This window comes from Trichechus manatus, unplaced genomic scaffold (genome assembly GCF_000243295.1).
Source record: "Trichechus manatus latirostris isolate Lorelei unplaced genomic scaffold, TriManLat1.0 scaffold00080, whole genome shotgun sequence".
Taxonomy (NCBI): Eukaryota; Metazoa; Chordata; class Mammalia; order Sirenia; family Trichechidae; genus Trichechus; species Trichechus manatus.
The window spans coordinates 3,653,097-3,796,197 of record NW_004444016.1 but is presented as its reverse complement, the minus strand read 5'-3'; the positions used below and the strand labels follow the sequence as shown (position 1 = coordinate 3,796,197).

At 41.8% G+C, this 143,101-nt stretch overlaps 2 protein-coding genes and 1 long non-coding RNA gene across 5 annotated transcripts; 2 read left to right on the top strand and 1 right to left on the bottom strand.

Moving 5' to 3' along the window:
• The first annotated feature begins 22,914 nt into the window (after positions 1–22,914).
• On the top strand, positions 22,915–90,089 carry USP22 (ubiquitin specific peptidase 22). Of its 3 annotated transcripts, XM_023735561.1 has the most exons (14): positions 22,915–23,223; positions 41,173–41,305; positions 49,570–49,683; positions 51,161–51,262; positions 51,942–52,111; positions 55,901–56,048; positions 57,759–57,812; positions 58,022–58,127; positions 60,402–60,560; positions 81,382–81,508; positions 82,717–82,808; positions 84,883–84,945; positions 85,726–85,875; positions 86,788–90,089. In XM_023735561.1, the coding sequence occupies exons 1-14, from the start codon at positions 23,086–23,088 to the stop codon at positions 86,828–86,830; spliced, it is 1,599 nt and encodes a 532-aa protein (XP_023591329.1). In that variant the 5' UTR covers positions 22,915–23,085; the 3' UTR covers positions 86,831–90,089. The 3 variants fall into 3 exon arrangements, with proteins under 3 accessions (XP_023591329.1, XP_004381078.1, XP_023591328.1); XM_004381021.2 differs by lacking the exon at positions 57,759–57,812; XM_023735560.1 differs by lacking the exon at positions 41,173–41,305 and having other exon boundaries at positions 23,098–23,223.
• Positions 90,090–93,135: 3,046 nt separating this feature from the next.
• Positions 93,136–100,478, top strand: LOC111821377 (uncharacterized). Its single transcript, XR_002824808.1, has 2 exons — positions 93,136–94,406; positions 97,546–100,478. It is a non-coding gene; the product is annotated as an uncharacterized LOC111821377 (long non-coding RNA).
• Positions 100,479–101,972: 1,494 nt separating this feature from the next.
• TNFRSF13B (TNF receptor superfamily member 13B) lies at positions 101,973–110,618 on the bottom strand. Its single transcript, XM_004381146.2, has 4 exons — positions 110,178–110,618; positions 108,580–108,831; positions 103,252–103,437; positions 101,973–102,654 (listed from the first exon to the last, which is right to left on the bottom strand). The coding sequence occupies exons 1-4, from the start codon at positions 110,389–110,391 to the stop codon at positions 102,404–102,406; spliced, it is 903 nt and encodes a 300-aa protein (XP_004381203.1). The 5' UTR covers positions 110,392–110,618; the 3' UTR covers positions 101,973–102,403.
• Between the last annotated feature and the right edge of the window lie 32,483 nt (positions 110,619–143,101).

Sequence of the window (143,101 nt, the reverse complement as noted above, 5' to 3'; positions counted from 1 at the left end):
GGCAAGCTGCCCCTCCTTGGTTTACCTATTAATAGTCATGGATCACTTTCTCAGAAGCAGAAATGGAACCTAAGACAAAATGGAGTCTGAGCCATGAGGTTGACCTCCTCTGAGAACCTAGTTTCTTTAAGATACATAATTTTCTGTATCCTATGAGGGTGACAGTTTGATTACAAACATTAGACAGGTATTTCATACAACATTTCTTAAAGACTGATTTAAACTAATTACTAATTTACCTTAAACATAACTGTCAGTCTGATCTTTGAAGTTAGTTTCCTAAAACAGACTGAATTCTTCAAAAAAAAGCACAATACCCAGAGCAAAATGGTCTTACTGATTTATCTGGACCATTGTTTGACTCAAAGTGGCTTCAGGAACCCTTTTTTTTCCCCTCAAAGCTCGAGGTTCAAAAGGACACCCAAAGGCGATGTCCTGTGTGAGTTACCCCAACCTCCATGAAAACCAGAAATCTGGATTCCAGGAGAATTACATACAACTCTCTCAGCATTCTTTCCTTTGAATCATAATCTTGTTATGGAATCTTTTATCAAAAATGCTCAACAAATGGTAATTGGGCATCATCTGGTTTTTAAGATCCCAGGCACCATACAGCAAACTAGGAAATAAAACAGAAGCACTAACAATAATATTAGGCCAATTGTCTGAAATAACCAATAAAGCCATGACCCTAAGGTCTTTGAACCAAGGAAACAAATCTCATGAGGTGTTTGTTTATACATAAGCAGCATCAGTAATGGCTTTTCATGTGCCTCAACAGCAACTATATTCTGCAAAATCTCAGACTGAGTATTAATGTAAATACAGCAACATTTACCTATTAAGGCACAAAACTGTTTCTTGGGAGAACTAATAGGAAATCTAATGTTATTCTATTTTGTAAAATCATAGCTCAGATTTCAGATACTTCTCTGGTTATGATATTTACAACTTTTTGTTAAGTTTACCAACAGGAACTTCTAATTCAAGAGTTACAATATTTAAACCAATTAGTTAGATAATTTAGGAGAAAGGAAAATAGTTTCTTATATCCAGAAATTAGAACCTTAAAACATCAGTAATATTAAAAAACCATAGTTTCCTTTCATTTACTCAGTCATGTCATTAATTTCTGTTCCATGTGGTTCTGGGTCAGCTGCAGTCTGAGAACTCATCAGCTTCTGCATAAGAGCTCTGGAAATCTTGATTGAGTCTAGTCAGTCTTTTTCACAAGTCCAATATAGTCCATCTTTTTGTTGAGATATTTTGGTCAAATGTTTTCAGCAAATCAGCAAAGTAAAAACTTATCCTGTCAGTGTCGAAGGGACATGGAGTGGGAACTCGTGGGTCCAGAAGATAGGACCTCTCCTCTGGTAGCCTCTGCTCCACAGTCCAGGTCTCCTCGAGGTTGACTTGATTCATAGCTTCAGAATCCTTGATGACTACGCCATTAACTGTTGTAGGGGAAAAACATCATTAATTTTAGTAAAGCAAAAAGAAAGTTTTATTCGGCATATATTCAAAGGGGCAGAAGTGGGAAGTAGACAACCATGCTGCCAGAGCCATGTCTGCCCAAGTCCAAAGAATATTACAGAATAGGCAAGAATGGGAAAACGGACAAGCATGCTGCCACAGCCATGTCTGCCTGAGTCCCTCACTTTTTTTTTTTTTTAATTATATTTTAGATGAAGGCTTACAGAACCAACTAGCTTCTCATTAAACAGTTAGTACACATATTGATTTGTGACATTGATTACCAACCCCACGACACATCAACACTCTCCCTTCTCAATCTTGGGTGTTACCAGCTTTCCCGTTCATTCCTGCCTTCTAGTCCTTGCGCCTGGGCTGGTGTGCCCCCTTTAGTCTCATTTTGTTTTATGGGCCTGTCTTGTATAATAAATTTTGAGAACCACTGCTCTACTAGTAGTTCTCAGAATTGGTCCTTAACCAGCAGCGTTAGCATTACCTGGGAACTTGTTAGCAAAGCAAATTCTCAGGATGGGTTCAGAATGAACTGGTTTGAAGTGGGCGTGGGGGTGAGGGGTTGGGGGGAGATGGGGAGGGTGTTCTAGCCACCTTTACTTTGATAAATTCTCAATTTAGAGATATCATTGGTTTTTATTTGGTAGGATGACCAACCTTCCCAGTTTTCGTAAGACTAAGGAGGTTTCCCAGGAAATAGGACTTACAGTGCTAAAACCAGGATGAGTTGGTCACCCTGTTTTGGGTTCCGTTTTCTTGTGCTGCAGCCTGCAAACTTTCTAGGCTATAAGCTGCAGCAATCATAGGGTTCATCTCACTTGTTGCCCTTCTTTCAGGGACCACTGTTATGCACTTCCTGTTTTCCAAGGTCTGGATATCATTGTTTCTTATATTTTGTTTGATTTTTTGTTGTTGCTGTTGTTGTTCCTGTTGTTTATGGGAGGAAGCAAAATCTGTTCCTAGTGCTCCATAATGGATGGAAGTGGGCGTACTCTAGTCTAGTAATATTTAATAGGATTATTGATAAGCTTGCATTTAGGTCTACTATTTTATTATTTATTGTTTTTTTCCCTCTGATTTTTGTTCCTCTATTCTTTCTTTGCTGCCTTATTTTAGAATATTTGAATATTTTTTATAGTCCTATTTTAATTTATCCATTGGCTTTTTGAAATTAATAGACTTTATTTTTAAAGCAGTTTTTTCAACATGTATATTTTATTTATTGTATGAATCATTGTCTTAGTTATCTAGTGCTGCTATAACAGAAATACCACAAGTGGATGGCTTCATCAAACAGAAGTTTATTATCTCACAGCCTAGTAGGCTAGCAGTCCAAATTCAGGGTACCAACTCCAGGGGAAGGCTTTCTCTCTGTCGGTTCTGGGGGAAGGTCCTTGTCATCAATCTTTCCTTAGTCTAGGAGCTTCCCCATGCAGGAACCTCAGGTCCAAAGGACGTGCTCTGCTCCCGGCACTGCTTACTTGGTGGTATGAGGTCCCCCTGTGTCTCTGCTCCACTCTGTCTTTTATATCTCAAAAGACATTGGTTTAAGACACAATCTAATCTCGTAGATCTCATCAATATAACTGCCACTAATCCATCTCATTAACATCATAGTGATAGGATTTACAATGCAAAGAAAATCACATCAGATGACAAAATGGTGGGCAATTACACAATACTCTGAATCATGGCCCAGCCAAATTGATACACATATTTTGGGGGGACACAATTCAATCCATGATAATCATTATTGTACATCAGAATAATTATTTGTATTCTTCATTTTTAAAATCACATTCAAACCACAATAATGCCATACCTTAAAAATTGGTTCTGGGGAAAAAAAAGTCTGCTTCTCAGGGTAAAGAGATGTTAAGACTTTAAACAGTTCTTGTAAGTAATGATATACCTTGCTATTCTTTTCATAATCTCCTATGACTTTCAAAAACAGCATTGGATTTGCCATTATAAGTCAGGCCACATTTGTAAGTTTTTTTTTAATTATTATTTTTGTAAAAATATAGGTAACACAACATTTGCTAATTCAACATTTTTCACTTGTACAATTCAATGAAATGAATTACATCAATCATGTTATACTACTATCACCAACATCCATTGCCATATTTTATATCTCTATAAACAAAAACTGAATGCTAGTAAAAACAAAGTTTCCCCTCTTTCCCTTTGCCTCCCACCCCGGTAACCACTGTTAAACTCTAATGTCTGTACACTTGCCTATTCTAAGTGTTTCATATTAGTGACATCATACAGTATTTGTCTATTGTGATTGACTTATTTCATTCAGCATAATAATTGAGCAGATAATACAGAGAGTTCTTATATACCCATTAAAGCCATTCTTCATTTCTGTTACAGTGTTTTTGATTTCCAGCATTTCCTTTAGATTCTTCCTTAGAATTTCGATTGCTTTGCTTACGTTACCCATCTTTTCTTACATGTTGTCCTATTTTTTTCATTTACAGCCCTTGGCATATTAATCATAGTTCTTTTAAATTCCTAATCTAATAATTCCAAAATCTCTGCCTTATCTGGCTCTGTTTTCTCTTCAGACTGTTTTTTTATTGCCTTTTAGCATGCTTGTAATTTTTTGTTCAAAGCCAGACATGATGTATTGGGTAATAGAAACTGAGGTAAATAGTATAAATAGGTAAATAGCGTGAGAGTCTATGTTTATATAGCTAGAGTTATGCTGTATTTACAGTTAGTTGTAGCTGTAGGTGTCTGAGCTTTCTATTTACTCTAGTGTCCTTATTTTTGTCTCCCTTGCTGTCTTTGGGTTTCCCTAGAAACTTCTTCTGAAATGTAGAGTCTGAGCCTTGCAGTTCTTTCAGCTGTAATCCTTTGTTATTATACAGGAGCCCTGTTGATGCAGTAGTAAGATGTGTGTTGGGGCGGGGGGCGGGGGGATGCATTCTATAATCTTATGATTCTGGTCTTAGTCTTTAAGTGAGCCTGCATCCCTGGACAGTGTGTGACAAGTGCTTCTCAGCTCCCCTCCTCGCCCCCACACCTCAGGTAAAGCAGAAAGGCTAGAGGGGGTGGAGTTGCAGATTTCCCTTTCCTTAAGTTGGTTAGGCGCTGGTAAAATAGTTTCCCTTGAGGGAAAGGGAGAACAGAACTCTTTAAATGTATGTCCAAATGGTTACATTCTCTACCCCTCCACCCCCCTCATATTTCAAAATGACTACTTTCCCCCTCTCCATGCTGGAAGCACAAGGTGATTTTTCTCCAGTCTTCACCGTGAGGACCTGGCAGGGCTCCCGGAGGCAAAACTCATGAAAGTGCACCCCTCCCCAAGACTAGGCCCCCCAGAAGTTTATAACTCTCAAGCTACTCTACACTATTCCTCCAATAATTCATCAATAATAATTTAAGTATTCCTACCCATTCCTGGCTCCATTGGCTTCTGTTCCTGGTAAGTTGTGATTCTCTGTATTCACCTGTGTCTCCAGTTTTCAGATCATCAATTTGCCTTGTGACCTTAATTCTCGATGGATATAAGAAGAGCTGTCAATTTAAAGATTGTTCAGCTTTTTTCTTGCTATGAGGTTGGGAGTGATGACTTCCAAACTCTTTACATGTCAGAGCAGAAACCAGATGTCCTCCATTGACTTTTTGCTATACTTCTTTGCATTATTACTAGATTTTTTTAGTGGTTGTTCTAGGTATTATAATCTATACTTCAACTTTTCACAATCTGCTTAGAGTTAATATTATGTCACTTTACATAAAATATAGAAACAGTATAATCTTATAAGCCCATTTATCCCTCCTTCCTGTCCTTTGTGTAACAGTTGCCATATGTATTACATCTATCCATATTATCAACCCCTCAATATGATGCTATAATTTTTGCTTTAAATAGTCATACTTTTTTAAATACCTTAAGACAAAAACAGTCTTTTATATTTACTCAGATAATTACTATTTCTAACGTTCTTTACTTATTCCTGACTATCCAAGTTTCCATCTGGTACCTTTTTCCTTTGCCCCATAGAACGCCTTGTCATTTCTTATAGTGCAGATATGCTGGAGACAAATTCTCTTAGATCTCTTTTATATAAAAATTTCATTATTTTCATTTAATTCTTCATGGATATTTTCACTGCACATATAATTCTCGGTTGACAATTTTTGCCTTTCAGTAGTTTCAAGATGTTGTTCCACTGTCTTCTGGCCTCCATAGTTTCTGATAAAAAAGCCAGCATGTATTCAAATCATCACACCTCTCTTTATAATGTCTTCTTTTTCTCTAACTGCTGTGAAAATTTGCTCCTTATTATTTGCTTTAAGTAGTTTGATTATGATATGCCTAGGCATATTTTCTTTTCATTTATCCTACTTGAGGTTTACTGACATTTTTGAATCTGTACATTTATGTCTTTTACCAAATTTCAGAAAAGTTGTGCCATTATTTCTTCAAGTATTTTTTCTTGCCTCTTCTTCTGGGACTTCAATTTATCATATGTTAGGCCTTTTTAAAAAAATTGTAGTGAAAATACACACGACAAAATGTTAGGCCTTTTGATAACGTCTCACAGGCCTCTGAGACTCTGTTCATTTATTCTTATTATTTTTCCTCTCTCTGATGTGCTGATTAATTTCTATTGATCTATCTTCAAGTTTATTGACCCTTTCCTATGTTATCTCCATTCTCTCTTAAGACCACTCAGTTTTTGTTTTTTTTTTAATTGTTGGACTTTTAGTAAAACTTTATAGTTCAAGTTAGTCTCTCATACAAAAATTTATACATACATTATTATGTGACCCTAATTGTTCTACCTATACTGTGACAGCACACTTCTCCTTTCCACCCCTAATTTCCCGTGTCCATTCAACCAGCTCCTGACCTTCTCTGCCTTCTCATCTCACCTCCAGACAGAAACTGCCCGTTTAGTCTCATGTATCTACTTGAGCTAAGAAGCACACGCTTCATGAGTATCGTTTTATGCCCCATTGTCCAGCCTAATCTTTGTCTGAAGACTTGGCCTCGGAAATTGTTTTAGTTCTGGGTTGATAGAGAGTCCAGGGTCCATGCTTTCTGGGGTTCCTCCAGTCTCAGTCAGGCCATTAAGTCTGGTATTTTTAATAGAATTTGAGTTCTGCACCCCACTTTTCTCCTCCTCTATATGGGACTCTCTGTTGTGTTCCCTGTCAGGGTGGTCATTGGTGGTAGCCAGGCACCATCTAGTTCTTCTGGTCTCAGGATGATGTAGTCTCTGGTTTATGTGGCCCTTTCTGTCTCTTGGGCTAATACTTTCCTTGTGTCTTTGGTGTTCTTCATTCTCCTTTACTCCAGGTGGGTTGGGACAAATTAATGCATCATAGATGGCCGCTCGCTAGCTTTTAAGACCCCAGACACCACTCACCAAAGCAGGATGAGGACCGTTTTCTTAATAAACTTTGTTATGCCAATTGACCTAGATATCCCCTGAAAGCATGGTCCCCAGACCCCCACCCCTGCTACTCTGTCCCTCAAAGTATTTGGTTGTATTCAGGGAACTTCTTAGCTTTTGCTTCAGTGCAGTTTTTCTGACTTCCCCTGTAGTGTGTGTTGTCCTTCCCTTCACCTAAGAAAATTCTTGCCTACTATCTAGTTGGTGAACAACCCTCTCCCTCCCTCCCCACCGTTGTAACCATCAAAGAATGTTTTCTTATGCTTTTAAACCTTTTCTTGCGTTCTTATAGTAGTGGTCTTATACAATATTTGTCCTTCTGTGGCTGACTAAATTCACTCAACATAATGCCCTCCGGATTCCTCCATGTTATGTTTCACAGATTCATCATTGTTCTTTATCATTGAATAGTATTCCATTGTGTGAATATACCATAACTTGTTTATCCATTCGTCCGTTGATGGGCACCTAGGTTGTTTCCATCTTTTTGCTATCATGAACAGTGCTGCAATGGACATGAGTATGCATATATCTATTTGTGTGACAGCTCTTATTTCTATGGTTATATTCCAAGGAGCGAGATTGCTGGATCGTATGGTACTTCTATTTCTAGCTTTTTAAGGAAGTGCCAAATCGATTTCCAAACTGGTTATACCATTTTACATTCCCAACAACAGTGTAGGAGTGTTCTAGTCTCTCCACAACCTCTCCAACATTTATTATTTTGTGTTTTTTAGATTAATGCTAGCCTTATTGGGGTGAGATGGTATCTCACTGTATTTTTGATTTGCATTTCTCTAATGGCTAATGATCGTGAGCAGTTCTTCATGTGTCTGCTAGCTGCCTGAATGTCTTCTTTGGTGAAGTGCCTGTTCATATCCTTTGGCCATTTCTTCATTGGGTTGTTTGTCTTTGTGTTGTTGAGGTTTTGCAGTATCTTGTAGATTTTAGACATTAGATGCTGTTTGGATTTGTCATAGTCAAAAATTTTTTCCCAGTCCATAAGTTGTCTTTTGACTCTTTTGGTGAAGTCTTTTGATGAGCATAAGTGCTTGATTTTTAGGAGTTCCCAGTCATCTAGTTTCTTTTCTGGTGTTTTTGCATTATTACTTATGGTTCATATTCTCTTTACTAGGGCTCCTAGCATTATGCCTGTTTTTCTTCCATGATCTTTATCATTTTAGATTTTATATTTAGGTCTTTGATCCATTTTGAGTTAGTTTTTGTGCATGGTGAGATATGGGTCTTGTTTCAGTTTTTTGCAGATGCATATCCAGTTATGCCAGCACCATTTGTTAAAGAGACTGTCTTTTCCCCAATTAACAGACTTTGGGCCTTTGTCAAATATTAACTGTTCATACGTGGATTAATTTATGTCTGGATTCTCAATTCTGTTCCATTGGTCTATGTACCTTTTGTTGTACCAGTACCAGGCTGTTTTGACTACTGTGGCGGTATAAGAGGTTCTAAAATCAGGTGGTGTGAGGTCTCATACTTTGTTCTTCTTCTTGAGTAATGCTTTACTTATCCAGGGCCTCTTCCCTTTCCATATGAAGTTGGTGATTTGTTTCTCCATCTCATTAAAAAATGCCGTTGGAATTTGGATCAGGATTGCATTGTATCTGTAGATTACTTTGGGTAGAATTGACATTTTCATTATGTTGAGTCTGCCTATCCGTGAGCAAGGTATGTTTTTCTACTTATGCAGGTCTCTTTTGGTTTCTTGCAGTAGTGTCTTGTAGTTTTCATTGTGTAGGTCTTTTGCATCTCTGGTTAGATTTATTTCTAAGTATTTTCTCTTCATGGGGGCTATTGTAAATGGTATTGATTTCCTCTTTGAAGTTCTCTTTGTTGGTGTAAAGGAATCCAACTGAGTTTTGTATGTTTATCTTGTATCCTGATACTTCGCTGAAATCTTGTATTAGTTCCAGTAGTTTTCTTGTGGATTCTTTGGGGTTTTCTGTGTATAAGGTCATATCATCTGCAAATAGAGACACTTTGACTTCTTCCCTACCAATTTGGATGCTCTTTACTTCTTTTTATAGCCTAATTGCTCTGGCTAGGACCTCCAGCACAATGCTGAGTAAGAGTGGTGATAAAGGGCATCCTTGTCTGGTTCCCGTTCTCAGGGGGAATGCTTTCAAAGTCTCTCCATTTAGGATGATGTTGGCTGTTGGCTTTGTATAAATGGCCTTAATTATGTTGAGGAATTTCCTTTCTATTCTTATTTTGTTGAGAATTTTTATCACGAATGGGCATTGGACTTTGTCAAATGCCTTTTCTGCATCAATTGATAAGATCATGTGATTCTTGTATTTTTTTTTTATTAATATGATGGTGTACATTGATTGTTTTTCTAATGTTGAACCACCCCTACCTTGATCATGGTGAATTATTTTTTTGATATGTTGTTGAATTCTATTGGTTAGAATTTTGTTGCGGATATTTGCATCAATGTTCATGAGGGATATTGGTCTGTAATTCTTTTTTGTGGTGTCTTTGCCTGGTTTTGGTATCAGGGTTATGCTGGCTTCATAGAATGAGTTTGGCAGTATTCCATCCTTTTCTATTCTCTGAAATACCTTTAGTAGTAGTGGTGTTAACTCTTATCTGAAGGTTTGGTAGAATTCTCCAGTTAAACTGTCCTGGCCAGGGCTTTTTTTTATTGGGAGTTTTTAAATTACCTTTTCAATCTCTTCTTTTCGTATAGGTTTATTTAGTTGTTCAACCCGTTTGTGTTAGTTTAGGCAGGTACTGTATTTCTAGAAATTTGTCCGTTTACTCTAGGATTTCAAATTTGTTACAGTAGAATTTTCCATAGTATTCTGCTATGATTCTTTTAATTTCAGTTGGGGCTGTTGTGATGGCATCCATCTCATTTTTATACAGGTTATTTGCTTCCTCTCCTGTTTTTCTTTTGTCAGTTGGGTCAATGTTTATCAATTTTGTTGCTCTTTCCAAAGAACCAGATTTTGGTCTTGTTAACTCTTTCAGTTGTTTTTCTATTCTCTATTTCATTTAATTCTGCTCTAATTCTTATTATTTCCTTTCTTCTTGCACCTGAGGGCTTCTTTTGCTGTTCTCTTTCTACTTGCTCCAGTTGTAGGGTTAATGTTTTGATTATGGCCCTTTCTTCTTTTTGGATGTGTACATTTATTGCTATAAATGACCACTGAGCACTGCTTTTGCTATGTCTCAGAGGTTCTGGTAGGATGTGTTTTCATTCTCATTTGATTCTATGAATTTCTTTCTTCCATCCTTAATTTCTTCTATAACCCAGTAGTTTTTGAGCAAGATGTTGTTCACTTTCCATGTGTTCGAATTTTTTTTTCCTTGCTTTTTCTGTTATTGATTTCTACGTTTATAGCTTTATGGTGAGAAAAGATGCTTTGTAATATTTCGATGCTTTGGATTCTGTTAAATATTGCTTTATGGCCTAATATGTGGACTATTCTGGAAAATGTTCCATGTGCATTGGAAAAGAAAGTATACTTGGCTGCTGTTGGGTGGAGTGTTCAGTATATGTCTATGAGATCACGTTGGTTGATTGTAGCATTTTAATTTTCCATGTCTTTGTTGAACTTCTTTCTGGATGTTCTCTCCTTCACTGAAAATGGTGTGTTGTAGTCTCCTACTATTATTTTGGAGCTGTCCAGCTCTCATTCCAGTGCTGTTAGAATTTGTTTTATGTATTTTGGAGCCCTGTCATTGGGTGTGTAAATATTTATTATAGTTATGTCCTCCTGGTGTATTCTCTTTAATCATTATCTAATGTCCTTCCTTATCCTTTGTGGTGGATATTACTTTAAAGTCTATTTTGTCAGAGATTAGTATTGCCACTCCTACTCTTTTTTGAGTGTTTGCTTGGTATATTTTTTTCCATCCTTTGAGATTTAGTTTGTTTGTGTCTTTAAGTCTAAGGTGTGTCTCTTGTAGGCAGCGTATAGATGGATCCTGGTTTTTTTAATGTAATCTGCCACTCTCTGTCTCTTTATTGGTGCATTTAGTCCATTTACACTCGGCGTAATTATTGATAGGTATGCATTTAGTGTTGTCATTTTGATGTCTTTTTGTGTGTGTTGTTGACAGTTTCTTTGTTCCACTTAATTTTCTGTGCCGAGTCATTTTTCTTTATGTATTTTCTTTTCATCTTTTTCATTGTTGTTGATTTTGTATTTTCTGAGTGTTTATATTTTTCTCGTTTTTTATATAATGTGTAGGATTGTTAGTTTCCTTTGTGGTTACCTTAATATTTATCCCTATTTTTCTAAGTTTAAATCAGTCTTTTATTTCTTTATATTGCCTTGACTTCATCTCCATATGAAAAATCTACGTCTACATTTTTTAAGTCCCCCTTTTTTTGTTTCAATAGTGTCATCTTTTACATATTGACATCTCTGTTTCCCTATTTTCAGTGTTTTAGCTTTGATTTATTTTTGTTACTTCCTTATCTGGGTTGATATCTGGTTGCTCTGTCCTGTGTTCTAGTCTTGGGTTATTATCTGATGTTATTGATTTTAAAGGACTCCCTTTAGTATTTCTTATAATTTTGGTTCGGTTTTTGCAAATTCCCTAAACTTCTGTTTATCTGGAAATGCTCTAATTTCTCCATCATAAATGTGAGACAGTTTTGCTGGATATATAATTCTTGGCTGGCAATTTTTTCCTTCAAGGCTTTATATATGTTATCCCATTGTCCTCTTGCCTGCATGGTTTCTGCTGAGTAGTCTGAGCTTATTCTTATTGACTTTCCTTTGTAGATGACTTTTTGTTTATCCCTAGCCATTCTTAAAATTCTCTCTTTATGTTTGGTTTTGGCAAGTTTGATTATAATATGTCTTGGTGACTTTCTTTTGGGATCTACTTTGTGTGGAATTCGATGAGCATCTTGGATAGATATCTTCTCATCTTTCGTGATATCAGAGAAGTTTTCTCCCAGCAAACCTTCAACAATTCTCTCTGTATTTTCTGTTATCCCCCCTCTTCTGGTACTCAATCACTTGTAGGTTATTCCTGTTGATAGAGTCCCACATAATTCTTAGGGTTTCTTCATTTTTCTAAAATTCTTTTGTGTGATTTTTCCTCAGATAAGTTGGTGTCAGTGCTTTATCTTCAGTCTCACTAATTCTGACTTCCATGGCCTCAGTTCTGCTCCTATGACTTCCTATTGAGTTGTCTAATTCTGAAATTTTATTGTTAATCTTCTGGATTTTTGATTGTTGTCTCTCTGTGGATTCTTGCAGCCTGTTATATTCGTCATTATGCTTTTCTCTAATCTTCTTATGTTCCTCTATTGAATGGTCTGTGTTTTGCCTAATTTTCTTCCTGATTTCTTGAAGAGTTCTGTAGATTAATGTTTTGTGTTCTACTCTGACAATTCCAAGAAGTTGTCTTCCTCTGCAAAATTTCTAGATTCTTTATTTTGGGACCTTGTTGAAGCCATCATGGTCTGCATCTTTATGTGATTTGATATTGACTGTTGTCTCCAAGCCATCAATAGTTATTATATTTATTTATGTTTCCTTGCTGTGTCCTAGCTTCTTGTTTTGTTTTGATGTGCCCAAATAGGCTGCTCGTGTGCTAGCCTGATCACCAGTGCCCCTGAAGCTCCAACATCCTGCCACCAGGTGACTGGAACTGCCACTAATTATGTGACCCCAGGAGTCTGCCCACTCCCCCTGTATGGATTCATCTCAGGTGTCCAGGTAGTCGGTCACCAAGTATGCTGTGCAGGCTCTCACTTACAGTCCTAGACAGGCATGGGTGATTGTTGTAGCCACAGGCATCTGGCTGCAGCAGGGGGTCACACGCTGAGCAAGGCAGAGGTTTGATGGCTGCCCCCGAGGGTCCAGTAGGGAAGCATGTCCCTGTTCCCTAGAGCGTGTACATGGGTGTACTATGAGCACCCAATGCTGTTGGCTGTAAGGACTGGGGGACACCTCTTATTCTTGGGCCCCTGTCATAGGTGGCTAGGTGGCATGGGTGGAGCCACCAGTCCTCAGGCCCCTGATGTGGGTAGGTGAAGACCCTGCTTAATGGGCAGAGCAGTGTCAAATTTCACAAACCTGCCACTTCACAGCTGAAACGGTTGAAGTTAGACTTCTGGTATATACCCTGTTGTATTGTGGTAATGAGGGCCTCCACTGTTGAAATGGGCCCACACAAGTCTATTCAGGGGAAAGGCACTCAAAGTCTGTGGACCCATTATGCCTGTGCCTAGGCAAGGGAGCTGTGCTTACCCTGAGTTCCTGGCTTAGGGAAGCTGGCCGACTCTTTTTCCCCTTTTTGTTAATCTGTTCCCTCTCCAAGGCTGGGAGAATGGCTCAGGGCACATGATGGGTCCTACTTCCGGCCCAGGGGACTCGGCAGTTGCTGAAGCCGTCTTCGACCCAGTGGAGAACAGCAGGGAGTGGGGAGGTAAATGGGAGAGAGGTTTTTCCAGAGGGGGTGTTTTAGATCTGTGCAGTAGGCTAGACACGAATACTTATCTTTCACTGATCAAGGGCTGCTTCTCACTGGTTCTGGATGGCCAAGCAGACTCTCTGCCACTGGGTCTCTCCCAATGTGGAAAATGCCTCCCGTGCACCGCTGCTTTCCTCACCATGCACCAGGAGCTGATCCGGTCTGAAGGGCTCTGGCTACCACCGGGTCAGGTCTGGCAACTCCTCGCTGCTTCTGAACTGTCTCTCCCTCCCCCTGCCACTCAGTCCGTTTCCTCAACTTTGCCTTTGATGTTCAGGGCTCCTAGATTGTCACATATAATTGATTCACTTGTTTTTTTCTGGGGGTCTTTGTTGTAAGAGGGACCACCAGAAGCATCCGACAATTCTGCCATCTTGACCCCACCTCTCAGTTATCATTTTTTGTTGTTGTTAATTGCAGATACTCTATTTTTCTATTTATCTGCTATTTCCTATGTTTTTATTTATTTCCAGCATATTTTCCTTTAAGTCATTGAGCACAGTTATCATAGCTGCTTTGAAGTCCTCATTTGCTAATTTCATTATCTGATACATCTTGGGGTGTTTATCTTTGACCGTCTTATCTGTTGAGAATGGGTCACATTTTCCTGTAATTTTTTTTCACATTTCAAATAATTTTGGATTGTATCTTGGATATTGTGCAGGTTACATGATAGAAAGTCCAAATTTTGTTATATACATCCAAAGAGAGGTGATGTTTTTGTCTTGCTTTTAACTTGGCTTTTAACTATTTCTTGGGCAGTAGCTTAAATCTCTGTTCGGGTTATTTTGTTGTTGTTGTTGTAGCTGGCCTACTTGAAATCTTCTCCACACATGAGTGATTCAGTGATCAGGTAGAATGTTCGGCATAGTTTATAATAGACTTAGGAGTTCATCCTCTCTGGCTCTGTCCTCACTTTTCAGTAGCTTTTGTTGTTCTATACTCTGTCCTCTGCTTCTTCAGCCCAGAAAGACTGGTGGTTTTATATCAGCGGTTTAGCCTCCCTGCATATGGCTCCACCAAGTGTGGTATGATCTCAGTCTATAAGCTATGAAAAACAGGTTACTCCCTTTAGGCAGTTTCCTTCCTCCAAATGTCTATCCCTCCTAAGCCTGCCTGCTTTGGTTCACTCTTCATTGCCTTCATATGTTTGTTTTTGTATTCTGTCCAGAGATCATAGTTGTTATCTGAAGAAGGACGGGTCTAGTAGTATGTTACTTGACTATGTTAGAAGCAGAACTTGATGGGTATTTTTAAAATTTTAAAACAAATGAGAAAAATAACAGATATGTGCATGGAGTAACACTTTACATCATGTTAGTCCCATAGATGGTGGGAAATGTATTTTGAGGCAAATCTCTCATGTCACTTGATTTTAAAAACTGGCTAACTCTTACCCATCCTTGTATACTCAAGTAATGCATAGAAAGCCTTATCAGACCCCCTCCACTACCAATTTCTGGATAGGGTCAGGGTTAGAAGTGTTTTGACACTACCTGGATTTTCCTTTATCACAGCAATTTTTGTATTACTGCTCATGTTGCTGTTTACCCCACTACACTGTGAGATTCTTGAAGTAGGAAATTTTCTTAATCATCTTATTTCCCTGGAACTACTATACCAATAATCGCCAACATATCTTGAGGTCTTAGTAAATAACAGGCATTGCTAAGAGTTTTGCATGGGTTAACTCATTTATTCCTCACCAAAACTCTATAAGGTAAGCAAAAACCAATCGAGTAGATGAATTAAAAAATATGAATTTTTGGACCTCCCCCCAACTGTTTTCTAGATATTGTGAATGGGTGAACTCCAGCAAGTCCTTTTTCTCTAGGGTGTAGTTTCCTTATGCTCACTTTTATCTGTGACATTTTGTCATTTCTTTTTAGGTTTTAGTGATTTTAAGTACAAAATAATGCCTAAGAGGGAGAGCCAACTTGGCACTATAGACAGAAGCACCATGCCATCCCTCTGCAGCAAAGACCAAAAAAACTAAGTAAAACAGGTACAAATGTCAATCCTAGAAGCCTAAGCATCAAATGAAGGGATAAAGAACTCGATCAAGCGACAAGTGGAAGAAGAAATTTACAGAGAACAGAGAACAAGGAGAGCTATGGAGTGGAGGTCACCTGCCAGCTAATGCGACACAGCTTTGCCATCTTAGACCACAGCCAGAAAGACCCTGGACGGGAGTACGCGAAGGAAACTTCAGGGGGCTCCCAACAGGAGACAGAGCACTCAGTAACCAGAGAAACAGGCTTTCCCACCCCTCACCCTTCTGCCCTGTATGCTGCCTCTGCCTCTTCCCAACAGGCGACGGCTGAGCAGCCGGAGAGACACCAGCTCAGTGCCACTATGGGTCCACCCTACCCCCACCGGTCGGCTCCTGTCAAGCCATTTTTTTTCTCTTTCCCTTTCCTCCTTTACTTCCCACCCAGCCCCATGAATGCCTCCTCCCCTTCCCGACAGGCCTGCAGTGCCACTAGGCTGGGGACATACTGGCTCCCCACCACCCTGGGTCCACCCGACCACACACCCCTTCCCTCCCACCCCCGCTTTCTCAGCTCTGTATTTTTTTCTCTTTCTCTTCTTTTTCTTTCTCCCTACTACCTAGCACCATGCGCCACCTCTGCCCCTTCCTAATGGGTAGCACTGCGCCGCATGGTGAGAAAGACACCAGCTTGCCGCCACCCTGGTTACACCCCATCCCCACCAGCCAGCTCCCTCAGCACCACATTTTGTTTCTCTTTCCCTTTCTTCCTTTTCTTTTTCCCTTCCACCTAGCCCCATGTACCACCTTCGCCCTTTCTGATGTGCTGTGACACGCCGCTTGGCTAAAGAACCACCAGTACACTGCTGTCCCAGGTCTACCCCACCCCCACATGCTGACTCCTGCCATGTGGCCATTTTTTCTCTTTGTTTTTGTTTTTCTATTTTCTCTGTTTCCCTTCTTCCTTTTCTTTCTTCCTCCCACCTAGCTCCACATGCCACCTCCACACCACCCTACTGGACCACACCTTGCTTCCTCAGCTAGAAAGCCATCAGCCCACAGCTGCCCTGGGTCAGCCCCGCCCCAACCTGCTGGCTCCCACCAGGATACCTTTTTTTTTTTTTTTTTAAACTTTTGTTTCTCTCTCTTCTTTCTTTTATTTCTCCTTCCCACCTAGCTCTGCACATCACATCCCCTCCTTTCCAACTAGCCCTTAGGTCTACCCCACCCCCACTTGCTGGCCCCTACTGTGCTGCCAGCTTTTTAATTTTTATTTAGTTTTATTATTATTATTTTCTTTTATCTTTCTTCCTTTTCCTTCTCGCTTGTATCTACCCCCATACGTCACCTCCTTACCTTGCCATTGGACCCCTTATTTTATTTTTTTCTTTTACTTTCTACCTCCCACCTAACCTCATACACCACCTCTCCTCCCCACCTCAGCCCCTAGGTCTGCACAGCCCCCCTGCTGGCTACACTTTGGTTTATCTTTCTGTCTCTTTTCCTTCACTTTGGTTTATCTTTCTGTCTCTTTTCCTTTATCACCCCCCCCAACTAGCCCCATATGCTACCCCCCCTTCCCACTAGCCCCCAACATGCTGCCATAGCTAGAGCACCCCCAGTGCTCAGGCCAGGCACCATACCAGGCCCACAATGCCCCTCCTCCCTCCAATTGACCAACTGCTGAATGATATGAAGCGAGCTCATGCCCTCGCCGTCTGACACCCCTGCCTATCTGGTGAGCGGCTGTGAAAGCTCCCACACCACTGGACCAACATCAGGAGACAGACAGCACCCACACAGTCCACCCTCAGCCACATCGCCAAAGCAATGTACAGTGAAGTGGGCTTGTCCTGCCTGTTGCCACCCTGCCCACCGGGACAGGTGGTGAGAACTATCATGCCCACAGAGAAGCAAGTAGCAAAACCACCTGCCCTGTCCTGCAAATCAAAATAAAACAAAAAGCAGGACAAAACAAACTTACAATCAATAAATAAAGAAAATAATACTTTAATGACTCAGAGACAGCAGACAATATCAAAATATGTAAACAAGCAGGAAAAGATGGGTCCAGTAAGTGACCCAAAATAAAGAATCAGATGACCTTTCAGTAGAAGCAAAGGCAGTGGAACTACCTGATCTAGAGTTCAAAAGATTATTATTTAGGGCCCTCCAAGAGATAAGGAAAGAAATCAAGGAAAACACAGACAAAAGCAAGTAAAAAAAAAAAAATAGACAAAATTATGAAAACCACTGACAAAACCAATGAAAACATAGCCAAAATTTAAAAAAACACAGACAAAGCAATAGAAGAATTCAGGAAAATAATACAAGAACAAAATATCAAAATAAATAAACAATCAGAAATCATTCAAAAACAGCAACTAGAAATCCAAAAGAAAAACAACAAACTTTCAGAAATGGACAACTCAATAGAAAGTTTTAGGAGCAAATTTGAAACAATGGAAGACAGAATAACTGAGACTGAAGACAAATCCATGGACTCCTACTTTGAAGAAAAATCAGAGAAAAGAATGAAGAAAACCTAAGAATTATCTGGGACACAATCAGGAGCAAAAATCTGCACATGATTGGAGTTCAAGAACAGGGGGAGAAAATTGAAAACATAGAAGATTGTTGAAGATTTTCTGGCAGAAAACTTCCCAAATATCACGAAAGATGAAAAGCTAACCATCCAAGAAGTGCAATGAATCCCATATAGGATAGACCTAAGAGAAAGTCACCAAGACACATCATAATCACACTTGCCAAAACCAAAGGCAAAGAAAGAATTCTGAGAGCAGTTCAAGAAAGAAGAAGTCACTTACACAGGGGCAACAACAGGACTACACTCTGATTACTCAGCAGGAACTATGCAGGCAAAAGGCAATGGGATGACATATATAAAACATTGAAAGGAAAAAACTGCCAACCAAGAATAATGTATCCTACAAATCTCTCTCTCAAATACGATGGTGAAATTAGGATATTTCCAGATAAAAAGACATTAAGGGAATTCACAAAAACTAAACCAAACATACAACAAATGTTAAAAGGAGTATTTCTGTTAGAGAACCAATAACATCAGACAACAAACAAAGCCTCGGACACAGGACAGCATCACCCAGATACCAACCTAGGTAATGAACTCTCAATAATAAAAAAAAACTAAAAGACTTAAAACAGGGAAACAGAGATGTCAATCTGTAAATAACAACAACGTCATCCTTCAAATCCAGAAATCCAGTCCGTTGAGGTGTTTGGTTATGTCTGAGAAGTATCTGTAACTGTGCCCCCTATATAATATGAATACATGTGCATACTGTCACATAGATGCCTATACTATATATATGCATACACCTGTATATACACATATATACATATCTATCCATATATATCTTTACATACATACATACATACCCTCACATATATTTTTGGTTGTTTTTGCTGTTGTTTCAAAATTACATATGCCATAGCAATTACCAATAGGTCCTTTATTTTCTTGAGTTCTTTCTAGTGACATCATTTACCTTTGTCAAGCTGTGTATATTTCACCCTCATTTGGTGTTACCTTTCCCATCACCAAAATAGCAAGTGTCTACTATGTATAGAGGAGCCCTGGCGCAGTGGTTAAGCACTCGGCAGCTAACCAGAAGGTTTGTGGTTCGAACCCACCACTCCTCCATGGGAGAAAGAGGTGGCAATCTGCTTCCATAAAGATTATAGCCTTGAATTTATGTAGATACTTCTCCCTTAAGAAAGTGAAGCATAACTTTCCTGTTTGTTAAATGTAGACTATTCATAGTGATTTCCTTCTAAGGAGTTCCATATAGAAAGGGGGAAAAGGTAACTTTACGGTGGAGATACCTGACAAACACTACCTCAGCCAGTTGATTAAGGTCAACACCAACAGTGTGGAGTCATGTTGATTGTATGTTTCCTTGATATGATATGATGAGAATGACAATTTACTTTCGTGGTCTTCCTCCAAATAGCCTATAACCCCAGTTATTATGAGATAAGCATCAGATTCCAATAGGTGAGCATTGTACAAAATATTTTACCAGTATGCCTTAAAACTGTCAAGGTCATCAACATGGTAAGTCTGAAAAAGTATCACAGGCTAGAAGGGCCTAAGGGGACATGATGACTAAATGTAATGTGGTACCCTGGATGGGATCCTTGAATAGAAAAAGGACATTAGGTAAAAACCATTGATATCTGAATAAAATATGGACATTAGTTAATAATAATGTATCAATATCAGTTCATTAATTGTAATTAATGGGCCATACTAATGTAAGATGTTAATAATAGGGGAAACTGGGTGTGGGGTATATGGGAACTCTCTGTGCTATCTTCATAAAGTTAAAACTTTCAAAATAAAAAGTTTATTTAAAACTGTACATATATATAAAATTGCAGCCTTGGAAATCCTATAGGGTCGCTATGAGTTGGAATCAACTCGACAGCTATGGGTTTTATAGATCGAATCCTCCCTCCACCTCCATCCCTGATAACCACTAATGAACATTAGTTTCTGTAGATTTATTTGTTCATGTCATTTCATAAAAGCGAGAGCATGCAGTGTTTTATTTATTTATTTTTTTGTGATTGACTTATTTTGCTCAACATAATGTCCTCCAGGTTCATCCATGTTCAAAGATGCTTTGAGAATGCATTTTTCTTTATCACTGAGTAGTATTCCATTGTATTGTAATCTAACTTCTTGAGTATTTATTATTTCACTTTAGAAGACCTGATCCCTAAAGTCCGAACATGAGGAAAAGTTTTTTTTTGCTTTTAAATATACTTTATTTTGCTCAGCAGTTTTAGGTATACAGAAAAGTTACAGGCAAAGTACAAAGAGTGCCCATATCCCCCTTCTCCCCTCTGCACACTGTTTCTCCTGTTGTTAACATCTTGCATTCTTGTGGTACATTTGTTTTGATGAAACAATATTTGATACGTTGTTATTAACTAATGTGCATAGTTTACACTAGGGGTTAGTTACATCTTTGTGTTGTACAGTCCTATGGGTTTTGCAAATGCATAATGTCATGTATCCACCATTATGGTATCATACAAAATAGTTTCACTGGCCCCAAAATGCCCTGTGCTTCACCTGTTCATCCCTCCCCACCTCTATCATGATTCCCTTTTTTGGTAAACTGATACTCCTTTCTTAACTTGCCTTGATTAGTGCTTTATTCTGGCAATGATCTTGTCAGATTCTCCTACAAAAGTTTCTTTGAGTTAATTAATTAACTCAACAGATATTTTTGAGTATCTCCATGTACCAATACTCTGTTCTGTGGACTGAGGGATACAGTAGTAATCAAAACAGAAAAATCATTACCCTCACAGTTTTCATATTAGTGGAGTGGGCGGATTCTGACTTACTGCAACCCCATGTGTGTCAGAGTAGAACTGTGCTCCATAGGGTTTTCAATGGCTGATTTTTCGGAAGTCATTGCTAGGCGTTTCTTCTGAGGTTACTGTGGGTGGGTTCAAACCTGTAACCTTTGTATTAGCAGCCAAGCGTGTTAACCGTTTGTACCACCTAGGGATATACTATATAGATAGTGGTACATTCTTTGGAGATAACTAAAGCACATAAGGGAATAGGGAGCTTTGGAGGAGGACACTGAGATTTTCAATGGGGTGGCAGGGAAGGTCTCAGTGAGATGTTTGATAAAGCCCTGGAGGAAGGTAGGGAGCACCAGCCATGGACTGTGGAGCAGATGGGGAGCAGTCCAAGCAGAAGGCACAGCAAGTGTAAGATCTTAGGGCAAAAGTGTACTTGGCAATTTATCCTAATCACAATGCTTTATTCCAGTTCTCAACCCATTAAACCCTGCAGGTTTAAGTGCCCGAGGTTACTATTTTATTTTTTAACTGTGATAGTTTTGACTGTAGCATGCTTGGAGAGCAATTGGCAGTTTTAATTGGCCAAGGAATTCAATATCATGAGTATAGGTAAATAGCACCAAACCTCATCCAAGATGTTTTCCCAGATCCCTTGGGCCTTTACTCCTCCCAGACATCATTTGCACTGTCTTTAAAATATTTTCCACCATGTGCCCTGGTTCAGTTTTCTTATGTACTGATCGTGGTGTAGTGGTTAAGAGCTCAGGCTGTTAACCAAAAAATGTCTGGCAGTTTGAATCCACCAGCCACTCCTTGGAAACCCTATGATGCAGGTCTACTCTATCCTACAGGGTTGCTATGAATTGGAATCACTCGACAGCAAGGGTTTGATTTGGATTGGATTTATGCTGTCCAATGTGGCAGCCAATGGCACTTGGAAACGTGGCTAGTATGAACTGGATGTGCTCTAAGTGTAAAACACACAAAGGATTTTGAAAAATTCATGCAAAAAATGTAAAAATCTCATCAATAATTAAAAATAGTTTACCTGCTGAAATGATAATATTTTGGCTATATGGCATTAAATAAAATAATTATTAAACTTGATTTTGTTTGTTTCTCTCTTTTTCTTTTCTTTTTTTTAACTCCCCATTTCCCTCTCCCCCTAGACCCTGGAAACCACTAACCTTCTTTAGTCCCGATGGATTTTCCTATTCTAACTATTGCATAAATGTGGATTTATACATTGTCCTTTTGTGTCTGGCTTATTTCTCATCATAATGTTTTCAAGGTTCATCCATGTGGTTGCATGTATCAGAACTTGATTTCTCTTTATGACTGAATAACACTCCATTGTGTATGTGTTTATCACATTTTGTTTAGCTACTCATCTGCTGATAGACATTTAAGCTGTGTCCACTTTTTGGCGATGGTCAACAAAGCTCTCGATTTTTTAAAATGCAGCTACTAGGAAATGTACAATTATAGATATGTGGCTCACGTCATATTTCTGTTGGACAGCGTTGATGAGACCCTCACTGGACGATGGGCTCCTGATGTGGGGGGGACTCCGTATGCTCCCTTGAGGCAGTGCCACGCACCGCTGTAGCCTGCAGCTCTAACCCTTGGCTACGGAGCTCTGATGCCTGTGATAGGCTGCAAAGGAAGAACCGTGCAAAAAGCCCAAAGGAGGGAATTCCTATTGGCAAAGGAATTGTCTATGACCCAGGGAAAGCAGGGCAGGATAGAGGCTTCCTGATAGACGCACGAAACAGTTTGCAAGACTGCAGGATTTGCACCGCCCCCAGCCCGTCGCTCCGCCTCTTTGCGGCAGAGCTCAGGCCGGTGCAAACCGGTTCAGAGCCCTGACGGACTCGCGTCACCCAATCCACAGCGTGCCCCACCTCCCCAGCGATCGGTGGAGACCCGCACAGTCGGAGCCACCTCCTCCTGGGAGGCCGCTCTGAACGAGACGGACTGCAATGGAAGCCAATGGCAGTGGCGGGCGTGGCCAGATACTGCCCTGGCTGCCAATGGAGCTGGCCAGGAGGTGGGGCCTCGCCAGGACCACTTTTGCAGCCCTTTCCGCGGGAGGCCGCGGCGGGCCCCTGGGCGCCGGGGGCGGGGCCTGCGAGAAGGAGTGGCGCCTGCGTAGTGCAGCCGGAGGGGGATGCGGTAATCGCTCCGGCGCCGCCCAGGCGCCGCAGACCTCAAGCGCGGCGGTCGCCTGCTTGCTTCGTACCCGCCGCCCGGCCTCACGCTGCCCTGGCGTCGTCCACGTCCTCGTCGTCGCCGCCCGCGCGCGGCCGGGCCCTGCCCCCTACGGCCCCCCGGACCGAGGCGGAGGGCGAGACCATGGACGCCGAGCTGGCGGTGGCGCCGCCCGGCTGCTCGCACTTGAGCAGCTTCAAGGTGGACAACTGGAAGCAGAACCTGCGCGCCATCTACCAGTGCTTCGTGTGGAGCGGCACCGCTGAGGCCCTCAAGCGCAAGGTGGGATACCCCAAATGAAGACACTCAGCGGGGCGAGGGCTGCACACCTCGCGGGTGGCCTGGGGTTTCCAGCCCCCAGGGGGAGAGGGGCAGGTGGGGTAGATTCGCGCGGGCAGGCAGGGGGAGGGACGACGGCCCTCCCTCCTTTCTTCCCCTTCCTCCATTCTCCCCTCCGCCTTTCACATTCTCCCCTTCACCAGCCTTCCCCCACCTTTCCTACTCTCCTCAGAATGTCCTCTTCCTCAACTTTCTCTCTCCCCCTTACTTCCCCCCTCATTTTCCTCCCCTCACCCTTCCCTTTTCCCCTCCCCATCCCCTTCCCCCCTTTTCCCTTCCCCATCCCCTTCCCCCATTTCCCTCCTCTTCGTCTCCCCTCCCTCCCTCACCTTCCTCCCTTCTCCCCCAGCTTTTCCTTCCTCTCCCCCACATCTTTCTGCCTTTTCTCCTCTCTCTCCCCCTCTTTCTCCTCCCACTCTCTCCTCCTCCCTTTCCCTCCCTCCCTCACCTTCTTTTCCCCGCTCACCTCCCTCCAGGAGCGCGGTGGGGACGGCGTGGGGGGCGGGGTTTGGGTGGGCTTGTCCAGTTCCAGGGGTGAAGAGAGAATAGCACAAGTCTGGGAAGGGTCGCTGCCCTTTTGCCAGGTATGTGTAGGTCTCCGTTCTTCCAGCACGAGGAACCCTGCAGGGGTAGGAGTGTTGGGAAGCGGAGACGGCGTGCACTGAGGAAGAAATAAGACAAAAAATAAAGGGAAGCAGCGTCGGGAACTTGTCAGGCAGTCTGCCTTGGATCAGCTTCTGCCATCTTCTCAAGTACACTTTCTGCTAGTGTCCATTCATGTCCAGGGGCAGGGCCGTCTGGGCAAAGGAAACTGAAGAGCTATATATATGGCTACGACCGGGGCCTATTAAGACGGAGTTACAACTGTGGTTCTTGCGCACAACACCCCACCAGGTGGAGGGTTTGCGGGAACAAATACGGGCAGATGGCATTACCCCCGACCCCCGCCATCCCTAATTCAGGTGTGGACGCGGGCGGAGGCGGCGAGGAGTAGGTGGGCAGTTAGAAATGTAGCAAATCGTGCCGCGGTGTAGAGCTACCACGAGGAGAGTTTGACCCACACCACGAAGCCAGGACTGCTGATACGTATGGAGGTTTGGAGAGTCACTTGTGCTAAATGAGTGCATTTAAAAGAAAAGCTTAGATGGGAAGGTGAGACGGAAGGAATTAGACTCCTGTGCCTTCTGCGAAGACAAGGAAGGAACTGATCCCCTACGTGAGACATTGAGGAAATACGTTTGTGTTATGCTCTTTCAGACATAGTGTACATTCCAGCAATTAGGCTATTAAAGATTTGGAAATTAGAAATTTTTTCTTCTGAGCTGAATAGATTTTGACAATTTAACGACGTGATTTTGCAGAATACAATCTGAGGTTGGGAGTTGTTAGGAAATTTCTGCCTTGAATAGCATTTTTTATTGGAAAACTAACACCCGCTGATATTGTACGGAATGGTAAGCATTAGAAGCTGGGAAGCATTACCTCTTAGCAAGAATTAAAATCAGAGGTGAGGTGGATATCTAGTGGGATTCGTGTGCCAGTCCAGGCGCGATTAAATCATGACTTGCTAATGGAATTGTGTGCTGGTTGAAACCGCTTTCTACAGGTGGTAATCTTGTTCTCCCAAGATGTTGCTGTATATAACTAATTTCTTGATTGACTTGTGTTAAGATTCATTTCCACTTTGCATTGAGTAGGCAATTCCTGCTCTTTCCTCATTTTGAAAACAAAACTGAAGAAGTCAAGCTTACACCATCATTAACTTGGCCTTGTTTCCTAAAGGAAGGAATCATTTTTTCCTATATATGGTTCAAAGTAATCTTTTTTCATTTCAGCTGCTTAGTTTGAAAGCTGCTGAACCACATCTCATGTTATTCGTTAGTCAGAACTTGAAGTGGTGATACACATTTCTTTTCAAAATTCAGGGCTGTTACTATTGCAGTATCTTTTGGTAAAATACCAGCAATGAACTCTTAGAATGGTATCCTCCCATTCTCTCTTTGTATCTTTGGGAGTCATTTTCTTGGATCACTTCAGGTCTTGTACAACTGCATGCCTAGCACTTTCTAGTGGCCCAGTGAGGGAAGAGTTGCTTTGGGAAATAGTTTAACTTTGGTGATTAAGGGTGAATAAACCGTGTTTGACAGTTTGCATAAGGGTCTCAGCTTCTAAAGATACGACGTTTCCCAGAAGAATATGGAGTTTAAGTTGTAATCGTGCACACAGAGGTGCCTTTGGTATCTACTAAGAACACAGCTACAAGTTAACTACAGAAATGAATCCCTGGATGATTGGGAGTTAAGTTTTCTCACCCAAGTTGAGGTGAGTTATGATTGTGTATCCACTTTGATTCTTCTTTAGATAGACAAGGAGTGAGAAGAACATGGTCAGATTTGATAACTTTCTGCTCAGATTAAGCTTTTTATGGAATCGAAGTAAAACTTTTGTACTGTTTATTGTAAAAACATTCAGCAAATTAGGACTTAGTGGTGGTGCAAACAGTTAAGCGCTTACCTGCGAGCGGAAAGGGTTGGTGGTTCAAATCCACCCAGAGGCACCTTGGAAGACAGGCCTGGTGAACTGCTTCTGAAAGGTCACAGCCTTGAAAACTCTGTGGAGCAGTTCTACCCTGCACACTTGGGGTCACCATGAGTTGGAATTGACTCAACAAGCAGCTAACAACAACAACAAAAACATTGCCACAATGAACTTTCTCCTTTACGTTTCGTACAGGTATAAAACATAACATCTTACCACTTTAGAGTTTGTGTGTAAAGATAGAAACTGGCAATAGAAACCTTAGGAAATATGAGTTCTACTGGTTGTTAAAAAAATGACTTGATGTACTCTGTATTTTGAGTATATAGGCACATTTGGGATTGGTAATTTTTTTAAATAAGCATTTAACTCCACTGTCTTTAAACTATTTCTTCGACTCTTACATTTTATAATGGTTTATCTTCAAAACTCAGAGCTGTTTTGCAGATAGAGTAATTTCAATACTTTAACCAAGAGTAATTTCAATACTTTAACCAACAGTACTTTCCCAGAAGTGGAGAGTTGCCAAACATATTTTTGGTAATTCTGGTTTAATTTGTGTGGTAATCTAGAGGACAGAAAACTGCATATAAAGGGAGCCTAAAGGGACCCTTTGGGTAGAAATTGCTAGGGAAATCTTTGGGTTTGGGAGAGGGGCTAGAGAGGAAGGAAAACTGTCTGTGAAACAGTAGGTGAGGGGGCAGATGGCTTTAAGATCCAGAAATCATACCTCATCCTGGCATTTTTTTTCTGTTTCTATGTTTGCAGTCTTAACACTACTATTTAAAGAAATGTGGGATGGACACTCTTTGGAAGCAAGTGGGGGTGATTCCATCTTGTTTTGGACTAAGGTCCAAAGTCAACTCCAACCCCCTAAAGGAGTTGCAGACTTAACCTTTCTGAGATCAGTGAGACACCCCTGAGCTTTTGCCGTGAGGAATTGAAATCAAAATTGTCCAATGGCCATGTAAACAGTAGATATCAAATAGCAAGACATGAATGTCTGCCTTAAATTATAGATTATTTGTAGATGTCAGTGAAAATTGCTACACATAGAATAATTCAGCGTAAATATACAAAAGGAATATGTGCATAATTCTAGATGTTCAAATGTCAGTTAGTTTTACTGAGGAAGCTTAAAATTTATGAATCCGTGCATTTTTAAAAAATAATGACAAAAGTGATAATACTCTCAATGTATAAAAATAAAACACCCATAAAGGTTTATAGAATATACAAGGTCAGTTCTCCCTGTCCTTCAGGTAATCACTGTTAAGATCAGTTTGCTGTCTGGGTCTTCCAGACTTCTTAAAAATTTCAAATGTGTGCATGTTGTTATGGGCTGTAAAGTTGATTCCGACTCACAGCGACCCTAGGACAGAGTAGACCTGCCCCCATAGGGTTTCAAAGGCTATAAATCTTTGTAGAAGCAGACTACCACTTTTTTGTCCTGTGGAGTGGCTGGTGGGTTCAAACCACTGACCTTTCAGTTAGCTGTCGAGCGCTTAACCACGGCGCCACCAGGTCTTTCTTATAAATAGATATACACACTGTATTTTTTTCACTTGCCTATACATATAGATCTCACATTTTATTCTTTCCGGCTGTGCCATTAATATTCATATTGAATGGAAATACCACTTTTTATTTTCTACTTTTTAATAAACTAACTTGGGGGATTTACTAGGTTTTGAAACTTAGACCTCTGGTAATCAGCTCACAGGAGGCATAATCTTAAACCAGACATTTTTCGCCATGTATATTTTGGTTTGCTGCGGGTTTGAAATGTGAGTGATTTGTCTGCTTGGTGCCAAACATGAACTGCATAGACGTTTAAAAAGTACACTGAGAAGTTCATACAGCCTGACAGTGCCATCCTTAGATGCCCACAGCTCTACCATGAACGGTAGAGCTGGCCCTTTGGTGCATACAAAGGTTGCTTCTTTTTTTTGTTTTAATTTAGTTACTAACTGTGTTCATGGTTACTGAAGCTAGGTGTGAGTACATGGGAGTTTATCGTGCCTTTGGGGTTTCTTGGAAAGTTTACATAATAAAGAGTTAAGCTGTTTAAAAATACATTTGTAGTTCTGTGTACAGCAAACAGCTGGAGGTGGACTTGGGTGGGGTGGGGTAGAGTAGAGTAACTAAAGGGAGAGAAATACCGATACTCCAGGCAAAGCACAACAGTGAACTTTAAGAAATCCTTTCACAGGGAACAAGTATACCCTCCCACCTTCCGTTTTGTACCTTTACAAAGTGACGGTCCAGGCTGTGGGTCTGTGGATACCTGTCTGAGAAGACGATGACCTAGATTAGTTACTAAGCCGTGCTTGAGAGGCTGTTCCAGGTCTTTGGTTGTAGCGGGGAAAGGAGGATCGCTGAAGGTGAATGGGCTTGTAGTATTTATCTGGAGTCACTGGTACTTTGCTGTATGTTTTAGAAAAAGATTTATTCTGTGGTTCTATACTGGTCATTTTCTATTTGCCATCCATTTTTATCAGTGTATTTTGGTTCTGAAGTCTGAGATATTTCTATTAAGGTATGACGTTTTCATGTCTCTTATACTTGAATTTTTTGAGTAAAAACAGTTCTGTTACTGGCTTAGACAAGCAATACCTGCAGGGACTTTTAGGACACCTGGTCTTGTGGGCAGCCTCAAGGTATTTCTTTCTAGCTCACTTTTTATTTATGTCCTTTTTTAAAATAATTTTTTTCTTTTCCAAACTTTTCTTCGAGGAGTTAACTTTTTTACTTTAGTTATTGATGAGTTAGATTTTTTAAATCATCAAAACAAAACATTGCACTATTCATACTAGCTAGGGGATGGGTATTCCAAGTAAAATGTCTCAAGGTAAATATTTTTTTTGTTTCATTAAACTTTATTTTGGGATTTACGTGGTATTGTAAGAACTGATACAGAATGATCCTGATGATGCCTTTTACCTAGTTTTCCCCACAGTAACATCTTGCAAAACTGTAGCACAATATCACCACCAGTATGTTGACACCGATACAGTTCGCCTTTGATATAATTCCACTGATCTCCCTCAGATTTCTCTAGCAGTGCTAATTGCTGTTGTATGTGGATGTTTTTAAAAACCAAAAACCCATTGCTGTCGAGTCGATTCTGACTCACAGAGACCCTGTGGGACAGAGTCGAACCGTAGGGTTTCCAAGGCTATAAATCTTTATGGAAGTAGACTGCCACATCTTTCTCCTGTGGAACAGCTGGTGGGTTTGAACTGCCAACCTTTTTGTTAGCAGCCGAGCACTTAACCACTGTGCCACTAGGGCTTCTTTGTGTGCTTTTAGTTATATGCAATTTAATAAACTCTTAATCGAGACTAGTTTTAGAAGTTCAGAAAAGTTGCAAAGATAGTACAGAGCGTTCACATATTACATCCCTCTAAACCGCCCCCCCCCCACCCGTTTCTCCTGTTGTTAACAGCTTACTTTCCCATGGTACATTTGTCACAACTAATGACTGATATTGATCTGTTATTATTAATTAAATAACATACTTTATTCAGATTTGTTTAGTTTTTACCTGATGTTCTTTTTCTGTTCAGGATCCTATTTAGGATCTCACATTACTTTCAGTCATCATGTCTCCTTAGGCTCCTCTTGGCTTGGGAGTTTTTCAGACTTTCCTTGTTGATGACCTTGACAGTTTTGAGCAGCACTGGTCAGGTATTTTGTAGACTGTCCCTCCGTTGGGATTTGTCTAATGTTTTTCTCATGGTTAGACTGGGGTTGTAGGTTTTTGAGAGGAAATGGCATTCTCATCATGTCATATCAAGGGTACATGCTTTCAGCAGGACTTGTTACTTTGATGTGAACCTTGATCACCTGGCTGAAGTCATGTTTGTCAGGTTTCTCCACTGTAATGTTACTCTTCCTCCCTGTCCCCCCCCCCCCAATACTGTGTCCTTTGGAAGGAAGTCCCTATGCTCAGCCTACACTGAAGGAGTGGGGAGTGATGTTCTACTTCCTTCAGGGCAGGTGTCTGCATCAGTTACTGAGACATGTATGAGTCCATGCTGATGTTTCTAACTCTGATCCAGTACCACAGGGCTCATTCTAGCCATCCCTTCTTGCTTATCTGTAACTTCTCTGCCCAGTGTTGGTTGGAGTAGGGGATGCCGTGTGCTTGTCTGCACCACACCAGGGAACACATGATGTCAGCTTGTTCCATTATTGGGATTGATAAACTAGATAAAGGTGGAGTCTTCTAGATGCTCTATTGTAAAGGTAACCCTTTCCCTTTTAATTAATACAGCGATCTTTTGGGTGATGCTTTGAAACTGTGAATACCCAGTGCCCCATAACTTCTTTACCCAATGGTTTTAGCATTCATTGACAATTTCTTGCCTGAATCAGTTATTACTGATGATTATTTTCTATTTTTGTCTTTCCTTCTACATTTATTAGGTGGAATTTTCTTGTAAAGATCATTTAAGTGTGGTGTGTGTGTGTGTAGTATTAATAGTGGTATGAACTTTTATTGATCCTTTTTTATTGTGCATATAATAATTCATTCTTGTTATTGTTCATTTTTATGCTTAGATTGTGCCAAATATGGCCAGCAGGAAATCTTCAGAGGCTCTTACTCCTTTTCACATGTCCCCATCAGTGTTTGAGGAGAGAAGTCAGTTTCTCATAATTCAGTTGCTTAAATCTAAGTAAGAACGTAAGTTTGTTCTCATTTAGGAACTCCAGATAATTCATGAATTGTTTATGCCTTGAGTATAGAACCTTGGTGTCTGTGGTGATGTACACCACTTGATATGCTTGAGACAGCATGTTAAGGAGGGCCTGAATTGAGAAATTTGATTAAGTGCCTTAAAATGTGTACTGTGCATGGGTTTTTCTTGAGGGAAAAAGATTTAGTTGAGTAGTGTGTGTATGTTTATATATATTTGAGACATTCTTTCTCTACCCTTATTATAGTGTCAGGGCGTGATAAATTTCTGTGCTTTGTAGTTGTAGCTGATATGCTTATGTTTAATTGCGATGGTTTTCCTTTTTGTGCAGCTAAAATTCTTGAAACCTTTTTTCTTTAGGCAGATTTTTCCTTGTTGAAGTTCTTGTATAAGAACAAGTGACACAGTTTCAGATTTAAAATTCAGGGCTTAATTTTGGTCTATTTAAAATTTTTTTGTGTTTTAAAGAGGTATAGTGGTGCTGTGTTAAAATTGTATACTTATCCTGATAAGAATTGCGATGAATTTCTATTTTCAGGGTAATACTAGTATTGAATTAACTTTTTGTTTATATAAATAGAGTTCGGCTTACTTGTTTATTAAGCTTACAGAGGAGTTTTAAAAAATCATGATCATGCCTTTAAAATATCCTGAATGATAAGAATCAAGAGCACCTCTTAAGTTTTCCTTTTTTTTTAACATGTGTTGCAAATAGTAAATAGATTGTAGTTTGTGGTTATAACTAAGAATCTCCAGCAATCTGTTTGTAGCATTATATTTATATCCAAAAGAATTCTCATGGTATTTGGAAACATCATTTGTTATTCGTCAAGTGTGATGGTCTGTATAATTTGAAAATTCCACTTGAATACTGAAAGCCATTATAGCCTGCTAATTCCTTTGATTTATCACTGGAAGAATGAATAGATGATACAGCTACTATTTCTGCAAGATTTTAGAAAAGTTTTTAATAAGCCTCAGTGTGCATTACATCAGGACAGTGGTTCTCAACTGGGGAGTATGGAGGAAGGGACATTGATGTTATCCTCCAGGGGACATCTATCTGGCAATGTCTGGAGACAGTTTTGGTTGTCACACCCAGGAGTAGGGTTGCTACTGGCATCTAGTGGGAGGAGGCCAGGGATGCCACTCAGAAACCCACAATGCACAGGATAAGTTTCCCCCTCCCCTACGTCCAAAAAGAATTATATAGCCTGAAACGTCAGTCATTTTAGTTTCAATTTCTTCATGTGTCAAAGGCTTAAAACCTTTTTCCTGGTGTGGTTGCGAGGATGGAGTGATAAACTCACAGAAAGTGCCTAGCACCTGTGTCGAGCACACATTAGGCATGTAGTATGTAGTGTGTTTTGCCAGCCTTTGTGTTTTGAGCCCTTTCTGTTTTATATATTTAACCTTTCTTTCCCTATACCTTATTTTCAACCTTCCTTCATCTCCCCTGTGCCCCATCAAAACAGAAGAGAATTGCATACTGTGGTGTTATTTTAGAAGTTGGAAATCCAGTTTGCTGATCTGCAGAGAATTTACATTTAATATAATGGTCAAATAAAAACAAATTTGGATTTAGTAAGGAGAGACTTTACTCCAAAGGATTATTGTGAGGAGGGGGAGGGACCATTGGAAGACGAGGAGGGGGACTGTTGCAATAGGGGAACACGGACGATTATATCAGCTAGTGTCTCAAGAGTTAGGCAAAAAAGGTGTTTCTTTTATAGAGATGAGAATAAAGTCTACAAAGAACCAGGTGTGGGGAAGTGGGATGAGCATGATGGGATAGTAAATCAGAGAAGGTTTTACCCTAAGGGCAGCCTATTCTCCAGGGGAGGCCTTTAAGGAGGAGGAGTATGTTACATCAGGCTGAGGGTGGGCCGAAGTTCAGGGAATTGGGGGAAGGAGAGCTTAACCACTTTGGTTAAATAAGCATTTTGTTCTGATTGATTGGTGGGGACAAGCAGTTCCTCTTACCTTTTATGAGGCAAAGAATGAGAATTTGGAGGGCATGTATCTGGCCTGTAATAGGTAAACAAGGTGACATCCTTGCGCCTTACCCAAGTCCTATGGGGCAGAGTGGTTCTTGAACACAAAAGGGTGGGGGAATTTCCTAACCTTCCCTGTTTTCACAGTTTTAGGTAAAACTGAACATTGTCAGTAAGTATAATTGTGGCTTATGTGTTTTGATAGTTGAGGCTATAGGCTGAGTTTTCTTACGTGAAGTTAGTTTTGAACTAAATTGAAGTACCTTTAAAACCCATTGCTGTTGAGTTGAATCCAACTCATAGTGACCCTATAGGACAAAATAGATCTGCCCCATAGGGTTTCTAAGGCTGTAATCTTTAGGAAAGCAGATTGCTACGTCTTTCTCCCTCCGAGCGGCGGATGGGCTCGAACTGCCTAACTTTCAGTTAGCGGCCAAGAGCTTTAACCACTGTGCCACAGGGGCTCCTTAAGTACCTTTAGGGGTGTTAATAATCAAACTTAGCCGAATTAGAACATAAGTTTAATTCTGAGCAGTTATTCTAATATGCTGTTCTAGAATTAAAATGGAGGACAAGTTATTTGTGAGGAAAAGGAAAAATCTTTTATTTGGCAACAACACAAATCACTTGAGGGATGCAGCCTACCTACCGCCTCAAGAGTGAGATCAAACTGAGTCCGCCAATTGATTATTCATTATGCAGTTTGTAACATTTTACCAGGAGAAAGACAGCAGGGGAATCACTGTTGGCTACAATTTTGCTTCCTCATGATGAAAAGGGAATTTATCAACACATAGATTATTTTATAAACAAAGAAACCTCTCGGGATTGGTTGACCTTTTAACTAATGATACCTATGTGCTTAATGTTTGTATTTCTCTTGTCTGTCAACTCCACGATAGTCACAAGATGTTTTGCCTAAAATTACTGATGTTTTGCCTAAAACTACCGGTATTTTCCCTAAAACTATTGGTGTTTTCCTTCACAGAATGATCTTTGACTTAAAAAGACCTTTTATCCTTAGCCAGGTAGCTCAGTCCAACAACCAAAACCAGTTCGATCAGTTCTTCTGGTATGTCTGATTCCTGGAGAATTTGCAAATTTCTTGCTGTTATCTTAAATCAGTCCCTCCTTTTGACCGTCAAATTACTGGAGGTAAATTGATGATCATGCAGAAAACAATACACCAGGCTTAAGTGGCTCCTAGATGGTGGCCATAGCAGGTACTTTAAACTCACGGCTCTGTTTATCTGGTTCTTCATTAGGGTGACAAAAGGATCCCTCAAAGAGTCCGAGTGTTTAATACAAGGCAACCGAGCCATACACAGTGTTGCAGCAGTGGGCAGAATTCACATACATCATTTGTCTGGCAGTTGGATTGGTTCCAGAGTACTGGCACTTGGTGATACAAAAAATAATGCATTCATTTAAGTCAATTACTGTTATTACCAAAATTAAAATAATCAATATGCCTTATAAAGAATGAGCCCAAGACCCGATTCCTTGAGGCAACCACCCAAGTAAGTCAGGGACCTGTAGGGGAGTGATATGTAACCAGGTAGCTTGTTGGCGGATTTAATACCTTGTTCCACTTCTCCTGTGTTATTTATCTAAGTACAACAGGAAGTATGGGCTGTTGCACATATCCCTCCTTGTTGTACCAATAAACAATTTAATGTGATTCAGTCATCTAAAACTAAAGAAGCTAAGGATTTTTATTCAGCTGCTATTCCATTGGCTGCTTCATCAACAGTTTGAGCCATGGTAATGGATAAATTCCGTGAAGATTTTTCTAATTCAGCTATTCCATATGTAGGTATTAAAGCCCTCAGAAGTGACCATCCCCACCCTGCATGTTCAGCTAACAGGATTATCTACTGTTTCTCTTTTCACTAGGTTTGTTAGTTTTAGTTTACTGGTCCAGTGTAAGCTATCATAGCCACGAATGTCTGGGGGCAATCCTAGAGATCCCAGAGTACATTGTCCTCTCATCTGCCACCCATCAATATAAGGAATAGCCCAGGTATAAGAATTATCTTTAGGAAAATGATCATGGATATGAGTATGATTTGAACCCCCATGTGAAAGGGTGTATCCATATGGGGCACATACCACCTCATTAGAATAGGAGTACAAAATAGAAAAATTAGCATGTGTTAGCCAAGTCTCAAGTAAAGAATTATCACATATGGGTAGGCATCCGAAATGCAGTTCTTTAAATAATTACATAAACATTCATTATCATAAAGCGGAGGAACATGCTGATTACTGGTTCTGTGTCTCAGACAGCCTTCATACGAGTCAGAATAATAGCGGGGAGTAGTCTGATGCTGAGTCTGAAAATATTCTCCTCCTTTACAGGGTAAGGAGCACTGGTGGTGTAGTGGTTAAGAGCTTGACTACTAACCAAAAGGTCGGCAGTTTGAATCCACCAGCCATTTTTTGGAAACCCTGTGGGACAGTTCTGCTCTGTCCTGTAGGATCACTATGAGTCGGAATTGACTCAGTGGAAACAGGTTTGGTTTTTTTGGTTGCAGGATAAGTCTGGATGTCCCCTCAATAATAATTTATCATAGCAGTAATCTGTAAGTTGTATGGCAGTTAAATTAAAACAAGGAATTGGTGGTGTATGACTAATAGTTGGGGTTTCCATAATTTTACCCTTACAGCCCTCTTAAGGGCTGAGTTAGCATTTATAGTGTGAGGTGATATTATATGATAATTTAGAACTGAGGAAGCTAACGGGTCACAGTTTTTTTTAACCAACCTAGGATTTTGGTGATAAATCCAGCAAGTTGTAAGGTTATTAGTGCTGGATATAGATTGTGATAATCTAACAAAGGCATTTTCCTTCCAAGAATTGCTAACATCTATAGTTAGTAACAAAAATGTAGTCACCTCAATAATAAATGTGATAATTAAAAAACAGTGTATAAACCAGTAATCAAAATTATAGGTCCAAGAGTTATACATATGGTAACAATGATTTCATGCCAATACATGGCTTAAACTATGCTTCCAATTAATGTATGAAAAAGAGTAATAAAAATAAACAAGCAAAAGTTAAACCCAAAAGTTCAGCTGGAGGCAGAGTCAGTTCTTGATTCCTCTGATGTTCCCACAGCAGAATTCTCTGCATTCGGAACAGGACCATTGGTTGTGGTCTTAGGACAGTGCTTGAACTTCAGCTTCAATCCACCTGCTGTCTCTACTACCCAGTTGGGAACTTTCTGTCTTCTTAAGCTGTGACAGACAGACCCACAATCTGACTCCCTGCAGTTTCGCAGCATAATTGTTAGTTAACAAGACTAAATATGGCCACTTCCATTTTGGTTCTAAAGAATGTTTTAATTGATGCCTTTTCCAATATACATAATTTCCAGGCTCTGGGCTTCTGAGCCTTGCAGTATCTGGAAGTTTATCAGTGGAAGAAGCTTTTTGTATTTGGAAAGCATAATGTTATCAACCCTTGACAATATTTAAGAAGATTAGGAGCAATTAGGTTAGAGTTACTGATACTGGCTCTGTAAGGAAGGAGAAGCTGGTTTCCCAGTCACAATCTTGAGAAGAGTAAGCTTATGTGGTCCAAAAAGAGTGGAATGAAGATTCATTAAAACTATAGGGAGTACTTGAGGCCATGCCAACGCTAAGGACACAGTCAGCTTGGCCAGTTGTGTTTTTAGAGTTTCATTTATTCATTCCACCAGCCCTGGTGATTGAGGATGGTAGGGGCAATGTAGCAGCTGAAAAACTGGAAAAATTCAATACGGGAGAGATTACCTGCCCTATGAAATGAGAACCCCAATCACTACGTAGCAGTGCTGCAGTTCCCCAAGTGGGAATGATGTTTTCTAAAAGTTTTTTAGCCATAAAAGTTGTGATGGTGTTCCTGCAAGGGAAAGCTTCAACCCAATGAGATTATCTGCATATCATTACTAGAACATACTTAAATCCATGGGAAGGGGTCAGTTGTATGAAGTCTATTTGCCATTCTAACATGGGACCAATTGGAAAGGGAGCTGGTTCCTGGAGCTGGTTGATAAGTGCGTCTAGGATTAAATTCTAAACAAACAGCATGACTTTTAACAACTTGATCCACAGCTTTCCAGAAGTAACCCCAATAAAACCCATACCTTGAATCTGTATATATTGTTACTGACTGTCCAGAGGCCATCTGGCAGGCCCTGGTTAAAGCTGTCAGCTCAGCCTGTAGAGCAGATGTTACTTATGTTAAGGGACCACACTCCAAAACTTCTGTGACATGGTGACAGCCTATCTTCCTTGATACCTAGAACTTGAGGCATCAGGCTTTAAATAAGATTCATCTACAAATAATATTAGGGACTACTGGGAATTGATTAATGGCTCTTAAGTCTTGTACAATCTCTACCCACGATTGTTAGCTTTTCTGACAGGAAACACACGAGTGTTACAAGGACTAGTGCATGGAATAATAAGCCTTTTATCTAGAAATTCTTGAATAATAAGTTCTAATCCTATCTTAGCTTCTGGTTTTAATGGATATTGATTTACTCTGCATGAAGGCTTAGAAGACTTTATCTGTACCTTGATGGGTTCAGCTCACAGCACCTGTCCCACATCAGTGAAAGAGGTTACTCACAGTTGGGAAGGAACTTAATCTAGAATTTTCCCTTCCTCCTTGTTCTTCTGTCGTTCTCCTCTGTTACTTAAGTCCTTGAAGCAAGCACAAGCCTTCTTCAGCCTCATGTAGGGGTTCTTCTGAATTCCCTTCAGGATTGGGGAAATTCAATAGAATTTTCCTCCTTCAGTAAATTGTATGTGACACTTACATTTTGATAAAAAGTACTTGCCCGATAAATTAACGAGGATATCTTGACTTAAAAGAAATGGATGGAAATCTTGAAGTGAACCTAAAGAAGTAGCAACAAGTAAGGAATGTGGTCAAACCTGTTCTTGATTAGAGATTCCCATGACCTTAGAGTATTCCAAGGAAGAGGAGAGGGGTTTTATCACCTATACGGTCGCCCCCCGTGTCCACCAAGACAGTGCAAGACTCCCCGTTCACTTGGAGTGTTGCCTCACCTTGATGGGTGAGGGGTACCACTGACAAAGCCTCTAAGACTTCCTCGGTGCCTGGTGATGTATCTTAGGTAGAAGCAGAGCTGATGGAAAAACTTGCATTTTGTTCTTTAACTTGAGACAGTCGCTCTTAAAATGACGAAGTTTTTTACAGTAATTGCAAACTTCTGGAACATTCAGGCCATTTGAGTTGTGAGTTCCTGATTTGGTCATTGGTTGAGGAACTGACCAGCATGTTGTAATTGCTGTAGTTTTAAAGCCGTCAGCTTATTTTTTTTTCTCTTTAGCTCTTTGCTCAGTTTCCTTAGCCTTTTGTTTCATGATTTGAGCTAATTTATAGGCCAAAGTAGCCAATTCAGAAGTATCAGTACTCTCCCAATTAAGCTGATGTCTCTTTACCAAGGCTGTTAATTCAGGATTTAATCCTCCTAAAAGCAACCCTCGGTCTTCTAATTTTAACCCTGAATGTTCAAAAAATAATTTAATTAGCCTAGAATGGTAATTATAAACATTTTCATCCTTTTCTTGCGTACAAGTCTGCACCTCTGTCCAGTTAATCTTTGGTGGGAACACCACAGGAAAGGTGTTTATCAGACTTTTAACCAAGGCCTTAACTTGTGTTCTAATTTTGTTTCCTGATACTCCAGTGGGAATGGACATAGATTGTTCTGGATCTTTCTGCTTAACCTCTTCCACCCATCTATAGACATGGTCCCCAAAACATAGTTAATAAATTATACAATTCTGCTAGACCTGGCTCCTAAGTTTCAGTTAATATTGTAAACTCGTGTGCATTTTTTTGCAGATATCCTTGGGGGTCAGAGAATTCTTTTATAATGGCACGAAGTTCACCCTTGGATCAGGGAGAAGAGGTGACTGCTAAGTTCCCACCTCCTATCCTAGGTTGTCTAATGACTAATGGCATTGTAGTAATAGTGGCAGCAGAACTTGTATCAAAAGATTCTGCATTGGAAAAAGATAATTTGGACAAAAGATTGTGATTTGAAGAAGATAAAGCTGAACAACAAGAAGCAACTACCTCACTTCTTTTGATTCAGAAGAGGGGTCATTATTGTGTCCCTTCTGTAATTCCCGAATTTGATGAGCTTGTTTAGAAATTGTCTCTTGCGTAGAGGCAAATTTATCATTATGTTGTTGGCAAGAAACCTCAAAATACCAATTAAAAAATATTTCCCATTGAGGCCGAGTTACTCAAGACTCTTTATGTTCCAGTTTGCATCTTAAAAATACAAATTTGGATAATTCAAAACTGCCCCACTGGGGTGATTGTTCCGCCTCACGGTCCTTCATAATATCATGACATTTTTCTAAATACTGAACCAGTAGCAGGGCCAAAATTACAAAGCATGTAAGTGGCAGGAGTCTCAGAGGTGGGGCTTTTAGCTTGATACCAGTATTTTCCGCAATCTCAGCTTAAATTTTATCAGACTGCAGTTCTCAAAAAGGTCAGTAGATTGTGCCCATAACTCTGAGCTTCGGGAAATAAATACACCTTAACGAGATTCTTTTGTCCCACAAATCTCACAGTAAATAAACCGGTTACAAACAAAGAAATACAAATACAAATAAATCTGAACAAGGATTATTCCTCTCCTCTATTACTTTGGGTTATAAAAAACAAAGGCTTGTTTTCCTAGAGCATTTACCCACACCAGAAGTTCCTGAAGGGATGTGGAGTGTATAAAACAAGGTTCAGTGGACTCGTAGTGTAGTGGCACCTTTTGCTGTCAGGTCTCTTCAGGGTTCCGTGGAAGAAGCTACTTCAGAAATCCTGCCGGCTACACCATTGCTGTTCTGGAATTAAAATGGAGGACAAGTTATTTGTGAGGAAAAGGAAAAATCCTTTATTTGGAGACAGACAAACCACTGGAGTGAAGGAAGCAGCCAACTGCCTCAACAGCAAGATCAAACTGAGTCTGCCAATTGATAATTCATGCAATTTATACCATTTTAATCAGGAGAAAGACAGCAGGAAAAATGACTATTGGTTACAATTTTGTTTTGTCATGATGAAAAGGAGGTTTATCAATACATAGGTTATTTTATAAACAAAGACACCTCTTGGGATTGATCTGTTGACCTTTTAACTAATATTTATGTGCTTAGTGGCTGTAGTTTTCTTTTCTCTCAACTCTGCACTAGTCACAAGATGTTTTGCCTATAACTACTGATGTTTGTCTCAAAGAATTAGTCTTTGACTTAAAAAGACTCTTATTCTTAGCCACCTCAAACCAACAACCAAACCTGTTTGATCAGTTCTTCTGGTATGTCCGATTCCTGGAAAATCTGCAGATTTCTTATTGTAATCCTAAATCAGTGCATACAGGGGAGACTACTTTGATTCCAGGAAAAAGCAAATGGTTCGAAGAAGGTAGGTGTAATGAGGCTTGTAAGGAAAAGAGGAGGGAGAAATACAGAAGATCAACTGTTGGCTAAGCTTAACGTGATTGAATCCTGCCTACCCCCTTTACTGAAATCAGCTGATACCAGGTTACTTCTGCCTGACTGCTAATAATTTGGCCCTCCACCCACCTGCAGCCGTGAGGCTTGTTGAGATTTAAATTAGGATGTAATGGTTTGACAACTACCTTTTCTAGCAGGATAAGACAATTTACATTGCTGTAGAGCAGTTTCTGGCAGGCTTTTGCAGTTTGGGTCAGGCTTTTCATGGTTAATATTTGGTTTTGTTGTTAAGGAGAACGCTGAAAATCAAGTAAGAAGTCTTACTAATTTTCCTATTCAACATTTCCCCCCTTCTGATTGTGATTTAATTAGAATTTTTGATCACTAAAGTTCTTTGGGTCTCATAGGTACTGCTTTATGGGGTACCTGTTTGTGAAACATTTGTTATTTTTTGTTGGTTCTTTAGCTTCTTCTCTTCATTGTTCTGTAGTCAGAATGAGACCATTTGCTTTTCTTTAGATGCTGCTAACAAGCTTTTAGGACCCCAGATGCCAGGCAGCTTAGTAGTTTAATATAAAAGATCAAAATGAGGAGAATGTGTAAGCCAGTGGTCTGAAAGGCTTGTCTGGTCCACAAACCCAAATTTCCTAGTTGTGACCACAAATCACAAGAAGATGTACAAGGAGCATCTGCAGCATGCATTGTGTCTATAGTCATGAACTTATGCTAGATTTATGTCTCAGTATACTTCCACTTAGGTGTCATTAACATGTCACAGTAATTTTATTTTTACCAAAGTACAAACTCTTCCTCGGGAAGTAGGTAAATAATCAAGAGCTAATTTGTTTTATCCTGTAATTATTTTCATCTGTACTCTTTCAGAAAGAGAGTGTATAGCTACAGAGCCACCTTGTCTAATATCATTTGTAATCTTATATACATATATTTTTTTACATAGTTTAAACCAGTTTCAGTAACCAAGGGTATTATCGCTGTTACAGAATTGAAAGATTTTACAAAGTGGTCTTTTAGCACAGGAAGACCTGGAGTACACCTCTGTGTTCCCATCCTCCAGTCGCTGCACCCACTGTGGATTACTTCACTGAAATGCTTCTCTCTGAGAATTCCTGTTCTCCTACTTGCTGTTCATCAGTTTTTTCTTTGAATTCCAGGCTAAGTCGTGCGTCTGTCATGTCTGCGGTGCCCACTTGAACAGACTCCACTCCTGCCTCTACTGTGTCTTCTTTGGCTGTTTCACAAAGAAACATATTCACGAACATGCAAAGTCTAAACGACACAACCTGGGTAAGGCGCCCCCTGAGATGTTCTATCAGGCCTCTGGGAACAGGCACTTCCCCCAACTTCCTGTCCTTAGAATTTTGATTTGCAGTCCACTTCTTCCATAAGTACACTTATTTTTCATCTAAAATATCTGTACTCTCCTTGTGAATCTTTACCAAAAACTGAAACCAAACCCATTGCCATCGAGTCAGTTCTGACTCATAGTGACCCTACTGGACAGAGTAGAACTGCCCCATAGGATTTCCAAGGCTGTAAAGCAGACTACAGCATCTTTCAAACTCCCAGCCTTTTGGTTAGCAGTCTGGTGCTTTAACTACCATGCCACCAAGGCTCCTTGAATCTTCACAGGGGATGTGAAAGAGCTGTATACTGAGCTCTGAGGGATTATGTACCTGGCTTGCCTTAAGGCTTTTAAGGTAGGTATTATTTTATATAACTTAAATGATAAATTGTTGAGGCTTAATGTTGGTTATGTCTAGCCAACTTTCTTTGAAAAATTAATGTGAAGCCATTGCCAACAACCTAAATGCGCAGAAAAAACAAAACAAAAAAAACCCAAACCTGCTGCCATCGAGTCGATTTTGACTCATAACGACCCTGTAGGATAGAGAACTACCCCATAGCGTTTCCAAGGAGTGACTGGTGGATTCGAACTGCCAACCTTTTGGTTAGCAGCCGTAGCTCTTAACCACACTGCGCCACCAGGGCCCCAAATGATAAATTACTGAAGCTTAATGTTGGTTATGTCCAGCCAAAATTAATGTGAAACCATTGCCAAAAACCTAAATGTACAGAGAAACACAGATCAGTGTGTAATAAAATGCATCACCTGAACATACCATCAGGAAGGGAAGGTGCTCTAAAGAGGGGACTAGTGAAAGCGAGATATATGGGTCATTGTTACGTTCTTTTCTCAGGAGATAACATCAAAGCAGGAGCAGGGTTTCAGGGTCCCTCAGTTATAGAAACTGAGTCACCAAGGACAGAGCATATGTCCTAAAACAGCCTAAGGCAAAACACTCTCCACTAAGCTGTTTACTAAGCTATTGTTAGACCTGAAGATGACTTCAGGGAACCAATTCCTGCTTGATTCAAAAGGACACCTAAGGGCACATGGCTTGGGTGGATCACCCCAGTTCTATAAACCCAGAAATCTGGGTTCCAGATTCCAGGAGAATCATCAATTTTGTCACCTTCATTCCTTTTTCTGCTAATGGAACATCAAGAGCCACCTCTTTCTCTTTGAAATGTGTAATTAGGAGTTAAGTTAAGCAAACATTTACAAAGAAATGAGTTAAATGCAGTATTTGGGTTATTGATGCCAACATGGAGTTGCTTGGTTGTATATAGGTGACTTTTATCGCTGTCAGTAATCGTTTTCATTGTTTCCAGTATCATAGAATCATACCTAAAAATTGAAACTGTAGTGGTGGAAGCTATATAAAACAAAGTTTGCTCTTGGTTTCATTTTCTGACTGTAGTCATTAAATGCTTTTTTCTCTCCTCCAGAATAGTGTTTTCTGTTAGATGTTGTGAAGTTAAGACACCCTTATGAAAGTCACTTTCAAAAGGTCCCAACCACAGATACTATTCTAGAAAATTACTTCATGTAGACCTAAAAATTCCAGCTAAGGATATTGTTAGACTTTTTTTCTGAAGTTCTGTGGTTTGCGGCTGTTAAAAAATAATCAGACTCACTAAAATTTGAGCATAAGGTTTATTCTGAGCAGTTATTTTAGATGCATATGTTGTTAGGTGCTGTGGAGTTAGTTCCAACTCATAGTGACTCTGTGTACAACAGAACGAAACACTGCCTGGTCCTGTGCCATCCTCAGAATCGTTGCTATGTTTGAGTCCATTGTTGCAGCCACTGTGTCGGTCCATCTTGTTGAGGGTCTTCCTCTTTTTCACTGACCCTCTACTTTATGAAGCATAATGTCCTTCTCCAGGGGCTGGTCTACTGCTCGTCTGTCGGTTTGTCGTACTGTGGTGGCTTGCGTGTTGCTTTGTTTGTTGGTACATGCATATAGGGAGGCCATTTTGAATCCAGAAAAAGCAAATGGTTCAAAGAAGTTAGGCAATTTTATAAATACGGGATCTGCAAATAATGAGGCTCATTTTTGAGTGGGTAAGTATAATCAAATTATCAGATCCACTTTTCCTGACACCAGCTGTGAGGATGTAACAAATACCCACCTTTCACTTCTCTGTTCAGTTCTGACACCAGCCGCAACTGCAGCACTTCTTCCTTTGACCCTAACCACCCAGAGCTAGGTCAGATCTCACAAGTTAAAGAACACAACACAGTCCTCCAGACTGCCCAGTCTGCCCAAGACTTCAAACGCCAGCTACAAGCTCGAGAGTCCCCACGACCTTCACTTCTGACCTGCTGGCCACAAATTTGGAATTTTCCCGCTACCTCTTCAAGACGCCAGCCGAAAGTTCATGCCCCTGCCCCCCTTCATTTCTGACCTGGCTACAAATTCACAGATTCCCTCTACCCCTTCAGGATACCAGCTGTAAGTACAGGGGCTCCTGGACCCCCTCACTTCTGACTTGTTCGCTCCCACTACTCCTTCAGGTTCAGTAATTCACTAGAACAAGTCACAGAACTAATGGAAAGTGCTGTACTTACGTTTATAGCTTTATTATAACAAAAAAAACAAAACAAAACAAAACAAAGGAAGAGTCTCAAAGAGGGAGGTCTGGGAGAATTCCCACTGTGTAGCTTCCATGTCCCAAAAAGGGATGCCCTACCCTCCCACATGTGTTAGTGTCTTTCACCAACCAGGAAGCCCATGGAGCTTTTGTGTCCAGATCCTTTTTTGGGTTCTCATTAAGTAGGGAAGATTGAGTTTATTACACACACACACGCACACGCACACACACACCCACACACACACACCCCCCACACACACACCCCACACACACACACACCCCACACCCCACACCCACCCACCATTTGGCTGATGCCATGAGGTGGTCTTTCTGACCTGGCCAGCCCATCCCCTGATGTCCATATCATGAGGTGATCAAGCCAGAGTCACCTCGTACCTCACCTAACCTCTTAAGTGTGGTCTGGAGCCCTTATCAAAGACACTTTCAAGGCTTTTTATAGATTATCTCTCAGGAACTGAGGACAAAGACCAAATTCTTTGGGTAGAATTAATGTAAACCCCACAGTTGTTATATATGAGCAGTGTATATAATAAAATAAAAAATGTATGGTTTTAGCTAAGGTTTTTGTTACTCTAAGCAATCTTTTTTTTTTTTTTAAAAGAATCAGTACCATTTAAGGCAAACAGATCTCTTACAGTGTGATATTCTTACAAGCTAATTGCTTTTTCATGGACACGTGGAGGCTGTCACTTCAGTGTTGTGTTGTTTGCAACATCTATGGTTGTTGTAAAGGAAACATCACTTTAGCTTGTAGGTGACATGTAGTGTGCCAGTTTGTTAAAGAAAGCATGAAAATTCACAGAACAAATTCCACTCCTCGCTTTATTTTATAATTTATCTCAAAATTTTTTGAGTCAAAAGTTTGAGTATCCAGCTGTTTCACCAAAGAGGATATTAAAATGGTCATCAAGCGCATGAAAACAATGCTCAGTGTTGTTAACGATTACCCGTTGCCATTGAGTGGATTCAGACACATAGCAACCCTTATAGGGACAGGGTAGAACTGCTCCATAGAGTTTCCGGGGAGCGGCTGGTAGATTCAGAACTGCTGACGTTTTGGTTAGCAGCATTAACCTTTATCCACTGAGCCACCGGGGCCACCATTAACCATTAGAGAGATGCAAATCAAAACCACAATGAGATAACCATCTTAACGTCTATTAGAATGGCAGAGATAAAAACCAGAGAACAGTAGGTGTTGGTGAGTTTGTGGAGAAACTGGAACCCTCATCCATTGCTAGTGAGAATGTACAGCCACTGTGGAAAACAGCTTGGTGATTCCTCAAAAAGTTGAACTTTGAAACTACTGTATGATCCAGCAGTGCCAGTCCTAGGTATGTACCCAGAAGAAATGAAGGCAGGAACGCAAACAGAAACTTGTACACTAGTGTTCGTTGCAGCACTTTTCACAGTATCCAAAAGGTGGAAACAACTGAAGTGTCCATCAACAGGTTAAAGGATAAGCAAAATGTATGTACACACAATGGACTCTACTACTCAGCCATAAAGACAGATGAGGTCCTGATGCACGCCACAACATGGATGCACCTTGAAAACATGCTGAGTGAAATAAGTTGCAGAAGGACAAATACTCGGTGATCTCACTTATATAAAACAAGCAAATACATGAAAATCAAAGTTTATTAATGGTTACCGGGGGTGGAGAGAGGGGAGTAAAGGGGGAAGTTTTTGGTTAGGGGGCAATGAGTTTAGTTATGATGGAATGATTTAGAAAAGGATAGCAACAGTGGCTGGCACAATTTGAAGAATGTAATCAGTGTCACTAAATTTATACATGTATAGATTGCTGAGTTGGTATATGTTTTGTTAAGTATATTTTCACCACAATAAAAAAAATTTAATGAGTATCAGCAGTAAAAGTGTTTATTTTGTTTGTTTTTTCTTTTTAGTAGTGAATATGGAATTGTATGAACTCAGGCATTTCAACTGGATATATTTCATTTGCAGCTAGTAATTAATAGCAAGCATTTACAGAAAGGCTGCTTGGAACTGGGACTCAAGCTATGCCTGTGAGCTAACTGGCCCTTTTGGAAGAACTAATGGTGCATGGCTCTCTCATGAGTTGTAGATGAGCCGGCTGCCTGTGCCAAGGAGAGAGGCTGGGCAATTAGTGGTAACTTCCTTAAATTGCATAACTGAAGGAAAAAGACAGTGCTGAGAGAGTATGGATGGAATAAAATTCTATGGTATCTACTTAATGACTTTCTTTTAATAATATAATGAAGAGCATCCCTGCCATATCTGATTCTCATACCAGCCCAGTTTAGGCTCTTACCCCTGGGCTGTGATTCACAGTGATCAAAAGGGTTACGGAAAATGAGAAAAACTGGAAATATATTTATACTTAAAGTTGTCTGAAAAATCTTATCGTTTCCGAGCATTGTCTGTAAAAATCATTTCAGAAATTTGTGGTGTGAATTTATTCTATTAACCTGATGTTTCCTTTATGACGTGATATGTAAATAAGATACACACCAGGACCCATACTTTGATTTTGTGGTTTCTTTGTTAGGTGCCATCCATATGAAAAATTTCCCTTCCACTTTAGAACCACAGTTAGTCTCCACTTCATAGGACAAAGTCAGTCTTGATTCTGAAGCTTATTTTTTCAGTAATTTTTATTGTCAGCATTTATGTGGAGGAACAAAGAACTCAGTAATTTGAATCAAAACCTTAGTGGTAAGATAAAGCTTAATGGCCTGGCCAGGTTTAACTATGACATAGTACTAAGAATATTTTAAAATTATGCTTATGTTCTTTAGCATGGATGGATGTTTCTTCCTACCACCAACCATTCTTCTAAATCTATACTTTTATCCAGAATAAGCCTATCACATGATGTTATATATTTTTTTTGGATTTCTGTAGTACTTCATCATCATGAATTACTTTCTAGTTGTTTCCTGTAAGAAACTAGTTACAATTTTGTCTAATTTATTAGATCTAAAGCCTTTGAAAGACAGATTTTTTCCGCCTTCTTTTTGTGTTATCCTTCCTGTACAGCTCTGGGAAGAGACACCTATGTATTAAATAAGTGAATGAGTAGGTGACATCTCCATTGGAAAATCCCAGTGGTTGTCAGCTGCCCTATTTCATTCAAATTCATCTGTCATAGCTTCTTTAAGGAAGAAGTAGGTATCTAACCATAAATAAGGGAGCCCTGGTGGCTTAGTGGAGCAGAGCTACAGCTGCTAAGCAAAAGGTTGGCTGTTCGAATTCAGCAGCAGCTTCTTTGAAACCCTATGAGACAGTTCTACTCTGTCCAGTAGGGTCGCTATGAATCGGAATCAACTAGAGAGGAACGGGTTTTTTGGAGGGGTAGGGATATTTTTCCTCCCCCTTTTCCACAGTGTTCTCCCTCTTTTAAAAGCATTTTGCTTTGTTTTTTGTTTTGTTTTTTAATTTGGCTCTGTAGCAATGTATCAGCACCAGAATACAATGCTCTTCACCAGAAATAGCACTGCCAGTGGCTTATTTTGCATTGCCACTAATGGGACAGGCAACCATAGGGAGGTGGGAGTTCCAGAGCAGGTTACATTGTATTTCTCATGTGTTTGGCTGAGCTGATGGGGAGGAGAGGCTTGGGAATGAGTTGTTTTATGGTCTTCTTACAGTCTCCTGGTAGACATAAGCAGCCCCCTTCTCTGATAGGTTGGGGTTCATTTCCCAGGTGCTTTTCATCAAAATCGGGAATGTTGTGTACTTTTAAAATATGTATCATTTTAGTCTGATCAGTTTTTCTAGCTGCAGTCCTGGAGTGTAATATCAAGCTTATAGACTAAACAGTTCCTACCCGGGAGTCTAGAATCACTGTCAGACCTCTAGGTGGCTCATGGCTGGTTCTCATTCTCACGTGTTGTAGCTGTCGGCTTAGCCAGGCCTTTTTGAAGCTGACTCTCGAGTTCTTAGCATGCTTCTGGCTAAATAAATAGAATGGGAGAAATGTGTTGCTTTCTGCCATCTTTTTAATTAAGTTTTAAATCCAGGGGAGGTGCCTCAGTTGCTACCGTAGAATATTAGAATCCCTTACCCTGAAGGGAGAGATTCTGAGGCACCAGATTCTGGAGTTTCTAAGTATCTTGGATTAAAAGTTGAATCTTCAGTTTTGACTATGAGATAATTTTCCTGGGACGCTGCCTTGATGGCAGACATTGCCTCGTTAGGGCCTCCAAGCAGGTTTCATCCAGGGGGACTTTTGAACGAGCATGGAGATCATTATGGGGAAGGGGAACGAGCTTTCCCGTGTGGGTGGTTTTGCTGTCGGTTGTCTCTCGGTCTATTTTTCATAGAGTTCTACTGCTTTCCTCAACGTTCCCATCATCATCGTTGTAAGCCTGCCTGTGGCAAGCTATCACTTTGCTATCTGCATGCTGGGCCACTTCTGTTATTATATGTCTGGTGCCAGTGGGCAGTGAGGCCCCAAGCAGCCCTGCAGAGGCCTTTAAAATGGCCGCTGTGAATTTGCCAGTTTGGGGGAAGGGGTGACGGTAGACATGGGATCTGTAATTGTTATTTGGTTTATTATTTCTTAAACTGTTATTTAGTAGATCTGCTTTAGAGGTTTTCAAACAGTCACACAATTATCTAAGGCATAGTAACTTAGTGATTTATTAAGACATTACTGTCTACCAGGAGGTATACCTCAGTTATGTATTAATTTAATTATCACACAAACCTATGAGATGTTATTACTGTTATTATCACCATTTTACCACTGGGGAAACCAAGACTCAGGGAAGTAGAGTAATTTCTCAAAGATTATATAGCGAGGAGCTGGAGCTAGAATTGATAGCCGTCATTCTAAATCTGAGTTTTTTCCTCTATGTTACATTGCCTCCCAAACATCTGCTATTGCTTGGTGAATGTAAGTTCCTCCCCAACTTTGTTGTTGTTGTTGAATTGAGATAGTGCCTTTCTTCTGAGGGGTTCAAGGTACTGATCTTTATACTAAAGCAACCAAGAGCCACGGGTATGACCCCTGTTTTTAGATGGTGCAGTTGAGACAAGGTGTAAGACCTACCAGCAGATGGCAGTAGGCAAGTCTGGGTCGAGAAGTCAAGATTGTCTGGTCAGAAAACATTTGCCCACTGCCTTCAAAGCAAGAGTAGGCAAACAGCTCCTACATTCCTTCTTGTAGTAGTCAGTATGGGAAACTCTAGATGCAGTGAAACATAGTGGAGTCAGGTGGCTATATTCAATGACATTTCACTCTCATTTTAAGCATCACACTTATAGGGAAAAAGGCAGAGCACCCAGATAAGCGCTTGAGTATTGGGTGCTTCACAAAATCTGAGTGCAGCTCCTTTCTCACTCAGACTTCTTCATCCCAGCTGGAACCTCCAGAGCAGGGAGGTACGCTCTCTCAACTGCTCAGGATTAGCGCTCTGGAGTGGGAGGAGTCCTTCTGTAAAAGAGTGTTACGACTTGAGTCAGAAAATGGTGCGTCCAGTCACATGGCTGCAGAACCTCAATTATACTCATAATTTTGTGTCCTAAAGTGTTAACTTTTAATTGTTGATTAAATATTATTTCTCCCTTCCCCCCCTTTCTTCCCTCTCTCTTTTCAGCCATAGACCTCACGTATGGAGGTATATACTGCTTTTTGTGTCAGGACTACATATATGACAAAGACATGGAGATAATCGCCAAAGAGGAACAAAGGAAAGCATGGAAAATGCAAGGTCTGGTTTTGCTTCTGTTTGTCTCTCTGATTTGTGTCTTTAAGCCTGCAGTCCACTGTGTCTGTCACTTGGTGTCCTTCCTGTCTCCCTGTCTCTGTGTCTCTTCTTTTTTATAAGGAAGGACACCAGTCAGACAGGATTAGGACTCACCCTACTCCACTATGACCTCATGTTAACTGATAACATCTTCAAAGATCCTGTTTCTAAACAAGATCACGTAAATAGGTACCAGTGTTAGAATTTCAACATGTCTTTTGGGGGAGATACAAATTCACCCCATAACAGTTACCAGTGTACATACTGATTACTCACTGGCGGCCACTTTCTCTCCATGTTGCATAAACTCTTTGTTGGGTACGTGTAGAGTTTGAGATACACAGAAACATTATGCAAATATTTTCTTTTATTACTAATCTTGGTTTCCCTGATTTTTTTCTTTTTTTGAGTTTTTAATTCCAGCAAATGCTCATTGCCAGTTTACAATGACAATAATAGATACAGCTTACCCAGTGGACTGATGTGTATCTCTCCAATGGCAGGAGTATTTAGCTCTCTTAGTTCCCTGTCTGTCTACAAAGAGAACATATAAATCTAGCATCTGTTTAGCAGGTTCTGCCTTGATTGTTCTGCTTCAAAAACAACCTGCTTTTTTGAGAAAGGAAGACTAGAAATAGGTACTCTGAGTGACCAGAATTATTTGTGTGTAACAAGTCTTTTCTGGAGAACAGTCTGTTTGACTTCAGCTTCCTGTTCTCCTCCCCCTCAGAATATATAACAATATTGCAGTTTAGGCTGAGTAGATTTATTTGTGCAGGACATTGGAACAGGACTGAGTAAACGCATACCACAGAAGAACATGGAATTCTCCTAAAATCATTTCACAGTTCCATCTGGCAGCAAGATGCTATCTCCTTAAAGTTTATTGAATTATGCAGAAATTTTAGGTAGCATAAAACAGGTACCTCTGAGTGAATAGGGTATATATTAGGATGAAATATAATGCTTATTAACACTTAAATCATCGTCGTTGGTTTGAATCTTTTACGGGACATAGCTATTCAGTAAGTTGGGTGTATTTTAGTTTGCTCAAGGGTCCGCTTTCTCAGTTTCTGATTCACAGTAGAGTGCTTCATCTGAGTTGCTGAGTATTTCCTGTTGGTGCTAGTGTTTTGATCTCTACACAAGGACTAGGTGTGGGAAAACCACCATATTGGCACTAGTTTTAGAGTGGCTTTAATTGGAGGCTCTGTTTTCCTTCTTTGTATAAAGCGTAGCTTGTTCACAGCACATTCTGTAAAAGAAACTCGTATGAGTGTTCTTTTTAGCCATCTCAGCATAGTAGGGTTTTAGAAAGATTGTTAGGAACTTCTCTGTTTCAAATGCAACCTGATAGGTAGTGTATACTAACAACTTTGACTTATGAACACACTTGATGAAAATGTTGCTAACAGCGCCTGGAACTGTTTGGTCTGCTTAGGCGTCGGGGAGAAGTTTTCAACTTGGGAACCGACCAAACGGGAGCTTGAACTGCTGAAGCACAACCCGAAAAGGAGAAAGATCACCTCTAACTGCACCATAGGTAGGCGGAGGATGTGCTCATAGCTGTGTCTGCTCATTCTTCTGTAGCAACCCCTGAGTTGGGCTTACTTCCTCTGGGCTTAAAAGTAAATGTGGATTATGTAATTCCATGATATTCTGTTTAAGCCCCTGCATTGCATCACCTCCCCCTTGCTAGGGCCTGGGGATGTGCTAGGACATAGTGCACTGTGGGCCCTGACAGTCTGCTGGGATGGCAGGACTCAGCTGACTTTGGCCTGGCTGAAGCTAGATGCAGTGATCCACAGGGACAAAAGGATCAGTGTAGGAGTGTGGAGTGATCATTGAGTTTTCTAAGAAACGAGGAAATGAATTATAGAAAATAATGGAAAAGTTTTTTTTGTTTGTTTTTGAAAAGCCTTCACTCTGACCTGGCTGTTACTCTAGAAAATCTCTGGGTAATTCTGCTCAAAACATAGGAAGGCTGAAGTGGGGTGGGTGTGATGGTGGTGAACAGTCCTCAGTACAGTTCATATAAAAGTGGCAGAAATATTAGAAAAAATATTTCTTCTTACTCTTTCTTGTTTGTTGAGTGATGAGTAAAAGCAAGTGACAGAGTACACACGGAAGTGGAGCATTGCAGGCGACACGTCACTGGGACTGAGCAGAATGTGTGACTTGGTGCCCAGGTAACCGTGTTCTCCCTGCCTGCTCCTTCCTAGGCCTGCGAGGGCTGATCAACCTTGGGAACACGTGCTTCATGAACTGCATCGTGCAGGCGCTCACCCACACACCGCTCCTGCGAGACTTCTTCCTTTCCGACAGGCACAAGTGCGAGATGCAGAGCCCTAGCTCGTGTCTGGTCTGCGAGATGTCTTCGCTCTTCCAGGAGGTGCAGCTACTGGCTTCCTCAAGGAGGCTTTTATGCAACTATTTATGTTTTATTTTTTTTCCTTTTTAAAAAATAAAATAAGGTGGACTACAGTAAAGGAAAGAGGGCATTGGTGGCTCAGTGGTAGAATTTTCACCTTGCATGTGGGAGATCCGGGCTCAATTCCCAGCCAGTGCACCTCACGCACAGCCACCACCCATCTGTCAGTGGTGGCTTATGTGTTGCTATGATGCTGAACAGGTTTCAGCAGAACTTCCAGACTAAGACAGACTAGGAAGAAAGGCCTGGTGATCTGCTTCTGAAAATCAGCCAGTGAAAACCCTATGGATCACAATGGTCCAGTCCCATTGTGTGCATGGGGTTGCCATGAGTCAGGGACCAACTCGGGCAGCTAACAACAACAACAAAGTAAAGGAAGGCTAGTTGCGTAGTAAGTATGTATTTAGTATGTACAGTCATTATGGATGGCACACATTTTTGCTAGAGTTTTTAGAAACTTTGAGTATCGTCTTTAGGGACACACCACTGACTGGGAGGAAGATGCAGAGCAGTAACTGGCGGGTGGCACGGGTGTCTAAACCCTGCGCAGCTCCCCGCTGTCTTCCACCACCTGCTGTCCTCCACCACCTGCTGTCCCGACCCCAGTGCGGTCCTTACCTAGGAAGGATGGATAGTGTGGGTGTGGATGTGCCTGTGCCTCTTCCTGGCTTCACTCTCCAGGAGAGTGGACCCTCCTCTGTGGCCAGACTGGTCTAAGGGTGCTTTGTCTCTGCTTCAGTAAGGGACTCCAGAAAGCCTCCATCCTGTGCCTCCCTGCCCAGACTATCAGATTCTGCCCCTGATGTACCTGTGTCCTGCCTCTCAGTGTGGTAACTTCTCATCAACCTTCCAACCATGAGAGTGTGACAGAGCTCTAGCCTGGAGTGAGATACCCTGCCGCTGCAGCCTCAGCACTACCTGCTCACTGACATCAGACATGGTTCTCCAAGCTTCAGCAACTCAGGGACCCAACTAAAAACTGAGGGCTGCCCTGCAAGTGGCTGAGAGACTCAAGATGCACACCGAGGTCTGGCATAGGAGTCAGCAAACAGCAGCCTAGTCTGTTTCAGGGAATAAAGTTTTCTTGGAACTCAGCCACACCCATCATTTACATATTGGTTAGCGCCTGCTTTTGTGCTACAGTGGTCAAGTTGACTAGTAGTTGTAGAGTAGTTGGGACAGAGCCCTTGTGGCCTGCAAAGCCAAAAATACTTGCTCTCTGGTCCTTTTCAGAATGTGTCTTCTGAGCCCTGGTCTAGCCTAACCCGTGTCCTAAGTACCCATGACATATGACTGCTGGATTACAGCAGTGAGCACATCCGAATGAGACTGTGGTCAGGCCAGAATGAGAGGAAGAGAGCGTGCAGGGGAGAAATCCGTGGGGGTTGTGTCACTTACATTCATGGATTTTATTAGTTTTAACTGCTACAGTTAGGTGATAAATTCATCTCTATTAGATTGTGTCGCAGCGGCGACGGTTGTCGGGACGGCAGAGACAGTAACCAAACACAACTCTTACAGAGAAGTGGGGCCAGGAGGGTCACTCTGAGGAGTTGACCCCGGCTTCAGTCCCAGGAGTTTATTTATAGTCAATACAGCAAGCAGTGAAGCAAATAACAGAACAGTGGGCTTTGGGTGCGGGCAAGGGAGAAGGTATTCAGGTAAACAAGCCAATCAGTAAAGGGACAATAGGTTTGGGAAAACAAGTCGTGACAAGTCTCAACATGCTGTGCAGCGTAGAGGCCTGTGGACGCTGCAGTTGTCAATAGTGCAGCCATGTTTAAATGACACATATCCCGACAAGATTGTTTTTAAACTCAGATTATGAAGACACAATTTACATACAGTATATAGTTGAGTTTTGACAGACACATACGGTTGTGTCACTACCACCACAATCCAACTACAGAACAGTTCCGTCACCCCCAAAATTCCCTCACGCCTTCTGAAGCCAACCCCCTCACCCCAGCCCCGGCAACCACACATCTGTCTTCTGTCCTATGGTTTCTGTTTCCAAATGCCGCATGAATGGAGTTACACAGTGTTTAGCTTTCTCTAGTCTGGCATTTGGGGTTCATCCTTGTTGCTTGGGTCAGTAATTTGCCGCCTTGTGTTCTGCATGGTGTTCCATTGCATGGAGATACTGTGGCTTAATTATCCATCCTCAGTTGGAAGTTTATTTATTTGGTTGTTTCCATTCTTTAGCGATAATGAATAAAATTGCCGTAAACATTCGTGTACAGGTTTTTTTGTGTGGACAGAAATATTTGTCTCCAGTATCTCTCTCCATTTATTTAGGCCTTAAATTTCTTTCATCAGTGTTTTGTGGTTATCGGTATACAAAGTTTGCACATGTTTTATTATATTTATCCCTAAGTATCTCATGTTTTTGAAGCTATTGTAAGTAGTACTGTTTTTAATTTCAGTTTCTCATTGTCCATTGCTAGTATCTAGAAATACAGTTAGTTTTTGTTCTCTGTGCTTCACCCTCTCTTCCTTCCTTTTCCTCTGTTAGGGTTAACAATTTTCTGTTACCTGTCAACAGTAGCTGTGAATCCTTTCTGTAAGATTAGCATCTCTTTTCCTTACATCTGTCCTCCCCCCTCACCTTTTCTCACCTAAGTACTAGTAAGTATAACCCTAAGCCTAATTAGGAATTTGGTATTTATTCCTTGTCCACCTCGCTCGGCTTCCTTGTAAACAACTGTCAGTTAATAGGAAGTGGATGAGTATTGTTAATGTGTATAAGCCCTTTTGGAACTTGAAACAAAGCCAATTTCATTATTATCAATTAATAATAGTATATTACCGTGCCATTTTGTTTCCATGATTATATTTGGAATATAGAATTATAGATTTGCTCTTAGGTAAGGTGTATGGTGCATGCATTCTAAGCAGACTTACAGATGTTACCTCAGAAGGTAAAATCTGAAATACTTGTGTTCCTGCTTCCATATCTGAGCAGCCAGGGAGGAACCCTCTGGTTTCTTACCTAGTGCTGGAACTCTAGCATGTACAGTGTGCTGCTAGGCTGGTGTCATAAGGGACTCAGTGGAGTATTTGCTTCATCAAGATGGCTGGCAGGCCCCGGATCCAGCTGCAGTTAGCCTTGGATCAAGGAGGTTGTGTAGCTGATGCTCCTAGAGTTACGTGTGCTGATCGCAGTACTTTGAGTCCTACTCCTGCAGGTGTGGTTCCAGGTGTAAGTGTGGGCAGACGTGCGCGCAGGTTGGTTTAGCTAGTGCTTTGAGTAGGCTAACGTTGAGCAAGACGAGTCATTTTTATTTGCATCTGCTTTCATATTAGCCAGTCATAATTCATCATTTAGACTTATCTGTAGAAATTAGGTGGTAGGAAGGGAGAAACCACAAGTAGACTCAAAAAGTCCAGTGAATCAAAATAAAAATACAGTTCACAGGAAAAAGAAAGTAAATTGAATCATTTTTATCAAACTATCCATTGCCATCGAGTGGATTCCGACTCACAGAGACCCTGTAGGACAGAGTAGAACTGCCCCATAGGGTTTCTAGGGAGCGGCTGGTGGAATTGAACTCCTGACCTTTTGGTTAGCAGCTGTAGCTCTTAACCACTGTGCCACCAGGGTTTCCTTTATCAAACTAACCATAATAAATTCTAGGCATATAAAATATATATATTACATATGTATATGTATCGCGTGTGCTTGTATTCAAAGTGTAACCTTGGTCTATGACGAGTGTTTTCCCTGTGTCACTGTCTCTCTCGGAGCAGTTTTACTCTGGGCACCGGTCCCCCCACATCCCGTACAAGCTGCTGCATCTGGTGTGGACGCACGCCCGGCACCTGGCGGGGTACGAGCAGCAGGACGCCCACGAGTTCCTCATTGCAGCGCTGGATGTCCTTCACAGGCACTGCAAAGGTGGGGGCCTTCCACCAAGCCCACTCCCCCGCCACCCCTCGGGCTGCAGGGCTGACCTTTTCCCCATGAATGGGATACAGCAGGCGTCTGTACACTCTGTGTTTTGGATGTTGCAAGTGACCAACTGTATTTTATTTGACTAATTTTCTCTTAAATTGATGTCGTTCAAAGAGCCAGGTCATATTTCTGGACTGCCCTACTTAGCTGGCTTTTATAACCTCCATGTTGGTTTCTCTTGGGGGTACGGGGCTACTTCACAAATGGTCTGTTGCATCTTCAGTTACAAATCAGAAGCAACCTAAACTTGAAATACAGTGGCTTGTTTTGATAACTGTGAGGGTGTTGGATTCTGCTTTTTTTGCATTTATTTTTTCTTCTTCTGAAAACATACAAGATGTTTGCCATAGGGATTGAGTAAAAGTTGCTTAATAGCTTAGGTAAGGTTTGACTTCCTAGTATGAAATATAACTTACAAGCAGAGAAGAGCACTGTGAAAGAATATTGTTTTTAAATTACTAATCCAAGCACTTGAAAATAACTAAGAGCCTTCTGTAACCAGCAGAACTCTATTTAAAAATCAGTTCTTTGAAAACGCATTGCTGTTAAAATGTTCATATAACAAAACATAATGAGACCATTGTGATCTATTTCTCTGACGTAATTCCATCTGAAAGGCCTGAAAAAGAACATGAGGTTCTTCTGCTTAGAAACTCGGCCATCACATTCCTGCATCGGAGTTGCCAGCTCACCAGTATGTGGGATGGTCACGTATCCAGGCCTGGGATGCATTTGGTTATGTGTTCTTTTATGAACAACATTGTTCAGTTTATTTTTCTTTGCATTTTCCGGTATGTACTTTCTCGTGTTCTAAACACTCTGGCCCACAAAATTGAGATCCTTTTGGCTCGTACTTTATCCCTAAACTTAAATAACGTAGGCAACTGCTATCAGAAGACCTAAAGGCCATCTTTTATTCCTCTGTAATAATTTAGTTTTTTTGGTATGTTTTAGATAGGAGATAGAGCCGCACACACTATCCCCATTCTCTAGTTGAATGAAAGTTATATAGAATGTATGTAATATGTATTGAATTATGTTGTTGTTAGCTACCATGGAGTTGGCCCTTGACCTGTGACAACCACCATGTGTTACAGAGTAGAACTGTTCAGTAGTATTTTCTTGGCTGTAATCTTTATAGAAGCTGGATGAGTTCGAACTGCCAACCTTTAGGTTAGCAGCCAATGACAAACCGCTTGTGCCACCCAGGCTCCTGTATATTACATTATAGTACATCATATATTACGAATATGTATTTCTTATATTTTGCTACTTCAGTTTTATATTCATACATCAACACACATACCTAAATAAAATGTGGGTTGAACTAGAGAGAATGAGAATGGTATTTGTCTAGATACAACTGAGTTGAAAACATAAGCTGTTGTTCTGAAGTTCAGGAATGCAGCAGCTGGTGAGTAGAACAGATTCTTGGGTAAAGACTGGGTTGGAGCCATGTGGTGGTGCTTACTGAGGTCAAAACACCCAGTATTAAACCAGCACTGTGTCTAGTGCAGGGCACGAGGTAGCGGCTTCCCCAGGAGGTTTGTTGTGCCACCTTACTGGAAATATCCAGTGATTCTGCAGATGAAAAAGGGAATCAGTAACTCTCCCCTGTTACTGGGCATTAGATGTGCTTTCTTGTCAAGACAGAAGTCAAGGAGATCTTCTTAGGAAATGGAAAAAAGAAGAAAATTGAAAATCCAGGTACTGTGATTCTCATCAAATTATAATAAACTGGCTGGTCCCCCACCTCCACAAGTTTCTCTGTTTAAATGGCAGATACCAAATACCTTTTTAAAGCATTACCCTACTGTCTTTATTGTAAGTCTGCTGGGTAAGCTTCTTTTCTGACTTGTGGCACAAAGCTGCAGTCACCTCTGGACTCTGGAGTTATTTGTTGTCCTCTTTCCTAGGCGATGATAATGGGAAGAAGGCCAGCAACCCCAACCACTGTAACTGCATCATCGACCAGATCTTTACGGGTGGGCTGCAGTCGGACGTCACCTGCCAGGTCTGCCAGTAAGTGTTCGGCTGCGCAGGCGCTGAGTGTTTCTCTGGAACACCAGAGAGTATCTAGTCTGGGCCAGCCAGGCCTGCATACTGGCTTCTCTGTCCTACCGCTATAACTGATGTTACTGTGGACGTTGCTTTATTGAACATCACAATGCATTTTCCAACCAACAAAAGAAATCATTGTGTTCTGAAGTTTTCAGAGTATCCTCTTAGAACTCTGGTAGAACATACACAAGAGAAATGATGGATTACCTGAGTGCTGAAGGCTGTCCAAGATGGCGGGCTCCCCTTAGGGAGGCCTGTGGGCTTAGGCACTGCGCAAGACAGCTGTGATGAGGCCTCTTTCTCATTGTTCATGGCTAGCAGTGTTTTCTTTGACACTTTTCCCACATTTCTCTGCTTTCTTTTAGTCTTTAATACCAGAAACCAAATAAAAGAGCCGCCTTCCAAGACTAGAACACAGATTCAAGCTTTTCAGCATACCCCCACATTTGACACTTTTATTGATGTTTGACAAGCCTTAGAGAACATAGGACCTAGCCTCTATTACAAGAGAGCGTGAGAGTCCCAATTTTTTTTTATAATGGAAAAATGTTAATTTTTTAGTGTTCTTGGGCTTTTTGAAGTAAAGTAGACTTAATGTAAGGACTGACAGTTTTCCAGATAGAGTTTTATAATTACAAGGAAACTTTTTAAAAATAATATTGTGAGCTCCTTGAAGGCCGAATCCATATTAATTTTATTTTGTATACCCCACAGCATCTGCACATAGGTGTTAGTGTTTTTTGCATTCACGTATAACTTATCTTTTAACATTAAAAAAGTTATATTTAAAATTGTCTTACGTTTTAAGCAGGCTCTGTTATTACTTTACCCCACATCCCTCTGCATTTGCATCTTCTCCCTTTCCTCCTCTTTGAAAAGTCTTTGGGACTTGGTGCTGTCTCTGGAGAGAGGCAAAGCCAGTCCTTTGGTGCTAAGAGTTTCCCTAAGGCCTTTTCCGTTTTCTCTGTGGCCGTGTTGGTCGTCTTTTACAAGCATAGTCTCTGTGCTTGCAGCTGGAGTCAGAGCTCCGAGAGCCAGAAGGAGCATTCATTGATTTGTAATTTAACCTTAGCACTCTGGTATTTTTTATTCCATTTACTTTTTAAAAAAAATTCTGGTCATGAGACTTACTGGCCTGCCAGAGACTAGAGAAACCCTGAGAGTATGGCCTCCAGGCACCCTTTTACCTCAGTACTGAAGCCACTCCTGAGGTTCATCCTTCAGCCAAAGATTAGACAGGCCCATAAAACAAAATGAGACTAAAGGGGCACACCAGCCCAGGGGCAAGGACGAGAAGGTAGGAGGGGACAGGAAAACTGGTAACGGGGAACCCAAGGTTGAGAAGGAGAGAGAGTTGTCCTGTCGTGGGTCGGAAACCAGTTTCACAAAACAATATGTGTATTGTTTAATGAGAGACTAATTTGCTCTGTAAACCTCCATCTGAAGTACAATTTAAAAAAGGTAAATTCTGGTCATGATCCACTAAAAGTGCTTCAGAAGCCACTCTGGATCTCTGCTTGCAGCTTTGTCAGGTAGATGAGCTGATGGGAGGGTCGGTTTTGCCTGTAATAGTTGTGGTGATTTTTCTGTAATGTTGCATGTTTTGTTTGGGTCCGTTGCCCTACATGGTTCAGACCACAGTTTTGAACAACTTCCTTGTGGGCCCTAAGCTACTGAACTCCAGTAGCCGAGATGGTCTCAGCGCTACACCTGTGTTAAAATATCTATAGTAAATTTCCTGCTTATACATCTAAAAATGGATCTCTAGGAAGGAGTTGGCTTTGTTAGAGCACAAAATGCAGCTGGTCAGCGCAGCTGCTTCTCCTGGTCTGTGGACACTCTCGGAGTTTGGGTCCTGAGTTATCACCTGGGGTAGAGCCATTGATTAAGAGCCTGTAGACATGGGGCCTGGGAATTCTCACTTTTCAAAAAATCCCAAGTGGTTGTGAAGGCCTTCCAGGTTTAGAGGCCACTGTGTTAGGAGCAGCCAGGGCCTCAGTGGTTTGCACATGCTATCTCTCTCCAGAACTCCACCCAGAAGCCAGGGATGAGCTGAGTGGGAGCATCCCTGCTTAGCCAGTGCAGTCTGTCTAGGATCTGATTTCAGGCTCCATTTGGACAAAGGGGCAGAGGGGCAGAAGGATATTTAACAACATTCCAACAGGTGGTGCCCTCTGTGGAGCCATAAGTGGACTGTCAGTTTTCATGTATGTTCTTGTCTCTTTTTGCTTCTAGTGGGGTCTCTACAACCATAGACCCGTTCTGGGACATCAGCTTGGATCTGCCTGGCTCTTCCACCCCATTCTGGCCTCTGAGCCCAGGGAGTGAGGGCAGCATGGTGAATGGGGAAAACCACGCGTCAGGCACCACCACACTTACAGACTGCCTGCGGAGGTAAGGAACCTGCCAGCACATCTGCAGGAAAGGAAAGGCTTCCCTGTGGCCTCTCATTGCCTTGAGACTGTTCAGCACTTGTGGCTGGTCAGAGTAAAACCCTAAATTCAGGGCTATGCCAGGGTCTCAGTAGAGTTTTCTTACACATGCCCACTGAGGAAAAGTGTGACATTAACCTGCATATGGCTACAGCTGACACCCAAGAGCTGATGCTAGTTTGCCATGTTTTTGCACAACGAATAGATACTTCTGTCCACTTAGCTTTATACTGTAGGATATATGTGTCATAATTAGCAGAAATATCACAAGTGGGTGGTTTTAAAGAACAGAAATTTATTTTCTCATAATTCAGAAGTCTAGAAGTCTGAGTTCAGGGTATTGACTATAGGGAGAGGTCCTTTCTTATCTGTTTCTGCTTCTACTAGCCAGCAATTCTTGGTGTTCCTGGCTTGTAGACTTGTCCGCCTCCATTGTCTTTCCTCAGTTTCTGCTTGCTACCCTGCCTCTGTGCCTGTGCTACTCCTTATATCACTCCACAGTGATTAGGTTTAGGACATGCACTATACTAATATGATCTCATTAACATAACAAAGAAAACTCTACTCCCAAATAGGATTACATCAACACGTATAATGGAGGTTAAGATTCCAACACATACTTTTGGGGGACACAATTTATAACATTCTACCCTTTACCCTCTCTCCCCCAAAATTCATGTTGTTCCAGTGTGCAAAACACATTTACCCTATGACATCATCGCAAAAATCTGAAGTCAACTCTAAGTCCAAAATCTCATTCTGTAAACTATCTAAATCAAATATGGGTGAGACTCTGGGCATATTCCACAGTGGGGCAAAATTCCTCCCCATTAGTGGACTTGTAAAACCTAGAATACAAGTTACCTGCTTCTAACATACAGTGGTAAAATAGGCTCAAGGTAGACATTCCAGTTCCAAGTGAGAGAAATCATGGGTACCAAGCAAGTCTATAATCCAGCAGAGCAAATTTCATTAGCTCTGACAGCTTGAAAACAATCCTCTCTTCTGTGAGACCATCTGGGCAATGGCCCCACTCTCTAGACTTTGGGCGTCAGACATGTTCTCTGGATTCTGGCTGGAGGCCCCTCAACACTGGGCATCAGTCACAGGCTTAATCACCTTAAAAAATATTGTGTATCCAAGCCCTTGTGAAAGTCCTAGGACACATGTACATACTTTGTACAACAGAATTTTCCAAATCTTTTTTTTTTCTTTTTCATTGTGCTTTAAGTGAAAGTTTACAGTTCAAGTTAGTTTCTCATACAAAAATTTGTACGCAAATTGTTATGTGACCCTAGTTGCTCTCCCTATACTGTGACAGCATATTCCTCCTTTCCACTCATGGATTTCCTGTGTCCATTCACCCAGCTCCTGACCCTCTTTGCCTTCTCATCTAGCCTCCAGACGGGAGCTGCCCATTTAGTCTCATATATCTATTTGAGCTAAGAAGCACTCTCCTCACGAGTATCATTTTATATCCCATAGTCCAGTCTAATCTTTGTCTGAAGAGCTGGCCTCGGGAATGGTTTTAGTTTTAGGCTGAGAATCCGGGGGCCATGTCTTCTGGGGTCCCTCCAGTCTCAGTCAGACCATTAAGTCTGGTCTTCTTACTAGAATTTGAGTTCTGCATCCCACTTTTCTCCGGCTCCATCAGGGACTCTCTGTTGTGTTCCCTGTCAGGGCAGTCATTGGTGGTAACTGGGCACCATCTAGTTTTTCTGGTCTCAGGATGATGAAGTCTCTGGTTTATGTACCCCTTTCTGTTTCTTGGGCTAATACTTTCCTTTTATCTTTGGTATTCTTCATCCTTCTTTGCTCCAGGTGGTTTGGGACCAATTGCTGCATCTTAGATGGCTGGTCACTAGCTTTTAAGACCCCAGACACCACTCACCAAAGTGGGATGCAGAACATTTTCTTAATGAACTTCGTTATGCCAGTTGACCTAGATGTCCCCTGAAAGCATGGTCCCCAGACCCCCACCCCTGCTACTCTGTCCCTCAAAGTGTTTGGTTGTATTCAAGAAACTTCTTAGCTTTTGGTTTAGATAGTTGTGCTGACTTCCCCTGTAGGGTGTGTTGTCCTTCCCTTCATGTAAGGTAATTCTTATCTACTATCTAGTTAGTGAATACGCCTCTCCCTCCCACCCCACCCTCGTAACCATCAAAGAATGTTTCCTTCTGTGTTTAAACCTTTTCTTGAGTTCTTATAATAGTGGTCGTACACAATATTTTTGTTTTTGCGACTGACTAAATTCACTCAGCATAATGCCTTCCAGATTCCTTCACATTATGTTTCACAGATTCATCATTGTTCTTTATCGTTTCGTAGTATTCCTTTGTGTGAATATACCATAATTTGTTTATCCATTCATCCGTTGATGGGCACCTTGGTTGTTTCCATCTTTTTGCTATTGTGAGCAGTGCTGCAGTGAACATGGGTGTGCCTGTATCTATTCGTGTGACTGCTCTTATTTCCCTAGGATATAGTCCAAAGAGTAGGATTGCTGGATCCTTTGGTACGTCTGTGTCTAGCTTCTTAAGGAAGCGCCAAATCGATTTACAAAGTGGTTGTACCATTTTACATTCCTGCCAACAGTGTATAAAGTGTTCCAGTCTCTCCACAACCTCTCCAACGTTTATCATTTTGTGTTTTTTGGATTAATGCTAGCCTTGTTGGGTGAGATGGTATTTCATTGTAGTTTTGATTTGATTTGCATTTCTCTAATGGCTAATGATCGTGAGCATTTCCTCGTGTGCCTATTAGCTGCTTGAATGTCTTCTTTGGTGAAGTGACTGTTCATATCCTTTGCCCATAATTTAATTGGGTTATTTGTCTTTTTATTGTAGAGGTTTTGGAGTATCTTGTAGATTTTAGAGATTAGATGCTGATCGGATTTGTCGTAGCCAAAAATTTTTTCCCTGTCTGTAGATTGTCTTTTTACCCTTTTGGTAAAGTCTTTTGATGAGCATAAGTGTTTGATTTTTAGGAGCTCCCAGTTATCTAGTTTCTCTTCCGGTGTTTGTGCATTGTTACTTATGGTTTGTATTCTGTTTATGCCATGTATTGTCGCTATTTTTTCTTCTATGATCTTTGTTGTTTTAGATTTTATATTTAGATCTTTGATCCATTTTCAGTTAGCTTTTGTGCATGGTGTGAGGTATGGCATTTTTTGGCAGATGGGTATCTAGTTATGCCAGCACCGTTTGTTAAAGAGATTGTCTTTCCCCCAGTTAATGGACTTTGGACTTTTGTCAAATATCAGCTGCTCATAGGTTGATGAATTTATGTCTAGATTCTCCATTCTGTTCCACTTGGTCTATGTATCGGTTGTTGTACCAGTACCAGGCTGTTTTGACTACCATGGCGGTATAATAGGTTCTAAAATCAGGTAGTGTGAGGCCTCCCACTTTGTTGTTCTTCTTCAGTAATGCTGTACTTATCCAGGGCCTCTTCCTTTCCATAGGAAGTTGGTGACTTGTTTCTACATCTCATTAAAAAATGTCATAGGAATTTGGATCGAGATTGCATTGTATCTGTAGATCACTTTGGGTAGAATTGACATTTTCATAATGTTGAGTCTTCCTAACCACGAGCAAGGTATGTTTTTCTACTTATTCAGGTCTCTCTTGGTTTCTTGCAGTAGTGTCTTCTAGTTTTCATTGTATAGGTTTTTTATGTCTCTAATTAGATTTATTCCTAAGTATTTTATCTTCTTGGGGGCTATTGTAAATGGTTTTGACTTGGTGATTTCTTCTTTCGAAGTTCTCTTTGTTGGTGTAGTGAAATCCAATTGAGTTTTCTATGTTTATTTTGTATCCTGATATTTTGCTAAAATCTTCTATTACTTCCAGTAGTTTTCTTGTGGATTCTTTGGGGTTTTCTGTGTACAAGATCATCTGCAAATAGAGATAGTTTTACTTCTTCCTTACCAATTTCCATGCCCTTTATTTCTTTTTATAGCCTAATTGCTCTGGCTAGTACCTCCAGCACAACGTTGAATTAAGAGTGGTGATAAAGGGCATCCTTTTCTGTTTCCCGTTCTCAAGGGGAATGCTTTCAAACTCTCCCCGTTTAGGATGATGCTGGCTGTTGGCTTTGTATAAATGCCCTTAATTATGTTGAGGAATTTCCCTTCTGTTCTTAGTTTGCTAAGATTTTTTTTTATCATGAATGGGTGTTGGACTTTGTCAAATGCCTTTTCTGCATCAGTTGATAAGGTCATGTGGTTCTTGTCTTTCGTTTTATTTACGTGTTGGATTTGATTGATTGTTTTTCTGATGTTGAACCATCCTTGTATACCTGGTATAAATCCCACTTGATCATAGTGAATTATTTTTTTGATATGAATTCTATTGGCTAGAATTTTGTTGAAGATTTGTACGTCAATGTTCATGAGGGATATTGGTCTGTAATTTTCTTTTCTTGTGGTATCTACCTGGTTTTGGTATCAGGGTTATGCTGGCTTCACAGAATGAGTTTGGGAGCATTCCATCCTTTTCTGTGCTCTGAAATATCTTTACTAGTAGTATAGTGGTGTTAACTCTTCTCTGAAAGTTTGGTAGAAATCTCCAGTGAAATTGTCAGGGCCGGGGTTTTTTTTTTTGTTGGGAGTTTTTTAATTACCTTTTCATCTCTTCTTTTGTTATAGGTTTATTTAGTTGTTCTACCTCTGTTTGTGTTAGTTTAGGTAAGTCATGAGTTTCTACAAATGTGTCCATTTCCTCTAGGTTTTCAAATTGGTTAGCGTACAGTTTTTCATAGTATTTTGTTATTCTTTTAATTTCAGTTGGGTCTGTTATGATATCACCCATCTCATTTCTTATTCATTTTACTTGCTTCCTCTCGAGTTTTTCTTTTGTCACTTTGGCCAGTGGTTTATTGATTTTGTTGATCTTTTCAAAGAACCAGCTTTTGGTCTCGTTAACTCTTTCAGTTGTTTTCCTGTTCTCTCTTTCATTTAATTCTGCTCTAATTCTTACTATTTCCTTTCTTCTGGTGCCTGAGGGCTTCTTTTGCTGGTCTCTTTCTACTTATTCCAGTTGTAGGGTTAATGTTTTGATTTTGGCCCTTTCTTCTTTTTGGATGTGTGCATTTATTTCTATAAATTGACCTCTGAGCACTGCTTTTGCTGTGTCCCAGAGGTTCTGGTAGGATGTGTTTTCGTTCCCGTTTGATTCTGTGATTTTCTTTATTCTGTACTTAATTTCTTTTATAACCCAGTAGTTTTTGAGCATGGTGTTGTTCAGTTTCCATGAGTTTGATTTTTTTTCTTGGTTTTTCTGTTATTGATTTCTCTTTTTATGGCTTTACGGTCAGAAAAAGTGCTTTGTAATATTTTGATATTTTGGATTCTGTTAAGGCTTGCTTTATGGCCTAATATGTGATCTGTTCTGGAGAATGTTCTATGTGCGTTGGAAAAGAAGGTACAGTCGACTGCTGTTTGGTATATGTCTGTGACATATATGTCTTGGTGACTTTTCTTTTGGGATCTACCTTGTGTAGGGTGCAGCGAGCATCTTGGATAGATGTCTTCTCATCTTTCACAATATCAGGGAAGTTTTCTCCCAACCAGTCTTCAACATTTCTCTGGGTATTTTCTGTTATTATCCACACCGCCCCCCGCCCCCCGCCCCCACCGTTTTGGTCCTCCAGTCCCTCATAGGTTATTCCTCTTGATAGAGTCCCACATAATTTTTAGGGTTTCTCTATTTTTTAAAGTTCTTTTGTCTGATTTTTCCTCAGATAAGTTGGTGTCAAGTGCTTTATGTTCAATCTCACTAATTCTGATTTCCATTGTCTCAGTCCTGCTCCTGTGCCTTTCTGTTGAGTTGTCTAATTCTGAAATTTTATTATTAATCTTCTGGATTTCTGTTTGCTTTCTCTCTGTGGATTCTTGCAGCTTGCTAAATTTGTCATTATGGTCTTTTCTAATCTTAATTTCCTCTGTTGCTTTGTGTGTTCCTTGGCTTGTTCTTCATTTTGCCTCGTCGCTTCCTGGTCCCTAGAAGAGTCTATATATTAGTCTTTTGTATTCTACCTCCAGTAATTCCAAGACATTCTCTTCTTCTGGAAGATTTCTAGAATCTTTGTTTTGGGAGCTTGCTGAAGCTGTCGTGGTCTGCCTCGTTATGTGATTTGATACTGACGTTTGTCTCCGAGCCATCAGTAAGTTATTATATTTAATTATGTTTGCTTACTGTGTCCTAGCTTCTTGTTTTGTTTTGTTTTGTTTTGATATGCCCAAATAGTCTGGTCATGTGAGGTAGTTTGATTATTGGTGCCTTTGAAGCTCTAACGTCCTGTCACCAGGTGGTTAGATCTGTTACTAGGTATGTGAGCCCTGGAGTCCAAGTGTGTGTTGCAGGCTCTCACCTGCAGTCCTAGACGGCCCGGGGTGATTGGAGTAGGTACTGGTATCGCTCTGCAGTAGGGGGTCACACGCTGAGTAAGGTAGGGGGCTGATGGCTGACTCTTCGTGTCTGGGAGGAAAACGTGTCCCTGTTCCCTGGACTGTGTAGGTGGGTGGGTTTTGCAGCAGGACTATGGGCGCCCAGTACTGTTGGCTTTAAGGACTGGGAGGCATCACTTATTCTTGGACCCCTGTTGCAGGTGGCTAGGTGGCGTAGGTGGTGCCATCAGTCCTCAGGCCCCTGATGTGAGTAGGTGAGGACCTTGGTTAACGGACAGAGTAGTGTCAAATGTCACTAACCTGTCACTTCACCATATGGCTGATACAGCTGAAGTTAGGTTTCAGGTATATACCGTTGTACTGTGGAAATGTACAACTTGCTGCTGAAATGAGCCCACACAGGTCTATGCAGAGGTGAAATACATTGAAAGTCCGTGGACCCCTATGTGCCTGAGTTCCCACCTTACGGGAGCTGGCTATTTTTTTCCTATTTGTTAATTTATTCACTCTCGAAGGCCTGGAGAATGGCTCAGGGCTCGCGATGGGTCTTACTTCCTGCCCTGGGGACACAGCAATTTCTGAAGCTGGCACAGGACCCAGTGCATAGCAGGGAGGGGGCAGGTAAATGGGAGAGAGGTTTTTCCCAAAGCGGGTGTTTTTTCATCTGCTTGGTCAGTTGGACGCATGTGCTTACCTTTTGCCAGTTGAGCGTTGCTTTTCACTCATTGTGGAGAGCTTAGTAGACTCTCTGCTGCTCGATCTCTCCCGATGTAGAAAACTCTTCCCGAGTGCCACTGCTTGCCTCACCGTGTACGCCAGCTGATCCGGCCTGAAGGGTACAGACTCCTGCTGGGTCAAGTCTGCCAACTCCTCACTGCTTTCGAACCGTCTCTCCCTCCCCCTGCCACTCAGTCCAATTCTTCAACTTTGCCTTTGATGTTCAGGGCTCCTAGATTGTCATGTTTAATCAATTCACTTGTTTTTTCGGGTTGTTGTTGTAAGAGGGACCACAGGAAGAGTTTGACTACTCCACTGTCTTGGCCTTGCCTCCTCCAAATGTTTTTTAAGTTCTGGTTTCACTTTTTACAGTTCATTTTTAAGTCGTTCTCTTGCCTCCTGCATTTTATTATAAGCAGCAAGGAGAAACCACACTGCCCCTTCAAGATTTCGCTTAGAAATCTTCTCAGCCAAATATACAAGTTCATCACGTACAACTTCTACTTTCTGCCAAACATTAGAACAGAATTCATACAAATTCTTTCCCACTTTATAAAGTGGATAGCCCTTCCTCCATTGTCCAATAACCACTTTGTTCCTTCCTTTTGTGGCCTCACCAGAAGCACATCTAACGTCCACAGTTCTAGCAACATTCTATTTATGGTGTTAAAAATAAACCCTCAGTATACCATTAACAAATTGGTATGTAGGTTTAAGGGACAGTTTAAATGGGCAGCATGTCACTACCAAGTGAATCAGTGTTTCGATTAATGAAGATTTTTAAAATGCTACATGTACAATTTTATCAGAAACTTTGAAAAAAATTTTTGATTGGTTGACACATTATGTAAGAATACATAAGTCTTACAAGGAAGCAGTGTGTTCAAACACTATCAGAGCTTCAGTAGAAGTCTCGCTTAAGACAGTCACAAGATCAGTCAGCCATCATTACAAGAGTGCTGGTGTCTTGGAAGCAGGATATGTTCATTAATCTTTGATTGTGTTCTGAAGGAATAGGTTTCAAGCATTTTAGTGAGCCCTATTACCTCAATACAATTATGTGAAACTAGACAATCAACTTTTAAAGGTCAGTTATAGTTCAAGGCATAGCTATAAGCTTTAAAAATTATACATTTATGATTATATAGCACATAGGTTTTTAACATTTAATAAGATGACCTTTAGTGTCATGGGTGAGAGAACTCTTTTCATAAAGCAAAACTTACAGTTTTATTTCACAGTTTCCCTTTTTCATTGTGATTCAGTTAGAATCTTTGATCAGCTAAGATTTCTCTAGGCACTATCTTAGGTTCTTCGTATCTTGGGAATTAAAAGTACTGGTCGTGACACATACACTATTTTTATTAGTTTCATGACTTCTTTTGTTGTTGTTGTTTTAGTTGGACGGAGACCATTTTCTGCACCTTAGATGCCTGCTCTGGAGCTTTTAAGACCCTAATCACTAAACAACTTAGCAATCTGAAAAGGATATATATTCTCATATATTGTCATTATCAGGCCAGTGATTTGAAAGACTTGTTTAACTCACGAACCTAAAGTTTTTAGTCAGGTAAACAAATCCCAAGAATAATTAGGGGGAGCCTTGGTAGCTTACCTGCTTCTCTAGCTTGCACTTTAGTCGTTATTATATCTTGATACACTTTAGTTTAGGTGTCATTAATATACACACAACATTTTTTTAAATTAAAGCACACAGTCCTCTTTGGGAAGCAAGCAAATAACTAAGAGCTTTTGTATAGTCATTGCTCTTACTTGAGTTACTTTAGTGAACAAAGACTATATGGCATTATTTAGACTATTAATAGAACTCTCAAGTTTTAAGGCAGCCCTGTCTAACACTAATTGTAATCTAATAATTTTTTGTCTGACATAAGCAAATCCTATTTTGGTGATTTTATGGATTATAGCTGCCACAGAACGACCAGTTAAAGTTTCTTTGGTAAGAGGTTTTTTTTTTTGTTACCTGTTTAGTCAGATGTTTGATGACTTTTTAAAAAAAAATTTTATAGGAGTTATGGCTCTCACCTTTTTGATTCTTTATTAGAAGGTAGTTTAGAGTGGAAGGAAACTTGAGGCGCTCCATAAGCCAAATAGCAAGTTTAAATTCAATTGAGTGACAGCACCTTGTAGGCATGACAGCCATGCACAAAATAATGTCTTTTAAGCTATACGAGGGAAGGTTATTCAAGGTGTTAGCGAGGCTAAAGAGGAGTAAATATTAAAAGGAAGCACATGACTGTTGACTATTAGCCACAGCTTTTAAGTACCCAGGCAAGGCCTTGGCTACAGTATTTAGTTGTAAACTATAATATGCTGCAGGTCTCTGCTTATTTTTATGTTTTTGAGTTAACACCCCCAGGGCTTGACCCTCTCATTTATTAACATATAATTAAAAGGCTTGTTGTAATTAGGGAATCTTAATGCTGGAGGTTGAAGAAGGGCTGTTTTTACTAAAGTTTTAAGCCAAAACAGAGATTTTGAGTTAGATGTCTTTAATAATTTATATAAGGGGGCTGCCAAAAGGGAGAAATTACTGTATTTTTATGCAGATAACACACACCTTGTACGTTTGTTTGCCACCTGTGCCCTCCCTCTGTGAGGTATTTTCATAAGTGTACTATGCTAATTTTTTTTACAGCAACATGTAAAAAAAATTTGGTATAGTGGCATTTATGAAAATACCTTGTAGGAGGTGGACGCAGTTGACAGACAAACGTAGAAGGTGCACATTATTTGCGAAATAATACAGTAGTACCCATTAGCAACAGTATCTAGTAAGTCCCAGGAATTCTCGTAGGTTTTTTTTTTTGCAAATTTAGTTGCAGGAACTGTTGAATTGTCTGAAGCTTTTTAGAGGCTAATTTTATACTTTTGTACTTAATTTATGCCCTAGGTATTGAACTTGGGACAGACAAAACTGTAATTTATCCTTGGAGACCTTGTGGCCCTTCTCTGCTAATTGTTGTAAAAAGGGTATAATGAATCAGCTTGACTGTCTTTGAGAGAGTATTAGAGCATAAAAGGAGATCATTTACATATTGAAGGAGGGTTGAATTTTGGGGAAAATTTAAAGTTGATAGATCTTGATTTAGGATTTGGGAGAAACAGGCATATGATTTAGTAAATCTTTGGGGAAGAATGGAAGCTTTCCCGAATGAAAACAGAGATTCACTAGAGGGTTCTACAGAAGTCTTGAAAAAGGCTGCTTACAAGTCAATAACAGTAAACCATTATGCCAGGGGGTGGGGGTAGGTATTTTAGCAAGTAAAGTGTGAGGGTTAGGTACTACAGGAAAACGGGGATAATTATTTATTGCTTTTAGATCTTGAACAAAGATCTTTTAATCTTGACTGTGTGGTTTTTTAACTGATGAAACAAGGGTATTGCAAGGGCTTGTGTAAGGGATAATAAGTTTTTTAGAAATGAATTGATTAATAATGGGTTTAAGTTTTAATAGTGAACCCAGGGGGTGCAGTGGTTAAGTACTCGACAGCAAACCAGAAGATTAGTGGTTCAAACCCACCAGCTGCTCCACGAGAGAAAGAGGTGGCAGTCTGCTTCCATAAAGCTTACAGCCTTGGAAATCTTATGGGGCAGTTCTACTCTGTCCTGTAGGATCCCTGTGAGTCGGAATCAACTTGATGGCAACAGGCTTGGTTTGGTTTTTTGTTGGGCAAGGTAGGGTAAAGGTTTGGTTGGGTCTATTTTTATAGGTTTAGTACTATGAATATGACCAGTGTCAGTAGAGTCTTTCACCCATAATTTATCTGGTACTTGATCTAATGTTTTAAATTTATTGTTTGCTGTTGCAACTTTAGTTTTTAGTGCAAATTAACTTTTATTTTAATTTATTAGGAAATTCTAATAACATCTCTCCCAGATGAGAAAAAGAAATATGGCTTTGGAGCTTAGTTAAGAGGTTTCTTTTTATTAAATGTACGGGAGTAGAATTATAAAGCAAAAAAGAATGATTTTTGGTGAATGGACCCAATTTTATAGGAAGAAGTTTAGAAATGTAGACAGTATGAGTTTTATTAATTTTTACAATTTTTTTGTCACTCTGAGGAAGGAGTTGATGTAACAGTGTGGAGTTTAAAGTAGATATTGTAGTACCAGTACCTATTAGAGCTGATAGTGACTTTCCATTATAATTGTTTGTCTGTGTGTTTAAACTTACTATGAGGAGTAATACACTTGGTCGTTTCTCAGAGTAACTTTATTTAGAATTTTTAAGCATTATTAAGAGTTCTTTTTTTTTTGGAGCTGAAGCTCATGAAGGGTTAGAAGTCCCTGTAAGCTTTGGGCAATCTCATTGTTAATGTCTAAATTCTTTATAATAAAGACATTGATTTTTTTTTTTTTGGATCTGAGTTTGAGAAGATTGAGGATTTGAAAGTGGTTGAGGAGGACTTAAAGAAGGAGGGGACAAAGGTTTGTAAGCAAAAGAGAATTGGTCTCTCCTGGGACACTGAGGACCATGATGACCCTGGAGCTGTTTCTAAAAGTCACGATTAGCCACTCCTTATAATCTCAAGTAGATTTATCTTTCTTTTGTTAGCAGGCTTGTACAATTGACCAATCCGTTTTTTGGGGAAATATCTTGGGAATGGCATTTAACCATTTTTTAGTAATAATTCTGGCCCTTTTAGGAGTGTTTTTCTTAGTCAGCTTACAGGGGTCTTGGACTTTCCGTCAGCATTATCCTATTTAGCCTCTTTTATTCATTTTTGGGTATCTTTTGGTCCCAAAAACATGTGAATAAACTGATAGACATCAGGTAAAACTGGATCATCAGCACTAATTAAAATTTTACATTGTTCAAAGAATTTTTGGTGATCCTCCCTGGGTTTAGGGAGTTCTTTTACTATACTTTGTAATTTACCTTTATTCTGAGGAGAATATATAACTTTTTAAAAGACTTGGAGTTTCTGAGGGCTGAATTTTAAAATGTGTTTGGGGTCTGACCTCTTTTTGGTAGAATGGATGTTCTTACAATAGACCAAGTGTGGGGTTAGTTTTAGGGATTTCAGGGAAGACAGGATAGATTATAGAGGGGGAAGAGGATTAGGGAATGGAGGAGGCAATTCAGAAGGAAAAGCGTGTCCACTTTACAGAGCTTTAAGTCATTTCTACAAGAATTTCTGTATTTTTAACAAAGCCTTTTAAGCGATAAGATTTTACTTTTTATTTTGTCTGTTTATGGACTCTGAGTACCAGTTGAGTTAAGTATCCCACTGGGCTTCTTTGACTTCCTTGGTATTTTCTAATTTTTCCCTAAGATAAACTGTTCGGTCTAGTGAAGAACCCCATTTAGGCTATTGAAATTTTAAGTCGTATTTTGTATAATTTATTCATTTATCAAGGAACAAACAAGAACGAAAACTAGTGTTTTTCCATGAATCCTACTGGCATGCCAGCAGGGGGAGTTCTAAGCTCAGATTTAGAATTTGAGGATCCCATTATTAGTCTCTGATTTTGTCTAAACTTTCAAGTGCCACACACTGACTCAGTCTTTCCACTGAAATGCAGCCCGAATCAGGGATTTTAAATCAACCTAGCTGAAATAACAGAAAAACAAATGAGGACAAACAACCATATAACAGAGAAACTGCACAGCAGTCTTAAGGAGCAACACTAAAAATTGAGGACTCGAGAGACCCAACAAGTCTAAATCAGGAAGGAGAAGCAGATGAGTGAAAATACCACTCAGCTGGTACCAACATCTGGTTCAACTTTCATGACAGAGAATCATTGGGAAAGACACTTCGGTCCCACTTCTGACACCAAATAACTGTCAATCAACTCAAAATACCATTAACAGATTGCTATGTAGGTTTAATAGATAATTTGGAGATTGGGCAACATGACATTACCTAGTGAATCAGTGTTTTGATTAAGATTTTTGAAGTGCTGTGTATATAGTTTTATCAGGAACTTAGAAAAAAATTTTTTCATTGGTTGAGGATTATGTCAGAATACATAAATGTTGTAAGAGTGCAGTATGTGCTCACACATTATAAGTTTCAGGTGTTTTAGTGAGCCTCATCACCTAGATACAATTACATAAAACTAGGCAAGCTACTTTTTTAAAACTCAGTTATAGTTGAAGACTTAAGTATAAGCTCTAAAAATTATATATTTATGATTATACAGCACGTAAGTTTTTAACATTTGTTAAGATGACCTTTAGTGTCATGGGCAAGAGGACTCCCTCTGTTTTCATAAATCAAAACTTATTTCACAGTGACGATAGACACCTTCCCCATAGTCCTCAGTTTTTTCTAAGCCTTTAGAAGAATCATGCTTAATATCCATAGTTCTACCAACATTCTCTTCAGGGCAGTCTAGGGCCTTACTATTAAACACACCAGAATTTCTCTAGCCTCAGTCCATTACTTAATTCCAAAACCAGTTTCACATTTTAGGTATTTGTTAGAGCAGGACCCCTACTTCACAGTACCAAAATGTCTAAGGGTTCTCTAAGAAACAGAACCAGTGAGGCATAGATATATAGAGAGAGGGAGAGAGATTTACTTCAAGGGACTGGCACACACAGTTGTGGGGACTGGAAAGTCAAAAGCTGTGGGTCAGTTGGCGGGCTGGAGACTTCTGTAGGTTTGCATCACAAGATCAGTAGGTCAGGTGACAGGAAGAGAACAAAATCCAGAGAGGGTGAGCGTGCGTGCACGTGCACACAAGGAAGCATGCGATTTCTGCCAAAATACCTATTTACACCTACTCACTTCAATTTTATTATTTGACGTTTTGTATTTATGACAGTGGTAAAAAATCTACTATCCAACTATTTTGCACATTAACAACATATGTCTGGCAGTAATGAACACCAAGGTGTAAGGTGAGAGTAACTCCAGCTATGTTGGTTAAGGTTATGTGTCAGCTTGACTGGGCCATGATTCTCAGTGGTTTGGCAGTTATGTAATGATGCAGTTTGGCAGTTATGTAATGATGTAGTCATCTTCCATTTTGTGATCTGATGTGGTCATCCTCCATTTTTGCATAATGCTGATTTTTGCATAACGACCTGGTCTTTGGAATCTAAAAAGGTCAGTGAGGAGTGGGTGTATAGTCTGAAGGCATACCACACCCTAAGGAAACTCCCCTTTTAACTGATTACATAATAATAGATGGCATTATGGGTGGTGATTACATTTCATTGTATTAAATTACATTATGGAATAGCAACTAGTCTAGTGTTTATCAAAACAATTGGGAACCATAGCCTAGCCAAGATGACACATGAAAGTAACCATCACAACAAGCTCCTATTCCCCTTACCCCCCATTTGAGTTAACAGACAGTTGATGAGGGAGAATTGATGTCCACATACCTTTTGTGGGTAATAGCCTAGACCAGAATTGAAACTAGAAATGCCCCCCGCCCCCGCTCCTATGCCATGGACTTTTCTACATGTTAATTAAAACATAGTGTTCTGCAGTTAAATTCATTTTTTAATTTGGCAGTTTGCTACATCATGAATTTAGATTAGTGACAAGTTTAGGATGCAGTTTCTGTAAAATATATTTAAATAGCTATAGCGTACACTTGTGGAGAGATCAGAATACCTTTTCTAAACTTTATTTTAGTTAAGTTTGGTGTTCGATGACCTTAATTTTCTTTTTCTTGCATTAATTAATGGTGACTATAAGGGAGCCTGATGAAGGGAACACACCTGTTGGTATTCATCTTGCCATACAGTTAGCAGGACCAGAATTGCACATTTGAAATCTTACAGTGCATGAACTTTGCTGCACTGATAGTTCCAGGTATAAAATAGGACATCATATTTTTAATTTGGAAAACAAGCAACAACCAAAACTAAAACAAATTCCTCATTAGAGGGAAAAAAAAGTCTTTGGCTTGGCATCAGGTCCTTGTGCCCTAAAGAAATTACAGACCTTAAGAGGGGAGTCAGATTCTTAAATTGATGGTCACTGACACACATTAAGTGCCTGATTGTAACCGGTTGCTGTTGTCAGCACTGTACAGAGTGCACCTAACTGAATTTGGGGTCAAAGGGAGCTCTTACGCACTTTGGAGTGCTAAAAGGGAGTCTTCAGATCTACTTTTGGTAATAGAGAATAAAATTGAAACTGCAAACAAAACAGGCAGTGAGGGAGAAACCGAACATCCCAAACTAAACAGTGTAGGAAGCAGTCTGCGGTGAGCAGTCACCGGGCATGTGGTGGGGAGGACAGCTTGAGTGTACTCATCTCTAGATTTTTATTGAAGGCCACAGGTCATGAGAATCATGGCCAAGCCAAGGTGACACACAACCTTAACCATCACAGCCAGCATTACTCCTGTCTTGCACCTTGACGTTCATTACTGCCAGATGTATGTCGTTAATGCGCAAAATGGTCATATAGTAGATTTTTTATTGTCGTAAGAATGAAATACCAGATAACGAGATCGTTGATAAGTGAGGAGTAGGTGTATGTTTAAGCCAAATGTTCTTTACATCTGATGCGAGAATTCTTTGGTATACTATTAGTGGTGTTGAGGCAGGTTTGAGTGACACCTGCAGTGGCAAAAATTTAGTGTAGTTGGCAGAGATGACAAGGACTTGGCAAGCGTATTTCAACTTGAGAGCACTTCAAATGAAAAACATGACAAATCAGAAACTTCTAGAATAATAAGAAGAAATGAGCAAACATCAAAAAAGGCCTTGACTGATGAGCATTTTGCAGTGCATTGGTGTGAATTTTTAAAAAATGTATATTATCATGAGAAGCTCTGTGCTTACTGGTCATCTGTAGTACACTTTATGCAGCGATGTGCAGTGCGCTCTCCAGTCATCTGGTCCGCGGTACACTTTATGCAGCAATACGCAGTGCACTCTCCAGTCATCTGATCTGCAGTACACTTTATGCAGTGATGCGCAGTGCACTTAGCAGTCATCTGATCTGTGGTACACTTTATGCAGCGATATGCAGTGTGCTCTCCAGTCATCTGATCTGTGGTACACTTTATGCAGCGATATGCAGTGTGCTCTCCAGTCATCTGATCTGCGGTACACTTTATACAGCGATACGCAGCGCACTCTCCAGTCATCTGATCTGCAGTACACTTTATGCAGTGATGCACAGTGCGCTCTCCAGTCATCTGGTCCACGGTACACTTTGTGCAGCAATATGCAGTGCACTTTCCAGTCATCTCATCTGCGGTACACTTTATGCAGTGATGCGCACTGCACTTAGCAGTCATCTGATCTGAGGTACACTTTATGCAGGCATCTGCAGTGCACTCGCTAGTCTATCTGATACATGGTACAGTTTTATGCGGTGATATGCAGTGCACTCGCCAGTCATCTTATCTGTGGTACACTTTTTGCAGTGATCCGCGGTGCACTCCCCAGTCATCTGGTCTGTGGTACAGTTTTATGCAGCAATACGCAGTGCACTTAGCAGTCATCTGATCTGTGGTACACTTTATGCAGTGATCCTCAGTGCACTTAATAATCAATTGATAGTAACAGAGTGAATGTGCGTGACATGGAACTTGTGACTCAGATGCGAGGGTGTATTCTTAGGATGTTCGTGCCCCCAGCTGTTGACCAGCAAAAGAATACTGCCTTTCAGAAGGCTTGAGCCCGTCGTAGATAAAAGCGTTCCTGGAACTTAAAAGTCTCTGCGTGTTTCAGTGTTGTTCTTTATGTTTTTTTAGGGAGGCAGCATTTGGGAGCTCTTTTAAGGAAGTGGGCAGGGCATGGTGTTCCTCAAGCCAAGGACTGGACTTGGTGTGTTTCTTTCTGGCTTTCTGCTGCCTGTCACCAATTTAGAGCTCTGGGTTGCTTGTGTGAGGGACACTTGGTCCATCTTCCTGGTGTTAGCTGTGGGCTGGCATGTACCTCCAGTTTTAAACTTGAGTCTTTTTTCTTCAGTATGGTTCAGAAGAAGACTGCACAGTGTTATGTATTCTCTCTGCCCAGTGATGACAAATTCTGAGTTTAGAGCTACGGAACCTGCTGTCACTGGCAGCCAACAGTGGATGCTGATGTAGAGATGGTGAGAGAAACACAGAGTGGCCCCTCGGGTGGCCCTGAGTAGCTGGATGGGGTAGGGCAGACATTACGTTTTGAGTTGAAAAATTGCAGGAGAATTGTTTTAGCGACTGTGTGTACCCAAAGCCTTCACTTTAACTGTGGGCACACTCTTTTTCTCCTCCCAACGAGTGTTGAATCAGGATTCAGACTGCCCTGGCTGTCTGAAAAACACACCAGTGGTTTTTCAGTTTGTTCAAATTAGTTCCCCTGGGTCCACATATTACATACACATGGTTGATTTGCCTCATTAGTCGCTTTTAAGTATATAGGCTTCACTCCCCCCTTTTTTCCTTGTCCTGTAGGTCACCCTTCTGTAGAACTTACCATGCTCTGTTAGCCCCGGCTATATTTCCATTTCCCAGAAAGGTTTACTCCCCCCATCCCCCTTTCTGGGCATCTCAGGGGCCAGACAGGGTCAGCTCTGGTCAGAGGGTCCATCACCTTGCCCAGGCAATATGATAAACTGCCACAGGTTGAGCATGGACTTGCCATACCTGGTTGTAAAAAGATTAATTTTTCTGCTTTAAACTTTAAAGTTTGGCATACACTTGAAATACCTCTTTTAAGGGATTTTATCTTTAGAAGCTACCACTTTGCCAGAAATGCTTGCTGACTTATTCAGTGCAGCTTTCTCTCACATAATCTCTCTTCACTGTTAGAAAATTACCACTTTAAAATTAAAGTTATGTTTTTAAATTTAAATTAAATTAATCTCAGCAGTTGTAAGAAATAATACAGAGATCCCTCGTACCCTTCACTCAGTTTCACCCACGCTAACATCCTGCAGCACTGTGGTACAGTATCACCACCAGGATATTGACATTGAAACCGTCAAGAGACAGCACATTCCATCCCCACAAGATCCCTCATGCTGCCCTTTTATAGCCACATTCACTTCCCTCCAGCTCCCTCCCTACCACCCACCCCCTAGGAACCACTCATCTCTTCCCCATTTTTATAATTTTTCATTTTAAGAATGTTATATATACAGTATGTTACCTTTTGGGGTTGGTTTTTTCCACTCAGCGTAATTCTCTGCAGTTTCATCCAGGTTGTGTATCAATAGCTTGTTCCTTTTTCTTGTTGAGTAGTATCCCATGGTATGGATGTACCATAGTTAATCCATTAACCCGTTGAAAGATATCTGTGTTGTTTCTAGCTTTTGGCTGTCGTGAGCAAAGCTGGTGTACACATTCGTGTGCAGGTTTTGGTGTGGAGATAGGTTTCAGCTCTTTGGAATAAATGCCCGGGAGTATGGTTGCTGGGTCGTATAGTAGTTAGAAAATTACTATTTACCAAGACCTTCCGTTAAAAATATATATATATATATATATATATATATATATATATATTTTAAAGAAATAAAGGAGAGAAGATGAAGGAAGAAATTCTTTCATTGTGAAATTATAAGCATCCTTAACTGTATATATTTGGTTTTAGTAGGGAAACTGACCCTATTGAAACTGAGAAAATAACTCTTTTTATCTCATACCTCCCGTATCTTTTTTTCTCAGAAAGATCTTTCTATCTGTATCTCTATATAGCTGTATCTAGATACAGATATATGAAAGATATCGATATATAAAATTGTGGTTTTATATATATATATATATAAATAACAATATTGCAGTTTTAACCATTTTTTAAGTGTGCAATTCAGTGACATTAATTACAGTTTGTCATGTTGTGCAACCATCACCACTATCCATTTCCAGAAGTTTCTGATCACCCCATACAGAAATTCAGTGCCCCTTAAGTTGTAACTCCTTGCTCCTTCTTCCCCCAGCCCTTGGTAATCACTAATAAACTTCGGACTCTATGCATTTGCCTGTTCTTGGTATTTCATATGAGTGGGATCATACAATATTTGTCTTTTTGTATCTGATTTATTTCACTCAGCATAATAATGTTTTCAGTAATCATCCATATAGCATATATCAGAACTTTATTTCTTTTTATGCCTGAATAATATTCTGTTGTATGGATATAAGGAATCCCTGGTGGCACAGAAGGTTAAGTGCTTGGCTGCTAACCTGAAAGGCTGGCGATTCTCATCCTCCCCGAGGCACCTGGAAAGAAAGGCCTGGTGATCATAGCTAGTGAAAATTCTGTGCACAGTTCTATTCTGATACATGGGGTCACCATGAGTCAGAATCTACTCACTGGCAACTGATTTTATATGGATATATACCACGTTTTGTTTATCCATTCATCTGTTGATGGACACCTGGGTTATTTCCACCTTTTGGCTATGGTAAGTAGTGCTGCAATGAATATTGGTGTATCAATATCTGAGTTCCTGTTTTCAAGTTTTTGGATATATACCCAGGAGTAGAACTGTGGTATGTATATTAATTCTATGTAACTTTTTGAGGAACTGCCAAACTGTTTTCCACAGCATCTGCACAATTTTACATTCCTACCAGCAGTGGATGAGAGTTTCAATTTTCCACATCCTCGCCAACACTTCTTATTTTCCATTTTCCTGATAATAGCTATCTGTTGGGTGTGAAGTGGTATCTTATGGTGGTTTTGATTTGCATTTCCCTAATGACTAATAATGTTGAGCATCTTTTCATGTGCTTATTGGCCATTTGCTTATCTTCTTTGGAGAAATGTCTCTCCGTTCCTTTGCCCGTTTTCTGCAGATTGTCTCTTCACTTTTTTAACAAAGTTCTTTGGTGCACAAAAGTTTCTAATTTTAATGAAGTCCAGTTTATCTGTTTTCTTTTGTTGCTCGTGCTTTTGGTGTCAGATCTAAGAATCCATTGTCAAAAACTATGTTTTGAAGCTTTATTTCTTTTGTCTTTTTCTAAGAATTTTAAAGTTTTCTTATATTTAGGTCATTGATCCATTTTGAGTTAATTTTTATATGTGGTGTGAGGTATGGGTCCATCTTCATTGTTTTTGTATTGAGATCCAGTTGTCCAAGCACCATTTATTATCCTTTACCCACTGAACTGTCTTGGCAACCTTGTTGAAAGTCAGTTGACAGTAGATGTACAGGTTTATTTCTGGACTCCGTTGTTCTATATATCTATCCTTATACAAGTGCTACAGTATTTTGATTACTGTACTTTGTATTACATTTTGAAATCAGTAGGGGGTCCTTCTACTTTATTGTTCTTTTTCCAGATTGTCTTGTCCTTTCAAGGCCCTTGCCATTCCATATGAATTTGAGGACCAGCTTTTCCATTTCTTCAAAAAAGACTGTTGGAATTTTGATAGGGATTGTGTTAAATCTGTACATCACTTTGGGTAGAATTGACATCTTAACAATATTCAGTCTTCCATCCCATGAACACAGGATATCTTCCCATTTATTTAGGTTAGGTCTTCTTTAATTTCAGCAGTATCTTATTAGTTTTCAGCATACAAGTCTTTCACCTCTCGGGTTAAATCTATTTCTTTTAGAATTTTATACTTTTAGATGCTGTTGTAAATGTAATTTTCTTAATTTCCATTTCAGATTGTTCATTGCTCTTGTATAGAAACATAACTGATTTTTGTGTGTTGATTTTGTACCCCGTGACTGCTGAATTGATTAAAAATATATTTTTAAATGCTTTACAGATTTACCAGACCAGAGCACCTAGGAAGCAGTGCCAAAATCAAATGTAGTGGTTGTCATAGCTACCAGGAATCCACTAAGCAGCTCACCATGAAGAAATTGCCCATTGTTGCCTGTTTTCATCTTAAAGTAAGTTTTCTAGAAAACCAGCTTGAGTGGCAGACTCTATTTTAAGTCAACCTACAATGTATAGCATATTGGTCTGGTGTACAGAGTATGTTTTATCACTGTAGTGGGTTAGTGAGGAATGCTAAACAGATTGTAGGGTGATAAATTATACTTACCTTCCTGTCTTGCTAAGAGAAGTTTATTGTGGTAAACAAAGAATAATTTACTCATACTGAAAATAGGATGTGAGTCACAACACTTTTTTTTTAATAGATATATACCGTATGGAGCCCTGGTGGCACAGTGGTTAAGTGCTCGGCTGCTAACCAAAAGGTCGGCAGTTCGAATCTACCAGCTGCTCCTTGGAAGCCCTATGGGGCAAATTCTACTCTGTTCTACAGGGCCACTATGAGGTGGAATCGACCTGACGGCAGTGGGTTTGGTTTTGGTTTATATAGCATATATACCGTTTTTCTTGCCCTGTAGATCACCCATCCTGTAGAACTTCCTGCACCAAGAAAGTTTTTTGTTATTACTCTCCTATGCAGATTATTCCATCCTCCCCCCAAATTTTCAGATTGTCTTTTACTTACAGACACACACACACACACACACACACACACACACAAAAAAAAAAAAAACCCCAAACCATTAGTATTATGATCTAGTCGAGGGGTTGGCAGAAACTTTTTCTGTAAAGGACCAGGTAATAAATATTTTAGGCCGTGTGGGCCACATAAAAGCCTCTGTTAAGTATTTTTGTTTTATTTTACAGTTCTTTAAAAATATAAAAACCATTTCCAGCTCACTGGCTGGATTTGGTGACTACCAATCTAGTCGAATTAATATCTTTTGTTTGGTGAAAGAAGCAGTGTGCTTATTTTTGCTACCATAGATTGTTATACACATTTGTTTTCTTTCCTACCACCTGGCACTTTGCTGAGTTGGTTGTTAGGTTTCCTTTTGTGCCTCTGGTGTTCATCACTCTGAACAATCCCATAATAATTCAAGATTTGACTTGAACCTCATGGGTTAGATTGGTATGGAATAATACTGTGTTACTGAATCTGTAAACTCCAGATATAGCCAAAAAGCAGTTAAAAAAATAAGATTAAAAGCTCACCTTTGGGTGGAAGGACTCAGAGAAACACCATTGGTGGACCCCTTGTGGCTGACACTTGATCCTTCTTCCTCTTCCCTCTCTGCTCCCATTTCCTTCACTTCTGTAGCGGTTTGAACACTCAGCCAAGCTGAGACGGAAAATTACCACGTATGTGTCCTTCCCCCTGGAGCTGGACATGACCCCTTTCATGGCCTCAAGGTATGGAAGGGTTTGTTCCTGTGTCCTGTAGTTAGGGGGTGTCCTCGTGTTATGTCAGTAACCCAGCACAGGGTTCCATGATGAAGTAGTTGTAGGAATTAATGTCAGTCTTCACTTCACAAACTTGATCACCCTGGCCTAAGCCTAAGTAGGGAGTTCCCGGGTGGTGCACGTAGTTAACATGCTTGGCTGCTAACTGAAAGGTTAGCGGCTCGAGTCCACATGGAGGTACCTTGGAAGAAAGGTGTGGCAGTCTACTTCCCAAAAATCAGCCATTGAAAACCCTGCAGAGCACAGCTCTGCTCTGACACACATGGGGTCGCCATGAGTCAGAATTTACTTGATAGCAACTGGTTTAACTCAGCATACATTTTAGCTTAATGAATTGTCTTTCCTCATATATAATAGGTGTATTTCTGCTTCGGAGTTTTTTCTAGCAATCTTTTATCATCTTTTACACTTGGAAAGTCAGCACAGTTAGTATCACAGCTAGAAGGCAGCTTTTAGCTGATGGAACAGATTTTGAAATACAGATTTAACATAGTTGATTTTGTGGTTGTGGATTCCATTTTTCTTGTTTTCAAATCTTATAGACTGCTTGAAATTTACCCTCCGGAAAAACTGTGGCACCATCTAAAGCACGTTGCCTCGTTATTAATTGTGGCATCTTCCTGGTGTCTCCTTTCTCATGGCAGTCCTGTCCCTGTGGAGGGGCTATCTGGGTAACAAGTAACAAGACCATTGGAATTACCTCTATATCTCTATGTCATGGAACCATGCCTGGGAAAATCAGTCAACTTAACCATGATTTCTCTTACCCAGGAAGGCAGTAATACAATTGCTGATATCAAGGTATCAGAGATCTTAATATTTTCAGCACAGAATGTTAGTTGCCATCAAGTTGGCACCGAATCATGGCAACCCTACATATAACAGAATGAAACGTTGCCTGGTCATGAGCCATCCTCACAATCATTGGTATGCTCGAGCCCATTGTGACAGCCACTGTGTAGTGTCTTCCAACCTCAGGGGCTCATCTCCTAACACTGTATCAGACAATGTACGGTTGTGATCCATAGGGTTTTCATTGGCTAATTTTTGGAAGTAGATCGCTGGGCCTTTTGTCCCAGTCTTTCTTAGTCTGGAAGCTCTGCTGAAACCTGTCCACTGTGGATGACCAGCTGGTATCTCAAATAAAGGTGTCGTAGTTTCCAGCATCACAGCAACACACAGGTCACCACAGTATGATAAACTGATAGATGCAAGATGTCAGCTCATGGTAGCAGTGGGTGTTTGCATTAAATAAAGCTTGGAACTCACATTTCCAGCACTGCCCCGCCCCTCAGTTTTAAAAGGAGGTATGGTGGTAGTAGTCTTTGAGTGGCACAAATATTTAAGTGCCGGAGTACTAACCAGAAGATTGGCAGTTCAGACCCACCCAGAGGCACCTCAGAAGACAGGCCTGGCAGTCTGCTTCTGAAAGGTCACAGCCTTAAAAACTCTATGGAGCAGTTCTACTCTGCGCACGTGGAGTTGCTATGAGGCAGAATTAACTTGACGACATCACAACAACAACTGCATGATGGTAGTAAAAAAATAAGTAATTTTGGTTCTTTTGAGGAAGTAACTGTCTTAATTGTTGAACAGGTTTGATTTATACTTTTTAAAATTAACCCTTTAAGTCTATGAGGAAGAGTACTCATACTACCTATGCGTCCAGATCTAATCCCATCATAAAGCCTGTTCAAAAGCCTCCATGGGTGACGATGGCCCAGAGCTTCCTCTTGGGGTGGCCATCCAGGAAGTGGGGTCCAGTTGGTCTGGGGTGAACCAGTTCCAAGGCAGCAGGTGCGTGTGCTCTCCTGCAGCTGATGTAGCCGTTCTGAGCCTCAGTGTCCTCCTCTCCAGTCGGGTAATTCCTGCCTGAAAGGGGCAGTTGTTGGAAGAATTAGAAATCCTGTGTGATGTGTACCTAGTACAGTATCTGACATAGGCTCTCGGTAAGTGTTAATGTTATGCTTCGCTTTGACTGGTCATTCTAGTGATGCTGAGTTTTGGTGTTAATTTATCACAGCAAAGAGAGCAGGATGAATGGGCAGTACCAGCAGTTGACGGATAGCCTGAACAATGACAACAAGTAAGGGACATTGTGGTGTTTTGTCCTGGGCATCTCCTTTGTGAGCAGGGAAGGGGAGGGGTGCCTGTCTGCCTTGTGGAAAGGGCCGCCCCATTTCTCATGCAGACAACTACACTTGCTAGGGCTCTAGCTCTTGGCTTTTCTGGCCACTGGCAGACCTACTGTCTTGCCACCCATTTACCTATGTTGACAATAATGCCTCTGTTAGGAAAGGAATTTTCACACCTGTGTCTGTGTTATAAATGCTCCCTGATCCAGCTGTTCTGGTCTCTTGTGGGTAAGAAAGGTTTTGTACTGGTAGTTACAGTCCTAGAGTGAAGAACCCAGTGTCCAAACTCAAGCCTTGCTGCCTGTTGCTGGTATCAGAACGAAATTTTCTTTCCTTCCTGTAGGGAAGTTGATTTCTTCCCCTGTCCTTCCTACCACTGGTGTGGAAGAAAGAAGGAAGGGATGTTAACTCTTGTTGAAAGAAAGAACAGTTACAATGTCCACACACCCGATGATTCTCTGAAGGCAGCCGGTGGAGTCCTGGCTCCACATGGACATGGCGGAGCCTGGGCCAGAGCTCAGCAGGGCAAGCTGGGCTCTCTTCCCCGTGCAACCTGCTGCACAGCCGCGTCAATTCCTGGGGCTAAATATCTGGGGTCAGTAGGGCATCCCTTAACATGCAGGCTCTTCACTCAAATGTGGGCTTTTGACTGCTTAAAGGTGGTTCGGTTTCTGATGGTAAAATTGGAGTAACTGTTCTGTTACTCCTCCACCCCCTTCCTTCCCACCCAGATACTCCTTGTTTGCGGTTGTTAACCATCAGGGGACCTTGGAGAGTGGCCACTACACCAGCTTCATCCGGCAGCACAAGGACCAGTGGTTCAAGTGTGACGATGCTATCATCACCAAGGCCAGCATCAAGGATGTGCTGGACAGTGAGGGGTATGTCCCCAGGCCCCCAGGAGGGAGGCGGCATGGGTAGCCACTTCCCTGGGAGATGTCTGTGCCAGAGTGGGGTCTGTCTTCAGTACCACTTAGGGGTGTTCACCTTCACTTGTTCTGTGGGATGCCAGCTTGAGCCATCTTTGGCCAGGAGAGACCATAGCTGACCACAGTCATCCTATGGACTGGTTCCCTTGCTCACACCAAGCAAGTCACGGCAGCCATTTATTTTAAGCACGGACATAAGCTGAGCACACTGGCTCTCTAGCAGTCCTTCCTGTCCCATTCCCTTCCTAACACAAGAAAACACTGCTCCCCCAGGGGCCCCGGGAAAGCCCCTTGCATAAGTCACCTTCTCCTTTCACTGCGTTCTTAGTCTCAAGGCTCACTGGGACTCCCAGCCTCCAGGATGAGAAGCAAACCAGCTACCGTAATGACCTGGGGAGTCTGGACTTTATATTTTGAGCAGTGGGGGAGCGGTTGAAAGATCTTAAGTAGAATGATGCAGTTGGATCTGTGCTTAAAGGGCAGCCCTGACGCCTAGAGGTGGATTTAGAGGGAAGCCGTTGCCATCGTCGCAGCACAAACAGGCCCTTAACAAAGGCAGTGGCAGTCACAGGGAGGGGAGCAGAGCCCAGAGGTATTGCGGATGAGCGGGATTTCCTGGCTTCCTGATGAATGAGGGAGAGCATGGGCCCAGAGTGACCTGGGCATGGGAAAGGGGGTAGTACATTTGTCAAGGTAAGGAATCTTTCCACCGTTGGGACTAAAAAACTATCTGACCATGAAACTTGATTCTGCAGACGCCTGGAGAGGACGTTGCACAAGCGTCCTCATTTAAGGAGAGTGGTTTTTGTTTTAACTTCTCATGAATCAAAGTGTAAGTGTGTTTTCTCTCCTCTGCCTCCTCAGATACTTGCTGTTCTATCACAAGCAGTTCCTGGAATACGAATAGTCTTAGCAGCAGCTGGTCAGAATGAAGGGAATGAGTTGGCAAGCCTCACCGCAACCCCCTGCCCTCCTGCTGTGGAGACACCACCACCCACTCAGGAGCCACCACCCTGGTTGGGCTCCCTGGCCTGGGCCGGAGGATGGGGAGCAGGGTTGCCCAGGATTCAGGTGGTTTTCACGGACCAGCTCTGCAGTCAGGGACGAGCTCCAGGAATTGCACAAAAGAGAAAATTAAATGCAGGGTGTGCACTTGGGTGGGGAAGGAGCAGAGTAGACCTGTCACTGGTCATATCCTGTGCTCCTCAAAAAAATGTGGGGGCAAGTGGTGGGGGGTGCCCTCATCAGCACAGAGCATCTCCTGCTTGTGCTTCATTTCTAATTGACCAGTGGGTAACAATGAAAAAAGCCTTAAAAAGGCCCATTTAACAGTTTTTATAGGCACATTAAAGCCATCAAATAGAGGAGACAAGGATATTATGCAAGGACAAAGGACTTTGCAAGTATCTTTGTATTTGTGAGTTCTAGTATTAAATACATATAGTCTGATATTCTTAGCTGGGTGTTTTCAGCAGATACAAAGAACAACCCACAGGGTTGTGGAACTGAGGACCGAACTTGGGGTTCCAAGCATGTCTTTTCTGCAGATAACTTAGCATCAAACTGCATGTTGAAGCATCAGCCCAGATGTTCTCTCTTTGTTTTCTAGAAATAGGCATTTTCTTATCTCCCTCCTCCTTTTTGATGGTGAATTTCATAATTGTAATAGTAGTAAAGTGAATGAATTACCGAGTTTATACTGAAATTTAGATTTTTCCCCTTAATTCTAGAGAGTGACTCTTGCTTTTTCAATGTTGCTGTTTTGTTGCTTCCTTCCCCTCCCCACTGCCCGCCTGGGACGCGTCTGTGCCACTGTTGGCGGGGGGGATGGGGGAGAACCGGCCATAGCTAGTGAGGGGCTCGGTAGTACGGGACCCTTTTATGTGGTGGAACATTTTCTGTGGTGCTTGCTGGTTCCCTGTGCGTCTTCAACCCCACCCCCCTCTGCTCGGTGGCTGTGTGTCGGATTTGAAATAGTGTGGCTTCACGTGGAGACTGCCTCAAACTGCTCTGCGTCCTGCTTTCCATGTTGTGTCGTTATGACTGTAGCGGAAATGACTCGTAATACGAGCTTGTCAGGAGAACAAATGGAGGAAATAGAATATTTGTTCCTTGTAAGATATCTTGCACGTGTCTGTCTAAACCTAAACTTAGATTTCCATTTTGGAGACAATTTTTTCCATTTATAACCTAGGGGCTTGGGGGAGGGAACATGGCTTTTGCCGGGTTTGTGGTATAACTATCTCTGTAGCTGCCTGTCTCGGACCTGTCCATTCTTTATTCTAGAGAAGAATTAGAGTAAGCCATTTCAAGAGTCAGTAAAACTTTTTCTGTAAAGAGCCTGAGTAAATGCTTTAGGCTTTGAGGGCTAAAGGGCTTTGTCGCGAAAGCAGCCAGAGGCAGTACAGAGATGAGTAGATGCTTCTGTGTGCCAGTGAAACTTATTTATGGATACTGAAATTTGGATTTCACAAAATTTTCACATCATGACACGTTACTTTGATTTTAAAAAAAAATTTAAAAATATGAAGCTACTCTCAGCTCACATACCCTACAAAAACAGGGTGGCAGCCATATTTCGCCCTGGACTGTGGTTGGTCAGCCCTGACATAACTCATTAGCTAGTTGCGGGAGGTGGTAGTAACAGTAGGAGTTGAGTAGCAACTGCTCCAGGTACTAGAATACATATAATGAGCATTATTTACTGCAGAATCATCACGTGTGGAAAATCCTGAGTGGTAGTTTAAAACAGTTACCCAGTTCATTCTCTGCTGTGTTCCAGCCTACAGAACACAGCCAAAGTGTGTTTTGAGATGGCAGTCGTTGTCGGAGACGTCCCAAAATGGCCCCATGTGGCCAAGTTCCATGCAGTTGTGTGGCTAAGCGATCAAGCTTTCTTATTTGGGGGCCAGGACAAGGCGTTGTCCTTTAATAAGGAACACATCTAATGGAAAGGAGGGTTCATGTAAGTTGGCCTACAGAATGCTGGGCCATGCTGTCTGCCTGGAAACGCCTGCCACCTCGCTTGCGTTACTGGGCTGTCCTGAGTGCGGTGTGACACAGCACATGTGCTTGTCGTGGGCTGTTATGCAGGCTGCCTGTGGTTAGACTGGTCCTGTCCACTCGATGTGATAGTCCTGAGCTGTGGCGGCTAACCCCTGACCCCCACATCTATCTCCATCTCCTCTTTGTCGGCCTCCCCCAACCCCATTCCCATCCCCTCTCGTGTCTACCAAGGACCGAGGGAGCTGCATTGGTTGTCCCTGGACTTATTTTCCACTGTTTGCATCTAGAGTAACTCCCCTTATTTGCACTCAGCCAGACTTGGCTCAGGTGGAGCTGATGGAGCCTCTGTCTCCAGAGTGGGCACAGATTCCGGGCTTGCTTGGCCACACCTCTGCCTATGCTGTCTGCATGAGCGCCTGCATTTGACACCCGGGCTTGGGTTTGCCTTTTGAGAAACAGATGGGTTTGAGGATTTCTTCTCTTGTAGCCCTAGCCAAGTTTAGGACAGCTGTTTTCCTATTCCCTGATAACCACCCTGCGTAGTGTTCACATTGTCACAAAGTAGATTTCATCACTGAGGACCTCATCGTGTGCCCTTCCTCACCCTGCCAGTGTATTGAAACAGCATGTACCTCTGAGCTGCCACCGTTAGCACAGTGCTCTGAAACCCGATGCTGGGTCGCCTCACAGATATCCTAAGGGATGTTTGGTTGACCATCAGGGCAGCGTTCCAGAGCCCCGTGCTGGGTCTCCTCTCACATTTCCTAAGACAATGTTTTGAGCATAGACCGTTTACTGGCCCAAGGGCAACTCAAGGGTTAAGTGGATGGCCACCCTTGGAGCTGGGCTGGGTCTTCTTCCTCCTGTCAGGCGCTGGCACTCTCCGGGACTCCCTCTCCCAGCAGTGCATATACCTGAGTGCTGCCATAGTCGTATGCTTCGTTTGTATAAAACTGCTGTTCTTCTGACAACCTAAGTGACTGTTTTATTTACTATAACTCTGAAAACAAAAATTGTCAGACAAATTTCAGTGATTGTGCTGTGATTGGATGTTTACACCTGCTCTCACCTGTCTCTCTGAGGAGCTATGTGACTTTCCCTCTCCTCCCCCAGTGGCTGTAGTGTTTCCTGTGTCATAATAAAGCTGCGTTTTATCCTGAGACCTGGCCATTCTCCTCTCGCTAACTCAGCAGCCAGAGGGAGGGGGCAGAGACCAGAGGCTGGATACTGGTATCAAAGTGAGGGCCATCCACGCACCCTCAGCCCTTCTGAGCTCCCGTGACCCCAATGTTGTCATCGTCTTTTACCCTGTCTCCCTCCTTCTGTGGCAGGAGGGTAGCATGCCCGGGAAGCAGACAGTCAGGGTCCTCACCCTTGGGATGCTGGGATGGCTGGGTTCCCCACACCTAGCATGCAAGCACAGCTGGGGTCTCCACACCCGGCATGCAGGGACTGCTGGGGTCACCATACCCGGCATGCAGGGACAGCTGGGGTCCTCATACCTGGTAGTCAGGGTACTTTACCAAGGGCAGTAACCCCAACCTTCATTCTTGAAGAGTCTGAGTGCTCACCCCACCCCCCAGCGTTTGGAAACTGCAGTTTCCATTAACTTTGTCACATGGAAGTACAGAGGGACCCCCTGAGGGTTCCAGACAGGCCTCCTTGTCCCCATTGCATAGCAGCATCCCAGGCTCCCCTAGGTAATCAGGATCAGAGTAACACTTTTTTTTTTGCCTGTTGGTTCAGTAGCATGAGGAGTCCAGAATGACCAGATGGCTTTCTGCAGCTTCAAGTAAATTGGAACCATGTGTCGCCTGGGGAAGCTTCCTCCACTGTAAACTAAGATCTGTAAAGAAGCAAAGTTCAAATTTGCCAGGAGAGGAATAAAAAAAAAAAATTACGAGTGGATTATTAGATATAATATAGAAACAAGGCAATTCCATTTCCACCCTTGATTCTAAGACCATGTGTCTGGTCCTGGGAGGAGTCAGCACCATATAACCATTTCTAGTTAGAAGCATAACAACCATCCTCAAGAGAACTCCATCCCTGCCTGTCTCAGTCACCCAAGTGGTGCCCTAACCAACTCTTCAGAAAGCTGTCAACTTTCAGGTAGCTTAGGTGCCTCCGGGTGGTGGGGTATTGTGGTGACATGAGTTCCTTTATGTGGCCTTTTGCCTTAGTTTTTTTGGAAAACAGTTTGAGAGATTTTCCCCCTAAACCCTGAGGTATTACCTTTGCTCTAGTTTTCTACCCTAAAGGGTTTGTTACTTTTGTCCAGGTGGATTGGCATTTCCTGAGTAAGCTGTAAACAAGTTGTGGTTTGATACTTTTTGCCTGGCCCTGGGCTGCAGCCCGCCCTGTAATTGGTATGCACCTTGCAGGGATTGGTCAGTAGACTATGCAAATGAAGTATCTGTGGCTACCGAGGGATTGGTCAGTTTGTGGTCCCCACTGGGAGGGGCTGTGCCTTGAAATTGATGCTGAATTTGTAGATATAAGCAGCCACCCCCATAGAGGTTTTCAGAGAGACAGACAAGCAGGAAGAAGCAAAAGGAAGAAAAGAAGCAGAGAGAAAAGAGGTAAGGAACCTTCTAAAAGAACTGTAATACTGAAGACAGCAGTGGGCCTGGAAAGGGCCCTGTGGCCGAGTTGGTGGTGACAGACGGCAGGGCCAAGAGGAATCTGTCGTCAGGGCCGAGAGGAGCCCTGCACAGCCAAGAGGAGCTGAGAGAGCTGTCCTGCACTGTAGAAGGGAGACTTGGCCTATGTGCTTCCTGATCCTGATCCTGAGTTGTAGCCTGTTTATCCTGATCTTGAGTTGTACCCTGTTCTTTAATAAACCACTTAACTGTAAGTATGATTTGTGAGTTCTGTGTAGCCATTTTAACGGATTGTTGAACTCAGAAAACAAGTAGAGAGTGCCATGGGAGAGACTGCTGGTGTCAAAATTGGTAAAAACGTTGGAGGGTGAAAGTATGCCTGACCTCCACCTCATAGGAATTAGCTTTGGGTTGATCCTGGTCATTATCTCTCCTGAAGTTACGTTTAGATACTACTGTTACTTCTCCTATTTTACAAGTATGTAGTACAGTTAATTCCATGGATGGGAGCCTGTTGTTGTACGCCCTGTGGTGTGAATTGGGGTTCCTGGTGGAAGCATTGCTATGTGGAATGTGGGATGGTGGGTGGCAGGGCAGGCAAATCCACTCCCTGATAGGGTTTACTCCAGTGGAGATGAATCTGCCACTATGTGTGAGAGGCCCCATGTAGGGCTCTGGTAGCTGGCCATCTCCGTTGGAGGCGATGCCACTTCAGGGATCAGTGTGTCTTTGCTGCTGGCAAATTAGGTACCAGTAGCATTGTTAGCCTTGGTCAGGGCAGGCCAGTGATACAGAGCATGTTCCATGCTCTGTCCCTGTCACAGCGGCTGCTTTACCCGGGGCCTGTTGAGAAAGCCTGGAGCCTGGACAAGACAGTATCCACAAGGCAGTCCATGCTGTCCTTCTGGTTGTCAAGCCTCTTCTGGGTGGGCTCTGGTAGGCTTTCACTGGACACCTTCCCAGTCTCACCCTTTGAGGGTTCATCCCCCTCCTAGACATCACCTGCTTTTTAACCATACTCCTTTCAAGTTAAGGGGGCCCTGGTGGAGCAGTGGTTAAGAGCTCAGGCTGCTAACCAAAAGCGTGGCAGTTTGAATCCACCAACTGCTCCTTGGAAACTGTCTTAGTTGTCTAGTGCTACTATAACAGAAATACCACAGTGGCTGGCTTCAACAAACAAAAGTCTATTTTCTCACAGTCTAGTAGGCTAGAAGTCCAAATACAGGACATCAGCTCGGAGGGAAAGCATTCTCTCTCTGTCATCTCTGGAGAAAGGTCCTTGTCATCAGTCTTTCTCCTGGTCTAGGAGCTTCTCAGTTCAGGGACCCCGGGTCCAAAGGACATGCTCTGCTCCTGGTACTACTTTCTTGGTGGTATGAGGTCCCCTGTCCTTTGCTGACTTCTGTCTTTTATATCTCAAAAGATACTGACTCAAAATACAACCTAATCTTTTGAGTCCTGCCTCATTAACATAACTGCCTCTAATCCTGCCTCATTAACATATAAGTAGAATTTACAACACATGGGAAAATCACATCAGATGATAAAATGGTGGACTATAACACAATACTGGGAATCGTGGCCTAGCCAAGTTGATAACACATTTTTGGGGGACACAATTCAATCTGTAATAGGAACCCTATGAGGCAGTTCTACTCTGTTCTGTAGGATCGCTGTAAGTCAGAATCGACTCAACGGCAGCAGGTTTTGGTTTTTTCCAAGTTTTTGACCACCCAGCCAAGCTGTGAGCAACTCCCTATAAATCAGTATAGATCAATACTTTGGGCCATATCTCATTCTAGACAGGATGGGTGACCAGATGTATTACAGTTTGAAGATCTACTCGCCAGGTTTTTCTTCACTGCCCTTCAGATCTGTCACTGCACAGGATGAAGAGTTGCAGCTCTGTCCACTTTCAGGTGGTTCCAGCATCTGTGAGCTAGACTTGGCTTTTTCTTCCTCAGTCATTTGGCCATAAGGAACACAAGGAGGCCCTGGGCCTGACTCTAGAGAGGCAGCAATGCAACAGGTGTCGATGTTGAAGGAATCTGACCCCCTGTTTATGCAACTCTACCTCCTGCCCATGTTCAGTCTCTTACCTGCCATTTCCACTTGATGATAGATGGCTGCTGCACACACGCCCAACCTTATGGTGAGGTGGGTCAGACAATGCCTGTCTTATCATGGAATGATTAGGCATGGAGTCTGTCCTAGGAAAAAGGAGAAGCTGATTCTCAAAAGGAGAATATCTCTAGAAAAAGAACATGGCTCAGATTTGCTTCCAAATCCTGGAGATCTGCACGGTGACTCTTCTGTTGGTCCTTGCTAGGGTCTCCGTAAAGAATCCTTATTTGCCACGGATGTTTCAAGTTCCATTGGATCTTCTGGATCATAAGATTCAAGTGGTGGAGCAGCATGTGTGGCAGACAGCCTGAACTTGCTCTGGTTCCACTTGACACTGGCAGCCATATGATGCCTTCAGATGTGTAGAAAGAACTCAAATGTGGTTATGTTGTCTCCAAAATCCGAAAAAGCCTGCCAAGCAATTTTCATTTACCTACCTTTTTTACTAGGTGCAGCAGCTTGGAGGGGAGATCCCTTGGAGGAGATATCTTGACATGCTCCAGACCACTGAACCCCCAGAATTCACCAAGTTGCGAACCCCTGTTTTGGGGAGGTTATTGCTCACTCTCTAGTTATGTTTTACTGAAGCATCTATAATATTTGCTACTTCCTGCTTATCAGATCCAGTCCACAAAATGTCACCAATGTAGTGAACCAGAGTGATGTTTATGGGGTGTTAAGATGGTCAATATGTCTGTGGACTGTACAGCAGAGAGCAGGAGAATGGATGCAGCTCTGATGTTCTACCAGGTAGGTATCCTGTTGGCCCTGCCAGGTAATAGCAAGCTGCATTTTGTAGTCCTTACAGATTGGTATGAGATAGTGTGGTTCAGTGGTAGAATTCTCCCCTTCCATGTGGGTTTGTTTCCCGGCCAGCGCACTTCATGCACAGCCACCACCTGTCGTCATTGGAGGCTTGCATGTTGTTATGATGCTAAACAGGTTTTAGCAGAGCTTCTAGACTTAAGATGGACTAGGAAGAAAGGCCTGGTGATCCGCTTCCAAAAATCAGCCAGTGAAAACCCTATGAATTACAACACTCCAATCCACAACTGATCGTGGGGGTGGCACAGAACCGAGTAGTGTTTTGTTCTGTTGTGCATAGGGTTGCTATGAGTCGGGGGCTGACTTGAGGGCAGTTAACAACAACACAAATTGGTTTGGAAAAAAGGCGTTAGCCGGTTGAGTAGATGCATACTTAGTGTCCGAGGCCATGTTGATTTGATCCAGTAAAGATACTCTATCTCTGACAGCAGCTGCAGTTTGAGCCATCACCTAATTAACTCTTCAGTAGTCCATAATCATTCTCTAAAATCCATTGACTTCTGCACAGGCCAGACAAGTGAGTTAAAAGGGGAAGTGACAGATACTATCACTGCTGCTCCTGTCAAGTCTCCAGTGGGGACATTGATCTCTGAAATCCCCCAGGAATACAATATTGCTTATGATTTACAATCTTTGTAGGGAAGTAAAATTCCAGGGGCTGCTTCTATACAGCTCTTCCTACCATAATAGCCCTCATGCAAATTGATCAAAGAGTTAATGTGGGGATCCTGCGCCACATGCAGGAACTGGGGAAGTAACCACAAGGTGGGCCTGTGGATCAGCTGAGCCCACTGTAAGTTGTACTTGAGCTAAGACTCCAGTAATGACCTGACCACCACAGCCCTGGTTTGATTGGTGGGTCCCAGGGAGCTGCATCTGTTCAGTTAGTGTCTCATCATGCCTAGAGATCTGGGCATTTTCCTGTTCCCTAGGGCACAGCCACTCTGGTAAATGGCCACAGGTCTCTTGGGGGACAATCTGTGGTCTGTACTTGTAGCAGTCCTTCATAATGGGACCTGAAAGGGGCTCTGAGTCTGTGAGTTGACTTTAAGTCTGGAGAGTTAAGTGAGGTCATGACTTCACTGGCATTACATCAGGCTTCTGGCTGCTACTCCTAGATAAGAAAACATGTCTCCAAAAAGACCCGTGTGAGAATGTTCATGCAAACCAAAAGCAACCCAGTGTCTATCAGCAGGAGAATGGACAAGCGAATTGTCGTATATCCATATAACAGAACATTAAAATCAAAACCAGTTGCCATCAAGTGGAGTCCAACTCATGGCAACCCCACGTGTTGCAGAGTAGAACTGCCCCATAGGGTTTTCACTACTCAGCAGTAAAAACACAAACTGCTGATGTATGGAACAACACGGATAAACCCCTGAAACGTGTTGAATGAAAGAAACCAGAAACAAAAGAATATATGCAACATTCTCCATTTAAATAAAGTTCAAGGTTAAACAGAACTAATTCTTGATGATAGGAATAAAACCAGTTAGTTTGGGTGGGGTATCACTGGGAAAGAACATGAGAGAACGTTTAGGAGTGATAGAAATGTTATGTATCTTGATTGGGAAGTGGCATTGAACAGTTGAAGGTGGTGGTGGTTGAGAGCACTAAGAGGGAACAGCACAGGCAAATGCTGCAGGACAGCAGGGGCCCTGTGACTGCTGGAAGGCCAGTGTGGCTGGAGCACAGCAGTGCAGAGATGAAAGACACCATGGGCATTGGTGATGTCAAAATTAGCTGGCAAGATGGCAGCACCAGGCATGGTGGAGGAACTGGAGCTGTTTATTTGAAGACATGTTGAATCTCTTGATAGAGGTCAGCACATGAAGGAAGGATAAACCTTAGTTCTGTGTGGCTCTGAGAAGGAGAACTAGTGGGAAGGAGTCACAGAAAAGTAGATAATCTCTGTAAATATTCTAAAGAAGAACTTTCTCCAAAGAAAGCTATCTAGAAATGGGGTGGGTGATTAGAAAAGTCCCCATCCAAGCCACCGTTCAGCTCATTGCCAAAAGATTGCCATCTGGGACTTGAGCATCTGATGAATGTGACTGGCTGTATCCTTGAAGACTTGGTGACATGGGTTAGCATGCATAAGGGTTTGGGGGATAGCTTATGGTCAGCACCTGTGAGGGCAGCAAGGTGAAGCAGTGGGAGAGGTTGGGAAGTGACACAGCCACGACAAAAGGCCTTGCCGACCCTGCAGGAACTCTGACACCGAGGCGGCTCCTCAGAGATGTTCTGAGTTGGAGCAAAGTGACCAGGACTTTCAGCTCCCACAGAGCTCCATCCCTGGATGCAGGTCACCCTGGGAAGGGTGTGACCTTGGGCAAGGCCATGACCTCAGTGAAGGGGTGTGATCTCGGGTGAGGCTGCTCTGTCATCTTACAGAGGAGGTCCTGGCAAAGGTCTCAGCTGTGAGCCCTCTACAAGCAACACCCCTACAGTGGGGGAAATGAGGTCTCGGTCCTGGGGTTCAGCGTCCACTCTGAAGTCACACCCTGTGTGCTCCTGGTATTCAAGACCCTCACCTCAGTGTGGCACGGTCTCACCCCAATGCAGACCCTGCGGTCAGATTTAACTCAGCACACCTAAAGTGCCAACCTGGACAGTTCCTGGGGCAGGATGCTGTCTGCTCCCAGTGTCTCTCTGGGCCTAGCTCTCTGTGCACAGGACCCTGCCCAGAAAGGGAGCTATCCTCTCTTTCCATGGAGAGAAAAATGTCTTGCCTACGGCCTTACCCACTTTATCAGTTGTGGGAGCTCATGTCAGTGTGAGATAACTGCTCTCTGTGCAGCACGTGTGTGAACATGAGTCCAGACGCATTACAACTCCAGGAGACCCCTGATGGCAACTTGGGACTGGCAGCCTCACTCAGCAGAGATGGGGCAGGGTGCTAGCAGGGCTCTACACTAGTGGACAGGGTTTCCTGGGGCTGGCTGGGCTCCTCTCTAGCCCAGGCTCCTCATCCGCAAAATGGGAAGCGGGTGGTTAACATGGATGGCCTGCAAAGTCCCAACTCTTAACGTGATGATTCTAAGGTTTTATTTTCTCTCAGCTCCGTCTTCCAGAGGTGATGCCAGTAAGCTGTGAGTGTATTAAAACGTCGGGCAGGAGAGGAAGAGGAAATGTACGTAAGTTGCGTTTTTGTAGTATTTTAAAGCTAGAAGAGAGGAACACCCTGTCTGAATGGTATTCATTCAACGACCATGATAGCCACCATGTGGGACACTGCTCCAGACCTAGGGCAGGGCAGACTGAGCCTGTGCTCATGGAGAGAGCAGTCTCATGGGGATACAAATGTGTCAGACTGTGTAAGTGGTCCATAGAACAGGTGACGGACTGTAGAGCAATGGCAGTGGGTCTGCTGTTTAGAAGGAGTGATGAGTGTCCTAGTGTGGCTGTAACAAATCACCAGAAACTGGGTGGCTTACAAAAGAAATCTGTTCTCTCATAGTTCTGGAGGCACAAGTCTGAATTCAGGGTATCAGCAAGGCCATGGACACTTAGTTTAAAAAAAAAAAAAAACAGGGTGAGAGATGGGAGAAGGCCTCCCTCAGTGGTGCAGGCTTGCAGAAGAGGGATGGGCACTGCTGCAGGAATAGCACAAAGCCCCATCCAGATGCTTCTACCCTAAGGAACAAAAGCCTTAAACTGCTAGGGAAAGGACAACAAACCCTGTTGGCCCCAGGATACAGGTAAAGGCCCATCGAAGTTGGTGGAAAGGAAAAGAAAATTCCTCTTACTGCAGGCAGAGGGCAGGAAATCGTCCTGGACTCGGAGGGGCAGAATCACTGGAAAAGCCTCATTTCCCTAGACCCAGGAACATAGGGCCTAAGACTGAGACTGGAACAGGGTAGCAGAAAACCCCCTGCCCTTCCAAACGGGGTTAGCAAGCACTGAGTAACCGCTAATGTGAGAGAGGGGGGAAATGTGGAGAAAGAACCTCTGAGAGGTACACAGGAAAGGTGTAAACCTGAGGGTGGAGCAGGAACATTGTGAAATACACTCTGGTAAATCAGCCCCCTCCTTAAAAACAAGGTAACATTAGGGGAGTTTGAAGCCAGTAGTGCATTGAATGTCTTGGAAGAAATACAACCAGAATGCTCCTTAGAAGCAAGGATGGTGAGACTATGTCTTACATACTTTGGACATGTTGTCAGGAGACACAACAAGTGCATTGAAGGTAACCATAGCAACCACTCAAATCCAACTCAACTCCTAACTAGGTTGACTCAACTCTGCACAATAATGGCTTAGAAGAAAAGGCATGTCCATTTTCAGGCATAAATCATTCTTACCTCAGTCTCTGCTGTCCTACCCATGTTTGGCATTCAATAAAAAATTACAAGACACACAAAAGAGCAAGTAAAATCAACCCACTGTCAAGAGACAAATCAACTGAACCAGACTCAGATGCTCAAGGTATTGAAGCTATTAGGCAAATTTAAAATAATTATGATTAATATGTTGTAGGCTCTAGTGGAAAACATGCACAAACATGCACGAACAAATGGGGAACTTCAGAAGAGATGGAAACTATAAGGAAGAGTCAAATGGAAAAGCTAGGGGAAAAAACAGTAACAGAGATGAAGAATGCCTTCTATGGCTTATTGTAGATGCAACACAGCTGAGAAAAGAAGCACTGAACTTGAAGGCCAGTAGAAATTACTCAAACTGAAATGGGGGAAAAAAGGTGAAAAATACCCCAACAGCACAGAGCACCAGAGGGTAGAAGAAATATTAGAAGAGATAATGGTCAGTAATTTTCAAAAAATAATGAAAACATCAAGCCACGGATCCAAGAAGCCCAGGGAACCACAAACAGGATAAATACCAAAACAAAGCAAACAAACAAACCAAAAAAACACCTAGCTACATCATACTCAGACTGCTCAAAAGTTAAAGTAATGAGGAAAATTTGAAGGTGAATAAAGAGGAACAAAGATAGGAATTACAACAGATATCTTGTGAGAAACTATGCAAGCCAGCAGATAATGGAATGCTATCCTTAAAATGTTGAAAGGAAAAAACTGAACTCAGAATTCTATATCTAGAGAGAGAATATCTTTCAAAAATGAAAGAGAAATAAAGACTTTATTAAAACAAACCAAAAAAGAGAATTCATTACCAGTAGAGCTACGTTATAAGAAAGTTGAAGTTCTTCAGATAGGAATATGATACCAGACATAGAATTGGGTTTATACAAAGAAATGAAGATCCCTGGAAATGAAGGTAAATATAAAATACATTCTTTTTTTTAAATTTTTAATCTCTTTAAAAGATAGTAGCTTTCTAAATAAAAAAGAGTAGCAATGTATTGTGAGTTTACAGAGCACGTGGAAGTAAAATGTATGACAATACAAAATGGGAGAGTGGAATTGAGAGTATACTGCTGTAAGGTTACTGTTGTAAATATACTGTTGAAGGATATATTTGAGGGTTGACTGTGATTAATTAAAGATGCATATTGTAAACCCTGGGCAACCAGTAAAATTTTTTTAAAGATACATAAATAAAAAGACCAGTCTTGCCATGAAGTAGGACAGGGGTTGACAAACTATGACTCACAGGTCAAATCTAGCCCACCACCTCTTTTTGTAAAATAAAGTTTTATTGGAGCACAGCCATCCCAATTTGGCTGCTTTCCCACTACAACAACAGAGTTGAGTAACTGTTGAGTAGTTCGATCACAAACTCTATGGCCCACAAAGCCTAAAATATTTATTATTTGGCCTTTTACAGGAAAGTTTGCCACCTCCTGGAGTAGGGGGACAAGGTGGCAACAGAGAGGCCGGTGGAGAGGCTGTTGTCCTCATCCAGGTGAGAAATGATGGGAGCTTAGACTCAAGAGGCTATGATGAATGGTTGGAATTGGGTGAATTTTGGAGGAGGACCAACAGAACATGGATAAAACTGACAGTATTTAGAGAAGTTATTTTCAAACTCTCTTTGTAGCACAGGATCCTTTTCTTTAAAAAAAAAAAAAAATTAAACTTACACAAGAGTCAACTTAAAAACAGACCCTTCCCCCCAAAACCAAGATTATTTTATCTGAGTGAAGTTTGGGTAGAGGACCCTGCACCCTGTTTTCTCAGCACCCCAGACTTCCCCTGGCATCGCACAGAGCCCCTCAGGTTCAGATAAGCAGAATTTGAAAACTATAGATCCAAAGCATGGACATCTGTACAACTTGTGATGTCACTTTGCAGTGTCTACTCTGTCACAGGATTTAATGTCACCATGTTATAAGATAGGACGCTGCTTGCATGAAGCATGGTGGTGAGAAAACAACCTGACCAAAATGCCACCATTTGCCATGTTGGGCTGACTGTATAATGGGTCAGACACATGTCTTGGACAGGTACTTTCTAGATGCCTACTTGCCTGGAGACAGCAATGGGGTAGAGATGCCCTTGCAGAGGGCCTGATAGCTTGTGGCTGGTGAAAAGATGGGAGTATTGGATGGAGCATCAGGTTCCCTGTCTACAGCTTCCAAAGTGTGTTAATGTGAATTTCTGGTATATGTAGGTATGCAAGATAATTTCAGGTGGCATGAATAATTTTAATTTACATAATCACATATTTATCTTAATGTATAAGTGCTTCTAAGCGTATGTATTTTAAGGTTTAAGTGCTACTGAAAATATAGGCTTAATGCTAATATAAATATAAATGCTAATAAATATATAGGTAACCTCTAAAATGTGTGAATATTCAGATATTATTGCTTAGTGTTGAAAGCTGGACATTGAATACAGAAGTCCAAAGAAGGACTGATGACTTTGAATTATGGTGTTGATGAAGAATACCAAATATACCATGGACTACCAGAAGAACGAACTAGTCTGTCTTGGAAGAAGTACAGCCAGAGTGCTCCTTGGACATGTTACCAGGAGGGACCAGTCCCTGGAAAAGGACATCAGGCTTGTAAAGTAGAGGGTCAGCGAAAAAGAAGACGACCCTCGATGAGAATTGACACAGTGGCTACAACAATGGGCTTAAACATAGCAACAATTGTGAGGATGGCACAGGGCCAGGTAGTATTTTGTTCTTTTGTACATAGGGCCGCTGTGAGTCAGAACCAACTTGCCAGCACCTAACAACAGCAGCATTGCTTAGTGTACCATTCAGAATCTATAACATTTAGCATGAGATTAAAGTAGGTATATTTAAAATGTAAGTCAATTTAAAAAAAATATTAATACTAGAGCAGTTTGGTGGCTAGATATGGCAAAAGGTAGAATGTAAATGAAAACCCTCTCTTGCTGTATTCCCGGGAAATATCAGTCATCCTTTGAGGGTAGCTTGTCCGATTGAACTTGAGCTGCCCGCCTTCCTGTCCACTCCAGGCCCCCCTCCCCTCCCACACACACACTGTGCTTCACACCCTCGATGAAGTCTCAAGGAGGGAATCTGTTTTTAAAAGAGATGTGGATAGCCCCAGCCTCCCATCCTGCTGGTATTTGCCTCCCATGTACGCTATGCCATGCCCTTCTTAAGTCTTCTCTTTATTTTCTTTCCCTCTTCAGGGAAAGAGAGAAGGAAAGACCCACCGTTACTTGTACCTAGCTGCTCACAACCCAGCACAAGTTGATAAACTTCCCATGAGCCCAGTGGGACCTTTGAAACTGCAGGTGTGCATGAAACAAGGTGCTTTTGCTGTGGGTCAGTCCCAGGAGGGCAAATGTGAGGGCCATGTAAGGACACAGCCAAGACCAAGTGTGAGGAGCTGCAGCCACCAGGGGCATTATTTCTGCAGGGGTTCTTGGGGCATGACCAGCAGGCGAAGATGACTTTATTTTTAGGTATTTGTGAGCGACAGTTTACATAGAGAACCGGGGTCAAGAGAGTGAAGTAGCCTCCTGCTCTGACATCTCCCTCTCTCTATGTTTCTGTCTGTCTCTCTCTGAGCTCTATGTGGTGGGACCCCTTTCCTGGGAGGGAGCACATATGATCTTGAGGCCGCTGTCCTCGTCGCTGGAGGAAGGCTGCACAGATGTGGTCCCAGGAAGGGGCTGCCACCTCTCCGTGGGGGCCAGGCCCTGTCCCCTGTGGCCCCCCACGCTCTCCTCGGTGGGTGCCCTCTGCTCTGGGAAGCAAAAGCTGCAAGTTTCCACCGGCTCTGGCGTCCCGGCCCCAACGCTTCCAACTTCCATCAAGTGATCTGAGAAAGGGGTGGAGAGGTGTTGGCCCGGCCTTATCCTCCTCCTCATTCCTGCACCCCAAGCAACATCAGCAGGTACACACTGGTACGAGCACAGGTTGTGATGAAAAGGAAATACTTATGCAAACTGGTAAATCATCACTGTCTCCCACCCCTAAACCCTGCCCGGTCCTCCAGCCAGCCCAGCCCCATCCACCCCAGGACTTCAGGCATCTCCTCAGGCTCAGGAGCTACAGAGCAACCGCCCAGCAGAGCAGAGCCCACTAAGGCTCAACTCTGACTTCCCTTCTGAGTGTCGTGCAGCCTGCACCCCCAAACAGTCAACACCACTGGGGACAACCAGCTCCCCTGTTTACTGGGACTTTTCCAGATGGCTGGCCCCTGCATATCCTTTCGTCAGGCTCTACGTCCCTCTCTGCCTGCCTACGTATGTGTTTAAACCTGACTTTTCCTGGAGAGAAGAAATACTGCAGGGATGTGCTCAAGCCTTTCAAAGGATGATTTGGCAAAATGCCAACCACTTAGAACCAGGGCAATGACAAGACAAAGGGGTTGCTCCGTGCTTGTGACACGCAGTGAGAATGGGGGAGGACTCACCCTGGGAGGATTCGGCCTGAGTGTGGCTTGGCTCGTGGGGTAGCTGGCAAGAGCACTGGCCCCCTCTCCTCTTGAGGAAGCAGGCCATGGCCACAAGGAAGCAGCAGACAACGGCACACAAACAGAGGCCTAGCGTAGTGTAGACCAGGGCCAGCTGGCCCCCACTCAGCTTCAGCCCTTGGGGTGCTGCAAGACAGGGGGACACCCAGAGCTCAGGAGGAGCTATTTCTCCGTAGGGCCTTTTTCTTCTTAGGCCAGCAGCCTCCAACTCTATGGTCTTTCTCCTTATTAGGTCCATTCAATCCACGTTAAATCCACACCCACATGCAACCCTCATATGATCCACGTGCAACTCACAATCCACATGCAACTCAGTCCACATGCAACCCACACAAATCCACATGCAACCCCCATACAACCCACATATAATCCATATGCAACACACATGCAACCTGCACAATCCACATGCAACCACATGAAATCCACATGCAACCTATACAGTTAACACAAGTCCACATGAAACTGACAATCCACACACAGCCTAGACACAATCCACATGCAACCCACAGGGCCATCCCCACCCAGCTGTGTGGTTGCTGGGCCTGTGGAGAGCTTAGTCCCCAGCCCCCTGGTCTGCTGTAGGCCTTCTGGACCCTGAAGCTTGGTTGACTGACACACTCTCTGGACCCTGGAGGAAATTGACCCCCAACACATAATGTCAGTGGCAACTTCTTCCGAGGCCTCAAGGCTGGAGGAAACATCCTTGAGTTGGCCCTTTTCATTGTCTCCACTTGATATGAGGATATAGATTATGGCAGGACCAGAGATGGATGGGTGGGTGGGTGGATGGATGGATGGATGATAGCTCAGGAGGTTGCCTCTGTCTTCCCTGAAATAGGCTCTTCCTCAAAGGAGAGGCCTTCTTGGTGGACTTTATTGTCCCAATCTGGATAGTCTTGAGAGTGAAATGGGGCACGATTACTAATTAGTCTGGTATGACAGGTATGGACTAGGACTGCCCTAGGGAGTTGGGGCATGTGGTCTCTCTACTTCTAAGTGACTCAGACCTCCCTGTTTTGATGTCAGAGGGAGAGTAAGCCCAGGACCAAAGCTCTCCCCTTGAAATTTTGCCTCATTCCAAGCTTTTCCACTATATGTGAGGCATTTTCTGTACATTATCTCCCTTAATCCTCCTGGGTCTGTGAAGGAAGATTGATTACCCCATTTTTTAAATTGAGATATAATTCATATACAAAAATCACCATTTTAAAGTGTACAATTTAGTGGTTTTTAGTATATTCACAAGGTTGTGCAACTGTGACCACTATTTAATTCCAGAACATTTTCATCACCCCAAAAGGAAACCCTGTTTCTGTTAGCAGTCACTCCTCAGTCTTCTCTCCCCCTACCCCTGGCAACTGTTATTCTACTTCCTGTCTCTATAGATTTACCTATTCTGGACATTTCATATAAATGACGTTATATAATATGTGGTCTTTGTGACTGCCTTCTTTCACTTAGCATAATGTTTTCAAGGTTCATCCATGTTGTATGTATCAGAACTTTTATAGCTGGATAATATTCCATTGTATGGATAGAACATACTTTGCTTATCCAACATGAGTTGGTGGACATTTGGATTGTTTATGCTTTTTTACTATTATGAATAGTCTGCTATGAACATTCATGTCAAGTTTTTGCAATCCCCTGAGTATATAGCTAGGAGTGGAATTGCTGGATTATATGCTAACTCTGTGTTTAACTTTTTGAGGAACCGCCAGACTCTTTTCCAAAGTGGCTTCACTGTTTTAAACGCTATTTTGAGTTGACGAAACTGAGTCTCAAAGTCACACTGTTCCCAGTGGCAGGACTGCAGCTGGGAGTCAGGTCTGACCAACTGACACAGGTGCTTCAGTCTGGGGACCAGCATACTACCCAGGGCAGAGAGGCAGAAGGCTTCCCCTTTGCCCTGACATGTGCGCCTGAGATCCTGGAGTTAGTAGTTATCTGGTACAATCAGCTCACTGCCTGCTGGTCTCAGGGAGTAAAGGGCACAGGCACAAGTTATTGTCAGCCAAAGGGATGCATCTCTCTTGTCCGGGAGACAGCCCCCTGGAGGTGCAGTTCCAAGAGCCACCAGCAGGGGCATTGCTCCTAGCTCTGTCTGCTAGGAGTTCAGGCTGGCCCAGCACTAAAATCATTTACTTCCAGCTGTTTTTTTTTTACTATTTTCAAAGCCATTTCTCACCAAAAAAGTGAGATTTCCCAGGCCTGCTGCTGTCTCCAGCCCAGGTTTGGGCTGGCCCGTTGGGCAGCACTATAACTGGTAGCTTAGGGGCAGAGCAGCATGGTGTTGCTGGGCTTGAGAAGGGGGCAGCAAGGCCTGTAGAGCCTGACTTGCCTGGGCTGAACACGACTGTGAACACTACTCAACTTCTTTAGGCCTCCCTTGTTTCTTCATATGTACTCCTATCTCAGAATTACAATACCTATAAATATGCAAGAGGCCTGAGTGGAAAGTTCCAGTAAGTTACCAAGCATCACCTAGCCTCTACAGCTCAGTAGCAAGGGAAGTCTGTCCTTGGGAAGGTGCACTGGCTCACACTGAGAGGGACAAGGTGGGCTGGGTCTGGAGAGAACACCTTCTTCCATGCCCCATCTCTGCTCAGCGCAGGGCTCTCTACCCCTTGCCCTCATGGTCAAAAGTGGGGCCGTCTTCTCAGCATGGGGATGACCTGCCCAGCATTTGGCTGTCAGTTCTCCTTAGCTCACCTCTGCCCCATGCATTGTCTGTTTCCGCCAGAGGTTGGATGTTCACACTTAAAAGAGGGCTGCTTATGGTGAGGGGGAGCCTCACTGTTAGGTCACTGGAAACCTTCAGATATCAATATCTTAGGCCATTTTTGTACTTTGCTGGTCTGTTTCCCACAGAGGAATCCCCCAGTCTCTGTGTGGCAGCAGGCTAGCCTCAGGGAGTTAGTCTTGTGAATGTCGCCCTGGTTTGCCTTGCTGTGGCAGAGTGGATAAGCTTTGGAACCCACAGACTGGGCTCCAATCCCAGCTCAGCCATGTCCACAATGTGTGGGTCTTAGCAAGTCAGTCCATCTTTTGAGAGTTAGTTTCTCAATCTGTAAAATAGGAAGTATTAATCTGTCAGTTTGTCGAACTGTGGTGGCTTGTGTGTTACTGTGATGCTGGAAGCTATGCCACCAGTATTTCAGATACCGGCAGAATCACCCATAATGGATAGGTTTCAGGGGAGTTGCCAGACTAAGACAGACTAGGAGGAAAGGCCTGGCAATTTAGTTCTGAAAATTGGCCAGTAAAAACCCTATGGATCACAACAGAATATTTGATACAGTGCTGGAAGGAGTCCCTGAGCAGTGAAAATGGTTAAGCCCTGTACTACTAACCTACATGTCAGTGGTTCAAACCCACCAAGGCTCCTCAGAGGACAGGCCTGGCGATCTGCTTCAAAAAACTCACAGCCTTGAAAACCCTATGGAGCAGTTCTACTCTGCACACATGGGGTCACCACGAGTCGGAATCGACTTGACAGCAACAAAAACATAGTGCTGGAAGATGAGCCCCATAGGTTGGAAGGCACTCAAAATGCACTGTGGCCACAATGGACTTAAGCCTACCAGCAGTTGTGAATATGTGCAGGACCAGGCAGTGTTTGGTTCTGTTGTACATGGGGTCGCCATGAGTTGGAGCCAGCTCGACAGCAACTAACAACAATATTGATATGAAGCAACTCTGTTGTGTGAGAGGTGGGGAATGTCCCGAGTTGATTGGAAGAGTTGAATGTTGTGGACCGGGAGAGGATACACAGGCCAGCATCCATGCCCTCAGCCATGAATTTGCAGTTCCTGTCATGAGAGGCTGCAGCAGATTACCAACGGCCACAGATTTGTAGGCTCAAGTTTTTTGCCAGTCCTCCCAGCAGGAGGTGGAGTGTATCTCCACCTTTGAATCTGCTGGCCCTGTGACTTGTTTGAGTAATAGAACACAGTGGGGGTGATGTATACAGGGTCCAGGCTGGGGTTCAAGAGGCCTGACAGCTGCCCTTTTGCCCACTTGGGACACCGCTGCCTCGGAGACCAGCCCAGGCTGCCTCCTTGAGGATGAGGGACCCGTTCCAGCAAATGACCAAGATGTGGGTTCGAGTCCAGCCAGCACCATGGGTGCAGACATGAGCCCTGCCACTGAACTGGGCCCAGACCACCGACCTGTGGAGTTCCAACAAATGATTGCTGTTCGAAACTATTACATCTCGGCTCAGTTTGTTTTGCAGCAAGAGATACCTGACCCAGAGCCAGTTTCCCCAGCCTTAATTTAGACCTGACTTGCCCGATGAGGCGGGCATGCATAACTCTGACCCTGCACCTCCACCACTATCATGAGAAGGGTACAACTGGCCAGCCCACTGGTCCCAGGATGAGGACAAGACATGTGAACATTGCCTGGCCCCAGCCAACCACCAGATTCAAGAAACTGCCTGGGTTAGGGTGCTTTGTTATGCAGCAGTAACTGGCCAATGAGAGAGCAGGCAGGAGTAGGAGACTGCAGTCTAGCCAAGTGGGACATGTGGCCAGGTAACCTCCAGTACCAGGGCACATGAGCCTTCCCCCTTGGTGTCTCAGTATTGGGGCCTAGCTTAATGGAAATGGTTTGATCATGCAGAGAGTCACAGGTAAGAGAAACTAGCCAGCCTCCCGGGAGCTGTAAGCCTGTTGTCTCTCCAACAGACCAAGGGCGTTGGAGATATCATCTCAAATGTTCCAGGATCCCACGGTCTCCCCCTCCCATCCTTTCTGTCACCAAGAAGCAGGGCAGGGGAGCCAAGAGCGGTAGGCTAGGAGGATGGTTCGGCACTTCGCAGACAGCAACCCCAGGGCACCCTTATTTACCATGTGCAGAGGGCCAGCTCCACTATAAACTTTTTGGTAATATCTTTCCCTTCTCATTCTTAGGCAGCCTCTGTGGCCTGTAACTTTAAATCTGAATCCTCTGCAGACATGGGCTCCGTCTCCTGCCCGGACTGCAGCAAGGCTAGTTCTGCGTGGGACTTGCTGCCTTGTGCTTTGAGAAGTCACTCTTCCTCGGAGCCTCCATTATAAGGCTCCAACCCCCATCCTTTCTCCTCCTGCTTCCTTCATGCCCATAAACTTCTGAAATTTTGCCGACATTGTTCATATCCTGTGATGCCCCCTGGCTTCTGGCCGTGTACCTGAACTCTGGGTGTCCTTCTTGCAGCCACTGCTTATTTAGGACTAGGGCCTGACCTCCCACCCATTCTGACCCTCAGACCTTCAGGAAGCTTACCTGAAACTGCCTCCGAGCCTCTGGACTCTGGTCCCTGGTAGCTTCCTGAGTTGTTGGGCTTGGCTTCAGCCTCCCCAGTCTTCTGCCTTCGGAGCTGTGGAGGGAAGTTTACTTGGCTCTGTTCCTTGAATTTGTTCTCACAGAAGTATGCACATTGCTTGGGGTGTTGTCCACAGATGGAGGCACAGCTGATGCAATCATTCAGAAGATAGTCATAGTACCTGCCTGGCTCCTTGCGGCAGCTGAGTGACTCTGGAAGACAGAAATAGGTGATGCTAATGGGTGACAAAGATTTGTAGGAGCTATGAGTCTGGTCTCAAAAGGCATCAAAGTTTAAAAAAAAAATCAGAGTTTAATTACCAAAAGCAATTCCAAAGTAATTCAAGTCCTTTTACAGTATACAAACTTAAGGCTATATATTGCTGTCTAAGTACTGTTTTAACTGCATCCCACACATTTTGATATGTAATATTTTAAACATTTTTAGTTCAAATTTTTTTTTTGTTTTATTATTTCTTCTTTAACCTATAGATTATTTAAAAGGGCATTTCTTAGTTTCCAAATGTATACAGATTTTCCAGTTATCTTTTTAGATTGGTATCTAGATTGTCACTCAAGTTCTTTACCTGCATCTTTCAAACCCATCAAGGAAAAACATATTTCATATTAATATAAGGAATGGTGGAGGAAAAGCCAGAATCCTCTTTGGCAACTTTGAGGAAGGGGCTGAAAGGCAAGTGGGGAAGTTCACATTAATAGTATTTCTTCTGTCTTATTATTAAATAAGAATGGCAGGTGCAAGGAGCAGAAACCAAGCAAAATTAAACCCCAAGCCTATGTCCTTCGGGGCTTGCCTTAAGAGTGCATAAAAGAAATAGATTTGAGACAATCATTCACCTTATGAAAAGGCTCAGAATATTTTTACTTTTATGAGGCAAGTTTCCCTTGTCATTAAAATAAGATTCTATTTATAAAAATGTGACTAACATAAGACTTTAAGGACACATCTCAGAGGCAGGGTGGGAGAGTGGTTACGAGTACAGACTTCAAAGCCAAACAAACTGGGGTGGTCTCTTGCTCTACCACTTGGTATATCCATAGAATGGATTTGTTTAAAATACATAAGCAAAAAAACTGGTTGAGGAATGGAAAGGCAAAATTTTTTGCAGTTGTTGATGGGTACACGGGTTTATCATGCTATTCTGTCTATGCTTGGGTATGTTTGATCATTTCTATAATAAAACATTTCAAAAGAAAATAAAAATTTAGAGCATGAACAAGGAAGGCTGAATTGGGCAGTCAAATAAGACCTCTGCAAAGAAGAAACATTTGGGCTGAGACCTGAGGTAGGAGGTAGGAGGGAGCCAAAGAAAGAAGAATGTTGAAATGCATTGCAGGCAGAGGGATCAGCATGTGCAAATGCCCTGAGGCAGGAAAGTGCATCATGTTCAAGAAACTGAAAGGAGGCCAGTGTGGCCAGAGCAGAAAGATGGAGGAGTAAAAAGGTGCCACATTGTACATCTTCGTTCACACCCCTCCGCAGCCACCCTACTGCAGTGGAGCCATCCCATCCCCTGAGCTCAGATCCTGGAACTCACTGCAGAAGGTTGCACAGATGCGTTGGCTCCGACGGCTGCAGATGGGTTTGCAGGAGACGCAGACCATCAATAGGGGATCCCAGTAGTGCTCTTCGGGGCAGGACCTCATGGCTACCCCCGTCCATGAACCCTGTGGGGCTGAGAGACAGGAAGCTGCGAGGGCAGCTGATGGGCAGCTGTAACCAGCCTCTTGTTTGTGGCCTGTCCAGCTCATATGCCAACTCTCTGTCTCAGTGAGCAGAGGGGAAGCCAAGCAAAGCCAGATTCCAACCCCAGCTGCACTTACTGGGTGACCTGATGTGACTGCCTCCCCTCTCTGACCCTCAGTTTTCCCATCTGTGAAATGGTTGTTGTGAGGATTAAATGAGGCCCCTCTCTCACATCAGCTCATGCCCTACTTGTCCCTGCTCTCTGCCCTCCTTAATGTGTCACACCTTCTCCCACCCCAGGGACTTTGCACATACTGTTCCCTTTGCATAAAATGCTCTTCCTTTTCAGCTGGTTAATTCCACCTCATCCTTTAGGTTTCAGTTTAAGCTTCACTTCTACAGGGAAGCCTTTCTGACTCTTCCTCAGATGAGGACATGACCCCTCTCCTACACATCAATAATGCCTTTTACTGGTCCCTGTCCTTATTTTACTTCTATGTGTGTGATTATTTGATACTATCTCCCCCAATAACTGTAAGCATCCTGCGGGCAGGGGTGGTGTCTACTTTTTTGTTTATTGCTGCATCCCACTATTCTGACTTCTATCACCATAGGCTAACACTGGCTGTTCTTGAACTTGGTATCTGGCTTCTTCTGCTCCCCAAAGTATCTTAGATTCATTCATGTTGATGTTTTCTTGGCCCTTTGGGGCTTGTCATGCTGTGAGTCTCCCATGATATGAAGGCATCACCTCTTCTATAATTTCCCGTCTGATTTAGTGACATTTGCTTCCCCAATACCTTCTCCATTTAAATGTTTCACAAGGGATTTGTTTATTCTTTCAGTGAAAGTAAGCCAAGAAAAGATAAGTGGCTTCCCATTTAATATGGCATCTTAAACACATAGATATGTTCAAGAAACTGAAAGGAAGCCAGTGTGGAGCTCTCTTTACTTCCCTGACAGTGAAGGATATTTGTCCTCAAGGATAAAGAAAATGGGAGCAGTGACTACAGCAGAGGATTCACAGAAGGCAGATGGACTGAGGTAAATGACTTCAGCTTAGGATTTCTCTACTTTGATGCATACACAAGGGAGGAAGCCAAGAACCCCAGAAAGTCTTTGGAATTGGAGGCACCAAGTATCTTTGAAGGTGGGGGGGGGGACGGGGCTAGGCTATGAAAGGAGGATTATTTGGAAATCTGTATATAAAGAGTGCTTGACTCCAACTTGAATCCCAGCCCCAGCCAGGTGGCAGCCCCTCCCCAACCCAAGCTGAAGACTAGGGGTGTCCTCAGGCCCAGCTTAAGGTGGGAAAGAGGTCCTTCCTGAAAAGAGGGGGCTTACGTGAACATTCTTCCTCCCAAATGGGTTCCCCCTCCCAGCCCCACTGCTACCACCACCACTTCCATCACCACCATCACCACCACCACTTTCACCCTAGCTCCCTACCTAAGGGGTATTTGAGGCCAGGTTGTTAAAATGCCTCCCTCCCCACTCCCCAACCGGCAGGAAATCAGCAGACTCTGCTCTGAGAAAACTGGCCCAAAGGAAAAGACCTAGAGGCACTGACGGGGAGATCTTCTCAACAAGATGGCCAAGTTCCTGCCTTAACACCCCTGAGTGAAGCTTATATACTAACAAAGCACCTATTTACCCAGAGCTTCAACTGGCTGTTAGTGCCTCTGTCATAATTATGAACCAATAGCCAAAGGAGGCACACCACTAGCATGAAAGAGGACACACAAACCAAACAACTAGAAGAAAAGTACTTGGAGACAATGCAGGGAACTGAAGAAAACAAGTAACCATAGCAACAGTTAATAGCCTCAGAAAGATAATATTTTCCATTCATAAAAAACAGTGTACTCGGAGTCCCTAGGTGGTGCAAGTGGTTAAACACTAGACTACTAACCAAGAAGGTTTTCAGTTCCAACCCACCCAGAGGTACCTCGGAAGACAGATCTAGTGATCTGCTTCCGAAAGGTCACAGCCTTGAAAACGCTGTGGAGCAGTTCTACTCTGCACACATAGGGTCATCATGAGTTGGAATCAAATTAATGGCAACTAACAACAACAAAACAAAGAAACATGACAATCAAATACAATGTGTGAATCTTGATTGTATCCTGGATATAAAAAAACTAAACACTGTACTATTAAAAAAAAATTCATAGAACAAGAATTTTTGGAAATTAAAAATACAATAGCTAGAATAAAAACATTAGTAAAAAGGTTGGAAGATGTAATTGAAGAAGTTTCCCAGAAAATAGGACAGAAAAGATGAAAATTATGGAATCATTTCAGGAAATACAAAGATTGTCTAATAGGCATCTTAGAGAAAACAAATTTGAAGAACATGAGCTTCCAGGTTGAAAGGGCTAGTCAAGTATGCAGCACAATAAATTTTCACTGATGAAGACACATCATCATGAAATTTAGGAACATCAGAAATTCAGAGGAGATTCTAAAATCTTGAGAATAAACAATCTACCCATAAAGCTTTGTGGATTAGGAAATCAGTGGACATCTCAAAAGCAGTACTGGAAGTGACAAGGAAGTAGAACGATGCCTCTACATTTATGGTAAAAATTTAGAAAGTTATAGAAAAAATACAGAAAAATATTTTTTATTGTGCTTTAGGCAAAAGTTTACAGAGCAAATTAGTTTCTCATTAAACAATTAATACACAAATTATTTTGTGACACTGGTTGCCAACCTTGCAATGTGTCAATATTCTCCCCTTCTTGACCTCGGGTTTCCCATTTCCATTCATCCTGTCCCTTTCTGCCTTGTATTTGCTTTTGGGCTGGTGTGCCCATTTAGTCTCATATACATCGTTGAACTACATGTGTTATTGTTTGTTTTATAGGCCTGTCTAATCTTTGGCTGAAGGGTGAACTTCAGGAATGATTTTCAGTACTGAGTTAAAAGGGTGTCCAGGGGCCATACTCTCGGGGTTTATCCAGTCTCTGTCAGACCAGTAAGCCTGGTCTTTTTTTGTGAGTTTGAATTTTGTTCAACATTTTCTCCAACTCTGTTGGGACCCTCTGTTGTGATCCCTGTCAGAGCAGTTGGTGGTGGTAGCCAGGCACCACCTAGTTGTGCTGGACTCAGTCTGGTGGAGGCTGTGGTACTTGTGGTCCATTAATCCTTTGGACTAATCCTTCCCTTGTGTCTTTGGTTTTCTTCATTCTCCTTTGCTGCAGATGGGATGGGACCAGTAGAGTATCTTAGATGGCCACTCACAAGCTTTTAAGACCCCAGATGCTACTCACCAAAGTAGGATGTAGAACATTTTCTTTATAAACTGTTTTCTGCCAATTCAGCTAGATGTCCCCTGAGACCATGGTCGCCAGCCCTCAGCCCTGTAACTCCATCCATCAGGAAGTTTGGATGTGTCTGTGAAACTTTCATGACCTTGCCTTGGTCAAGTTGTGCTGACTTCCCCAGTATTGTGTACTGTCTTACCCTTCACCAAAGTTATCACTTATCTATCATCTAATTAGTGTTTTTCCCTTCCTACCCCTTCCCTCCCTCATAACCATCAAAAATTGTTTCTTTCTATGTGTAAACATTTTCATGAGTTTTTATAATAGTGGTCTCGTACGGTATTTGTCCTTCTGTGATCGACTTACTTCACTCAGCATAATGCCCTCCAGATTCATCCATGTTGTGAGATCTTTCACAGATTCATCATTGTTCTTTATTGTTGCGTACTATTCCATCGTGTGTATGTACTGTAGTTTGTTTATCCCTTCATCTGTTGATATGGGCACTTAGGTTGTTACCATCTTTTTGCTATTGTGAATAATGCTGCAATGAACATGGGTGTGCATACGTCTGTTTGTGTGATGGCTCTTATTTCTCTAGGATGTATTCTTAGGAGTGGGGTGGCTGAATTGTATGGTATTTCTATTTCTAGTTTTTAAGGAAGCGCCATATCATTTTTCAAAATGGTTGTACCATTTTGCATTCCCACCAGCAGTGCATAAGAGTTCCAATCTCCCCGCAGCCTCCCCAACATTTGTTATATTCTGTTTTTTTTTCTTTTTTCTTTATTTAATTAGTGCCAGTAATGTCAGAGTTAGATGGTATCTCATTGTAGTTTTGATTTGCATTTCTCTAATGGCTAACGATTGTGAGCATTTCTTCATGTCTGTTGGCCATCTCAGTGTCTCCTTTGGTGAAGTGTCTGTTCATATCCTTTGCCCATTTTTTAATTGGATTATTTGTCTTTTCATGGTAGAAGTGTTGGATTTTCTTATAGATTTTAGAGATTAGACCTTTGTTGGATATGTCATAGCCAGAAATTTTTTCAGTCTGTTGGTTCTTTTTTACTCTTTTGGTGAAATTTTTTAAGGGGGCATAAGTGTTTAATTTTTAGAAGATCCCAGTTATCTAGCTTGTCTTCTGGTATCTGTGTATTGTTAGTTATGGTTTGTATCCTATTTATGCTGTATATTTGGGCCCCTAGCATTGACCCTATTTTTTCTTCCAATGATCTTTATAATTTCTTAATGGATTGTCCAGAAAACACTGAGGGTGTCACTGGGTGTAATGTCCACTGGATCTTCCCAGCGGCACTTCCATCTCAGTTAGGCTGGTGGGTCCTATGTCCTGCATTGGAATTGCTCACAGTCTACACACATATAAACACAAGCTGCACTCTGACTTTGTTGGGGTGGGGTGGAGAGGAAGTTGTGTGTATAGATGGTGATGTAAGTGTAAATTCTCATCTTAGAAAGCAGGAAATCAATATATGATGTCTAGAATTGAGAAGTCAAGAAATAGCAGTGCAAGCTTATTGTATTTTTAAAATCTTTGCGGTGGGCCTGGTGGTGCCACTGGGCGGCAGTCCTAGGAACATCTGGACTGTGTGTCCAGGTCCCGTGTTCTCTGGCTGTGACCTTGGGTGGATCACTTCACCTCTTCAAGACCCAATGTAAGCATGCTATGGCTTACTTCATGGGGTCACTGAGAGAATTACATGCAGAGCAGGTACTTAGTATGGGGCTAACCACACTGTTAGAGGCTTAACCCCCTGAGTTATTGCCCGTATTTATATGGCCATTCCTTGTGATGTGGAGTGCTGTGATGACTGAGGCCTGGATGGGAAAGGGTGTAAAGCAGCATAAGAAATCACCTAAAATTCCTGAAGGATAAGAATCAGAATCAGCACAAAAGTGGTTCCTATGAGTTGAAGGTCAGACATACCTCCACTCTCCACTTCTTCACCATTTCTGTCACCACCGTTCCCCCACGGCACTCTCTACTTCTCTGGTGGGTTTGAAAATTCATTGCAATAGCCACACAGAACTCTCAGACCATGACTCACAGTTATGTGGTTTATTGGGGAAGTAACAGGCTACAACTTGGGATCTGGTTCAACTTGGAGGTAACAGGAACAACTCAGGATCAGGATCAGGAAGCACATACGCAAGATCTGGAAGGTTCCCCTGAATTGGAGAGCACATTCCTCTCTTTTCAGTGAAGAGCAGCTTCCAACCAGGACAGCTCTCTTAGCTGCTGTCTGCCACCAGGTCTCTCTGCCATCATCCCTCTCTGCTGTCAGGCCTCTCCACTGCAAACTGGCCCAGCTCATGGCCAGTGTAGCAGCCTGCTCAGCTCTCTTAACTGCTTACTGGAGTCAGGCCTCTCTGCCATTAGACATTTCTGCCGTCAGGGCTCTCTGCCATTGGCCTCTCTGCTGTTAACTGGCCCAGCTTGTAGTCAGTGTAGCAGCCCTGTCATCCATGCAGGCTCTCTCTCAGCCATGCAAGTTTCTCTCAGTCATGCAGGCCTCCCTGTTGTCAGGCCTCTACACTGCTAGTTGGTCCAGCTCATAGCCAGGGTAGCAGCCTGCTTAGCTGTGCAGGTCCTCTCATCCCTCCAGCTCTGATGCTGGGCCTCTTGCCATCTTTAGTGTTTCAGCTCTTGACCCGTATTACAGCTCTTTTAGAAGGTTCCCTGTGTAGGAACCCCAGGTCCAAACTTCTCCACTCCAGGCTTTTCTTGGTCTTGAGGTTCCCTCCTCCCTTCTCGAAACCTCTGTGGGGTTGGTGGCTAATACAAGAAAACTCCCTTGTCAATTTCAAAATGTGACCTTCCCAGCAGGACCACAAACTGACCAGTCCCCTCAATGGACTGAAAGTCAGTCCTATTGGGTGGTTTTATACACCACGTTTCCAACTAGTAAACTGACTAATCCCTGCAAGGGGAGTAAAATAGACTTCTCATAGGGAAGACTGCAGCTCAGGGCCAGAAAGGCCATAAATAAGAGAAACCTACTGAACTGCAGGCCACACCCTGGCCATTTTGGCCTTGGAGTCTTAGATATACTTAAGATTTGGAGGATTATTTCTCCCTCCCCATATATTTTACGGGTTCAATCATTAACAATTAGTCTATCAGTAGGGCAAAAACTCCTCTCAGGGTAAAGTCACTCAGGTACAAGCCACATCGGTCTGCTGCAGGTGTCCATCTGATCTGGTCAGGTTCTCCAAGTGGTGTCATCTCAGCTTCACTTCTTCTGGCATCTGGGATTGTTGGCCTAAGAGACCACCACATCTCTTGCTCTAAGATTCTCCTGAGGTATCAGTATACCAGAACTTCTAGGGACCATTAGGTTTGGCCACTGTACTGGTCTAGCCTAGCATGTGCCTCCCCCTTAGTCCGCTCTTCCACAGTTACAGCTTCTACATTATGTTTTTCACAGTTACAATAGTCTCTGTTTAGCAATCATTCCTCACAGCGGTCGTATAAGCATCTTTCCCACTCTGTCTTCTGCAGACCCATCAGGAGTCTATTCAGTAGGGATCCTACCTTGTCCCTCTCATTTTGAGTGTAAGCACACTCATGAAAGCATGTAAGCCAACACTTCATGCCTTTAACTCCCCCCATGTTAGATAGCCAATGTTTAAATTGTTCATCCCTATCAAATAAGTACTCTGAGGAGATAGGCATGATCCCTGGTCTGAAGAATCTTTTGTTCCAGTTAGAACTCTGAAAATCTGTGTCCATTAGCAAAATCCAGTCCAGAGCAAGCCTCCAAATCACAGGGAATCCTGCTGTCTATGTCAATTTTGCGGCATCAAGAATTTCTCTCTCTTCCCCTTCTCCTGGGGCCAGGTTACAACATCCCCATTCACCTGGGGCTATGTCAATGGGTATCAGCCATGGGCTTGGGAGCCCACATAACTCCCCACACTTCAGACCAGCCATCCCCTTCTCTCTCATCTGTAGCCACCCAGGCTAGGTCAACAAGTGCCAGAGGAACATGTCCAAGCTTAGCCTATCTCTTCATAGCTGCACCTCCCCCACTTCCACTCAGCTCATGGACCCATGTGGTAACCTCAAGTGAGCATACCAGGCTATCTACTCACTGGCTCTCATTAACTTCCAGCCCCAAAAGGCGTTCTTCTGATGGGCACTGACATGTCCTATTCCAACACACCCTTCAGATTCTGTAGGGCTATGACCCAATGGACATCCTTATACTGTTCATTCACCAAGCAGCTCTTTGGAATTGAGCCTTCAGTCTTCATGGTACTCTCAGTCAAAGTCCAAAGTAATTGAAAGGATTCAAAATGGCAGTCTAATCAGATGGCACACTGTCCTTCTACAGCAAAGACCTGAGAAACAAAGTGAAACAGATACAGATGACAACCCTGGAACCCTGAGCATCAAATGAAAGGATACAGAATTAAACACTGATTAGAAAAAGAAACTGAAAACAGCAAACAGGGAGAGATACAGAGTACAGGTGCCCTGCCAGACAGCCTGGCACAGCAGGATATTTTGAGGCAAAGCCAGCAGTGACCCTGGTGAAGAGCACAGGAAGATAACATCATGGAACTCCCAGTAGGAGACAGAGAAACTGTGTCAGCATACCTGGAGTGAAGCAAGGTGAGTAGGGCATGAACTGGAGCTATAAGGGAAAGTACGGGAAGAAGGTTGAGAGCTTCAGGGATTCTGGCATACACAGAGCAGGGAGGGAGCCAGGACACAAAGACAGGGCAACTCTCCAGTGGCTGTACCTCACCAGTAGGGTGGGTGACAAGCAAGGAGCAATAGACAAAGCTCTCTTTTTTTTTTTCTCCCCCCCCCCCATGAGGGAATGCCTATACACACCCTAGTGCAACTGCCCTGCCTCTCCCCTGCTGGAAAGAGTGCCTGCGTGACCCCCAGTCTCCAGCCTCCTCCCTCCCCTGCCAGAGAGAATGCCTGTACAACCCCAAATAGACCTCCCCACCCCTCCCCCACCAGAAAGAGTGCCTTCACTCCCTCCAGCTGCCTGCCCTGTCCCTCCTCTGCTGAAGAGAGTGTACAACCTCCAATTGCCCTCCCCACCCCTCTCCCATCAGAGAGTGACTCTGTGCCCCCTAGCCAACTGATTTGACTCTCCTGCACTGCGGAAAGCATCTGTGTGCCCCCAGCCAACCCCTCCAGTCCCCTGACAGGAGTCCCTCAGAGCCACCCAGACACCTGTCATTCTTGCCCATCGCCTGCCCACCTGGTGAATGACTGTGAGCATTCCCTTACCGCTGGATAGCGCTTGCCCAGTACACCATCAGCTGTCTCACATGTCCAGTGAACAGCGACAAGAGCTCACCCTGCCTGCCATTACCCTGTCCAACTGGGGGCAGGAAATGAATGCCCCCTGCCACCAGACGAGCAGTCACCAAAGCATCCTGACCCACCCACAGTGGTAAATCAAAACAGAACAAAAATATTATAAAAAAATAGCACCTTAATGCCTTGGAAACAGCAAACAATATCAAATCATATAAACAAACAAGGCAAGATGGTTCAACCAGATGAGCAAAATAAAGGGCAGAAAACCTTCCTGAGGAAGAGATGGTAATGGAACTGCCTGATAAGCAATTCAAAAGGCTCATAGAGGGTCCTCAAAGAGATCAAGGAAAACACAGACAAAACTCTAGAAAATTTCAGGAAAACAGTACAAGAACAAAATGACAAGTTAAATAGACAATTAGAAATCATACAAAAACAGCAACTAGAAATCCAGAAAATTAAGAAGATATCAAGTAGATAACTCAATGGAAGGACATAGAATTGAAACAATGGAAGAAAAAATTAGAGAAATAGAAGACAAATCCCTTGATAACTTCTTTTTTTTTTTTTTTTAGGAACAATCAGGAAAAAGAATTAAGAAAATGAAGAAAGCCTAAGAGTTATGTGGGACACTATGAAGAGGAATAATTTACACATGATGGGAATCCCAGAACAGCAGTAGACCAAAAAAAAAAAAAAAAAGCAGAGAGAATATTTGAAGATTTGCTGGAAGAAAACTTCCCCAATATCATGATGAGAAGATTTCCATCCAAGAAGCTCAACAAGCCCTATACAGGATAGACCCCAAAAGAAAGTCACCAAGACATATCATAATCAAACTTTCCAAGTACAAAGATAAAGAATTCTGAGAGCAGCTCAGGAAAAACAAAGTATCATCTACAAAGGGACTCCAATAAGACTGAACTCTGATCTCTCAGCAGAGGCCATGCAGGCAAGAAGGCAATGGGATGACATATATAAAACCCTGAAAGAAAAGAATTGCCAACCAAGAATCACATATCCAGCAAAATTGTCTCTCAAATACAATGGTGAAGTTAGGACATCCCCAGACAAACGGAAATTAAGGGAATTTATAAAAACCAGACTATCCTTACAAGAAATATTAAAGGAGTCTTTTGGATAGAGAACCAATGACAGCAGACAACCTGAGAGTAAGCCACACAACAGCATCACCAAGATGCCAACCCAGATAGGAAAATTTCAAAAGTAACAGGAGCAAAAATAGGGAACCAGAGATGTCAACTTCAAAACAAAAAGGGGGAACAAATGGTGTAGTTACAGAACTTCCATATGGAGAGGAAGTCAAGGTGATATCTAAAAAATAACTGTTTTAAACAGGATGATAAACCTCACAGTAACCACAAAGAAAATGAACAAACCTACCCACCAAAATAAAGAAGAAAATTAAAAAGACTCAGTAAACACAAAATCAATAAAAATGAAAGAAATGAAAAGGCAATCCATGGTCAAAAAGAGCTCAGCATAGAAAATTAAGAGAAACAAGCCATCAACACTGTGCACAAAAAAGCATAACAAAATGATAGTAGTAAATGCATATCTACCAATAATCACACTGAATGTAAACAGGTTTAGTGCACCAGTCAATAGAGAGTGGCAGAATGGATTAAAAAAACTCATTAATATGTTGCCTACAAGAGACACACCTTAGACACAGAGACATAAAGAGGTTAAAAATCAAAGGATGGAAAAAAACGTGTCAAGAAAACAGTAACCAAAAAAGATCAGGAGTGGCAATATTAATCTCTGGTAAAATAGAGTTTAAATCAATTTCCATCATAAGAGACAAGAAAGGACATTATATAATGACTAAGGGATCAATCCCCCAAGAGGACATAACCATAATAAATATCTATGCACTCAATGACAGAGCTCCAAAATACATAAACCCTAGCAGAAAGGAAAAGAGAAATAGATAGTTCTACGATAATAGTAGGAGACTTTAACACACCACTTCTGGTGATGGACAGACCACTAGAGAGAAACTCAACAAAGACACAGAAGATCTAAATACACAATCAACCAACTTGACCTCATAGATACACACACAGCACTGCACCCAACAGCAGCGCAGAACACATTCTTCTCCAGTGCTCATGGATCATTCTCTAGAATACACCATATCCTAGGCCACAAAACAAGCCTCAATAAATTAAAAAATACCAAAATAATACAAAGCATCTTCTCAGATCACAGTGCTATAAAATTAGAAATCAATAACAGGAAGAAAAAGGGAAAAAATCAAATACTTGGAAACTGAACAATGCCATGCTTACAAACCACAGAATAATAGAAGAAATTTAAAATGAAATTTTAAAAATTTCTAGAATCAAATGAGAATGAAAATACAGCATACCAAAACATTTGAGACACAGCTAAAACATGCTCAGAGGCCAATTTATAGCAATAAATGCACACATCAAAAAAGAAAGGGCTAAAATCAATACCTTAACTCTACTACTCAAACGAATAGAAAAAGAGCAGCAAAAGAAGCACACATCCACCAGAAGAAAAGAAATATTAAAGATTAAAGCAGAAATAAATGAAACAGAAAACAAAAAAACAACTGAAACAATCAACAAGACTAGAAGCTGGTTCTTTGAAAGGATCAATAAAATCAGCAAACCACTGGACCAAATTGAAAAAAGAAAAAAAAAAAGGAGAAGATGCAAATAACCCAAATAAGAAATGAGATGGAAGACATCACAACAGAACCAGCTGAAATAAAAAGGATCATAACAGAATACTACGAAAAATTATACTACAACAAATTTGAAAACCTACAGGAAATGGAAAAATTCCTAGAAACACACTACCTACCTAAACTAATACAAACTGAGATGGAAATTCTGTACAGACCCATAACAAAAGAAGAAATCGACAAGGTCATTTAAAAAAAAAAAAAAAAAAAACTACCAACAAAAAAAAGCCCTGTCCTGGACGGTTATCCTGGAGAATTCTACCAAACATTCAGGGAGGAGTTGACACCAATACTACTCAAACTATTCCAAAACATAGAAAAGGAAGGAATATTCCCAAATTGATTCTATGAAGCCAGCATAACCCTGATACCAAAGCCAGGCAAAGACACCACTAAGAAAGAAAAGTATAGACCAATATCCCTCATGAACATTGATGCAAAAGTTCTCAACAAAATTCTAGCCAATAGACTCCAACAGCATAGCAAAAAAAAACAAAACAAAACAAAACATCAGGACCAAGCAGGATTCATACTAGGTATGCAAGGTGGTTCAACATTAGAAAATCAATCTATGTAATCCACCACATAAATAAAACAAAGGAAAAGAATCACATGATCATCTCAATTGATGCAGAAAAGGCATTTGATAAAGTCCAATACCCATTCCTGATAAAAATTATCACCAAAATAGGAATAGAAGGGAAATTCCTTGACATAATTAAAGGCATATACACAAAACCAACAGCCAACATTATTCTCAATGGAGAGAGATTGAAAGCATCCCACCAGAGAATGGAAACCAGACAATATTGCCCTTTATCACCACTCTTATTCAACATTGTACTGGTAGTGCTAGCTAGAGAAGAAAGACAAGAAAAGGAAATAAAGTGCATCCAAAATTGGTAAGGAACAAAACTATCCCTATTCCCAGATGGTATGATCCTATGGATAGAAAATGTATACATAGAAAATCCCAGAGAATCCATGAGAAATCTACTGGAACTAATAAAAGGATTCAGCAAAGTGTCAGGATACAAGATCAACATACAAAAATCAGTTGGATTCCTCTGAAAAGGAAATCAGGAAAACAATACCATTTATAATAGCCCCCTAAAAGATAAAATACACAGGAAGAAACCTAACTAGGGATGTAAAAGACTTATACAAAGAAAACTACAAACACTACTGTAAGAAACTGAAACAGATCTTCATAAATGGAAAAACATACCAGGCTCATGGATAGGAAGACTTAATATTGTGAAAAATGTCAATTCAACCCAAACTATCTATAGGCACAACACAGTCCCAATCCAAATTCCAACGACATTCTTTAACAAGATGGAAAAACTAATCACCAACTTTATATGGGAAGGAAAGAGCCCCTGGACAAGTAAAACATTACTGAAAAAGAACAAAGTAGGAGGCCTCACATACTTGATCTCAGAACCTACTATACAGCTATGGTAGTCAAACCAGCCTGGTACTGGTACAATGACAGATACATAGACCAAAGGAACAGAATTGAGAACACAGAAATAAATCCATCCACCTATGGTTACCTGATCTTTGATAAAGTGTTGAAGTCCATTAAGTGAGAAAGAGATAGTCTCTTAAACAAATGGTGCTGGCAAAACTGGATATCCATTTGCAGAAAAATGAAACAGGATCCATACCTCACCCCCAACACAAAAACTAACTCAAAATGGATCAAAGACCTAAATATAAAACCTAAAACTATAAAGTTCGTGAAAGAAAACACAGGGACAATGCCAGGGGCCCTAATTTATGGCATAAATAGAAAATCAACCATAACTAAAAATGCAGAAACTCCAGAAGATAAACTAGATAACTGGGACCTCCTAAAAATTAAATACTTATGCTCATCAAAAGACTTTTCCAAGGGAGTAAAAAGAGGACTGGGAAAAAACTTTGGCAACAACATATCTGATAAAAGTTTAATCTCTAAAATATACAGAAAACTTCAACAACTCAACAATAAAAAAACAAGCAACCCAGTCACAAAATGGGTGAAGGACATGAACAGGCACTTCATCAAAAATGACATTCAGGCGACCAACAAATACGTGAAAACATGCTCACGATCATTAGCCATTAGAGAGATGCAAATCAAAACCACAATGAGATACCGTCTTACCCCTGAAAGAATGGCACTGATGAAAAGTTCAGAAAACAATAAATGCTGACAAGGTTGTGAGGATATGAAAACTCTCATACACTGCTGGTGGGAATGTAAAATGTTATAACTACTATGGAAAATGATATGGTGCTTCCTTTAAAAGCTAGAAATAGAAATACCATATGATCCAGCAATTCACCCCTGGAACATATCCTAGGAAAATAAGAGCCATCACATGAATAGACATATGCACACCCATAGTCACGGCAGCATTATTCACAATAGCATAAAGATGGAAACAACCTAAGAGTTCATCAACAGATGAGTGAATAATTAAATTATGGTACATACACACAATGGAATACTATGCAGCAAAAAGAACAATCTGCAAAACATCTGTTGAGTGAAATATGATGAGTGAAATAAGTCAATCACAAAAGGACAAATATAGCATGAGACCACTATTGTATAAACTCAAGAAAAGGTTTACCCTCAGAAAGAAACAATCTTTGATGATTAACAGGGAGAGGTGAGGTGGGGAGGGGAAATCACTAACTAGACAGAAGACAAGTGTTAACTTTGGTGAAGGGAAAGACAATACACAATATAGAAGTCAGCACAACTTGACCAAGACAAAGAAAGACACTTACAGGAATACAAGGAATAAAAAATGAAAAAGCAACCATAGTAAATAGCGTATACAACTCTACAACAACAGTAAAAACAAGTAATAACTTACAAGCAGATACATAGACAGACATATGCTGAATAGGGGAAGGTGGGCATATAGGAGTATATGCATGTACATATATAGGCTAGGCTGTGGATATTTTTACATATTTGTATATACAACATATATCTTTATATGTATTATAGAGCACAAAGTGGGCACAGTCATAGAAGCTTTCTAGACATATCCAAACACCTTGAGGGACTGAGTTACTGAGGCTGAGGGCTGGCGACCATGGTCTCAGGGAACATCTAGGTCAATTGGCATAACATAGTTAATGAAGAAAATGTTCTACATCCTACTTTGGTGAGTAGTGTCTGGGGTCTTAAAAGCTTGTGAGCGGCCATTTAAGATTTATCTATTGGTCCTATCCTGTCCAGAGCAAAGAGGAATGAAGAAAACCAGACACAAGAAAAATATTAGTCGAAAGGACTAATGGACCACATGAACCACAATCTCCACCAGCCTGAGCCCAGAACTAGATGGTGCCTGGCTACCACCACTGACAGCTCTGACAGGGATCACAATCAAGGGTCCCAGACAGAGCGGGAGAAAAATGTAGAACAAAATTCAAATTCACAAAAAAGACCAGACTTACTGGTCTGACAAAAGACTGGAGGAACCCCCAAGACTATGGCCCCCAGATACCTTTATAACTCAGAACTGAAGCCACTCCTGAAGTTCCCCTTTCAGCCAAAGATTAGACAGGCCTATAAAACAATAACACATGTGAGGAATGTGCTTCTTAGATCAATCAAGCATACAAGACCAAATGGGCAACACCTGCCCAAAAGAAAGACGAGAAGGAAGGAATGGACAGGAAAACTGGACGAATGGACACGGGGAACCTGGAGTGTAAAGGGAAAGGAGGAGAGTGCTGACACATTGCAGGGATTGCAACCAATGTCATGAAACAATTTGTGTATAGTTTTTTGAAAGATAAACTAATTTACACTGTAAACTTTCACCTAAAGCACACACACACACACACAAATATCCAGTGTAATTGTCTCAAATGCACATCTTCTGATCTCATTGGCTTTTGGCATAAGCCCTATTTACTATTTTAGCATATCCAATCAAATATTGCCTGAAGGGTAGAGTTACACACTTTCTGTTTTTTTGTTTTTTTACAATATCCAATATTCATTTCATCATACATTCAGGTTTTACAACCATGTAGTCAGACTAATATTCATACTACATTCAGATAAATACATAACCTTTTTAAACATTCTGGTTTTATTCTCTTTTCCACCACTTGACTATCTTACCCATTTGTAAGCATATGGCCTTGGGTCTCTGGATGGTTCAAACTAGAAGATCCTGGCCCCCTGTCAATCATCTCGTTTAACCTGATGGGCTTTCACCCAAGCCACTCCAGATGCAGCATTCTTATCCACTGCCGCAGCATAATCTCTCTTACTTTCCTTTTCACCATTACAGATAGCAGCAACCAAAATAACCATCCAAGAATCAAAAGTTTCTCATCCCATGCCAGTTCATTCTTTCTTCCAAAATCCCATGCTTCCATGTGTCAGTAGTCATTGCAATGACTACCAATCCTGACACCAGCCATAAAGCAGCATAAGGAATCGCCTAAACTCCTGAGAGATAAGAATCAGGATTAGCACAAAGCTGGTTCCTATGAGGTGGAAGTCAGACATACCTCCACTCTCCAACTTCTTCACTTTTTCTGACACCACCGTTCCTCCCACTGCACTCTCTACTTATCTGCTGGATTTAATAATTCACTGCAATGGCCACATAGAGCTTTCATACATACACAGTTATGTGGTTTATTAGGGAAGTATCAGGCTTCAACTTAGGATCAATTTGAAAGTAACAGGAACAACTTGGGATCAGGATCAGGAAGCACATAGGCAAAGTTTGGAAGACTCCCCTGAAGTGGGGAGCACATCCCTCCCTTCTTCAGTGAAAAACACCTTCCAACCAGGACAGCTCTGTCAGCTACTCTCTGTCATCAGCCTCTCTGCTGCTAACTGGTCCAGCTCATAGCCGTGTAACAGCCCTCTCAGTCGTGAAGACCCTCTCTCAGCCATTCAGGCCTCTCCCTGCTGTCGAGTCTCTCCACTGCTAACTGGCCCAGCTCATAGACAACGTAGCCGCCTGCTCAGCCCTCCAGCTCTGCCACCAGGCCTCTTACAGGCCTCTCAGCCACGGGCTCTGTTTCTGGGCCTCTTCTGAGCCTCTCACTGCCAGCTCTGCTGCCAGGGCTCTTCCATGTCTCTTGCAATCTTCAGTGGTACAGCCCTTGACCTGTATTACAGCTCTTTAAGAGATTCTCCATGCAGAAACCCCGGGTCCAAACCACTCCGTTCCTGTCTCTTCTTGGTCTTGAGGTTCCTTCCTCCCCTCTCAAAACCTCTGTGGGCTTGGCTGCTTGTATAAGCAAACTCCTTGTCAATTTTAGGGCATGGTCATCCCAGCAGAACCACGAACCAACCAATCACCTTGGTGGACTGCAAGTCACTCAGTTCTACTGGGTGGTTTTACACACGCCTTTCTGACTAGTAAACTAATCGCTGCAAGTTAAGTGAAATAGACCAATCACAGAGCGGACTGCAGCCCAGGGCCAGAAGGGCCATGTATAAGAGAAACCCATTGCACTGCAGGGGGTCAAGAAAAAAAGGGACAATTCCTGCCAGAAGGGCTGAACCCCCATGGGTGGTAAAAAAGGAACAGGGAAGGGTGGAAGTGTTGCCTCCTCACTCTTGCTCTTTACAGTTTTGCAAAGAACATCTTTTAGCTGTGACTTGAAGAGAAAGGATAGTGAAAACATCATCTATAGGAGCAATCTTTTATTCACTCTTTCAGCAAACACTGATTACAAATGTCAGCCAGTGCCAGACTGGGAGCTGGGTGATCATCGGTGGGGCCAAGAGAGTACCATGGGAAGAAGTGGAACTCGGGCAGACATGCAGGAAGAGACAATGGACACACACCAAGCACTTTTTTTAATCAGTGAGAAGAAGGAGGATGAAGAGGAGAAGGAGCAAGGGGAGGGGGGAAGAAAAGAAGGAGTGGGATTGGATGGGAAGACTAGAAAAAGGAGAAGAAGAAGGGAAGAAGGCTGCTTTTTATTTTTGTATGCTTGTCTGTGATTTATCACAGGCCTTTTTGAAATATTGAAAAGACTGTCTGACATGCCCCTGCCAGCCCCCACCCACGAACACTAACTTTCAGAGATTCTCAAGGTTGTGAACCTACCATTTCTATGCTGGCTAAAAGGCTGGAAGAACTTAATTCCATTCTGGGAGAAACCAGTCCAGTAGCTTTCTCAGTTTTTCTGTTTGTAAATTGGGGATGCTAATTTCAACCCATTGTAATTTTTGCATCCTTTATCTCATTTTGAAAATGATTCACCACAGTTCACTGAGAGAATGTGTGTGAGAGCGAAGTGCCTGTGGTGACCACCACGTCACCTTGGGAAGGGGCCTGGGCCATGCCAAACCTCAGTTTTCCTTGTCTGTAAAATGGGGATTATAGCTTTCCCTTGTACGTTTTCTCAAGGATGTGAATATGCCAAGTGTGTAACTGATCCAAGACATAGCTGACAAGTGATTGTTATTCTGATATAAATAGTATAAAATATAATGGATTAATAATTATTATTTTATAATAATATGTAATAGTCATGTATTAATAATGAAGCACTGGTGGTTCTGTGGTAGAATTTTCACCCTCCAAGTGGGAGACCCCGGTTTGATTCCTCAGACACCTCATGTGCAGCCACCACCTGCCAGTCAGTGGAGGCTTGCATGTTGCTGTGATGATGCACAGGTTTCAGCAGAGCTTCCAGACTAAGACTAAGAAGAAAGGTCTGGCAATCTACTGCCAAAAATCAGCCAGTGAAAACACTGTGGATCACAACGGTCCAATCTGCAACTGATCATGGGAATGGAACAAGCCTGGGCAGTGTTTTGTTCCGTAGTGCATGGGGTCACTGTAGCTAGCAACAATAACAACATATATTAATAATAATAATGATAATGACAGTAGCATCGAATTATCACTGTAGGCCTGGGAACTGCCCCCAGGACCTGAAGTCAAGAATCATAATTTTCCTAAGACATTTGTTTTCATAGCTGCCTGGCCACCAGCCCTTGGCCATGCCGTCCTCCTCTGAGCTGTCTCACGTGAGCCTTCCTTGCTGATCACGTGACCTGAGCAGCCACAACCTGTGTTGTTTCTTGTTTTGTAATTTGACATTTTAGGGTGTAGCCATTCTGCCTCCATACGCTGTCTCATTTCTCTCTGAACCCAGTACCTGCCATAATACAAGGCATACAATAGACACTCAGTAAATGCTCATAAATGACAAAACACCTTGCACACACCTGTGCTCTGTAAAGACTTGTTGACCAAAAGAAGCCCACCTCCTGACCGTGTTGAAAATGCCTGGGCTAGGGTAATATCTGCCTTTCATGTTTGCACCCTGCACTGGACCTGCACATCCTCCCCTCCAGCAGGGATAAATCCTGTGCTCACTGATGGAGAGAGATGCTATGGGCGGCAGGTGGAGGGGTGGTGTAGGGCAGCAGTAGTCCTGGCTTATGCTCTCAAAACTGAGGTGTAAGCAGCCTCAGTACAGACAAAGTGACCTGGCCAGAAAGAAGAACAGAGAACAATTTCCCACGGATTAAAAGACAACCCAGTCAAAGATGTAAATGTGAACGAAATAAAATTATAAAAAAGTGCTAGAGAAGAAGCCATCTGATAATTTTTCCATAACCTTGAAGGATGAAAGACCTTTGTAACTGTAACCCTGAATCCCAAAGACTGTTAAAGTAGACTACACAAAACAAACAAACAAGCAAACAGTTCTTTGCCCAACTTCTGCATGGCAAAGAACACCTAAGCAAAGTCCAAAGACAAATGAAAAATGGGAACAAGACATTTGCAACTCATATCGAAAGGGTGAAATGGAAAGAAAAAGATCAGCAACCCAACAGAAAAATGCATTAAGGTCATGAATAGATAGTTTATAGACAAGGAAATACAATGTAAAAATGCTCAGTCTTATTCATAAGAGACTGTCAGATTCAAACTGCACTGACACTATTTCCCTCATAATAGATTATTAAAAATCTAAAAGTTTAATAACACCTTCTACTGGCAAAGTCATGTGGAAAGTGACACTCTTATCTATTACAGAAAGAGTGAATAGAGATGACCCTCAGAGAGGGCAATCTGGCACCATTTGGCAAAATCACTGATGTATTTACCCACGATTCAACTCTGGGGGATTGATCCTCCAGCATAAGATGACAAATTCATTGTAGTAGTGTTTGTAATAGCAAAATATTAGAAATAACCCAAATGTCCATCAATAGGGGATTGATTAAATTTTGGTACATGGATACATTGACTTATGCCACTGTAAAAAAAAAAAAAAAAAAAAAAAAGAATGAGAAAGCTCTTTATGTATTGCTATGGAAAGAACTCCAAGATATAGTAAGTTGGAAAGAAAAACACAAAAAATGAAGTACAGAACAGCATGGCTCATAGGCTTCCTTTTTTGCAAAAATAGGAGAAAGTTTGAGTCTATATTTGTAATTGTTGGTATCCGCATTTAAAAGAAATCCTTTAAGAAAACATAAGAAACAAAAAGACAATAGTTTAAATAAAATACTTAGAAATAAATTTAACAAAAGAAGTGCAAAACTTATACTTTGAAAGCTAGAAAACACTGTTGAAAGAAATTAAAGAATATTTAAATAAGTAGAATAACACCCCATGTTCATGGATCAGAAGACTTAATATTGCTAAGATGGCAATACTCCCGAAACTGATCTACAGATTCAATGCAATCCCTATCAGAATCCCAGCTGTCTTCTTTGTAGAAATTGACAAGCTGGTCCTAAAATTCATATGCAAACGCAAGGGACCCCAAATAGTCAAAACAATCTCAACAAAGAACACTGTTTGACAGCTTATATTTCCCAATTCCAAAACTTATTACAAAGTAGCAGTAATTAAGACTATGTGGTACTGGCATAAGGATAGACATAAAAATCAATGGAAGGGAATTGAAAGTTCAGAAATAAACCAATGCATTTATGGTCAATTGACTTTCTATGAGGGTGCCAAGATAATTCAATGAGGAAAGAATAGTCTTTTCAACAAATAGTGTTAGGACAACTGGATATCTATGAAAGGTTCGATTTGGATCCTACCTCAGACTATACAGAAAAATTAGCTCAAAATGGATGATAAATCTAAATGTAAGAACTAAAACTATAAAACTCTTAGAAGAAAACACAAATCTTCATTATTTGGGATTAAGCAGTGATACCAAATGCACAAGTCATGAAAGAGATGGCTGATAAACTGGATTTCATCAAAATTGAAAGCTTTTGTGTTTCAAAGGACACTATCAAGAGAATGAAAAGACAATCCACATAGAGAAAATATTTGCAAATCATATATCCAATAAGGGACTTGCATCCACAATATATAAAGAACTCTTACAACTCAAGAATGAAAAGACAAATCACCCAATTAAAAAATGGTCAGAAGTTTGTTTTTTTTTTCAGTGATAGATTATCAAACACGACAATGAATACACAAGCAACAGAAAACAAAACAGGTAATTGGGACCTCATAAAAGTTAAATACTTATGTTCATCAAAGGACTTTATCAAAAGAGTAAAGACAACCTACAGACTGGAAAAAAAAAATCTTCGGGAATGATATAACTGATTAGAGTTTAATATCTAAAATATATAGAAAACTTTTGCAACTTAACACCAAAAACAAAAATAACCCAATCAAAAACTGGGCAAAGGACATCAACAGACACTGCACAAAAGAAGATATTCAGATGGCCAACAAACACATGAAAAGATGCTCAACATCACTGGCCATCAGAGAAATGCAAATCCAAACCACATGAGATACCATTTCACTCCCATTAGGATGGCCAAGATTTAAAAAATGGAAAATAACAAGTGTTGGAGGGGATGTGAAGAAATTGGAATCCTCATCCATTGCTGGTGGAAATGCAAAGTGGTACAGCCATTGTGGAAAACAGTCTGGAGGTTCCTCAGAAAACTAGAAGTAGAGCTTCCATATGACCCAACAATTCTAGGTATATACCCTAGGGATCTAATAGAAGTGACAGGAACAGACATATGCATATGCATATGTTCATTACAGCACTAAGATGGGATCAACCTAAGTGCCCATCAATGGATGAATGGATAAGTAAAATGTGGTACATACATACAAGGGAATACTACTCAGTGAGAAAGAAGAATGAGTTCCCAAAACATCTTGGAACATGGATGAACCTGGAGGATATGTTGAGCGAAATAAATCAGAAAAAAAAAAAAAAAAAAAAAAAACATTGTATGCTCTCACTTATATGAAATGACACGAACAAGTAAATATACAGAAACTAATGTTCATCAGGAGCCCTAGTGTGCAGTGGTTAAGACAAATCATTAGTAGTTACCCGGGATGGGAGGAGGGGGAGGGAAATCCACTCTATAGATACTAGACACTTGTTATTTTTGGTGATGGAAAAGGTTAACACCAAATGAGGGTGAAGTGTACACAGCTTGACAAAGGTAAACGATGTCACTAAAAAGTACACACACAAAAAGGACCAGTTGGTAATTGCTATAACATATGTAATTTTGAAGCAACAGCAAAAGCAACCAAAAAATATGTGTGTGCATATGTATGTATGTAGGCATATATGGAAACCCTGGTGGCGTAGTGGTTACGAGCTACAGCTGCTAACCAAAAGGTCGGCAGTTTGAATCCACCAGACACTCCTTGAAAACTCTATGGGGCAGTTCTATTCTGTCCTATAGGGTCACTATGAGTCGGAATCGAGTAAATGGCAACGGGTTTTGTTTTTTTGGTTTATTCACATATATGCCCATCAAAAAACAAAACCAAACCCTATAAGACAGACTTGAACTGCCCCATAGGGTCTCTGTGGAGCAGCTGGTGGATTCAAACTGCTGTCCTTTTGGTTAGCAGCACTTAACCACTGTGCCACTAGCGCTTCATATATGTGATAGGTATGTATGTATGTGTGTATATATAGGTGTATACATATGTATATGCATCTATGTGACTGTAGGTACATATATTCATATATAGGGGGCACAGTCACAGATACTTCTCAGACATAACCAAACACCTAACAAGACTGGATTTCTGGGTTTGAAGGATTAGGACCAGAGTCTCATGGGACATCTCAGTCAATTGTCATAATATAGTTCATAAACTTATGTTCTACATCCTAATTTGGTGAGTAGTGTCTGGAGTCTTAAAAGCTTGTGAGTGGCCCTCTAAGACACAACTATGGTTTCTACTCATCCAGAGCAAAAAAGAAGGAAACCAAAGACTCAAAGAAGAAACTAGTCTACAGGACAACATCCTCATCTACCCTGAGACCAGAAGAACTAGATGGTGCCCAACTACCACTATCAACTGTTCTAATCAGGGCCACAATAGGTGGACCCTGATTGAATGGGAGAAAAATGTGGAACAGAACCCCAAATTCTTAAAAAACAAACAAACAAGACCTACTGGACTAGTTGAGACTGGAGGACTTCTCGAGACTATCACTCTGAGGTACTCTTGACATGAAAATAACCCTTGAGGTCACCTTGTAGCTGAATAACAAATGTCTCAAAAAATTATGAATATCCCCATATTGTGCTCCTTTAACAAATCACTTATATGAGACCAAACAGTCAACAATTACTTTAAAACGAAGAGAATGTAACGCGGCAGGGAAACTGGATTAACGGAAATGGAACAACCAGAATGAAAATAATGTTCACACATTGTGAAAAATGTAACCAATGTCACTGAACAACTTGTATAGAAATTGTTGAATGGGAACCTAAACTGCTGTGTATACCTTCACTGAAAACACAATACAATACTGTTTTTGAGGCAGGGCCAAGGTGGCGGAGTAGTCAGATGCTTCCGGTCATCCCTCTTACAGCAAAGACCCAAAGAAACAAGTGAATCGATTATATATGACAATCTAGGAGCCCTGAACATCAAAGGCAAAGTTGAAGAATTGGACTGAGTGGCAGGGGGAGGGAGAGATGGTTCAGAAGCAGTGAAGAGTTGCCAGACCTGACCCAGTGGCAGCCGGTGCCCTGTGGGCTGGATCAGCTGGCATAATGGTGAGGCAGGCAGTGGTGTTCAGGATGCATTTTCCACACTGGGAAAGCCCGAGCAGGGGAGAGTCTGCTTAGGCCTCCAGAGCCAGTGAAAAGCGGTGCTCAATTAGCAAAAGATAAGTACATGCAGATAACCTCCCACGAGGGTCAAAAAACACTGGGAAGAACCTCACTCTCATTTACCTGCTCCCTCCCCATTCTACATGGGGTCCTGGGCCAGCTTCAGCGATTGCCACTTCCCCTGGGCCAGAAGTAGGACCCTTCACGTGCCCTGAGCCATTCACCTGCTCTGAGCCATTCTCCTAGCCTTGGAGAAGGAACAAACTAACAAACAGGAAAAAATAATCTGCCAGCTCTCCTAAGCTGGGAACTCAGGGCAGGTACAGCTCCTTTGCCTAGGCACAGACATAAGGGGTTCATGGACTTTGAATGTCTTTCACCCCTGCAAAGACCTGTGTGGGCCCATTTCAATAGCATAGGCCCTCATTAGCACAGTACAACAGGTATATACCTGAAGCCTAACTTCACTGTATCAGCTACATGGTGGAGTGGCAGGTTCATGATATTTGACACTGCTCTGCCCTAAGCAGGGTCCTCACCTACCCACATCAGGGGCCTGAGGACTGGTGGCTTCACCCATGCCACTTAGCCACCCACAACAGGGGTCCAAGAATAAGTGGTGCATCCCAGTCCTTACAGCCAACAGCATTGGAGGCCCATAGTCCAGCTGTAAAACCCGCCCACCTACACACACTAGGGAACAGGGACACACTTTTCTCCCAGACATGCAGGGCAGCTGTCAGCCCCCTACCTTGCTCAGCATGTGACCGCCTACTGCAGCCAGATACCTGTGTCTACTCCAATCACCCCTGCCCATCTAGGCCTGTAGGTGAGAGCCTGCACCACACACTTGGTGATCAACTGTCTGGACACCTGAGCTGAATCCACACAAGAAAAGTAAACGGACTCCTGGGCTCACTTACCTAGTAACAGATCTAACCACCTGCTGACAGGACGTTAGAGCTTCAAAGGTGCCAATAATCAAAATAGCTCACAGAAGTAGCCTATTTGGGCATATCAAAACATAACAAAACAAAAAGCCAGGACACAGTAAGCCAACATAAAATAAATATAATAACTTATTGATGGCTTGGAGACAACAGTCAATATCAAATCACATAAAGAGGCAGACCATGATGGCTTCAGTAAGCTCCCAGAACAAAGAATCAAGAAATCTTCAGGAGGAAGAGAACTTCTTGGAATTACCAGAGGTAGAATACAAAAGGTTAATATACAGAACTCTTTAAGAGATCAGGAATGAGATCAGACAATATGCAGAACAAGCCAAGGAACACACAGACAAAGCAAGAGAGGAACCTAAGAAGATTATAGAAAAGCACAATAACAAATTTAACAGGCTGCAAGAATCCATAGAGAGCAAACAGAAATCTAGATTATTAACAATAAAACTTCAGAATTAGACAACTCAATAGAAAGTCATGAGAGCAGAATTGAGGCGATGGAAGTCAGAATTAGTGAGATTGAAGATAAAGCACTTGACACCACTTATTTGAGGAAAAATCAGATAAAAGGATTTTAAAAAATGAAGAAACCCTAAGAAATATGTAGGACTCTATCAAGAGAACTAACCTACGAGTGATTGGAGTACCAGAAGAGGGGGGATAACAGAAAATACAGAGAGAATTGTTGAAGATTTGTTGGGAGAAAACTTCCCTGATATCACGAAAGATGAGAAGATATCTATCCAAGATGCTCATCGAACCGCACACAAGGTAGATCCCGAAAGAAAGTCACCAAGATATATTATAATCAAACTTGCCAAAACCAAAGATAATGAGAGAATTTTGAGAGCAGCTAGGGATAAATGAAGAGTCATCTACAAAGGGGAGTCAATAAGAATAAGCTTGTACTACTCAGCAGAAACCATGCAGACAAGAAGGCAATGGGATAATACATATAAAGCCTTGAAGGAAAAAGATTGCCAGCCCAGAATTATAACCCAGCAAAACTGTCTCTCAAATATGATGGCAAAATTAGGGCATTTACAGATAAACAGAAGTTTAGGGAATTTGCAAAAAGCAAATCAAAATTATAAGAAATACTAAAGGGAGTCCTCTGGTTAGAAAAATCAATAACGTCAGATAACAGCCCAAGACTAGAACACAGGACAGAGTAACCAGATATCAACCCAGATAGGGAAGTCACAAAAATAAACCAAAGCTAAAACACTGAAAATAGGGAAACAAAGATGTCAATATGTAAAAGATGACAACATTAAAACAAAAAAGAGGGACTAAAAAATGTAGTCATAGATCTTTCATATGGAGAGGAAGTCAAGGTGATATAAAGAGATAAAAGATTGGTTTAAACTTAGAAAAACGGGTAAATATTAAGGTAACTACAAAGGAAACAAACAATCCTACACATCAAAATGAAAAACATACTCAGCAAATTCAAAATCAACAATAATGAAAAAGATAAAAAGAAAATACATAAAGAAAAGCAACTCAGCACAGAAAATTGAGTGGAACAAAGAAACTGAACAACACACACACAAAAAAAGACATCAAAATGACAACACTAAACTCATACCTATCAATAATTACGCTGAATGTAAATGGACAAAATGCACCAATAAAGAGACAGAGATTGGCAGAATGGATTAAAAAAAAAATCCGTCTATATGCTGCCTACAAGAGACACACCTTAGATTTAAAGACACAAACAAACTAAAACTCAAAGGATGGAAAAGAATATATGAAGCAAACAGCACTCAAAAAAGAGCAGGAGTGGCAATATTAATCTCAGACAAAATAGACTTTAAAGTAAAATCCACCACAAAGGATAAGGAAGAACACAATATAATGATTAAAGGGTCAATACACCAGGAGGACATAACTATAATAAATATTTACACACTCAATGACAGGGCTCCAAACTACATAAAACAAACTCTAACAGCATTGAAAAGAGAAATAGCTCCATAACAATAGTAGGAGACTTCAACACACCTCTTTCAGTGAAGGACAGAACATCCAGAAAGAATCTCAATAAAGACACAGAAGATCTAAATGCCACAATCAACCAACTTGATCTCATAGATATATACAGAACACTACACCCAACAGCAGACAAGTATACTTTCTTTTCTAACATGCATGGCACATATTAGACCATAAAGCAAGCCTTAACAGAATCCAAAGCATCCAAATATTAAAAAGTATCTTTTCTGACCATAAAGCCATAAAAGTGGAAATCAATAACAGAAAAAGCAAAGGAAAAAAAATCAAACACATGGAAACTGAACAGCATCTTGCTCTAAAACTACTGGGTTATAGAAGAAAATTAAGGATGGAATCAAGAAATTCACAGAATCAAATAAGAATGAAAACATATCCTACTAGAACCTTTGGGACACAGTAAAAGCAGTGCTCACAGGTCAATTTATAGCAATAAATGCATACATGCAAAAAGAAGAAAGGGCCAAAATCAAAGCATTAACTCTACAACTCAAACAAATAGAAAGAGAGCTGCAAAAGAAGCCCACAGGCACCAAGAAAACAAATGAGAATTGGAGCAGAATTAAATGAAATAGAGAATAGAAAAAACAAAAGAAAGAGTTAACAAGACCAAAAGCATACTGACCATACTGACAAAAATAAAATAAAATAAAATGAAGAGCGGAAACAAATAACCTGAATAAGATGGGTAATATCACAACAGACCCAACTGAAATTAAAAGAATCATAATAGAATACTATGAAAAATTGTACTCTAACAAATTTGAAAGCCTACAGGAAACGTGCAAATTTCTAGAAACACACTACCTACCTAAACTAACACAGAGGTAGAACAACTAAATAAACCTATAACAAAAGAAGAGATTGAAAAGGAAATTTTAAAACTCCCAACAACAACAACAAAAAAAGCCCTACCCTGACGGTTTCACTGGAGAATTCTACCAAACTTTCAGAGAAGATTTAATGCCACTACTCTACTACTAAAAGTATTTCAGAGCATAAAAAAGGATGGAATACTCCCAAACTCTATGAAGCCAGCATAACCCTGTTACCAAAACTAGGTAAAGACACCACAAAAAAAGAAAATTACAGACCAATATCCCTCATGAACATTGGCGTACAAATCTTCAACAAAATTCTAGCCAATAGAATTCAACAACATATCAAAAAAATAATTCATCATGACAAGTGGGATTCATACCAGGTACGCAGGGAGGGTTCAACATTAGAAAAACAATCAGTGTAATCCATCACATAAATAAAACAAAAGACAAGAAACACATGATCTTATCAATTGATGCAGAAAAGGCATTTGACGAAGTCCAACACCCATTCATGATAAAAACTCTCGGCAAGATAGGAATAGAAGGGAAACTCCTCAACATAATTAAGGGCATTTATACAAAGCCAACAGCCAACATCATCCTAAATGGAGAGACTTTGAAAGCATTCCCCTGGAGAATGGGAACCAGACAAGGACGCCCTTTATTACCACTCTTATTCAACATTGTGCTGGAGGTCCTAGCCAGAGCAATTAGGGTAGAAAAAGAAATAAAGGACATCCAAATTGGTAAGGAAGAAGTAAAAGTATCTCTATTTGCAGTTAATATGATCTTATACACAGAAAACCCCAAAGAATCCACAAGAAAACTACTGGAACTAATAGAAGATTTCAGCAAAGTATCAGGATACAAGACAAACATACAAAACTGAGTTGGATTCCTCTACACCAACAAAGAGAACTTCAAAGAGGAAATCACCAAATCAATACCATTTACAACAGCCCCTAAGAAGATAAAATACTTAGGAATAAATCAAACCAGAGATGTAAACGACCTATACAAAGAAAACTACAAGACACTACTGCAAGAAACCAAAAAAAGACCAGCATAAGTGGAAAAACATACCTTGCTCATGGATAGGAAGACTCAACATTGTGAAAATGTCAATTCTACCTAAAACAATCTACAGATATAATGCAGTCCAGGTCCAAATTCCAACAGCATTTTTTAATGAGATGGAGAAACAAATCACCAACGTCATATGGAAAGAGAAGAGGCCCCAGATAAGTAAAGCATTACTCAAGAAGAAGAACAAAGTGGGAGACCTCACACTACCTGATTTTAGAACCTATTATACTACTACAGTAGTCGAAACAGCCTGGTACTGGTGCAACAACAGATACATAGATCAGTGGAAAAGAATTGAGAATCCAGACATAAATTCATCCACCTATGAGCAGCTGATACTTGACAAAGGCCCAAAATCCATTAATTGGGGGAAAAGAAGATCTCTTTAACAAGACCCATACCTCACTCCATGCATAAAAACTAACTCAAAATGGATCAAAGACTTAAATATAAAATCTAAAACAATAAAGATCATAGAAGAAAAAATAGGGACAATGCTAGGAGCCCTAATATATGGCATAAACAGAATACAAATAAGTAAAAATGCACAAACACCAGAAGAGAAACTAGCTTATGCTTGTCAAAAGACTTCACCAAAAGAGTAAAAAGACAACCTACAGACTGGGAAAAAAATTTTGGCTACGACAAATCTGATCAGCGTCTAATCTCTAAAATCTACAAGATACTGCAAAACCTCAACCACAAAAAGACAAATAACACAATTAGAAAATGGGCAAAGGATATGAACAGGCACTTCACCAAAGAAGACATTCAGGTGGCTAATAGACACATGAAGAAATGCTCACAATCATTAGCTATTAGAGAAGTGCAAATCAAAACTGCAATCAGATACCATCTCACTCCAACAAGGCTAGCATTAATCTAAAAAACACAAAATAATGAATGTTGGAGAGGTTGTGGAGAGACTGGAACACTTGTACACTGTTGGTGAGAATGTAAAATGATACAACCACTTTGGAAATTGATTTGGCGCTTCCTTAAAAAGCTAGAAATAAAAGTACCATAGGATCCAGCTATCCCATTCCTTGGAATATATCCTAGAGAAATAAGAGCCGTCACACGAATAGATACATGCACACTCATGTTTATTGCAGCACTGTTCACAATAGCAAAAAGATGGAAACAACATAGGTGCCCATCAATGTACGAATGAATAAACAAATTATGGTATATTCACACAATGGAATACCGTGCAATGATAAAGAACAACGATGAATCTGTGAAACATCTCATAACATGGATGAATCTGGAAGACGTTATACTTAGTGAAATTAGTCAGTTGCAAAAGGACAAATATTGTACGAGACCACTATTATAAGAACTCGAGAAATGGTTTAAACACAGAAGAAAACATTCTTTGATGGTTATGAGGGTAGGGAGGGAGGGAGAGGGGTATTGACTAGATAGTAGTTAAGAATTATCTCAGGTGAAGGGAAGGACAACACACACTACAGGGGAAGTCAGCACAACTGGACTAAACCAAAAGCTAAGAAGTTTCCTGAACACAGCCAAACACTTCGAGGGACAGAGTAGCAGGGGCAGGGGTCTGGGGACCATGGTTTCGGGGACATCTAGGTCAAATGGCATAACAAAGTTTATTAAGAAAATGTTCTGCATCCCACTTTGGTGAGTGGCGTCTAGGGTCTTAAAAGCTAGCAAGCGACCATCCAAGATACATCAATTGGTCCCAACCCACGTGGAGCAAAGGAGAATGAAGAACACAAAAGACACAAGGAAAGTATTAGCCCAAGAGACAGAAAGGGCCACATAAACCAGAGACTTCATCATCCTGAGACCAAAAGAACTAGATGGTGGCCAGCTACCACCAATGACCACCTTGACAGGAACACAACAGAGAGTCCCTGACGGAGCAGAAGAAAAGTGGGGTGCAGAACTCAAATTCTAGTAAGAATACCAGACTTAATGGTCTGACTGAGACTGGAGGGACCCCGGAAGACATGGCTCCCAGACTCTCTGTTAGCCCAGAACTTAAACCATTCCCGAAGCCAACACTTCAGACAAAGATTAGACTGGACTATAAGGCATAAAATGATACTCATGAAGAGACTGTTTCTTAGCTCAAGTAGATACATGAGACTAAATGGGCAGCTCCTGTCCAGAGGCAAGATGAGAAGGCAAAAAGGGACAGGAGCTGGCTGAAGGGACACGGGAAATTTGGGGTGGAAAGGAGGAGTGTGCTGTCACATTATAGGGAGAGCAGGTAGGGTCACATAGGTCAGAGAGCACATAGTAGGTCACATAGTGTATAAATTTTTATATGAGAAACTGACTTGAACTGTACACTTTCACTTAAAGCACAATAAAAAAAAGTGAAAAAAAATGGGCAAAGGACTTGAATAGACATTTCACCAAAAAGGGTATATATATGGACAGTAAGCACATAAAAAGATGGTCAACATCATTAGTCATTAGGGAAATGCAAATCAAAACCACAATGAGATACCACTTCAAACTCACTGGGATGGCTTTAATGGAAAAGGATGACAATAACAAGTGTTGATGAGGATGTGGAGGAATTGGAACTCTCATACATTGCTAGTGGGAATACAAAATGGAGCAGTAACTTTGGACAGTTTGACAGTTCCTCCAAATGTTAAACAAGTTAAACATAGAGTTACCATATGACCCAGAAATTCCACTCCTAGGTGTCTACACAAATGTTCATAGCAGCATTGTTTATGATAGCCCAAAAGTGGAAGCAATTCAGATGGATAATGGATATGAATGGATAAACAAAAGATGGTATATCCATACAATGGAATATTGTTTGGCGTTAAAAAGGAATGAAGTATTGATACATGTCACAACATGACAAACCTCAAAAACCTTACGCTAAGTGAAAACGTTGTATGTATGATACCATTTCTATGAAATGCCCAGAATAGGCAAATCCATAGACACAGAAAGAGGATCAGTGGTTGCCTGGGGTTGCAGAGAGAGGAGAGAGAAGGGATGAAAAGTGACAAGTCAAAGGGACTTCAGCCTTGTTCGCAATGTTTTAATTTTTACCTGGAAAACATACTCATGTTTTACTTGTGTCATTAAAAAGTCATAAAAGCCACAGTGAACATATAAGCTGGACTGGCGGAGTGACAAGGTTTCTTTTTAGGGTGACAAAATTTTTCTAAAATTAGATATGATGATGGTTGCACAACTCTGTAAATACACTAAAAACCATTGATTTGTACACTTTAAACAAAAGAACTTTATGGTATGTAAGTGATATCTCAGTAAAGCTATTTATTCTAGGGGAGGCAAGAACCGGGCAGACAGAGGTCAGGGCGGGAAGGGAGACTCTGGTTGTATGTCTTTCTATATTTTCTGGCTTTCAAACAGTGAGACTATACTATCTATTCAAAAAGTAAATTTGAAAAACAAGAGGAACAAGCAAAACAAAAAAGAGACCCCTGCTCCTTCACCATTTTGGGTGGGGAAAAGGAAAAGAGAGCTGTCGCCTTATGTCCAATTTCACGACGCGAGCCAATGACTGGGTGGAGAGCTGGTTAGATGGGACAAGGGCACCCTTTTAGAGAATTTTCCATTCATGGCCTGGAAGCCACCAAAGTCACCAGGCCTGGGGGAGAGCCACAGTGCCCGACTGACCAGACAGTGCCCGACTGACGGGGGTGGAAGGGGTGGGCCAGTCCTGCCCCTCCTCCCCACTGCCACCACCTGGCTCTGTGTAAAATCCCAGAAGCATATTGCAGCCCCACAGAGTAGCAGGAAAACCCCAAGACTGACCCCAGCCACAGAATGGAAGCTTGAGAAAGAAATTCCGTTGCTGTACCAGGAACAGAGAAACAACTCTTTCTTGCACACCTGAGTCTGTGGGTTGGGTTCAGACTCCGGGCAGCAGCCAAGACTCAGAAGCAGGACAGATGCCTGAGAGATGGGGATTGAGACGCGGTTGCACTGCTGAGGCCAGCACAGCAAAGAGGGGGGACTCTCAGAGCACCTGCCATGTTTCCTGAAGGGTCTTGGTTTGTTAGTAGGAGCTTTACCAAACTAAGTGCTCTTTGGTCACATTAGCTTGGAAAAATCTCGTTCAAGGAAGTCAAGGCATTTTTGTTTGTTTTTTTAATGTAGGCCTTCTCAGAGCCTTTGCTTTTGACTCTTCAGGAAGGGGTTCTGGCAGGCGCAAAGCGCTTTTTCGATTTTGAGGAACATCTGGTGGGACAGGGGCTTCTCTTCATTTTACAGTGGCGGGGAGGGGTTCATCTGAGGTCTCACAGTGAGTCTGTGGGCAGCAGCCTTAGAATCAAGTCTCCAGACTCAGGCCAGAGCTGACACTGCTGCTGTAAGCAGTCAGTATCCTGGCTGTCCCCTGATCCCGGGGCTGGGCCCGGGTGATTTCATACTGCGTCATCAGCAATCTCTGGTCACCACCTCATCCAACTCTCTCAGAAATTTTCTATATTTGAG

Excerpts from the sequence above, each read along its gene's own strand:
- USP22 (XM_023735561.1), top strand. The coding sequence starts at position 23,086 with ATGGACGCCGAGCTGGCGGTGGCGCCGCCCGGCTGCTCGCACTTGAGC. Across the intron at positions 41,306-49,569 it reads GTCTAAACGACACAACCTGG|CCATAGACCTCACGTATGGA; the intron begins GTAAGGCGCCCC and ends CTCTCTTTTCAG. Across the intron at positions 51,263-51,941 it reads CACCTCTAACTGCACCATAG|GCCTGCGAGGGCTGATCAAC; the intron begins GTAGGCGGAGGA and ends GCTCCTTCCTAG.
- TNFRSF13B (XM_004381146.2), bottom strand. The coding sequence starts at position 110,391 with ATGAGCTGGACAGGCCACAAACAAGAGGCTGGTTACAGCTGCCCATCA. Across the intron at positions 108,832-110,177 it reads CATCTGTGCAACCTTCTGCA|AGTCACTCAGCTGCCGCAAG; the intron begins GTGAGTTCCAGG and ends TCTGTCTTCCAG. Across the intron at positions 103,438-108,579 it reads AGGCTCGGAGGCAGTTTCAG|CACCCCAAGGGCTGAAGCTG; the intron begins GTAAGCTTCCTG and ends CCTGTCTTGCAG.